The sequence below is a fragment of the Carassius carassius genome, chromosome 22, assembly GCF_963082965.1.
Source record: "Carassius carassius chromosome 22, fCarCar2.1, whole genome shotgun sequence".
Taxonomy (NCBI): Eukaryota; Metazoa; Chordata; class Actinopteri; order Cypriniformes; family Cyprinidae; genus Carassius; species Carassius carassius.
Window position 1 is genome coordinate 3,996,170 of NC_081776.1, and position 110,204 is coordinate 4,106,373.

The 110,204-nt window shown below is 37.4% G+C and overlaps 4 protein-coding genes and 1 long non-coding RNA gene across 15 annotated transcripts in view; 2 read left to right on the forward strand and 3 right to left on the reverse strand.

The window, feature by feature from the left end:
- Nucleotides 1-10,493: 10,493 nt before the first annotated feature.
- Nucleotides 10,494-18,160, reverse strand: LOC132098734 (transmembrane protein 168-A-like). 3 transcript variants are annotated; one of them, XM_059504881.1, is made up of 5 exons: nucleotides 17,835-18,160; nucleotides 16,110-17,242; nucleotides 14,954-15,096; nucleotides 12,523-12,788; nucleotides 10,494-11,731 (listed from the first exon to the last, which is right to left on the reverse strand). In XM_059504881.1, exons 2-5 carry the CDS (start codon nucleotides 17,196-17,198, stop codon nucleotides 11,184-11,186), a joined length of 2,046 nt encoding a protein of 681 aa, XP_059360864.1. In that variant the 5' UTR covers nucleotides 17,199-17,242; nucleotides 17,835-18,160; the 3' UTR covers nucleotides 10,494-11,183. The 3 variants fall into 3 exon arrangements, with proteins under 3 accessions (XP_059360864.1, XP_059360863.1, XP_059360865.1); XM_059504880.1 differs by having other exon boundaries at nucleotides 16,110-17,270; nucleotides 17,835-18,157; XM_059504882.1 differs by lacking the exon at nucleotides 17,835-18,160 and having other exon boundaries at nucleotides 16,110-16,937; nucleotides 17,036-17,170.
- Nucleotides 18,161-18,487: 327 nt separating this feature from the next.
- LOC132098735 (probable G protein-coupled receptor 85) lies at nucleotides 18,488-64,113 on the reverse strand. Of its 2 annotated transcripts, XR_009422965.1 has the most exons (3): nucleotides 63,960-64,113; nucleotides 60,945-62,834; nucleotides 18,488-18,691 (listed from the first exon to the last, which is right to left on the reverse strand). XR_009422965.1 is itself a non-coding variant. In XM_059504883.1 (2 exons), exon 2 carries the CDS (start codon nucleotides 62,674-62,676, stop codon nucleotides 61,543-61,545), a length of 1,134 nt encoding a protein of 377 aa, XP_059360866.1. In that variant the 5' UTR covers nucleotides 62,677-62,834; nucleotides 63,960-64,113; the 3' UTR covers nucleotides 60,355-61,542. The 2 variants fall into 2 exon arrangements, 1 of the variants encoding a protein (XP_059360866.1); XM_059504883.1 differs by lacking the exon at nucleotides 18,488-18,691 and having other exon boundaries at nucleotides 60,355-62,834.
- Nucleotides 64,114-65,916: 1,803 nt separating this feature from the next.
- On the forward strand, nucleotides 65,917-69,746 carry LOC132098333 (uncharacterized). 2 transcript variants are annotated; one of them, XR_009422876.1, is made up of 3 exons: nucleotides 65,917-66,119; nucleotides 69,084-69,172; nucleotides 69,385-69,746. It is a non-coding gene; the product is annotated as an uncharacterized LOC132098333 (long non-coding RNA). The 2 variants fall into 2 exon arrangements; XR_009422875.1 differs by having other exon boundaries at nucleotides 69,526-69,746.
- Nucleotides 69,747-92,040: 22,294 nt separating this feature from the next.
- On the reverse strand, nucleotides 92,041-94,720 carry LOC132098736 (protein phosphatase 1 regulatory subunit 3A-like). 4 transcript variants are annotated; one of them, XM_059504886.1, is made up of 5 exons: nucleotides 93,795-94,718; nucleotides 93,202-93,253; nucleotides 93,013-93,113; nucleotides 92,444-92,496; nucleotides 92,171-92,315 (listed from the first exon to the last, which is right to left on the reverse strand). In XM_059504886.1, coding segments are annotated over exons 1-5 (924 nt in total). In that variant the 5' UTR covers nucleotides 94,512-94,718; the 3' UTR covers nucleotides 92,171-92,314. The 4 variants fall into 4 exon arrangements, with proteins under 4 accessions (XP_059360867.1, XP_059360870.1, XP_059360869.1 ...); XM_059504884.1 differs by lacking the exon at nucleotides 92,444-92,496 and having other exon boundaries at nucleotides 92,041-92,315; nucleotides 93,795-94,711; XM_059504887.1 differs by lacking the exon at nucleotides 92,444-92,496 and having other exon boundaries at nucleotides 92,153-92,315; nucleotides 92,973-93,113; nucleotides 93,795-94,719.
- Nucleotides 94,721-97,147: 2,427 nt separating this feature from the next.
- Nucleotides 97,148-110,204, forward strand: part of LOC132098737 (forkhead box protein P2-like) — a 107,008-nt gene continuing 93,951 nt past the window's right edge. The window contains exons 1-4 of one of the 4 annotated variants that reach the window (XM_059504889.1): nucleotides 97,149-97,404; nucleotides 103,584-103,838; nucleotides 104,938-105,002; nucleotides 105,420-105,484. The gene's annotated coding sequence lies outside the window, so the exon portion shown is untranslated. Of the gene's footprint in view, nucleotides 97,405-103,583; nucleotides 103,839-104,937; nucleotides 105,003-105,419; nucleotides 105,485-110,204 lie in introns of all 4 variants that reach the window. The other 3 variants (XM_059504890.1, XM_059504888.1, XM_059504891.1) reach the window with 3 other exon arrangements.

Genomic DNA, 110,204 nt, shown 5'->3' on the forward strand with positions numbered 1-110,204 from the left:
GACTCGGGAGGATCAGCGGTGACCAGCCCTGACTCGGGAGGATCCGCGGTGACCAGCCCTGACTCGGGAGGATCCGCGGTGACCAGCCCTGACTCGGGAGGATCCGCGGTGACCAGCCCTGACTCGGGAGGATCCGCGGTGACCAGCCCTGACTCGGGAGGATCCGCGGTGACCAGCCCTGACTCGGGAGGATCCGCGGTGACCAGCCCTGACTCGGGAGGATCCGCGGTGACCAGCCCTGACTCGGGAGGATCCGCGGTGACCAGCCCTGACTCGGGAGGATCCGCGGTGACCAGCCCTGACTCGGGAGGATCCGCGGTGACTAGCCCTGACTCGGGAGGATCCGCGGTGACTAGCCCTGACTCGGGAGGATCCGCGGTGACTAGTCCTGACTCGGGAGAGTTCACTGGCACCTGACTCGACTCGGGAGAGTTCACTGGCACCTGACTCGACTCGGGAGAGTTCACTGGCACCTGACTCGACTCGGGAGAGTTCACTGGCAGCCGACTCGACTCGGGAGAGTTCACTGGCACCTGACTAGACTCCGGAGGTTCAACTGGAACCTGACTAGACTCCGGAGGGTAAACTGAGACTCTCATCCTGTGCAGCGGCGCTGGGCAAGCAGCCATCTTGGGCCATGACTCTGGACAGGCGGCCCTCTTGTACTGTGGTGCTGGGCTGGCGGCCATCTTGTACTGTGGCGCTGGACCGGTGGCCAATTTGGGCATTGGCGCCGGGCTAGCGGCCATCTTGTGCTGTGGCGCTGGACTGACGGCCATCTTGTGCTGTGGCGCTGGACTGACGGCCATCTTGTGCTGTGGCGCTGGACTGACGGCCATCTTGTGCTGTGGCGCTGGACTGACGGCCATCTTGTGCTGTGGCGCTGGACTGACGGCCATCTTGTGCTGTGGCGCTGAACCGGTGGCCAATTTGGGCATTGGCGCTGGGCTGGCAGCCATCTTGTACTGTGGCGCTGGACCGGTTGCCAATCTGGGCATTGGCGCTGGGTTAGCGGCAATCTTGTGCTGTGGCGCTGGACTGACGGCCATCTTGTGCTGTGGCGCTAGGCTGACGGCCATCTTGGGCTGTGGCGCTGAACCGGTGGCCAATTTGGGCATTGGTGCTGGGCTGGCGGCCATCTTGGGCTGTGGCGCTGGAACGGTGGTCAATTTGGGCATTGGCGCTGGGTTAGCGGCCATCTTGTGCTGTGGCGCTTGGCTGGTAGCCATCCTGGGCAGTGGTGCTGGACTGGCGGCCATCTTGGGTTGTGGCGCTTGGCTGGAAGCCATCCTGGGCAGTGGTGCTGGACTGGCGGCCATCTTAAGTTGTGGCGCTTGGCTGGTTGCCATCCTGGGCAGTGGTGCTGGGCTGACGACCACCCCGCCGGAAGAGACAGAAGTGGCTGGGGCATCCCACCGAAGCCGATGCTGCAGGTAGCGCACGAATTCCCAGAATTCCAGTGTCTCTAACTGCGCCATCTTCTCCTGAGACACTGGATCATCCAGCCCGCCATTGAAATAGTCCTTGAGGGCCGCATCGTTGTAGCCCATGCCCTCGGCCAGGGACCAGAACACCTGAGCCAAGGCACCCACTTCATTGCCCTCTTGGCGGAGGCCGATCAACCGAAGGTACTTGGTTCGCCGCTCCGCCATCTTGGCTGGGGAACGGAAAAATGACATACCGCTGGTTCCTACTTTGACGGAGTCCTTCTGTCACGATCGGTGTTACAGAAAACACAGGAGAAGGAACCAATCGCAGGTAAGTCATTTATTAAAGGGTAATCCAAAAGGGGTAAACAGTCCAGGCAGGGTCAAAACCAGAATATCCAAATCCAAACATAAACAAGACACAAAGACAAGGCAAGGCAAGATGACGGACATGAATAAACTTTCAACATTAAACAAGGACTCCGTCACACAGACTCAGACAGACCGGGTATAAATACACAGAAGGATAATGAGGGAACAGGAGACAGGTGGGGAACAATCAATTACTAACAAGGAGGAAGGTGACCAAATAAGGGAACAGGAAGTGATAAGGTGACAGACACCATGAGAAAGGGGGACATCTAGTGGAAACCCAGGGACACAACCCAGACACTGTGACAAAAATAGAACAATAAAAGTAGAATAAACATTTCAAAACTTTCTTGTTGTCATGCAATTAGTTAAAAGTAATTGTTTCAACATTAAAAGTTAATTTTAGGTATGTTCGAATATGCTTCGGGGCAAGTAAAACCTCAGATGTATCCTGCAAATCTGACATTCATAATCAATGTCAACGGTGTGTTCTTGTGTAGCGTATCTTAGTTTTTTAAAGCTAACGACAAAACATATATTTTATGCACCCATTGAGGGCTCAGCATTATTGATTAGATGGAATTAAGCAGGATAACAGTAGATTAATATCTAAACACCAGCATTCATAAGGGTAATGGTAATTTTAGTAAACTGCAAATTGAAATGACAGGATTGTTTATTCAAAGGCGTCTGGGAAACGTTAATGCAGAAAACTGCTTGTCCAGAAATCAGTGAGCAGTCACTCTAAATCTAATTACAGCATTTGCTGCTTTCTCATCCAAGAAGAGCTCTTATTACAGCACTGTACTTAAGTTATTCAGCCGTCGAATCATCTGTAATGCTTTGAAAACCATGCTCTGATGCCAATGATATAGGGATACAAGCAAATATAACACCTGTCGGGACTAGTCTACATACATGTTTACTAAATGTGGGGGTTATTTTTACAAAATTTGGGGTTATTTTTCAGCACTTTTTGTCTCCAAAGTAATAAACACACAATCTGTATTCTTTGAACAACCAGTCATTTTGTTGTTAAAGAAAGTCAGGATTGATTATCTGCTTCTGTTACAGTTGCACAAACATCTTGAAGGGGCATTTGATGAGTATTTTGCATAGTGCACTTAATATATTAAATCATGTCCATAGCTTGAGGCTGTCCTGGACTAGACCCAATATTAATTAATGTGAAAGAAAATAGCTGATATTTTTGCATCGGATCCTGTTCTGAACTGTTTTCAACTTTAGCACACAACTCATTTTGAACCGTTTATATGTTATGGAGCCCTGTACAGGACATGAGGGAAACAATTATATAATGTGGCCACAAATTAAGTGCTTGTTCCTACGACTTGTTAATTTGTGCATTTCATGATTTACCAATTTGTTTAGTCAATTTAGTACATTGTGACTATGCTGAACTAATTTGTTCCCTCATGTTCATTTAACACGAGAACGGTTTAAATAAACTTAAAACTGGACGATTTAGTAAATCAGGACCACAATTTAACGTAACAAATTAATGAATTAGTAAACTGTGGCCATGTTGTACTAATTTGTTCACTCATTTTGATTTAATTAAAACAAGAGAGCAAATTAATAAATTGTGGCCATGATTTAAATAAAATTAGGAACAAATTCGTGATTTACGGCCAAAATTGAATAAATTGGTAAATCGTGGCCTCGAATTAAAACTAGGGAACGGATTAGTTAATCTTGGCCATGATTTACAACAAGAAGTGAATAAATTAGTAAATCATGGTTTTACAGCTAAAATCGAACAAATTAGAAAACTGTGGCCACAATTTAAAACTAGGCAATGTGTTAAATCATGGCCATGTACAGCTCAAATTTAATGAATTTGTAAATCATGGGCAAAAAAAAAAAAAAAAAAAAAAGAATGAATAAGTAAATCATGGCCACTCTTTACAACTAAAATTTAATTAACCATATATAAATCATGGCCATAATATATATATATATATATATATACAGTATATATATATATATAATTTATAATAGGCTAAGGCTATATGCTAAGCAGCTACCTGACAACCACACACAGCACCTTGGCATCATGATGTTGAGTTTTTAACAGACAAGCACCGCTTACATTTTTTTCTTCTTCATTCTACTATTCAATCTGTAAATATCTGTGAAAAAGAGAGGAGAAAATGTTGAAAAATTACAAAATGCGATATCCAATACTCAATTTAACTGAATGAATAGGCATGCACAAAACCTGCAAAACAACTTCAATGAAATTACTGATTCGTGACTGTTCTATGCAGGCTACTCACCTACCCATGAAAACGCTTGAGCAAACTTGAATTGTATTTCACAGCTCTACAGAGATGTAACTGATCATCACTAGTCTTACAAACATGAAAAGGGTATTTTTTCACCTCAATTGTGGGCTGAGAAGTTATTTTCTACTCATTTTATGATATAAAATAAGACTGGTCTTTTAAATTCATTTCTGTTTAATCTAAAGAGTTTTTAAAATGGGCTATTTAACTAAAAGCATATCAAAAATTAGCTCTGCTGATATCTTTAACACTGTCAAAGAGATTTTTAAAGCACCAAGCCTTTTATGTTCCTTCTTATGACCACATGAGACTCACGGAGCATGTGAAATTCATCTCAATCGATTCCGCTTATAAAACTGAGACAAGGGTGGGATCTCACCATCTGTCTTGTGAGGACAATTTAGATACCTGGAGACATGAAGTTCATATGCATGTTTAAAAATGGACTGTGTTTGCAATCATTTTTATTCGTTATGGCATAAATAACGAATTCGTTTATGGCAATAAATCATTTATACACTCTTAAAAATAAAGGTGCTTTGCGATGCCACAGAAAAAAACATTTTGTCTAAATGGTTCCATAAAGAACCTTTAACATCTGAAGAACCTTTCTGTTTCACAAAAGGTTCTTTGTGGCAAAAGAAGGTTTTTCAGATTATAAAAAGGTAAGAAAGAGATGGTTTAAAGAACCTTTGACTGAATGGTTCTCTGTGGAACCAAAAAAGGTTCTTCTATGGCATTGCTTGAAGAACCTTTTGAAGCGTCTTTATCTTTAAGCGTGTACAGCCTTGTTTAAATTCATTCTGCTTGTGATTCATGAATGAGTCCCAGTATATGATTTGAACTAAATCATATTTATAATTCAGTGTTTCAAGGTTAAAATATTTGCTAAGTATCTGAGAGGAGGCTACAGATAAACCTTTGCATTTAAATGCAGTGGGTGTCCATGTAATTATTTCTGGTGTGCGTATATCAGGGGATCTACATTTGACGCACTTTTTTTATTCTAAAGCAACAGTACATTCAGAGTATAAATGCTAGCATGGCCACAAGAAAGATTTCATTTTTGTAAAGACAATATGTTAGAATAATAATAAGCTAGAACTAGGTAAAATATGCTATATAGTAATGATCTGTAGAATTGTAAGGAAATATGTTAGCTAATTAGTCCATATAAACTAATAGTATACATCATAGCATAGTACAGTTACTTAACTCTTTATTTAATCTATATTATAATCTATATTTAATTGATTAATTTAATCTCAAAAGGTCGATTGATTTACGAATCATTTAATAACTGGAATAACATATCATTAATATTAAAGCATCTAATGTAATATAATAATATTTGTGATTGTTATTATTTAAAGTTATTTTTAAATTAAAAAAGCCAACTGCAGTATGTTTTTTACTTTTTCCTCTAAATAGAAACAAAACGTCTGTCATTATTTTTTTATAATAGACCTTAATCTGGTTAGACGTCATACTGAATTTAACGCAGATGAAAACTGAAGCTGTGTGAAATAGACTTAAAGTGTTTACAGTGGCACACACTGTAAATATCTTATTGTGTAATTTTCACAACTTTCAAACAGTTAAAAAAATTGTCTACTGAAAGTTTCTTAAGGAAGATGTTTTTTCAGCTTGTTAAACAACAGTAAAATCCGTTGAACACACAGTACTTCTATCCCTATAACAGCCTTGTTTTCCTGTTAAAAATTAAAGGTGCATTATGTAAGATTTTGACTCTAACTAAGCATAAAAATATCACAATATGTTTGCAGATATTTAAGATACATGCTAAGTTAACATATTTGTTTTTTGAAAAACAATGCTATAGTCAGCTATTCTTCTTTTAAAATGTGCATTTGTTTTGGTTTGAGAAACCCGCCCACTGCCAGTTTACCCAATTGTATTTAATCATCCCGTGTTGGCGGAAAACACAGCGTATTTCATTTCACTCATCGTCAAGTGCACTTGTTCCTGTTTGTGTCGTCAATCTGACAACCTGCGAGTACATCATGTCTGAGGAGGAGGGGCCGGGTGAAAAAAACCCTCTCCAATATTTTGAATTTGGACTGCAATACCTAGTTCAACTATCCGGTGTCAATGCTACATACAGCACCTTTAAGTATGGTGTTAGCCTAATTAAGATCCATACTGACATCAACCATCTGGGGTGTCTTATCCTGCTATCCTGCTCCTGGAGGACCACGTTCCAGCAAAATTTAGCTGAAACACAATTAAACACACCTGAACCAGCTAATCAAGATCTTACTAGGCATACTAAAAACTTCCAGGCAGGTGTGTTTAATTCAGGTTGGAGCTAAACTCTACAGGATTGTGGCCCTTTAGGACCGAGAGCTAACATTTTATGGGCTACCATTTTATGGTAGTTAATAACCCTTCCTAAAAGGGGAACACTTCTGCTTTGCTCTGATTGTATACCCTGCTAATAATGTCATGTTTTGTGGGACAGCTTTCACCTCCAGTGCCCAGGTCATCATTAAGCTCACTAGCATCAGATTCAGGACTGGCACCTACTGCATCACATCGAAATCACACACTCAATTCGGGCACAGTCACAGTCTAAATTAGGCTATTTCGTTCCACTGCTTAATTGCCCAGCAGCTAAGAAAAACATAGAAAAGAGAAAGAAGAGTTTCTAGGTTAAAAAAGGGCACATGCCAACAGTCCTCAAAGTCTTTCTTAGTAGGGATGATAGTTTTGAATATTTGCAATATGTCTGTTCCACTTCATGACTTATTTTGATCAAGAATTGTTAGCCTATAGCCTGGAAGAAATCCAGTTTAATAGCCTGATCATCCGTACAGCAACCAACCTTAGCTCATTTTCTCTCTTCATTACAGTTTAGTTGTATGTAAATCTGAAACAAATAATACCACAGTACTGCACAATTACAAAGCAGCAAGAAATGGACAAGCAGAAAAGTTTTTTTGGATACAAGGTGAACAATGTAAAAATAATTGACTAATATGTACTGACTGCATCACAGATATTACTAAGAACCAGTATATGCTTTAAACATTAAAACATTTTAAATGACACAAATCTTGTATACTTTGGCAAAGCAAGCAACTTCCTGAATCAAACATTGATTTTCACAGTCTATCTTGAAAACACAGATGTATCCTTGTCTAAACACCACAAATAGATTACAAGATGCACATTATTGCCATTTATATATGCCTCTTTATATTCAATAAAGAATCTCTCTCATTTATACTCTCAAACTCCTGTTGGCATTGAATTAAATGACTATATTCAATCCAAAGCATCTGTGGGGAGAGTCTATTTTAGATACAGTCCACTGGGTGAGTTTTTATCTGCCATCGCTCTGTCTCTGCCTGGCTTTGCTCATGACAGGTGAGCTTATTACCCTTCCAAGGTTATTTGGCTACATCAACACTTTTAATTCAAGCTATTCAGCTCCAGCTGTTCAGATAAATAAATAGAAATCACAACTGAAATCAGTCCACATCTATGAGCTTTGATACAATATATGCTAGTGGTGATCATGGCTGCTGGTAAAATGACAGCTGATGAGAAACAACCAAACTCAAGCATTTTATAATAATAACACTTAATAAACAATGTTATTGCATGATAATATAGTTAACGTTATTGTTATTTTCTTGGTGTCAGTGTAACCCCTTTGATTCTGCTCCACGAGTGGGATTTGAATCACGTTTCCACCATGGGAAGCAGGCATGCTTACAAGGACACTAAACACTGCAGCCCCTAGCATCAGGAGCTAGTGCACTTCTATTAGGCTGCCAAAAAGTAATCTCACATAGCTGGACCCCATAGCTGCTTCTTCGGCTAAGGATCATCCATGAAGCCATCTGACTGACATGCAAAGCAACCAACCAATTAATTTTTTGTTTTTGTTTTAGTGTACCGTTTAAGGGAGTTAAAATGTAAAGTCGATGTCCCTATAATAACAGACCGGTATGCATCTAATAAATTATTCATTAAAGAACACCGTGCAAGTGAAGTACAACAAGGGTGCTGTGAACTTCTAATACTTAAGAAAACCCAGCATTTAGTTGATACTGATGTGCTCATTCTCACTGTTGTCAACAAGATGGTTTTCTTCTTCCATTAGGGGTTTGCCATCACAACGATTTTGTTTCCAGATGGACTGTTAAAGAACGTTACAAACACATCTCAAGCAAATCCTGTAGAATTCAACCAATCATTGCTTACTGTAATGGGAGTGCCCTTTCCCAGGGTCCTCCATGTAATTTACTTTATGTTCCCATTAATTTTAGTTGTAAACCACCCAGGTTTGGGACCTGAGTTAATGCAAATTCCAATTCCTGTCTTCATCTCGGGGATGTTTGTCTTGGTCTGAGATACTTAAGGAAATGTTGCAAGAGGATTAGGGAGATTCTGTAGCCAGAAAGCTCGTACTGTGGTGTGTGTCTCTTCACTTCATACTATGTACTTTCTGAGGTCAGGTATGCATATTTAACTTTTCGATTCATCTTTGAGAGTTTGACGTTTTATATTAATATGAGCTGATATGTTTCAATTGGATATGTAATTGGCAGAATGCATATCTACCTGACTGATAATAAATTGTTACATTTCATTTTATTGTTTACTCTGTAATTATTGACTCTAGTAGTATGTTATATCCTTGTTAGCGACATGAGCACCCGAATGAATGAGTAAATTTAAAATAAAGAGTTTAACTAGAATAATCAAATGTCAGAATACTAATTAGAAACAGACATATGACCAATTTGCATTCCAACCTAAATTCAAGGTCATAATAAAATGTCAGATTTGAGTTTAACCTAAACTGAATAACCCTACTCGCTGAAAAGACCGAACATGCAGGAAACCTTCAGCCAGCACCAGATACCTTCCTTGGACCGAGTGAATGTACCTTACGGTGTCCCATTTTATGTGCATCATGCATCAGACATTCAGCCAATGGTCTGTGGGTGTGAATGTCCATTGACAGCTTTTCAAAAGTTGCCAAAAAGAGTTGAATTGTGATTAAAATACAAATTTTCACAAGCAACATATAAATAATTTTTTTTTTTACATTTCATTATATTATAGTATGTTTTACCACTGACTTGTCTCCGGTAAAGGCAATGAAATTCTGCACTCTCTCATGGACAGCTTTCTCTAAGTATTATAGACCTGTTTGTTCAAGAGGAATCAAGTCTTAAAACATGCATTGAATAACTTCAAATGAATAGTTTGTTGAAAGCAAATCACCTTGTGCATTTCCGTTTTATGATTCTGACCCAATTGTGCAGTTTCATAATATGACTCTGACATCTGCTTACTCACAGCTGATGTATCTGAATTTGACAAAGTCCAGATGAGTGTGTGTTTTTGTTCATCATGATCTGACTCAGCAATCCTCTATAGGTAAAGCATAGCACTGCTAATTCATCTTAAAGGATGAAGCTAGCTTTAATCTAATCACTGCATAAAACCTTTCTGCCGCAAATACATGTATCACTGACCTTAGCAAAGATGCTACACTCTGCCTCTGCTAACAGAGAAGTGTCAACAAGTAGTAGGAACTGGGTTCTGGAGGGTAGGTAATAAAACTGACATAAATGTTCTCCATACCTTTAAGAGACAAGCAAGGAAAGGTTTTCTTCCTCACTTTGAAAGAACAGCCTCAAGGTAGCCGTAGTTCACCCATCTGCTGTGCTGAACTAATAAAATGCATGAAAGTGACTCTAAAATGTTGCCTGGGAGATGTGTTCAGCTGCAGTGAAACGCAGGTCATGCTCTCTAAAGGACAAGAATGAACAAACTGACAGAATCAATGTTTCCATGACATCACATGCCATGTTTTCACATAACTGAAATGTTATATTTATATATATATATATATATGTGTGTGTGTGTGTGTGTGTGTATATGTATATATATATATATATATATGTGTGTGTGTGTGTGTGTCTGTATACATATATGTACATAGTTATATATAAAACCGTTAGGTAAGGTGTTGCATCTCGTTACTCTCTCTTGTTCCCTATGTCCATGAATTTGCATAGGAAAGGGGCTACTGATGGTATACATTGGTGCTTCAACAACTGTAACTTAGAACTAAAATAATCCTTTTTATTTACTGTCAAAAAGTGTAGTGCTATATGCAGTCATCCTTCATTTTTTGGCTTGAAATAGAAAAAGAGTACAAAGAAGTGTTTTACTGTGCACTGTGCGAGTTTTTTGGAAGTGAACGTTCCATAGCACTGTAATGATTTTGACAATGGTACAGTCAGTAGTACCATAACAAGCTATCCTAACTAATCATCCATCACTAAACAGAGGTATATATGCACATGCTAGAACACCTTCTTACCAAACTGTTTATTTTAAACAGTCTTTATTAAAGGACGCTGGTCTGTTGAGAAAATAATTAGTAAAGGTCAACTCTTTAACACAAAACCCCCACAGAGAATACAAAATAAAATATAGCATGATATGGTTTAAACATTGGCATTTGTAGAGGTCTTGAAGAAACAACTAAACCAGACCAGCTCTACAGCTTGGCTAAAAAAAGTAACATCATTTTAAAGGTATAATTAGATTTCTTGCTTGACTTTGCCTGAGACTTTACATCGCAATACATGTATTTCACCCAAATCCTTAGAAAACCCAATTAAAACGTTATAAATTAAAACAAGGCACTTGGTACTGACAGTCTCAATACTGTATATGAGATAAGACAGTGGCTATATCGTGTATACAGGGCACATAGATAAACAGAAGAAACTTTTATATGACAATGGGTCTCAATTCTGTTCCTAAAGATCAACGTACCTGCAAGGTTAATAAGTTCAAAATATTCAAATATTCCTAAATTTTGGTTTGATTTGAAAATTATGTGCTAGACTAAACTATAGAGGAAAGTAGATCTTTAGAAGCAGGATTGAACGAAAAGTAAAGTAAAAGTAATTTGTAAAAGGCAACTGAACAGTTAACTCAATAAAGGATATCCCAAAATTGCATAGAAAAGATAAATGGTGAAGTATATACATTGTGTAAAAGCAATCCAATTGGTCACCTATGATCGGACTAGTTTAATCCCCTGCCCCGTGTCTAGTATGCTGGGAGGGAACCAAGAAAGTTTCAATCTCCTGACACAGCGCAAACACACACTACACAGCCACAAGAGGTTGAGTCCACAGCACCAGTTCGCCACAGCCACCAATGGGTAAGTGGCCTTGGGGAAGTGCGTTTTCCAGTGTTTGGCCACATCGCTTCCAGTGGGCAGGTGGAGAGCGTAGTCACTCCAGGGTTTGGACACGCCGTATATTGCAGAGATTACCCGACCCCTTTCTGACCACTGCACGCTACTGTCAGGATCACAGTTGTATTTCACCCACTCAGCAGTGAAGTCTCCCAAACGAGGGGCTTCCTGGGCTTCTGCATCCTGGACAGGGCTCATCTTGGCTCCTTGTACTGCCACATACATCTTTTCCACCTTTCGCACTGCCTTCACCCACGGTGCAGAATTCTCAGTGTCCAGGACCAGGATGAGGCGGGAGGAGAAGCCAGCATTCCGTTCCTTCCACATATCAAGGATCTGTTGTAAACGCAAGCAGTCACCACCTGTGGACAAAAAAACTTGTCAATCAATGGAAAAGGTGGGTGCTTCTTTTCTTGACCAAGTGACCAGAATAACAGTACTTGACATTTGGTAATTTACTACCATGGCTTTGTCCACTCTAGACTATTTAATCAGCATTTGCACCTGCTTGAATTCAGTAAAGAAATTCCCATTCACAGATACAGAATGTGCTGACAAGATGTGATGGACTGTTGCTGCAGGGAAAATGGAGAGAGTTGTGCGAGCAACACGGAAAAGGTGTAAAAAAATCTGAGTTTGCCATGCTGCGGGTAAGACATTCGGCAAATATCTCGTTTAAAAACTGAATGAGGATTCCTGGCTGCTTCTCACCCACCCTGGTCTGATCAAACAATATGACAGAGGCTGTGGCATCCCATATCGCTCATAAGGATTAATACCTCAATGAGTTACAGGATGCACACACAGGCAGGAAGATTTGGTGAAGCAAGGGAACCAAGATATATATCGCTACAGTTTGGAGAGCTATCAGAACGATAAATTGCTAAAGCCCAGTCAAAATAAAAGCATTCATGCCTTGATAATTTTTACAAAGTCCAGGAAAAGCAATATTGATTTTGCCATTTAAGGACCAATGATATAAATAACTACCAATTGGTGTATGATATACAGAAATAAAATGAGTTTAGGTCTTCATCCATATGTTTCAATAAAAATAAAAAACACCAATTCATTCCTCCAATTCATAACCTTAACTTTCAGTTAATTTAGATAATTCCTGCCCTACCAATTGCACCTGCTATCCAGCTCTTACCTGCCAGAATCCAGTCTCCACTGGGAAGTGTGTGGCCACTGTAGTAGAGGATGTAGGTGTCATGCCGTGGGCCTTCTGTAGTGCAGAGCTCCAGAAAAGAGCGCAGTTTGGCCTGCAGGGTGTCCAGGCTTAGACTGGTGGAGTAGTCACATCCGAAGGTCTGGATGAGGTGGTGGGAGAAGAGTCGCTGCACAGCGTTTAAAGTAGCTGTGGAGTGTAATTCCTGGGCTTGCCCCGGATGCAAAAGCAATGGCTGTCCATCCGCACTGCATCACATTGAGAAAAAGAGGATAAAATGATGGGTGAAATGTGCAAGAGAGGCTGATGTTTTTGAATTGCCACCTGGGTCACCTTGACCATCAGAGTGTGCACAAACCCATGCACAAAAAAGAAGAGGGGGAATCACAATGAAGAGTGAGTTCAAAAAGGTCTTGAAAATGTAAGATGCAGGAAAAGGTACAAAGAAAAGGAGAAAGGCCATAGTAAGGATGACGCTAATCCTTTTGAAAAATCCAAGCAGTTCTGCAGCTCCTCGCAGGGTCAACCTAACCCGTTCTGCCTTTCTAAAAGAGCAAGGCAAAGCTTCCGCTGTAAATATCACCCAGAACAGTATTTGCTAATAACAAATGGACAATTAACAACCAAGACCATTATGACCCCCCCACCCCCCGCTGCTTCCCAAAGATTGTGATTATAAAACCAAGACCAACTCTTTGTGGTGCCAGTGTTAAAAGATTATTTCCTGTGCTTGCTGACAACTGAAATGGCAAGTCTAAGGCACACTGACCCATGACAATTACCCAGGCAGGTGCTGAGCTATTCAAGCAGAAATGACTGCTTCTCTGAGCTCGTTTGTCAGGACTCTTTCTTTCTCTCTCAATCTCGGAGCTTTCCTGTTTGCTTTAGATCCTTTTTTCTGCTCAACACATCCCTGGTTCAATGCCTCTAGTTCCCAAACACAATTTTTTTTTAAATAACATCATGACCAAAGGCAAGATTTTAGCTGAAATTACATTTTACAAGAAGTTTACTAACAACTAGGCATCTATCAGAACATATAAACAAGATTTTTAATTAAAAACTAATAAATTGTTAACAGTTTACATAAAGTATTAAAATGCTTTCTAGGTGAAGGAAAGGAAATGGTACCACAGCATCTGCTAAGAATGAAAACTTGCTCTTGCTGCTGAAGGGGAGCCTGTCGACCTGCGTATTTCTCTCTCCTCCATCCCTCCCCTCCTTCATCTTCCCAAGAAGCCCTCGTCATGGTAAAAACATGATCTGTACCCATCAGATGGAAGATTGCACCTTGCTACATTCCCCTCATGCACCCGCTTCACGCAGAGCCTTTTCACCAAGAGTGCTGGAATATTGACAGAAGAGGCTGTGGCGCTGCATCCTAATCGACATCATGATCAGAGACCTGACTGAAGACCTGCCCTCTACCCCACCCTCGAGCTCTCTCAGTATGCATGGCACATGCTTCTCCCAGCAGGAACAACAATAGACCAAGTTTATAAAAGGCTATGAGTTTATTTAATGCTAACATGTGTTCATAAGATCCAATCCATGGTGGTTTTCCACCCTTCTTTTTCTGGACACTTAGCAAATGACTGATCATGATGCACATTCAAAATGAGCAAGAGTGGGGCAGCAGATCCCTTGATAGTGCAATCATGATTATTAATCATCTTCCCGATTTAGCTACACGTACATAACAAGCTGTTTTAAATTAATTCATCATCATAGTGAAATCACAACCATGACCAGATTCAAAAATCAAAAACTATTCATTATTCAGCAACATGACCTGATGTGCTGAACATCAGTGTGAACTATGCTGTTAAATAAAGGCCAATTAACATAGAAGTCATTTGTATATACTGTCAAAGTCTTAAAACTAGCGTAGGAAAAACTGTTTAATTATAAGGGTCAGGGAAAGGATGGAAATAAGTCATGTAAAACTGTTTTTACCGCAACAAAATATTATAATCATTATAAGTGGACATTAGGAAAAATGCTATGCAAAGTGTAGACCTTAACACCAAATATTTAATATATAAATATGTTTTTGCCGTGGGTACAGATATTTAGCTTTTATGGATTTTCTCTGAAACTGAATTGGGCTTGGAGTTCAGTCTTGCATTGCTGCTAATATTATTCCTGTTTGATAAATTGCAAATGTTTTTCTCAGTTGTAAGCCACTTTTAGCTTCTTCTAGATGAATGCATGTAAATGCATGTGAACTGATTCTAAGAAATATGATTAATAATAAAACTAGTTTCTTAGGTATTAATGTTTGTTATATAAAACAGAAATGAGAAGCTTTCTGCAAGGTTATTGATTTCTATCAATGTACTTATCAACATGCAAGTCAGAAAATGTCTTTGAATGCCATATCACTGTTGTGTTTATGTATAAGTGCAGTTACCTGCTGTAGCAAGTGGGAATTACCACCGCATACCCAACGCAGGTGCCTCCCAAGCAGTTGCCCAGTTCATGGAAGAGTCCATGAGCCAGAGATTCCAGTGGCAGTACCACTAAAAACACACTCATGAAGAGTCCATTAGTGACCTGTAGAGAGGAACCCTCAGTGATCAACAAATCTGAAGTACATCCAAACACACTAACTTCAGGGCAGAGTTAAAAAAAAATACTGAAATTATACACATCTTGATGTATGCAAGTGAAAAAAAAAATCACAATAAAAGAGGCTATGCTGGCAATAGCATACTTGCATACTACTTTACTTGCAATTTAGATCAATTTCTACATTGATATTTGCTTAATTTCATCTTCATTTGTTAGTGTTCTAGATCCTGTAGCTCATGTTGCATGGCATTAGCAAAACTATGGTCAAAGTTTCAACTCTCAGGATGCTCACAAACAGATCAAATACATAACTTGAATGCAAAGTCATTTTGGATAAAAGACATCAGAATAAAGACCAGAATAAAAACCAGCATACTGTTTTCACTGGTGAAAACAGTTTTTTAAACATGTTTTACACACTGAATAACATTAACAAAGTTGGAAGTGCTTCTAATGACTCATTGCAGCATTCATATCTTAACATTAAATCTCAAGTGAATTACTAGAAAGGTTAGATTAGATACATCTGTCCAAGGCCTGATGGCTGGTTTATTGAGTTGTCCCCATTTAACATTATGCATATTTGGTGTAGATAAGTTATTATGGCATATGGTGTTTTTAATATGTTAAAAGAATTCTTCATCAAAAATATTACGTAATTTTTGTTTTCATTTACTCGTCATTCTAAACTTGCATGACTTGACTTTTTTCTGAAGAATGCAAAAGAAGGCATTTTGAAGAATGTTGGTAATCAAACCATTTTGATTACATTGACTTTTATTGTATGGTTAACACCAGCTGACACATTATTCAAAGTATCTTAATTTGTGTTCCATAATAGAAAGAATGCCATACAGGTTTGGAACGACATGAGAGGGAGTAAATGATGACGGAATTGTAATTTTTATGTGGTTAATGTCAAGTATTGTCAAATAGGATTCATGATATCTAGATAGATCAGAATGATTCTGAAAGCATTAATCAACATGCATTACCTGCCATGAGACGGCAACAAGTATGATGGTGGACATCAGGCAGAAGAGCACCAGCCGTTCAGAGATGAGGCAGAAATGACGAATTCCCCTTGAGGCCATGATCCTGTCCAAACTGAGCGTTTGCGAGCGCTGGGCCACCCACGTCTTCTGACACTCGCTTAGTTTGGTGTGAAAGCACCATAGCGTGACAAGGAACACCATGTGGCACAGGATCCACAAGAGGCCAAAGACGCAAAAGCCAGGGATGACCAGGTACCAAACATCCAAGTTACCCAGCTTAAAGGCACAGAGCACAAAGAATGCCAACTCAACGAACGCCAATGGGAACAGAGAAAATCTCCTCCACAGACGACCAGATGAGAGAAACTGCTTACAGCGTTCAGTTGCCGACAAGCTGCTGAAGTACACATCCAGAAGAGGCTCGCAGATAAGCCGGCCCAGGTAGCAGCTGAGCGCGAAGGGGTTTGCTTGGATCTCCAAGGACTTGAAGAAGGTAACTGCGGTGATCACAACAAAACAGGCTAGATTAGGGAGAGCCAAGGGCGACTTCATGCGAAGGTCCACAATGAGGGCCGTTAACGCGAACGTCAGAGCAATCATTGCCATAGACTTGTAGAAAACCAAGCTGATGCTTGCAACACCAAATCCCAGGAGCTCTAAAAGCTCGAAAGAGGTGAGAACGACTGGTTTATTCATAGTGCTACTGCACAAGCGTTCTGTTAGGGCCCAGAGCATCCGAACAGCCACGCTAGCGAGCAACAGGTAGTTTGTGACCTGCTCCTTTATGTCTTTCTCCAAAGACGGGCTGTTCAGGAAGCACAGGAGTCCCTGCAGGAAGCCGAACCACAGGTGGAAGAGACTTAAACTGGCTGACTCCATTGAAAAGTAGTAGTAGAGGATACAGGCTATGGCCGAAACGAACAAACCCAAGATGAAGATGACCAGAATCATGGACTCTGCAGTCTGTTCCCATCGTACGTACATTCCCAAGCACACGGCTACCAGCAGGTTGAAGCTGGAGAGATACCCCAGACAGCGGAGGGAGGACCACATGTCCACACCCCTGGCCGACTCCTCTTGGCCGGACATTTTGTGAGTATAATCACAGAGGATTAGACCCCACTCCTCCAAGACTAGGAAAGATAATGTTGATGCATTCCACTAAAATCAATAATAGGACAAAGAGTTGTTAGTCAGTGATGCAATTACAAAAACACATCATATAACTGATATCATAGTCATTCAATCATATAATTGATATATTAATCATGCCTGTGAGCTCAGAAAACCGAATTATCATCTCGTCTTGACAAATGATGATACAAAGAAAAAGGATTATAGTCATTTGGGCTCTGTAAACAAGCAATGGCATAGTAGCATATTATAGCTTTCTGATATTGTAAACACACTCGTGTGTGAGTGTGTATGTATGTGTGTGTGTCTATATATATATATATATATGACAACGATGTATACATAACAGATATATGTTTACCGATCCTGTTCAATACAATACGAATGTCAAAGTTCAGGATTAGTAGATATCTAATGTGAAACTGCCACATAAACAACATGACCAGACACTCTAAACTTTATCACTGTAAACACTCTGAAGACAATAAAATATCGCGATAACGATAACAGAAGGAGTATTAACAACTGACTATTGAAATTCTATTAGTCTTCGTTAAAAAAAATAGCATATGCAAACTGAAATATTCTTACATTTCTTTATGACAACGAGTTTTTGGTTTGCCGAAGTCCATGACGCTTCCGCACTCCAAACTACGGCAGCACAGAGGGTTCAAACGCGAAGTGAAAAATCTGAGATTCTCCCCCTCATTGACGTATTGTGTTGGATGCATTTTTAGGTATTGGCATATATATAATTAATTAGTCGGTTTAGGCTATATATAGGTTTTGAGTCCGATGCTGAACTGTGATGTCAAAAAGGCTTTCTGTTTGTAACAAAGAAAATGTATTGCTTACTGTATTGCTCTATTGTTTACCTTTTCCATGTACCAAAAATAAACTCATATATAGGCTTATAGCTTATCTTATACAAATAAAAAATTGCAACCTGCACAAAATAAAATGGTTCTTCTGACCCTAGGATGTGAGTGTTTTGTGGGTTATTAAGTGTTTCTGTCAGTGGGCTGAGAGTTCCAGTGAAGAAAAACATAAAGGCATGCATTATTATTTATATATATTTTGCAGTTGGCATAAGAAAACACATAATTCCATACATTCATGATGGCCAAGCTATAAGTTGTTCTAGTGCTGTGAATAAGATGCTTCAGTTCAAATCTTTTCTCCTTTTTATGCCTAAACTATAATACTTAAAATCAAGTATTATAAAATAAAACCTCCATAGTAGAAAGCATAAATCTCTCAGTATGCTATAAAAACACGGTGGCATACAGTAATCAGGGAAGTCAAAGTAGGTGAAGTGGCTCACTCCTGCTCCCTTTTTAATCAGAAAATGGAACCTTAGCAAAGTGTGGCATTTTCTCTCCAATGTTCCCGCGTAGGTAGGAGCTCCCTGACTGGGTAAATACAAGGCAGGCTGCCTCCCACACAAACTTCAGCAAGCATGAAAAGAGAAAGAGAGAGAGAGAAGTTATGAGCTCCCATAGCTGTCTGCTACCTACATCAAGGAGGTCTTTAATACCTGGAGAAAGCTATACTCATTCATCTCAATGACAGTTGCTCGGCTGGCGCATGAGCCCGTTGAAAATTAAGGAATTGTAAATCAAGAATCTGCCATTTTTTTTTATAATTATTCTCTTTTTATAATTATGTATTATATATACAATTTTTATTATTGATCCTCCTGCATGTTTATTGTAAGAAGTGTAGGCTAACTTTTAAAAATGTATATTTATTGAAGATTTTATGTCGATTTACCAAGCAAAACTGGTCATGCAAAACCTTAATCTGGTCTTAATCTGGAGTAGGGGATTCCCATAATGCTGGCAATATTTTATCATATCATGTTTTGAACATTTGTTCTTATTTTAAAATCAGAATGAACAATTTCCGATTCGCGAATGAACAAACTCTTTTGAATCGTTTCTTTGAAATGGATTAGCAATGATTCAGTCCAAAGTTAATTCACTCACTGAATCGTTTGGAGTTGTTTGTCACTGCGTCAGAAAATGTACTGTGAAACAGGATGCTTTACACAAACAGCGCTGGATTCAATTAATACTTACCAACTTTCCATCAAAATCAAACCTGTAAATGCATCATATCTTTTACTGCATCAATGGTGAAGGACTTTCTGAAGATGAACACCTGCAGCTCGTGAACGACTCTATTTTAGGTAAACAAACATGTAGACTTTTTTTTTTTTTAAATAGTCTGAAAGCATCATCACCATCTTATTTTGAAACGTGAAAACATGTCTTTCTGTAGAGTTGTCGTATGAAGAATGAATGAATTAAAGAGAATTGTGCATGGTCTCACCCATTAGTCCACAATTCACCTTTTTGAATGAAATATGGAGGTCATTCTTCACAAAATAGGCTATAATTCTGAAGGAACAAGATAAGTGCAACAAAGGGAACGAGCGCTTTTTTTCACTAGCACTGACGGTTGAACGTATTATTGAGAGGTCTTCCTTTCAGTGTGTTTGAATGCTTCATGAGTCACTCGAACACAAATAAGCATGCACATGTTAATCTGCTTTTTTTTGTTTCTTTTTTTTTAAAGATGTTGGACTATTGCAGGAGTCATGCTTCCTGGATTTCTGTGGGCTACACAACTCCATCCACCACTTCCATCTCCACAGAGAAAAATAAGAGAGAGAAAAAACGATGAATTACGCACACCTGTACACCTCCACACCACCTGGCAACCTGCATGTGGCATCACATTAAAAAGGGCCATAAAAAATACCGCTCTTCCGTTCAACACCATGATGTGGAAAAAAGAGCAGCAAGCATCTTCAGTCAGGATGATTGAATTTGATTTAAATGTTGACTAAACTTTTCCAGAGAGGATAATTGCTCTAATTAATTTTGTGTCCTGCTCGAGCATGTACACAATGTATAAGCCAAATACTGCCATGCTGAAGGGGGAAAAAAGTGTAGAAAAGTGTTTGTTTACCTAGGCTTGTGTTTGGTTTAACATCTGGGATGGCCTGCTTTTGGATGCTGGTGTCAGAAAGAGTGTTCTTTACCAGTTTAACCAGCAAGATCATGTTGTTTAACCATTTTCACCAACTAATGTTGCTAGTGTATGGTCAGAAAATTGATTAAGTAATGCATAAGGACAGGTTTATCTGGAAAATAGTATTGATCAATTTTCAGTTAATTCAGTTCAATAATTATTTGTAGTTCACAAAGGTTTACTATATATATATCCATTGCTACTATATATATATCCATATTCCATTGCTGCACAATATTTGACCGAGATACAACTATTTGAATATCTGGAATCTGAGGGTTCAAAAAAATCTAAATACTGAGTGTAATGATAATAAACCTTCCTAATCGTCGGGAAGAAGGAGGCGGGAACCGGCGGACAATCAAAATGAAACTTTAATTACAAAACAAACACAAAACAGCGCACCAGCCCCTCACGGACGACTGGTGCGCGCAAATAAAAATAAAAACAAAAACACAACTAAAAGCCCAGGCCTGGTCCTCTCTCGTCCTTCACTGTCGTCGCTCCAGTTTTATATCCTTCCATCTCCTCCATGGGCCTCGAGACCGGCGGGTCGAACAGGTGTAGTTCATCTCCAATCACTCCCCCGGCCTCGCTCCCATGTCCCTCGGCCCCGCCCCACTCGTCACATACCCCCATCGCCCCTCGCAGGCCGGGGGGTACTCCCGAGACTGCGCTCTATTAATGCCTGTTGAACCCTAAAGCTACACCTCACAATACCCCCAAACTTATCCATCTCAATAGGACAAAGAGAATCTTTCATCTGAACAACGTCTGGTCAGTCTCTGTGGATGAATGTTGCAGGTTTTGTCAATGCGTCTTTCCATAAATGATTCAAACACTTCAGTTAGCACGTTATGCCATGCCACTTGAGACATTGTGTCTCATTCTGGTGTATTACATTTAAGCATTTCATTTAGCAGGAATTAATCATGTCGCCCGGCAAATGTTCCCTGACAGAACCAAAAAGGAAAATCGACTTAAAGTAAAAAAAAAATGCAATTTCTGTTCCAGCCTACATGAGCTAAATATACACTTGGCTTGTCTTTAGCTCCTGTAACATTTAGGCACAGTGTGTTTTCTGAATAAAAGAGAGAAAGACAACAGTATCACAGTTGATCTTAAACATTAAGACGTTTCCTTTCATGCCAGTGACCTCATGCATCAATTTCATGTATAGCCAAAATGGCTTTTTAATAATCTGACCTGTTCAATACCTCTGAGCTCCAGAAATGATGCCGGGATCCATTAATCGAGGTGACTGCTAGGAAATTGCAATTCAACATTAATCTGTTTGTTGAAGCTAAAGCTACATGACGGGACTGCGGGCTGTTGTACGACCGTAATACGGCCAAAAGAGAGAATTATTAACACACTAACAAAAGGAGGCATTAGTCATCATATCCATGATCAAATAAATGAAATACTGATGATATCTTCTGGTGAGAATGTATTATGGTCATGATTAAGTCTCAGAATGGGATGAAATGTCCCATACGGTGATTTTTATTCGAACTGATCGGTGATCTTCCACTTGATTAAGATTCAGAGGTTACACGCATGCATCTCTCTGTCTGAGCCATTACGTTCATTGATCAAAGATGGGATGTAAATGAAACTGATCCCTTAGGATGAATCCCAGGCAAAGATGCCGTTGTTCCTCTTGCCTCTAAAAGCGAATCGTCAGATCAGTTAAGCTGAGTGAAGAGTTTGGCATGTGATATTCCAGCCCGGGCGCTCGAGTGCACATCGGACAGATGAAGTGTAAAAGGGTGGCTGAATCACAGATGCCCCATGATGCCCTGTCAATAACAGCAACTATGTAGGATTCAGGGTCAACTGATCCTTTCAGTCAGATTATTGAATCTTCTACTGTTCTACATTTTCAGACAAAAGGTACAAAAATTGTGACTGGGGTTGTACACTTTTCTAAAGATAGTAATATGTATATTTTAGGGACTTATATGGACAATTTAGTGGTAAATAAGATACAAAAGTGTACCTTTTGGAAAAGGACTGCCCCAGTGACAGCTTTTGTACCTTTTGGGGGGGGGGGGTTCTAAGAGCGTGCATATTGGAGATACAGTAAGGATGACACCTTGTTAGTTGTAAGTTTCATTTACATAGTCTTCTTGAGTTAAACTTGCTGCCTATTTTTAACAAGCTTTTTATTAGTTGCCTGCACCGAGATGTTCACGTTTCTTTGTCACCAAAAGTAAATCGGATGACATAAACCGCTCCTGGATCAAACCCAGTCCTTTATAAACTTTAAACATGAGGGTGGGGGTTTGCACGACACCACTTTCAACTAAAAACTGATTGTTTACATGCATTTTGAAAACGTAAAAAAAAAACATGGGTTCCAGAGTGCAAGTTTTTGAAAATGATACATTGTATCTGTATGAACTACAAAATGCAAGTTTGTATAAAAGATGACATCATGCATATTACGTGTTCAGTCTCTAGGTACATGCACAGTGCTTCTTTACAAAGTGGCATCGCCCACTATAGCCTGTTATGCATAATACAGCATTTTTAGTAGTTTCCGCACATCTGTGTGAACTGGGATTGTTTTGACAATGTTAATGCACAAAACTTTCAAAAGCACGAAGGAAAAACTTTTCTGTTTTATAGCTCTGCCAACCCTTCTGATGCAGTCCAACATGATGTTATGAGCTTCTTCTCACACTAAATAACTGGCAAGCCAATGTCCAGCTCAGATCCAGAATTAACCAGGTAAAATCAGTTTCACAAAGTAAAATTTCTCCATCATTTGCATCCTAATTCAATCTATGACAATTGCTTTGAAGGTACCTCTGGTATTATTTCGACATCCATGGTGGGAATTATCAGCAAGTTTGTCACCTGTCTTCTAGTCTTAATCGGTGAGTGGTCATCCTGCTGAAAAGGTTTTTTGGAGGGTTTTGTTTAGTCTCGGTGGTCTGGTTTGATTGTTTTAGAGACATTTTCACCATTTTTGATCAACTAAACCAGCAAAACAACAGCTTGGCCAGGAAAAGACCTGCAAACCAGCTTAGACTGATTTAAACCTTTTTCTTTTCATAAAATCTGCAAGTTATTTTGATTCTGCTATAGTAGGACATTGCCTTAGGCTGGGTCAGCAGTTTTCTGCTTGATCACACACTGGACAGATGGAGCGTGAGAAGGTGGTCGTATTCCTCATGCTTCTCAATGCCATATAAATGACAGTGACTATGAGGGATTCAAGGCCAAAAAACGGTTTCTTTCAACCAGATATTAAGCTATATCAAAGGTTAATGTAAAGTTGGGTGACAAGATGTTGACACGCTGATTCCGCCTTAAGCCTTAATTTTAAATTAATGAGCATGTCACATATGTATGCACAATTCATAACATGACATTACCTTAGAAACAGTTATGGTCAATGTCGATTCTATACTGAAGATATATGTAAAAAAAGAAAAAAAAGAAGCATGATTAATCTGTGTCAGTGGCCTTTTACTGAATTATATAAAATGTGTTTGTAAGAGTCTTTTGATGCCATACACAAATCAATAATACTACCCCTTGACTGACATATTTGACCTTACATAAACATTCAGCATTAAACATTTAATTAAGTGAAATGTAATAGATAAAAGCAGTGCAATTAAAAATTAATAATATGATACAGTTAGGCTGTTCGTTTTGTTATTTTTGTTGCATTTAGCATGCAAATTAGCATAAATTGCATATACTTCCTTGTTCATCCTGGAACGTTTTTATCCTCCAATTAGATTTAAGGGATTAAGAAAGAAATGTTACACACTGTTGAGCAAATAAATAAAAACTATTTTTTTTAGCAACCTGCTATTTCTGTTTGGTTTTAGAAGTGGTTCAGGTTTGTTTGACAGGACACCAACAAAGGATTGAACACAGTAAAGATAAATGCAGAGGCTTTCGATTTATTGAATTTGTACTCAATACTGGTTCAGACTTTGCCCTCTGGTTTGGATTGATCCTTTGCTTATATGTAGAGTGAAGTTTTTACATTGAATTGAGCAGAAATACAAAGGCTCATGGGAGGAGAAATGTATCTCAACCACCGAGTCTTGTTTTTTGTCACACTCTATTATCCATTGTGTTGAGCAGTCTGCCAAAAAACTGGCAGAAAATCACCAGCCAGCAGCACCTGGGATAACGCTTTGCTGGCCAGCCAGCCATGAGTGATGACATGTCTGGCTGAAAGGTTTCTGGAGGGAACGCCGCTCCTCCCAAAACACAAACACTTCCATTCATCAACCTTCACATCTCCCAGAGCCGCGGCCAGAGGGAGTCAGGGAACACGAGAGACAAAAATCAAAGCAGCACCATGAGCCAAGCGACACTTACCCTCCTCCTGTGTCGTACCCAGCCTAGTCAGAGAGTTTCCTCTCAGACAACGCTGTGCCCTCTGGGAGCGCTCTTTTAGCAAAGCAAGAGACCAGGAGTTTAGATAGATAGAGACAGGGAGAATGTGTGTTGGGGAGGCTTGACTCACAGCCAAAACTCTTGGAGAGAGAGAACAGCCATATGATTATTCCTCTCTGTCCTTATTTCTTGCTTATATTTGCAAAGGCTCCATGGGAGCTGATGAGAAAAGAGCAATACAGCGATAAGTTATTGGACAGTTAAGATATATTTAAAAATCACTGCATTAGATAATAAAATATCAACCGATGTGGCATTGAATGCTAACAAATGGCACTAGAACTTTTCTCAGAACTAATTTCACTTTTCTGAGCTGTTTTAAACCCACAAGGTGATTTTTTTAAAATTTTTAAATAGATTTATGAAACAAAACTACATGGCACATTACCCAGATGTATTTTTTGACACAATGCACTGGTACTTTAGCCAAACTGTAATATGTACTGTATGTATTCATGCATGCATGTGTGTGTGTGTGTATATATATATATATATATATATATATATATATATATATATATATATATATATATATATATATATATATATATATATATATATATATATATATTTTTTTTTTTTTTTTTTTTTTTTTTTTTTACCGTTTTATATTTATGTTATACATATAGTTTAACAAACTATCTATTACTTTCAGGGAAAAATAAAGGACTTTATAAAAATACCAACATGTATTTACCAACATGTATTTATGAGCTCACTTTGGATTTTTTATTTTATTTTGATTTGAATTAAACATTATATATGTATATGTGTATAATTTTTCAATATTTAAATAACTTCAAAAAGCCAGCCCATGGTTGTGATTTTCATTCAGTCCTTCTGACCATTCAAAAATCAAGACCATTATGCACCATGTTTGCTTGTGAGTAACGTAGTAACCTGGACCATACTTTCTTCAGTTGAAATGCAGGCCAAATCTGAGAGACGTGATTTTGGTAAAATACCTCTGTTAAAAATAAATCCCACTTGTTTTGATATCTAGTTTTCGAATGCAATGGCATTCATACATTTTTAAGAGTGACTTGTATACTTTTTAGGCCATTGTATAAGGACCCATTGAAGAGTTTCACACACGCTCAGAGAAAAAGAGATGATGTGACTGCATGAGGAGCTCTGATAGTCCGCCCATTGCTACAGCAATGAATTAATCCACCTCCTCTCCTGATTGGTGAGTCAGTCTGACACACAACAGCGGACACTTGACACACTCTTCATCCTCTCATACACACACGCACGCGTGCTTGCACACTCAAGGTGACCGAGCGAGTCACCTTCATGCTTTATTAAAGCATTAAAGACAGAATAGACACAGTGGTTGAGATGCCTGATTGCACCAGTAATGAATCGTAAAAAAGACACCCGTGGCCTCACATGCATGCACAGTTGTATTGCTGCACGTACATCACGATTGTCATGGCAAAACGGGTGGGAGTTTTTGAGCTGCACTCTCTCGGGGTCACCACACACTCAGAATATTAACCAGAGGTGGTTAATGCATCCAAACTGTTTTTGAAGTGCATTAATGCTAGAAAGTGGGCGTCCAATCCTCTCCTGCATCTAAGACTGCATGTTTTTCTCTCCAGAGAGACTATTCTTCAGCTTTTAAAACTGGAGCACGGCACAGCTGGCAGTCCTGTAACAGGCACAACAAAATAAGGATTTGCAAATAAACAAACACGCCATCTTCCACACGGTTCTTGTGTTACAATGCAGTCATGTTTCCATCAATCATCCGTTGGATCAGTCTCATCTTCAGCAAATGCATATAATTCATTCCCACCGAAAGAATTGTAATTTTCCAAGGTTGCACTTTGAAGAACTCCATTAAGTCTCTGGAGCAACATTTATGTTTCATTTAAGCATTTGCTTGATATTTCTTCTACAATCCTTAGAAACTTAAATATAGACGCAAATGAGAATATTTTTGATGTGCAATTAATATAACAGTTGATTATCTTGATAAATTGGAGCACACTTTGAAATGTTGAGATATTTTCTTTTCGTTTTTTTAAGTCTTATTGGTTAATATTATTTCAGAGTTTAAGCTGACTGGATATGTATAGAGGGGACTCTTGGCCCCTTGTCGCCATCCACTTGCCCATGCATTGCTGACAGCATGTGACCGCACTAATGGCAAGCCGGTAGCTTTTTTTTTTTTTTTTGCAGGGTGGGATGAGGGAGAGTTAAAAATAAAAGGGTTGCCGGAGGGGCTGGTTTCAGCGGTCCCTCTTTGAGATGCTGTCAGAGAGTGTCGGCCACCTCACATCTCGCCTCACAGGAAGCTGGATTTTGTTTATGGACCTCATGCTTGTGTGTTCAATGATGAATGAAATGTACTGCCGAATCACACAAAGCTTCATCTAGCATGATATATGTATGACATTTCAAGGTGAGTTACTGTGATAATATTTCTGGCAGGTATAATAATGAAATAGGAATAAATTGGACTGTTTACTAGGTCAAGTTATTGTGGCCAGTTCCCATAGTAAAATAATACTTCTTCTACCCTCTATAAAATGATTTTTGAAGTTGTAAATAAAATAGTTGGAGTGCTTTTTACAAAAAATAAAAATAATAATAAAAACAAAATTTAATTTGGTACCAAAATGTCATGTTTAATACATTTTTTACTTGCTGTTTCTTTGTAATTAATTGTGAAATCTACTAGCAATTTCTACGTGAAAATTATTTCGACACCATTTTTTTTTTCCAGTGTGAAAGTGAACAAAATTCTTTGCAAAGCAACAAAATCACATGCAACATATGATTAATGTTATATATTGATGCTAAATTATGAAATTAACATTGAATCTATTTACTTTTCTAATACACAGTATGGTCTTGTGCTTGGTGCATTGATGCATGCAAATTTTATACTGTATATTATACAGTTTTGATGTTGTGATGCCTAAAAATGTAAATGATTTTTGATATCAATAATTATAATATTTAACCATTTAAATTTTAACATCAACTTTTTAATAATTGCAGGTCAGTATTAAAATACTGCTATTTATAATAATTATCAACTTGAATCGAGCGTGACAGAATTTTTTTCAAATACTTTTTATTTATTTATAAAAAAAATAATAATGTTAGAAAAATAGTATGTGTACTCATAATAGTTTCTGGATAGGCTTGTTTCATAAAATGGCTTGGATGATGGTAAAATATAATTAACAAAATTAACCAAACATGTAGTCATACACATACGGTATAACATTACTACAGATTTAGGAAATGCTCTATATCAGAATCAAAGACAGAACAGCTGTAGAGATGTGCTATGATTAACAGTGTTGGGAAGGTTACTTTGGAAATGTAATAGGTTACAGATTACAAGTTACCCTGTTTAAAATGTAATAGTAGTGTAACTTTTTCAATTACTTTATTAAAGTAATGTAACTAATTACTTTTGAGTACTTTTTGATTACTTTCTAAATTTGTGAAAATTAAAGAATAATAAATAAAAGCATATACATCAACTTAAATACAGTTATCTAATAAGCATGTGACGTATTCTGTGTAATAAACTCCTGAAATATTGATGTTTTTTTGAAACTGCTGTCTCTGTATATGATGATAGTTTTCTCAAAATAAGTAAAATGCTCATTAAGTGACACAAAGCAGTTCTAGAAATTATGTTTATGTACTCGTGTAATCCTATATTGTGGCAGCAGAGGTTGAAAACACTGCGAGCTTCAGTAGGCCTATGTGTAGTAAATGAAACCATGTCTTTGCCATTAATTTACAGGAGGGGCAGACTGGGAAAAAAATTCAGACTGGAAAATCCAAACTCACACAAACAAATTCATGGACAAAACTATTTTTTGTATGGACCTGACATAAAAAAGGTTTAAATCTTTAATTTGGGGACATGCAAAATAATTAAAAGTTCTCTCCTGAACCGCACCTTCACTTCCATTTTTCTCTTCAGTCTCTTTATTTTGCCCTGTTATCCATCTCTCTCATGACTTTAATACTCAAGATTGAACAAAACTATACTTTACAATACAATACTCTACAATACTACAATATCTTTATAGAAAAATCCTAATACTGTACACGAGTCATGTTTTTCCTTACAAAAAATTACCATGCTTTTATTAGCCTATATAAAAATACAATAACCTTGTTTTTTTGCAAATGGATTTGTATTTATTTTTAAATAAATACATTTGTAAAATAATTTTACATTTTTGGTTATCACAGTTAAACAATAGTAGGCTAACCATTTTCTCTGGATTTATAGTTAAATATTAAAATGTTAATTTTCGTAAGGGTTGTGTTGTTGTCTGTCGTAGCTCCCCCTAAACCTATTAAAAAAATCTGAATTTTTTTCAGCTAAATTAGACTACTGTAACATTACAACTGATAATAATGATGTCCTTTATATAGTATTTTGAGTGATGACTGATAAGAAACGTGCTGCTGCTTGATTAAATAAATAAAAAAACAAAGACAAAAAAGCATCTTTACAGATGAAACTGACCTGAAACCCTGAACAGTAGTTCTGCTTCTCTGCTCCAGCAGTCCACTCTCTCTCTCTCTCTCTCTCTCTCTCTCTCTCTCTCTCTCTCACTCTCTCTCTCTCTGTCGCTCTCTCTCTCTGTCGCTCTCTCTCTCTCTCGCTCTCTCTCTGTCTCTCTCTCTCTCTGTCTCTCTCTCTCTCTCTCTCTCTCTCTCTCTCTCGCATTGATTACTCTGAGTCTGATCCAAACCGTTTGGCGGAGGCGCGGAGAGCGCGCGAGTCATGACTAACACTTCATGATTTATTAGAGATTTAATTATCAAATGGCGGATTCGCAAATGATCGCTTTAGTACATTCGGCAGGCAATTATACAATAATGATATTAAATAGTGGGGCAAAATCGTCTGCCAGGCCATCGGGAATTGTCCCGGTTCTCCCGGTGTCCAGTCCGCGCCTGATTTCCACAGACACGCAGAATGTGCAAGTCATATATTGCATTTTTGGGGCTTTATATTCACAGACACTAGTCGATGTCATGTTTTGATTCAAGTGTACTGACCTACTTTTGATTTAGTCATCCAAAATGTGGCATATTCCGTCCGCGTTAGGCATTTCGTTTTTATGACTGGATTCTACGAACCAGACTGTGTTTGCGCATCCCGGAAATTATTAGGGCGGTATGTCTCAGAATAGTCAGTGCAATTTGGGAAATAAATCAGTTAAATCTGTATGTGGATGTGTGTAAATATTCAAATGTAATCCCCTTTGTAATCGTAAAAAATTTCATAAGTAACTGTAATTTAATTACTCATTTTTTCTTAGTAACTGTAACTAATTACAGTTACAATAATTTTGTAATTAAATTACGTAACGCCATTACATGTAACTAGTTACTCCCCAACACTGATGATTAAGCATGTGTTTTGGCCATGTTCTTTCTCAGGCTAAGAGAACAGGTCATCGGCGAGATGCACGGGGACGATTGTCGTAATGTAAAGGGAAGATGTAATCCCTACGTGTGAGCTGGACGAGGGCTTGGATTAGCAGGATGTCCCCTCCTCCCTCCGGCCATTGAGACTGACCTTACAATGTCGAGCAAAGTGAACTAGGGTTGATTCAGGCCACATGCACTCCCGGATATTTATTCCGGCACAATCACGGCCTCTCCATCTCCACTAGAGCAAAAGAGAGCTAAAAATGGACAGGCCCCATCAAGCCAAGTACTGAGGCTACCTGTACCACTGAGGCCTGCTCGCGAAAAAATAAAAGAAAACCACTTTTATCACTCTAGGCATGAAGCCATCAATATGCCTCATTTAATTCAGCTGCAAAGTCAGAAAACTGCTGCTTCCATCGCAGGCTTTTCTGCTTAACCATTTCTATGTAGATTGCAGCAAACATTCCGGGAAAATACTTTTAAGGAACACCAAACTTTTCTGATTTATGAGGCTGTTCGATGAGGTCATACAGGCAACCCTAACGGCGAGCTCCCGGCTAGTCGGGCCAAAATTCGGTAAGACCGCATTTCTCGTTCATGAGTCAGCGCTGCACAAGGCCCGACAGATTTCGCCCTCCTTTTGTCCTCATTACCATGGGTCCAACTGGCAAAGCAGGCCAAAGTTTTTCTAAGATGTGACCCACTTAACGGTACGCTTTTGAGTCAGTGCAAATATAGACGCGGGCAGCTTGCTTGAGGGCTGAGTCATGGTATGGATTTGGAACCGATGCAAAAACAGGGAACAAATAAGACAACATGCAAATCAAAGTCAACAGATCCAACAGCACAAAACACATCCAGGACCGCATTCCTAATCACGCTGATGCATGCATAGCGAAAAAACAATGCTGTACTGTAATAGCTGCATTGAAGCAGACAAATGAGTTTAAGAAATTAATATGATTAAAGAAATAGTTTATTCTATTATAGTTTAGTCATTTTATTTATTCACCCTCATGGCATTATAATAATTAAACGGCCCGTCGTCAATTATTCCTTATATATATATATATATATATATATATATGGTTGAGACTTTCAACCAAGAGCCGATCATTCTGGGATGGCAGAAACAGTGGCAATGACTGATAACAGATGAAGTGATTACAGAGCCTCTCTGACAGACTGAGATAAAGAATATAGAGAGGGAGGGCGAGAGACTGAGAGAGACAAGGAAAGAGTGTAAAAAATGGTCCTCTCCAGGTGAGCTCCTATTCTAGGGCATCTTCCCAATTAAATCTGCTCACTTGTTCCACAACCTGAGGGAATCGATGTCCAAATTTGTTTTGAAAAATCATTTGCGGCACTTCTTTGGCTTGCCCATTTGTCTCTCCTCTGTTACATCCTACTTTCCATCTTGGTAAACAGAGCAGAATATATAATAGAAAGAGTTAACAAGCTGGGTCAAAAAATTACTTTCTGGCTCACCTGCCAAAAGCAGGTGAATTGAGAAAATTTACAGGCCATACATTTTTCTTACAGGCCATGAAACTGTATGCTGCAGTATATCATTATGAAGCAGTCATGTCCCCATGACAAATAAATATTTCTCTTTTATATTTGTGGCAAACAGAGCCAGTTATTGTTTCTAAGTTCTAACATTATATATTAACCATTTTCTCTGTGACTTCACTTGTGTATTAGTGTAATACGGCAGTTCAATAAACAAAAAACTAATATAAAGCAACTGACTTTTTAGATAAAATATTGCCAGTTACTTTGTCTGTTTTTGTTCCACTTATACACAATTATTACCAAATTAACCAAAGCATATTTAACCACTGTTTGGAAAAAGAAACAAAAATAAAAAAATGAAATAATCTTTGTTTTCTTTACAACTTAATTTATTTTTATCTTTTTTAACAGTGCACTGGACTAGATTTTAAGAAAAAAATAATAATATTCCAGTTTTTTTACTACAAAATTGTAACTAAATAGCAATTAAAATTTTTACACCATTTATTTTTCTCAGTGAAGAAGTTTTGTTACTAAATGAACTGGTGTTATGAACAAATCAGTAAAATCAAATAAATCAATAACTGACATTGAATCAGTGATTTTGGAATGTTCGCTTTCGGGAATAATTAAATTCTGCCATCTTCTAATCTAGTGTAACCTGTTGAAACCTGTAGAAAGACACGCAACTCAATCGATTCAAATTGAGGAACTCAACTATTGAATTAAATTAGAATTTCTCAAGTTGTTTATCTCTGTTAAAAAATAAAACACACAAAGAAAAAAACAGTAGTATTTTTATGATATTTTAAATGAATTTAAACTATGTATTATGCACTCTTAAATTATAAAGGTTCCAACGATTGGCTGGCTATTTATTTATTTATTTGGAACCATTTTTGGTTCCACAAAGAACCTTGAATGGAAAAGTTCTTAAAAGAACCACTTAACAGAACTTTTTAATAATCTGAAGAACCTTTATCCACTATAAATAACCTTTTGTGCAATGGAAGGTTTCCATGAATATTAAAAGTTCTTAATCGAACCATACATGCTGGTAAATAACTTTTATTTACTAGCAAAACTTTTGCATCTGGCGAGTGTCAGTTTTGGATTCTGCAATCAAATTGAAAAGAGACTCATCTTATCCAGTATCTCAGAGAAACTCTTACAGTCAGGGATCACAAAGCTAGTAATGCAAAATCCATTTTATAGCTAATTCTGAGACAGTTTATGCAAATAATCTCCTCATTTGTCCACCAATGACAAGCCCTTCACCTTATGCAGATGTATTCCCTTTTTCGGACACTTAAATGAATACAGAATGAAGCTGGGGCATCTGTCCACAATGCTTCTTGAACTGCGAGAAACGTGGTGTCATGCATCTTCATTTGCAGGTGACAGAAAGCCGTTGGCCGCTTAGTGCCTGCTAATAACAATGACACCAGCCGTTGAACAAAACATTGAGCGCACTATGGAAATGTCCCTTGCTTGTTGCTAATTTTGCTAATAGCAGTCGTCAAGTTTAATTTTTGTTTTATTTGCACCAAATCACTTACACCTATATTAAGCCTATTAGAGTAAATGAACACAATAAAAAAATGTGCTGAACAAAGCAATGGCATGCTTAATGAATTTGCCCTAAGGGCTCCAATTCGCAGATTACCATTGCAGAATGATCTACATAAGATAGTTTCTGTGTTGTAGTGTGAGTCGAGGTGTATGTTGGCCTACTAAGACATCCAGAAAGTCTCCAGACAAACACAGGGGTATCACCACAGCTACAACACTTGTACTGTCAAAGCTCAACTCTCAGGCGTATGGATTATGGAGGCCGAGTAACCGAGTGTCGTTCTGTTGCAGGCTGACAGACCATTGTTTTGATTGGGATTTCAACATGCTAATTGGCTGCGCAAAGTTGGCGTAAGTGGGTGATGAAGAGGCTGACGGGTGCTTGGGTTTGGACAGCTGTTGAGGAAGAAGAGGAGGGTGAAGGAAAGAAAGACTGAGATAAAGGAGTGCACGTGGGCTGAGACAAAAGTGCTTGTCAGACTCGCCGCAGCCTGTCGACTGAGATAAGCGCAGCTGCAACTTGAGGAGGCGGCGATTCTCCGCCTACAGAACCTCAGCAACACCACCATTTGCAGCGGCTTTCCTGCAGATGTATGATGCACATAAATGTGTGTTTGTTCAATTATGGACATTTTTGGAATTTCAGGGGTTGATTTTTATTAAAACCAACAGATTTTGTTATATGAAGGATGCATTAAACGTAATTATTTTTGCTATTTTACAGTTTTCCCTTTTATTTAAAGTCCCTTTCCAAGACCTTCAATCTTAAAATATGAAAATAAATTTGTATAAAAATATGAATTATTATATTTTTAAAACTGATTGCAAAGATCGAAATAAACCATTTTGTTATTTATTGTGGGAAAATGATTGTAATTTTTACACACATTACAAATTGCCATTCAGTTATAAACATGTTTACACAATAACCAATAATTAAGCAACTAATATCTTTTTTTTTTTTTTTTTGATTCTTTGCTTGGTTATGAAGAGACACCACAGAGACAGCCAACCAAGATGAAACATGATGTGAAAAATCAAGGTAAAAATCCCTTTTGAACAGAATAATTGTATTTTTTATAATTGCAAGCAACCTGTAATTTGGTCAAATTGAGCAAAAAATACATAAATAAAATGAAAATATTCTTGTTATAATATTAAAATATTATCATTGTAAACATTTGTATTATTTTTACATATCAAGCCATAATTTGGTCAAAATATGCTAAAATGTTAAATTATTATTAGTTATTATTATTATTAAATATTATTTTGTGTATTTCATATTCATTAATTGCCAGGCACAATTATATCCCAAAACTGTTTAAAATGTAATTTCAACTACATAATATTCTTTAACACTGTACATATAGAGATGTGGTGGAAATATATATATATATATATTTTAAATCAGAATAAAATGACTTGCTGTTAAATACAATGAAATACTATGCTGCTTGTCCTTTATATCCACTGTAGGACAAGTGTTAGTTGACAAATTAAAACTTGTGAGAAGATTGTCTAAAGGTCAGTGTGGAAGAAGCTCTCTTGCCATTTAATCGTTGTGACACCAGCAAAGCAGGTTTTCAGAGGAAAGCAAAAATACAAATCTAATTACAGTGTAGTGCAGGAAACTTCACTGTAAGCTCCTTTATGCTAGCAGCAGCTACTGGTGCTTTTAGGGTCATTTAAGTCTAGCAATTGTAGACACAAGTGAAAATTCTTGAATAAAAACACTTTGTTTTTCAACAAAACGTTTCTCAATCTGGGGCTTTCACACTCACTCTCAGAGTACGATAACATTGTAGCAGAGGTTGAGTAACTCTCTATGAATACATAAATGATTTTACAGCTCCTCCTCATTGCACTTTCCATTTGTTGATGTACGATAAGACTCATTGCACTCGGAAAATGGCAAAGCTCTATTCCCTCTGTTTGTTTAGGAAATGTGAGCTGCATTCCATACATCCAATTAAAATGAACAAATTCAATCTGAGTGCTTCCTTGGAAATCATCTTCGTGATGATTAACGGTCAGATGTTTGTATTTGAGGCTTTCTGTCACTGAGGTTTTGTATTCAAGTGGCGGCGACATTGTTTTTACGAGTGCTGCAGTTGAGGTCCCGACCACAAACCAGTGAACCTCGGTTGGTTTGGACAGCTTTTCCTCAATTGGAGGCCAGGTGCTTTCTCATCACGAGGGACACAGGAGCAGATTGTGCTGATAAAAGCCAACGCGGTCCAGTGACCAGACGAGGCCAAAGCAGAGGTGGCCACCCCGCTGCTGTGTGATGCAGTCTTTGAAAATGTGATTCAGCTGTTTGCTCCTGTCCGCTAACATTAATCTCTCACATAAAGAGAAGTGGTTCTGTGAAAGACATGTGAATATATGGAAAACTAATTTTGAATGTACAAAAGCTTTCTGGGAAGAGTAATCTCATTCACGGAGAATTTGAGTGGGAAACCAACAGGGCAGCAGGTTGACTGCACTTTACGTTGTAATCAAGACAACTATCATACACAGACTGACTTATATTCTTTTGAGTATGTCCACGTTTAGAAGTAGGTCAGGGTTTTTTTTTAAGCCTGAATGACTGCTCAGGATATTTGTCTTCAAAAACAAATGCCGTTTAAGACCCTTTAAGCACATTTACACGGTGAAACCTTCCAGGATCACGGCACCCACACATGCAGATGCTTTGCCAAGGTAATGTTTCCGATTAGCCCCGAATCTGATGTGAGTTGAGCTCATTACTATCTAAATGTGTCAGATAAAACAACATGGCAAATATTGATTTCATAAATTCTCATTTTGAGATAATCCTCGGGACAGATGCAGGTAAATTGGTTTGCTGAGGTGTTAGAATGATGAATTGTCAAAGAAGTGAGGTCAGTGCCATTTTATATACTACAGTGTACAAAACTACATTGTAAATTTCAGACGAAACAATTTGACATTTCAGGCACGACATACTCAATTATTATGTTTTGTTTGCTCTGGCGATGGAAAATTAACCAAAAGAAGCTAAAGGAGCATCAACTATTACTCTTTCTATACAATGAAAGTGAATGGAGATCAAAAAATGTCAAGGCAAGATATTCAGTGAATAACAGCTTTTTGGTATGTTTTGATATAACTTTTGTAAACAAAACTTCTGAAGACTTGGAATATAATACCAATTTCATGTTGCTTTTTATGGTGCGTTTTGTCCTTTTAGGAGCTTGAAAGCATTTGGTCCCCATCCACTTCTTTTATATGGAAAAGAGCAGTGTGATCATTCTTCAAAACGTCTCCTTTTGTGTTCCACATATGAAAAAAAAAAGTTGTATGGTTTTTGTTTGGCGAACTGTCCTTTTAATAAAATGGTAATAAAGTACAGTATTAATACACCCAAGGTGTTTCATGAGAGACAAAAAGAGAAAAAAGAAAAAGAGAGAGATTGGTCTGAGCAGCAGTCTGGCAGTCTTCCAAGGGCACCGTTACATCCATTGAACAAACAAAATACTGGTCAGCTAAATATAACATTTCCCTTCATATGAAGGCCTGCGGAAAGAGAGAGAGAGAGAGAGAGGGGGGGGGGAGACAGATGCATTTGCACTGGCAACATGACAACGTGAGACGCATGCTGCAGAAACTCACCTGAGGTGAAGCTCAACCATGCTAGTACAGCTCTGGCAGTTTGTCTCTGAAGACTTTGTGCACCCTCGGATGCTTCTTTCTTAGTGTTTGATTAAATTTCCACCCTCCCTCTCTGGAAATACAAAGCTTTGAAATAAGACTTCGCAAGCTGTGGAAGATTAATAAATCACGTTGTAGCCAAAGCTACAGGGACTTGTAAAATTAAGCATTGTTTTTCAAGATTGGGTTGGTTCGTCGTGCATAGACGGTGAATTTGTTGTAGAAATATCAACTTGGGAGGAACGGTGGAATAGAAACTGCTGCATTGTTCATCTCAAATCAAATCAAATCATTTTTCAGAAAGAACCCTTAACTCACTTGCTGAGGATTTGAAGCAACTTTACTTAATCCATCTTTTGTCTCGGTGAGAAATTTTAAATAAGTGCCAAAGCATGGAGAGACTTTGGAGAGAGAAGCAGCGTCTCGCTGAGGGCTATGTTCTTGCTCTGTGAAAAATATGGCTGCAGAGAAGGTCATAAGTAGACAGGGAGCCTGCCTGACTGGAGTGTGTGTTAGGCGGTGTCTAGAAAAAAAATAAAAAATAACCTCACACCTAAATCATCAACATGAAATTCTAATTCATTGTGACTGGGTTGGAGGATCTCTAGGGCTTTAGATCACAAGCTAATGGCAGTTCTCTGATTTTCAAAGGACTCATGGAGTCATCCAAGGCTACCAATGCAGACACTGTCATCTTTAGTCTGGTTATGAAATTTGATGTGTATTTTGTTGGAGTAAATGGCTTTTGTCCACTGAAAATATCTTTTTTCAGAGAGTTTACCATTCTTGAACATCTCCAATGTCCACTACAGTAATTGGACACTTAAACTGCACCTAAAGTATATCAAGCAATGTCCCTGCATTTTTATGAATACTATTTATAAACATACAAAAACATAATTTATCAGAATGACAACATCTCACATAAGGGTATGGGTTTGATTCCCAGGGAATGCATGAACTGATAAAGTGCATACTTTGAATGCATTGTAAGTTGCTTTGGATTAAAGTGTCTGCCAAATGCATAAATGTAATGCAAATGTATTCACATATGTAACGAAATTTCTCCTCAGGACAAAAAATGAATCATGAAAAAGGTTTCACGCGACCTTCTGCATGTAAAACAGGCATTGGTTGCACTGTTTATATATTTCCTTTGTACCTATACTAGTTAGTTTATTCCTATACCAGCTAGTTTTAAATATTGGATATAAAGTAACAGGACAGTGCATTTCCTCTTTTGAGCCAGTTTCTTGTAGTGAATCAGTGTAATTCGATTCCTGAACATGAATCATTCTTGTTAGCGAATAAATCAGTTTACAACTTACTGTGATTTAAATCAGTGTATTTACTGACTGATCATTCATGTAACAATATGTATTTAAAGATTACATTATGCATTTGCTAACAGTACTAATTATATAAAAAAGGGAATGAAATATATGACCATATATTTATAACAGCTAACAATCAATTATCAGTAATATATGTTGTGGCATACATAAAGAAACAGAGCACACAGTGAGAAGGAAGTGACAGCAGAGCTGTGAACGATGTACAATAGTTCATTCTGGGCATGGCCGTCCACTCGCCTCATAAAAACCCAATGTCACATTGCCTTTTGACCCTTCAGTGTTAGTACTCTATCCATGCAGGCAGAGAACTGAAATGTCTCATGCATTGCGATCATCCAGAAAGAGAAGGAACTAGCAAGTACAGATACTGAGCTAGAGGTAGCAAGTGACATAACCATGTGATCAGGGTCTGCGCACCCCTTTGGCTGCTACCTGGCCCACTACAGGCAGTGCTAACGGGGGCAAACACAGACGCTCCAGGGGAAGCAGCTGTCATATGGCAGGGAGTGGCTTTCCAACAGCTTTTGGAGTTAATATGAGAGTGTGTGCTGACAAGCACTACTGTGATTGTAGTACAACAAATAGACACATGAGCTCCCACAGAGACACGTCAAGTGTGTGTCAGTGAGATGTCTGTAAAATGTAAAAAAGAATGTGCATAATAAGGATTCTCTTTAATCAGATCGCATTACAAATCGCATTTTAGCTGTGCAATCCTATGAAAGACCCTGGGCAACAGAAGCTGCTTTAGAATATCAAGTATAATTACGAGTAGCGCAGAACCTCATCAGTTTGAAATATTAGTACCTCGGCAGGGCTGGGCTCCAGTCTTCTCGTCATGGGGGAATCGCGCTGGCTTTGGCAGCCAGTCATTTGTTGATTTTGAAGCAGATCAGTGAAACAGGTGTGCCATGCTGTGACAACCTCTCTCGCCGTCGTCGCTGCCTGCGGGGTGGATCAGCAACGCTCTTGAACTCCGCTCAGAACGATGCATCTTACGATGCGCTGTGGCTGGCTGGCAACAGTCCACTCCAGCTGATAAACACCTTTAATCACCCGGCCTCCTGTGGTGGAGCGTGCAGGGGTTGGCAAACATATCAACAAGAAAATGGATAAAACATTACAAATATGTATGTGAAATACAGCTCAACTTGTCCTCATATATCCTACTGCTGTAAATGTTTAGGAATGACTGATTTAATAGATCAGACTAAGCACCCTGTAAATTAGATGATGCCTGTGAAGATTTGAAGACTTTTTTTGCATGTTTGCAAATGTTGGGTGTCCGTTAGGCCTCCAAAGAAGCTTGTTTTATTTCATAAGCACTCGAACTAACCTTTTACTGTGCACTATTACAAAGTTATTTTTGTTATTAAGTTATAAATAAATTTATATATATATATATATATATATAATTTTTTTCTTTCTTAACAATTAGTTAAGCAAATTTAGTTAGCAAATTCTGAGTAAAAAAAAGTTTCTACACCAATTGTATTCTCCAGGGGGGGAATTTTTATTTTATTTTATACTGAACAAATGTATATTTTATAGATTTTTGCCACCTCTAAAAAGTTATTAAACATAGTGTAATTACACCTTTTGCCAGATATGTTTTAAAATTATTTTATTTCGATAGTCAACTTCCTACTAACTGTTAGTAACTTTGTAATTAACTCTCAGAAATGTCAAAATAAAGTGTTAACAGATTTTAAGCAGATGGTGTACTAATAATCAAAGGTTGCCAGGTCTGTGAGCAAAACCACCCAAATTGCAAATAAAAAACCATCCCAATTATGTTTTTCCCATGGTTTTCCTCTTCATCTAAAACACATTCCATAGAGATGACTTCAACTCACAGGTTAAAAAACAACCCACAGCAACAGTGTAAAAGTAGTCCAATTCCAAGGTAAAATTACTTTTTAAAATTAGACTTGGCAACACTGCGGGTAGCTGAAATGTACAATAGTTGCAAAGTCGAGGCAAATGTCTAAAGTTGACTATCAAAGTGTTGCCGTGATTTGGTAATAAAAAAATTTTTTTTTTTTTTTGGAACCGTTAAAGAAACCTGAATTGAAATTTTACAATACTTTACAATCCCATCCCTATTGGCTAGTCACCACGGTATATTTAGCCACTCTTAATATGTCATTGAATATCATGTTTCATTTTGAAATATGCCACATTACAGAAGTGAAACAGGATGTGCATGCTGATTCATGATTTTAACGGCACCTTCTCAGATTATAGACCAGTTTCACACCATATGGAGGATGTGAGTGGAAAATGATCACATTGCAAGGGCGCTAATTATTGAGATGAATAAGATCTTCAAAGGTATTTGTGGATACAGTGATGGTGTAACGCAGTGTGTTATTTCAGCTGCCCTGCGTGATGCATCTGCTCACACACTTCACGCCTACTGCCTCTCATTCATACACCATCAGCTTTCGTTCCATTACCTGCTTTCCACGACAGATGGATGCAGATCAACATAAACATCTCCAGTTGTCAGGTGCAATCTAGGTGTAACAATCACCTTCAGGATGCCATTTATCCAAACCTGACTTCCTTTGGCTCGGACATCACATCTTTGCAAATCAAACAAACTGACACTAAAAGACATTCACATGCTCAGATATGGCAAATGTGATAAATTATGTATGACCGTTTTGACAGGTATTCTGTCTTGAAAAATGTACATGTCTTTTCTAAATAGGAGATGACACCTGATGTGCACTTCTGAGGTGCAAAATGGACATTCTGACATATACAACAGCTAAAATCATTTAAAGGAAAGGTTCACCCAAAAATTGTAGTCACCCTCAGGCCATCCAAGATGTGCAAAATTTTGCATTCCATCACTTGCTCACCAATGGACCCTCTGCAGTGAATGGGTGCCGTCAGAATGAGAGTCCAAACAGCTGATAAAAACATCACAAACCACATGACACCAGTCCATTAATTAACATCTTGTGATGCAAAAAGCTTTATAAGCTTGTTTGTAAGTAAGTACATGCCATAACTTTTGACCAAAATACGAGCCCATAATCCATGATAATGCTCCCTCTGGTCCATGCCCTGCTGTCCTCTCTCACATTAAATCCAACCAACATATTTGTTTAGGAACTGTTTTTGACTGTCTTTGCTTCTAAATGGAGCTTGATCTTCATATTTCTCTCCTTATTTAGAAGAGATGACTTTTACACTGGATAAAATAATACTATGGACAGAGGACTCACATTTTAGCCGAAAGTATATAAAATATGCATCCTTTATCCATAATATTGCTTTCTCCAGTGAAAAAGTTATCTCATCTGAATCAGGAGATAAATATGCACAGATAAAGCACCGTTTACATGCAAAAACAGTTCTAAGCAAGCATGTCAGTGGGATTTGATAGGACAGGACATAAGGGGATGGACTTGTATTTTGGCCAGAAGTGATGGTTAAAAAGTTAAAATGTCTTAATGATGGATTTGTTTCTTACAAACGCAGCAATTCTTTTCACAGGACATTAATTGATGGACTGAGGTTGCATTGTGGATTCTTGTGATGTTTTTATCAGCTGTTTGGACATTCTGACGGTACCCATTCACTGCAGAGGATCCATTGGTGAGCAAGTGATGTAATGCTGAATTTCTCCAAATCTGTTCCGGTTAAGCAACAACAACTCACCTACATCTTGAATGGCCTGAGAATGAGTTAATTTCTCAGCATATTTTCATATTTGGTTTAACTTTTCCTTAAATGACTTTTTTAGTTTTTTTGTTTGAAGAACTATAATACTAGTTAGCTTTCAGACAAACAAGAAAATATTACAAATAAATTAAATAAAAAGAAATACAATTCAAATTATGATTTTCCTTTGTTACTCATCAAATGAACAGTGGTGGGAGTTAAAAGTAAAGAAAAACTGTTTAAAAACTGTATATATATATATTCTCTCTATAGTAGTAGCTAGACATGTTAAAAGGCCTTTTGATGCTTTGAAAGATATGAAGAGCTTTTGTCTCATGCCTTCAAACACTCCAAAACAAATAACTTGGAAAATGTTTCAAGAAATAGAAAAAAAAGGGTATTTTCTTCAAAATGCCAGTTGGCTTTGTTTCTCAGACTTTTTGCAACAATAATATCAAGCCAAAAAAAAAATTGGTTGGTCAGGAATTAAACAACATCCAAGTATGTAACACATCCAATTTTCCTTGTTTTAGCTTGTGCACCAATCGCAAACCACCAACAGTGACTATAATTATACTCTTATGTAAGAAGCTGCAATGTTGTTCTCCGTTGCCGGCAAAAAAAGTAGGCCATTATAGCAGAGATGATGCTTTGGGATTGTATATGTGTGGTGGTCTTTGGATATGTTGGCTTTTTGACTGTTATGTTGTGTAGAAGGTGCTCCTACTATATGTGCCCATCCTCTTTTTTGGAAAGCAGTATGGTGTTCATAAAGATTCATGTCATGTGTGCTTATAAATCGACAAAGACTCGTCAACAAAGCTTCCTCTGATCAGTGCTGAGAGACTATCTTTATCAAAACCCTGGCAAAACAAAGCGGCTGGCTTACACCGCACAAGCTCCCAGTGCTACAGTGTGTGCGCTGAGCCAAAAACAGAACAGCGTTCAGCATGTACAATTACATGAAACACAAAGCAGTGAGGCTTTAAACTGTGCATGCAGACTTTTGTTTTTAAGGAACACATGAAAGTGCAACCGCCGCATCCTAATATCAATTTAAAGCACCTTAAATGACACTATGTCCTTTACTTTAGGAAATAAAGTTCCTTGTGGGTAAATTGTGCTTTCTTTTACACCAGCCTGGTTGTGAGTATGTCATACATCACACAAATGGAAAACAAAACAATGTCCTAAGTGGTAGGCAGATAATTACTTTAATGTAAAGGCTGATTAAATTATTACATAAAATTAGATAAAATAAAATAAAAAAACTTAAAACTAAATTCAGTTATTTGTGAATTTAGGCAATGCAGCATTATACTGTGTACAGTATGGTCATTCATTTTTAATTTTGCTAAATATTGCATATAACAGTGTTATTAAATTGTTAGTCTAAAAATTTACTTTAAGTAAGATTTGCATGATGACAAAGGCAATCTAAATGTAAATACGGCAGAAAAAAACATGCAAAAGTAAATATCCAATATCGACTGTATTCATTACAGGGTTATTATTGTTAATAAGCTAAGCTAAAACTAAAACCATAAAAAAAACTGTTATTTGATATAAAATAAGTGTTAACTGAAGTAAAATAAAACAGAAATAAACTTATTATATGTCAGCTAGATGACAAATTATATAAAAACTTTAACTAAAATGACATTGAAATGTAAAATAAAATATTAATTTCACAATATAAAAAAAAATAAAAAATAAATAGTGCATACTTAAATAGCCCCGAATAAATAAAAATCCTGAATATGGATGATAGCCATATTGTGCAAAACCTTGACTGTCTAGGTCAAAGGATAATGCCAAGATGGCATTTTCCCGGAAGAGTCTCACAAAACTGGGTTTAATGGGGTCTGAAATTAGCTTCAGTTTCTCACAGCACATCTTTAAAATTTAAATTTCAGAGCATAATTACTTTTTGTGCAATCGTTTCTTTATATTGAGCAAGGTTTAAACATATGTGCTTACCAGAAGGAGTCTTTCATCTTAGCTATCAGACTGCAGAGCATTAGCTAACACTCACAAAAAAACAATATTCTAAATTTGCATGTTTCTGTAGACCAACTTGGATTTCAGAGAAGATGATTAATGCCTGTTTTTCTTCTTTCTTATGTTTATTTCTCTTTTTTTCGCCCTCCAGCTTTTGCTGCACAAGTGATAATGTATTAAGAGACAAAGGGAAAGGCGGGTGCTAATGGTGCTCTAATTAGTTCATATGCCAAATGCTTAATATCAGTGTGCAGTGATTTGAGTCGGACGGCCCAGAATCCTTCATCAGCGGAGTCATCTTGTAAAAACAACTGCGTGTGCATTTTTAAGCAGAAGGGACTGCAGCTCCTCATGCACTGTCAGTTTTAGTCAGCGTGCAGCATGTTGCTACAAATGCGTGCGGTGTAACAAATGTGTTAGTATTTCAAATTAAGGCAGACCTTCAAAATTATTAAAGAAATCATTTGCAATGTTATAAATGTCTTTACTGTCACATTTGATCAATTCAGTACATCCTTGCTGAATAAAAGTATATAAAAAGGAAAATGATGCTTTCTGTTCATAATCGCACACCTGGAAAACATGCTAGCATTGCATGTTAGATTTTACATTTGAGCTGCTACATTTTTTAATATAAAGGTCCCAAAAGTGGGGTTTCACAGTAAGGCAATAGAAGAACTGAGCAAGAACCAACTATCCAAACATTACCTACTTTTCATTATCCAAATCAAATCCAGCCCACTGAATATCCAGCTTTATTTAATAATATACCACATTAAAGGAGTTAAAAGTGTTGCAGAATGACATTTTATGTCCATTAAGGGATTTCAGCTGAAAAAATGAAGAAAAAGGGTCATGCACCCACACCACCAGACTCACATCTCCAATACGACACACATGTGTAATAGAGTGTTTCTCTGTTGTGATATAATAGCATGTAGTACAACACTGAGTGAATGTTAGGGATGAACCTGAAGAGGATTAGTTTCGGCTCAGCCAGCAAACTGTACATTAACCGATAGACCAGAGATCCCAGAGGCTCAGAAAGCTGCTGTGATGACCCTGTCTTCATGGCCTAATTCACTAAAAAACGCTTTGATTAAGTGTGCCGTGGAAACACTCCTTCTTCTGAAGCGAACCTTCACATCCGGCTGAGCTTATGTTTGTGTTTTTTAAATAAATAACGTTTCTCTTGAGAATTTGAAGAAGAAAGCAGTGACCTATCATTTTAAGCATCTATTCATCAGCTAGAGGTTTTGGGGTTAGTAGACGGCAAAAAAAAAAAATGGTGCAACCATTTTGTCTCCATTAATTCTCATTGTTCTTTTTTCCAGCAAACACCCTGCAGGACCTGTGGACATGGGATGCTTAACTGAGATCGAGAAGTTGTCAGCAGCAGGATTTTGCTTTCAGCTTTATCATGAGTAAAGGTCCTGGCACAAACACGCTGCTGGAGCTTCGGTCCCAATAGATAAGGGAGACAGAGATGCATGTTGGGACAGGGCGGCACTGAAAGCTGTTTGGACCAAACACAGGTTTTTGACTTGAGAGTCACCCCTTGAACTTGCTGTGCAATAATATATTTAGTTAAAATCAATATATATTTAATATATTATATTAATATAAATAATATATTTAGCTAAAATCACACACACACACACACATATATATACATATATATATAGATATAGATATATACATATACATATAAACAAATGTACAGTACAGTACAGCATCTGTGTTTACAGCTTTTAAACTCCCTTAGGAATAATAAATGTTAAAAGCACAGAAGCACTTACAGCTGTTAATGCTGTTCATGTCAGATAAGGCTGTTTCACCTGAGACGGCCCTTCAGCATCTCATGAACACTCATATTATTTTTATTGTGTTACTGCGTCGGAGATGTATGTGTGCAATCCATAACACAATGCATGTTGCATTTTCAGTCTTGCCACAACATGCACTGGGCATTATTATAAAATGGCTGCTTCTACAGTCAGTTTTTAAATCCATTTGCTAAGTATTTGCATCAGCAGAAGCATATTTACATGAATTTATTGTATGAGTTTTTTTGCGAGTATCCGATATATCGGCTGAGAAAGTAAACAGTATATGAAAAAGTATTATACCTTTTGCTTTTCTATTATTATTGATAGAACAGTAACCTCTATAATACTGTCAGCATTCAGCAAAAATGCATTTTCTAAGTCTTTGGACATCCAATAATCATTTCATTTCACAAACCTTGCAGTCAAATCCAGATGTGAGATTCTCTGAAGTGTGCATTTGTGTTATTATTCATGAAATCTAAAACTAATCAAATTAGTATTGTTAATTGAAATAAATAAAACAAAAAATATAAATGTTGCTTTGGCAACTTACTGAAATAAAGTAAGTACTAAGCAGTAGCAAATTAACTCATTTGCTATGGAAAACTTTTTTTAGTTATCAAAGGAATTTAAACAGCAGCAATGCCAGCAGAGCTGGGAAAAGTGGAGAAAAAGAAAAATGCAAACAATGAAATAAAACCAACAACAAAAGCACAAATCCTTTCTTTCAAGAGAAAGCATGTTTTCACGTTCCTTTCCATCTTCTGTTCCCATTTTCTAATGCGTTCAAAATAAGTTGCTGCTTTTCATCCTCTCAGCTCTCTCATTCTCTCCCTGACAGCTGAATATGATGTAGCGGAGGCATAACCTAACCTGACATTTCTCTCTACCTATCCCATAAACACGCCATCCAAGCTAATGATCAAGAGGCTCTTTCAGCAAGACATCTCACTTAAAGAAAATCATCATCTGCCTTTTTAGGCTGACTTTCTAAAATGTCAGTGAGGCTTTTGATTGCTGGAGAAATATCAAGATTGGATGACTAGACAAGTATTTACTCATAACTTGTAACTTTTTACCTTCTGTTTCATTGCACCAGTGTTGAGGAAGCTATTTTGAAACATATGTATATGTCGATTGAAAGCCTAGTGGTCATTTTTTAAGTTGTTCTCTCATGTTTCCTTTTCTTGCGTCGTTTTCTTGCATTTTGGCTCCTGCCTCTTAATTTGGAATGGATGCGAGAAACTCAGCGAGGTGTATTTGTAAAATTGAATATCCTGCTCACTCAAGTGTCTATGCACAGCTGTGTTACCTCACGGTTACGGGATCTACCGCTATGCTGTTGGAGCTTGATTAATCAAGACATTCTATATATGGAAAGTATTTTTTTTCAACCACAAAGGTACGACGTGACAAATCTATTGTGACAGATGTGAAGGTGGAGGAGAATTTATGCATGTTTTTGCGTTTTCCTGTTTTATTTAAAAGAACTGACATGTCCTTCACGACTTTGTTTGATTTCCGGGTCACTGGCCGGAGGACGGAGATGCGAGGAAACAAGGAAGCAGCAATTAGAGTATTGAGAAGCATTTACTGAGTGCTCATCTTTGCCCCATCATCTCCCTACTTTATAAAAAGGGACTTAAGGCCTTATTATTAAAGACTTGAGGACTTCTTATTTGTTTTGCAAACATTTTTAGTGAAATTAATATGCTAATATGCAAACTGCCTTTATTACATCACCGAATATATAAATGAATCATTCTCCTAACCAGCTAGTCACTGATTTTTGTTTCTGAATGTATCAGTGGTTATGAACAAATCGTTAAATGGATGATTCACTTGTAAAGACAATCAAATTTCGTTCTTGCTTTTGAATGAATAGTTTGAATTAACAATTCAGTGATTCATTCATAGAGGTAAAGCTACATGTTTAGTTGCTGAATGAATCACTGTTTCTGAGCATATCGTTTGAGTGAATGATTCAGTGACTTTCTCATAGAAACAGCGATTTGTTTCATTCCTGAATGAATCCGTGTTTATGAATGAGTCCATTGAGGGAATGATTCAGTAACTAATTCATAAAGACATGCGTATGTTTTTGGACAGATCAGTTGAGTGAATGATTTACTCAGTATAGATAATATTTGTTAGGTTCCTGGCTGAATTAATATTTTTGGGATTATGAATGATTAAATGGCTCTCCCATAAAGACTGTCACTTGTTTTGTTAGTAAATGTATCAGTCTTTTGAACAAATCATTAAATAAATTATTAAAGTCGCTCAATCATGAAGAGGGTCATATAATGAATCAGTGTTTTTGAATGAATCGATTAATGATTCAAATGATTCTCTCATGAAATCAGTAACTTGTTTGACAATGTAATTGTAGAAAGGGTCGCTGAAAAATCCTTACCATCTGAAATGCGAGAACACAAACAAGCAGAGACATAGAAACAGTGAAATTAATTTAAATATAGCTCAAATATATATATATATATATATATATATATATATATATATATCTCCATATATATAGATATATAGATACAGTGGCATGTAGAAGTTTAGAAATTGTGAATAATTTTCAAAAAATAAGAGAGATCATACTAAATGCATGTTATTTTTTTATTAAGTACTGTCCTGAGTAAGATATTTTACATAAAAGATGTTTGCATATAGTCAACAAGACAAAAAAATTGCTGAAATTATAAAAATAACCCCATTCAAAAGTTTGGGAACCCTTAGTTCTTAAAGGTCCCATTCTTCGTGATCCCAAGGTTTTATACTTTAGTTAGTGTGTAATGTTGTTGTTAGAGTATAAACAATATCTGTAAAATTCGAAAGGTCAAAGTTCAATGCCAAGCGAGATATTTTATTTAACAGAATTCGCCTACATCAAAAGACCAGTTTGGACTACATCCCTCTAGTTCCTGCAGTAATGACGTCACTAAAACAGTTTTTTGACTAACCTCTGCCCACATGAATACACAAAAAGGGGGCGTGGTCTTGTTGCGCTCCGACGGAGAAGAGGAAGAGCTGCGTTTGTGTTTGTTGCCATGTCGTCGAAACGCTGTTATTTTCATCTCGGAGTCCAATCTTTTTTGTTTGGCCTTCCCAGGGACGCTGTACTTATCTTAGATTAATAGTTACAATTTATGTTTAACTCGGTTCCCCCGAAAATTATAATCCACATGTAAAACTATGTGCAGCACATTTTGCTGAGGACAGCGAGCTTCCTCAATCTCATTCAAGATTATTCTTGAAAGATGGAGCAGTTCCCTCTTTGTCTGGAGAAGGCATTGTTTATGGACCACAACCGGTAAGTGTATTTTATTATTTAAGTTGGTGCGTTTAACAGTTTCTGTAACTTATTACACAAAGGGCAACGCTGTTTAGCTTTGTTAACTAGATGGGATTGCTAGGTTTTCAAAACAAATCCTGCCCACTTGCTTCTCAAAACTAGTCCAAAACTAGCCCAATCACATTTCCAGGAGGGCAGCCTGTGCTCAGCTGCTGTCGAATCACAACACAGGAACCAAGGGTTCCCAAACTTTTGAATGGGGCTATTTTAATATTTTCAGCTTTGTGTGTGTGTGTGTGTGTGTGTGTGTGTTGTGGACTAAATGTAAACATCTTTTATGTACAATATCTTACTCAGGACAGTACTAAATAAAAAATAACATTTAGTATGATCTCTTACTTTGTAAAAATTATTCACATTTTCACAGATTCTGCAAGGGTTTCCCAAACTTTCGCATGCCACTGTAGATAGATAGATAGATAGATAGATAGATAGATAGATAGATAGATAGATAGATAGATAGATAGATAGATAGATAGATAGATAGATAGATAGATAGATAGATTAATTTACACTAACAACACCTAATAAAATGAGCAAACACCATAATAAACTGTCATAGAATATTTATGCATTACAGAAATAAATTAAAATTGCTTAAATTGTTGAATCGTTCTGAACGAACCCAATAGCCTGAATTTAAAAATAAACTTGTAAAATTAATAAAATTAATAAAGACTATAATACATTTAATAATAAATGGTGATAAGGCAGAATTTACCTAATATATATATATATATATATATAAGTAGAATAGCCTCAATGAAATCAATGAATCAGTCTGAACGAACCCAATCCCCCCAAAATGAATGAAACTTCTGTTTGGGAGATATTCTAGGGAACTGTGTTTGGTTATGTCATCAGCTCAATCAGATGTTAGGCTGCAAGGCAAATTTGCACTGAAAAAAACAGTGATACACTGCTATGTGTTGTCAAAAATAGCTTGATAGCTTGCTACACTATTTAAAACAGCTAAGATTATGCAATTGGAAATGTAGTTAAGTAAGCAATATTGCTTCTTTCACTCCCCGCGCTACAAAAAACAAAAAAACAAAAAAAACCTTAGTAAACTGCTTATCAATCAATGTCTTGCTTTTAAAAACAGTACATTTTCGCTAGCATTGATTTCTCAGTGTCCACACACTATGGCAGACGGTCGTTTCAGGTGAATGGAAACATACCTCCACATCTGTCAACAAACAGATCACACCTGATTCTTCTCCAACTGTTTTATTTCATTGAATCAAACTGAATAGCGCTGTCCTTGCTACAGTGCTTCATGGACGTAATTACACAAAGTCCCATTTGTGATCTAATTGGAGCACAAAGTGCACTTGACCCCCGTGATCCGATGGGGCTCGTTTGGTTTAAGTGATATCTCTGTTAGAACGAGGTGGAATCAGTGGCCAAGTCTCACAGCAGAATCTCGCGGAGCTGTTATTTCCAGGCCCTTCGGTCCAACAGGCCTTTCTGACAAGCCATGAAGGGGTGACAACACTAAAGGCCATGCGTATGTCCAGTAAACCTACTTGCTTTTTTATTTGCACACTGTGCAAGATTTTCTCCTGGAAGATGTGTTAAAGGGAGAGAGGAAGAGATATTTTTCTTTGCATTGTGTCGACTCTAATTATGCAAACTGCTCCCGCTGCACGAGACACTGGTTACTTAAGTACAGAACCTTGGTGAACTATCCTAATCTTTTCAGGTTTATCTGATGCTAATGGTGTCTGCAGTCAGGAAATATATAAGCAGGTGTGTGTAGCGCTGCATGCAGATACAATCCCTGCAAGATTCCTCTTGCGCTTGTGTAAATTACACAGATGTAAATGCATGAATAAAATGGCAGCAGTGGCTCTTAAATCCTCAATGATGGGTCTGACCCACTTTAACCCTCAAGGTTTTCAAGGGCTATGCTTGTAAAACAAGTCAGAGTCGTTCTGAAGCTTTTGACACATTAATAAATCGTAATTTGTGTGACCTCAAAAAGGGTAAAATCACAGCAGCAAGGTTTCAAGCAGTGGATATATTTTTGAGTTTTAAAGCTGCATTTGCAATCCATTTTACTTCCATAATGTGAAAGAAAAAGAAATATACATCAGAAATTAAATGGTTTTTAAAAAGATGCAGGGTTTAAAAAAATAGAGTTGACGTCAACCAAAATGGAAAATAGTTTCGGAGCTGGAATAAGATAAAAAATAAAAAAAAAGTTATAAACTAATATTATGAAGATGAAAATAAAGCTAAAAAGATTTTTAATTTAATGTAGAAATATTTATGAATAAAAGATGATTCTAAATAGTAATAAGTACTATAATAGTATATAAATGATAAAATAAAGACTGATTCAAAGTAAATTTTGGGATATTCCTACTTGATTCACAGACTTTCAAAAAAAGTCATTTTTCATCAGGGGATTGTTAGCATTGCGTATATCACTGCACATTTGAAAATGTTTTTGTTTATTCTTCAGAGACTAGTTTCACTGAATGGATAGTACATAATAAATCGGTTTTAATATATTGTAGTAAACCGATTAATGGAAAATGTTTGCTTGTTATTTACAGGTAAGTGTAACTGTTGTATTAAGCTAAATGAAACTTAAGGCTATGCTCTATTGAGAAGGGAACACAGTCCAAAATAGGTTTGCTTAATGTATCTATGCTACAAATTCTGATGCACATGGCTATCTCTGCATGTTGCAATGTTGGCTAAGCAAATCTGAAATTTTCTCATTTGTGCATTTGATTTGAGTGTAGTTGTTTTTTTGTTTTCCTGAAAATCTGTTATTAACTGTGTACATGCATGTGGAAAGTTGCAATTCCAGCAGTCAGAGCTGGTAATTGTAAGGTTGTAAGTTCAAACCTTGCATTGAACCATTGTGCTCTTGAGCAGTACATCCTTACCACATCAGGGACAGTAGATGTTTTCCTCTATTAAACAAAGAGGGGGTAATGATACGTTTATTTAATCCCTGATGCTGTCAGCTTATAGTAACAAGAGAGTCTCTTATACACTCTATAACACTGCATTATTCACAGAGAGGAGTTAGTTACCTTGGAAACTATCGACACACATAAAATACGACTAATGCATCATCAGCGTGGCTGACAAACACGATCAGACCAGCACGAGCTCCAAAACACAATCATTTGGGATGACAAAAAGGTAGCACTCTAATTATGCTGAGGTTTATGAGGTGAAGCGGTGATAATTGGTTAATCTGTGTCATCTGACGAATGCCATCATCGTTGATCTAGATTCTCAAGCTGCCAGAGCGACTCCTCTTGAGATTCTTCACGAGTATAAATAAATATGGAGTTTTTTCAAGAAACGGCCATTTACATAATTAATATTTAAGATGAAGTGTGTAATTATGGGTTTTGAACACATGATGATATCATAAGCGGATATAATTCATCAAAATATCAATAAATAAATACTTACATATAAAATGGAAACACTAAAAGAGTATAAAATTAATTAGTGCACTTTTTTTGACTCCAGTCCAGTGGCTTTTTCAAATGTCCATTTAAACTCCGCCCCCAATCAACCATTGGACACTCAAACAAGAAGTCACACCCCAAACTCACTCCATTGGCTGAGCCATAAATTGATATGTTGGACCACATGTAGTTTGTGTACTACATGAATCCTATTGTTTTTAGTGTCACTATTTATAAAGTGAGTTGCATTCAAGAAAGTATTACTCTTTTTAAAATGTTTTGATCAAGGCAGATTAATTAAATAGTGGATGATCAATGAGATATATAATGCACACTTTATAATTTGAGTATCCAATGCATACAGAAAAATTGCAAACTGTGCAGACAATAATGTGCTGTATGTGCACAAAATAATTTTGCTTTGTTACAACACATTTTAGAAACAAATGATAATTAAATTGTAAGTAATACCTTATAAAGCATTATAAATACAGACAGACAGACAGACAGACAAAGATAGATAGATAGATAGATAGATAGATAGATAGATAGATAGATAGATAGATAGATAGATAGATAGATACATAGATAGATAGATAGATAGATAGATAGATATCAATGAATATGTAAGTACAGTATTGCATGGTACATTAAAATCATATTGGAGAGCATATTGATTAAATTAATCACATCACACACTCTAAAGATAAAACATTATGTCTCATTATTGAATTTTCCCAGTCATTTTTTTACAGTAGGGTGAATATACACCAGAAAATGCAATAAAATCTTGCCTAGTGCATTAAGGAAGAGAAATAAAGTTACACAAAATATATGCATCATACTGTTGGCTATGCAGTACAAACAAATGTGATATAAAGAGCTTGAAAAATCTGCCATTTTTAAAGCTAGAATTCATTCCTGGAAAAAACAGCATCTGAATATATCCTCCACTGAGTGGCTTCTAAATATTTCATCAAGCGAAGGGAAAATGTTTGTGGTGGTCTGTTTTATCCTTCTGGTATTTAAACACATTGCCAGCAAAACCAAGCAGGGCCAGCATGTGGTAGTTAGAGAGGAGCTGCTGGTTTGACCACAATCAAAGCTTATTTTTTTCAGCTTTCCACTTCATTCCCATCTTCCAGGCACAGATCCATGAGTTTCTCAGATTTGTATCTGTTTGGTAAGAGTGACGGAGCAAACCCCTTATTTTCCAGCTGGGTCCAAAGATATGAGGATACCCTCACTTTCAGTACCGCTTCAGGAATGATTTGATGTACCGAGAAAGACAGAACTCTTTCATTGAGATTCAACTTTTGTTTTTCAATAATTGTGAGACGTAACATCAGAATTGCAAGATGTAAACCCGTAATTCTGAGAAAAAAAGCAGCTATTGATAGATATAATCTCAGAATTCTGACTCTTTCATACAAATCCAAGATTCTTCTTGTGCAAATCTTGCAATTTAGTTTTTTTCCCCCTGACCACAGAATAAAAAGTAAAAAAAAAAGGTAGTTGTGACATTTTATCTCACAATTCTGAATTTTTTCTTATATTTGCGAGTTTATATCTTACAATTTAGGCTTCTCTTCTCAGAATTGCGAGTTTGTCTCACACTTGCGAGTTATAACATAGAAACTGTGAGGGAACATTTTGCAATTCTGAGAAGTCAGGATTGTAAGATTTAAACTCGCAATTTTGAATTTTATATGTCGCAGTTCTATTTGTGAAGATAATATATATATATATATATATATTATCATTTAAATTCTGTGTCGGAAATGGGTTTCCATATTTTTTGACCAAGTGCACACTACAAGACAAAGTCGTCATGTTATGCGTTTTAATTCACATAAACCATAATTTTAGCGTACAATATTTCATTGCAATAATCTGAGTCAATTAAAATGCTAATTAATTAATTAAATTATAAAACAGAAGCGTTTCCACTGGTGGTCTGTACTGCATGCCCCATTTATGCTGACACTTCCTGTAGTCTCATCATTTGACTCTGTGTCAATCATCCTGTCATCCTGTCCTTGTATATCAAACACAGCTTGTTGTACGACTACATGAGGCTGGAAATGAGATGACAAAGATTTCTGACCATTGAACCCATTCGCTGCAGGAACCATCACAATGCTCTTAAAGCATTGGTGCTCGACTGGGCTGTTGCAACCCCAAAATGGGTCTATTCTGATTGTGGAAAGTATAGAAAAAACATGACATATGGATATATTTTAGACTTAATACTTATAAAACTCTTCTCATATTTTCTTGTTAATGTTACGTTTTTTGACACAGATTCAACTAATTCGGCACACGGTGACATCGCCACGTTGTGTGATATAACTTCATCTTCAAAAACCCTCAATAAAACCACATTAGGTTAAAGAAAATACAACCCAAACTACATTAAATATAGGTGCGCTTATAAAAAGGATAACTATGGATGTGTGTGTCAAGCACAGTGTGTTTTGTGAGGTGAATTATTGACTGCCAAGAGCATGAAACCATTGACATTCAATTTTGCACAATTTTTGTACTCCCCAATTGATGTGCAATGTCAAATCTGGGCCCCGAAGCAAAACCAGTTGTGAAACATTGATCTAGCATTAGTAAACTGCTATAATGCACATACAATATAGAATCATTTGCACACTGAAAAACAACGTCACATTTATCATAACAATTTGTCTGTCTTTGAAGTTAACTGACTCATTTTTTATTAAATAACATGTAGTTCCATTAGCTCTCTCAGAAACCTGAGCGAAGCATCTACAGCAGTGTGTTGATTCAGTAGTCACCCTAAAGGGGTTTCAAGGGGACATGTCAGTAGTTAGAATACAAAAGCAAACATTTAGACGCAGCTATAGGAAAGATATTTGATCTCCAGCAGAAAATCGCTGTTTATGCAGCACTGACGTGTAGGAAATGATTGAGAATGAATGAATAATGTCCTATGTCAACATGATGTCAGAAAAATAAGCAGCCGGTGTGCACGTCATCCATTGCTGATTGTGGCACTGGTGATCTGATGTATGGATTCCTCTGTGATGGTGTAATTTAACTCAGGCAAGAGGGATGAATATGGAGTATCTTTAAACTACATTTCAATCCTTCATTCCGACAAGATATGACAAACAAAAAAAAACTACAAGTGAAAGTGAAAATGTCATTATTTATTGTCATGTCATTACAAACTCATACAGAGTTATTTTAATTTTTTTTTATGAACTGTATTTTTTTTTTTACCTGTACGCAGCCATCTGTCTGTGTTGTTATTGTTAACTACAAGTAAAAGTAATATAAAGTCATTCATTAAAATAAAACTAAAATAAAGTTAGAAATGAATAGTAGTTGAAAAACTAAAATGAAAAATGCCTTGGCAACTTACTTTTAATAAAATAAATTTAAGTGCTAAAATGACTAAAACTGAGATATAAATTAAAGATAAATAAAAATAGTAAAAGAAATATATATATATTTATACAATTTAATAATGGACAAAACACTACAAATGTTAGTAATTTATGTTACATTGCAAATGTAATATTGCTTCTATACAACAGTTTAGTAAACGAGATAAAATGGGGTAGCTTACATTTTAGACATGATATTGCAAGATATTTGGTTTATTTTTGTCAAAGTCAAAGCAAATTTAAATGCAAAATATGAATCTTCGAACAAGCACAATGGTGTTTATTTTCATGAATAAATAAGTGCTTTTGAATGAATTGTGCATATAAAAAGTCCCTTGTTTCGTTCATGAATGAATCAGTGATTTTAAACAAATCAGTTGAATGATTGATTCAATTACTCACTTAAGTGTGACTTGTTTCTTTCATGAGCGAATCAGTGTTTTTGAACAAACTGTTAAATGATTAAAATAAATTCAATAAAAAAATCAAAAATTCAGATTCAATAAATCACTCAAAAAGAAGCCACTTACCGCCACTTACTGGTGTAACATTTCTACTTTTCACCTGATTTGTTCCACAGAAGACATAATGATCTGAAGATTGTAAATAATGACCACTTATAATAAGTTCTATGAACTATCTATTTAAATAAGCTGAAGAAACCCTTTGAAGCTTCTTCTATTCATATCCCGCAATTGAATCAGTTATTATTAAAAGCAGGGAGATACTTTTCAAAGCCAGCAGTGTGACAAGCGGCTAAAACTAAGTTTGCAGACTTTTTGAGACAAGGATCTAGTCATGCACACATACTTATGGTCCGGTCTGCCTGATCATTTGTATTCAAAGGCCCCGGTGGGCTGCTACAGGAATGTGAATGACGATAAATATAGCAATACAGTGCATCCCAAGGGAACAGCCATCATCATCTTGATTTTTATTAGCCTTTCATTCAAGCACCTCCATCTTGCACTCCGCATGCATTTTTTCTTCCAGATAAAGGGCATTCGAAACCCATCCAGACGTCTTCTGGACAGCTTGTCAACAAATGTGTAGAAGCTCTGCTTAACGTTATAAATCTCTGTTAAAAGTGAAGCGTGTCACGCAAACAGAGTATCATATCAGAAAAGTGACACCGTTCAGCTTTAACAACATTAACGCTAATATTTGTGTTTTAATACAGCAGAATGTGGATTGATTGAAACCACACTGCCGAACCCCTCTGCTGTAGTTAGCATCGAGTCAATTTGTTTGTAGGGCACAAATTTAACAATGAACACAATGACTTCTCCATTATTGTTCACTTTAGGTATCGATCTGCAAGCGTTACATTCGAGGAGTTCTTTGACCCCTCGAAAGCTACAATAAACTCCTGCTGTTCCAGCTCTGCCTCGACAGCACTAGGCATCTCCTGAAACACTGATAACTTTTAGCCGGCTCTGTGAAATTTCACCAGGGATGCTGAGAGAAACGAGGACCTTGTGGCTCCAATCGTGCTTTACAGCTCGAGCTAACAGTGCTGTAATGAACCTCCCCCTATCGCCCCTTCACCAATCTACTATGCTCCACCTGCCTTGCACACGTCAGGTAATGAACTGATGGAGCAGTTGTGCATAAAGCAGTACATCAGCATGCAACAGGAGGGGCCTCTGCCTGACTGGTCAGTCATGTTATGGACTGCGGGACTCTCACAAGTCTAGATGAAGAATACATCATGTTCTATGCAGAGAAGAAAGTTAGTTGAACATAAAAACATTTGCAACCCATTTTACTAATATAATGTTATGTATTTATGAGCGAAATTGAATATTCAGTGAGAAAAATATGGGTAATTTGCAATTGATTGGATTGTAAACAGTGGGCATCACAGTTAAGCTAGAATGAAATTTATCATACTATAAGATTTATAAGAGATTTATAAGAGAGGTTGCCATGTTTTTTCACCTATAAATTAAGAAAGTAAATGTGATTCAAATAAAAGTAATCATATTTCATATGGATGGTTAATAAATTTCAATACACAAAATAAAGGTTCTTTATTGGCATAAATGGTTCCATGAACCTTTAAAGGGTTACTCCTCCAGAAAAGTATGAAAGACATCTTCAGAAAAGTCCATCTGCCATCAGTGGTTCAACCGTAAATTTCTGAAGCGATGAGAATACTTTTTGTACTGTATGTGAAGAAAACAAAAATAACTACTTTATTTAACAATTCATCTCCTCTGTGTCTCTTTGCATCACTTGGTGCCATTTTGGAGAATATCCGCTGAAAGCCAGCAGCGTACACTCTGATGCGCTGTTTTCTTTCAAATCAAAGCTTTTACGAGTTTGTAACAACATGGGGGTAAGTGATTAATGCCAAAATTTTCATTTTAGGGTGGAGTAACCCTTTAACATCCCTGGAACGAATCCATTGCACAAAAGGTTCTTTAAAATGAAAAAAGATCCTTCAGATTATTAAAATATTCTCCACACTATGAAAATGGTTCATCTATTGAATTGGTAGGAAAATCTCATTTTGGAACCTTGATTTTTAAAAGTGTAACAGGTAAGGGTTAGGGTTAACATTCAATGTGCACTAAATATTTTTTTCTAATTGAAAGAGGTTTGACATTTGTCAGTGCCATTAGCCTCGTGGGCAGTACGCCAACATACTTTAACCATACATTTGGTTGCAGAATTAATAAATCAAATATGCCTATGGGTAAAGTATTTCTACAATGGCATTGGTAAATGAATCTTGGTGGTCTTTTGCATAGAATAGTATTTCAAAAATCATGTTTTAGACAAGACATAAACAAAAAATTACTTTGTGCACCTCTAAGAAAAAAACTACAAATTAATCAATTTAAAGAAAGTCAGTTGAAAGAATTCATATTTCTTGAGCTTAATAGTGAGCGAGGGGTTAGCATAAAACCCATAGGAAATTGTATAATTTAACTGGCACAATTAAAATACATTAAGTAGAGATATTACTTTAATCTCAAAGACATGAATCATAGAGACAGGAAAGTGTCTTACTTGACACTTTTGAATATATAATTTCAACATGAGGTCATAAGGCAATGTTGACCTTTACACAGGAAACTACAGCTAAAATCACAAAATAAATGCACCAGGCCTTGCTCAAGAACCCCCATTTCTAATTAAGATGTACAGCATCCCACATATGTCAACATTTCTATGGGTGTTTACATAAAACCCAAGGCTTTAAATTGAGGCTGTTAAAATATTTGGCAGGATCTGTTCTAACCAGTGTCCTATTACTTAAGGGCTAGTGGACTCAAATGAAAACAACCCTGGTTGCCTACAAAATCAAAATGGATCTGATGAAGGCTGCAGTTAAAGAACTTCCCGGTCATATTAATGACACTCCTCACATAATAACAGTGGGTTATTTTGTAGCAAATGCATGCCCACTAGAAATAATTTTTCAGGTCAGCTCGAAATATGCATCAAAAACGTAACATTTAACAGAGAAAAACTCTGTTGTTGTATTGAATTGCAGAATGCAGAGTTAATTCATCACTTTCAACAGCGCTCACAAGGGAAAAAAAAAGAGGCATACAAACAAACTCCACACAGTCTGAAATTAGCCAGAAATGAAAGAGAGAAGATGAAGAGGTAAAGTGACAAAGCACATAATGGCAAAAGCACATAGAGCAAGCCTCATTTCATGGAGTAATATCAGAAAGGAGACAAGAGAACGTTTTTACAGTAATTAAACAGGAACACAAACAGGCCACAGAAACATATTAGCGAGAGACTAATCATGACGGTTCAATGCAAAGCGATCATTAATAGCAAAGATGTGCTTGTTAGCCTGCCTCGGTTAATATTTATACATGTTTTCCTCTCTAATTGAGCTTTCATTTCGATTTGGGGCTGCTAAACCAACCATGGGACCAGGCCGGTGCTTTTAAGAGTAAATAGCAAGAACAGACTTTGCAAAATGTAAAATTTTATTTTCAAAAATGTAAGCAACAGATTACACAGTTAACTTTCAGCAATTGCAGTCCTAACTTAAACAGTACTCACACTTGGGACTTCAAAATGAAAGACTCACAAACTTACACACTATCTACCTATAATATACAAAAAGAATACAGAATAGATAATAAAATGGCCACAAGAGAAAAAAGTAAGTTAATCAAAACAATTAGTAGAGAGCAAATGTTGGGAAAGTAGAAACAAGACTCTGTGCCTTAAATACAGTGTTTTTTTGTTTTTCCTATTACATTTTTTACAAATTGTGCAAGATTTCAGACTAAGGCTCTGGTCTTGACATGACAGCTGTTTGCCAAGCACGCACGCACACGCACACGCACACACACACACACACTCACGCACAGACGTCCGCGCACACATGCTCCCTGTGCTCTGCGCACTTGGTGTGGTGTAGCAAACATTACAGGGTAAGAAATGGGCTGCCGGTGCACGATCTGTGCCTGTGATAGTGGTGGTGGATACTGTTTTTCAAATGAGCATGCACTTCGCCCTGATGTGGAAAGCCTCCCGAAATGCTTCAAGGAGACATTTTAGAGGAGTGGATTTAGAAAACAACCCTCACCTTGCGAATGAAAACATGAAGAATACACCAGAACCATTAAGGCAAGAACAGCTGGAGTGGTATCTGTAACAAAATTTGCGTATTCGGGTACATGGATATGCCACACTGAACTTAGCTTAACTGGTTCTCCACTGTCAGTTTAAGTACAAGGTTCTCAAGAGCAACATTTTAAAATTCAAACATTAGTTTTTAGACTTAGAAAAATGAGATAAGAAAATAACATTGCCAGACAACAGAGACATACCATATGGATCATAAAACTACAGAAAATAATTTAAGTTGCAATTCCGGAAACCACACGACAATACCCGCCCTCTTAAGGCCCGCCCACCAGCCCGCCCCATCCCCACCCTAAAAGGAAAAAAGATATCACTTACATTTAAACCAATTTATCCTCTCGTGAAGGTGTATTCCAACAGTTAGTCACCCCACATGTTTTGTTTACTTACAGTGAAAGAGAAGTCTGTTTCAGATTAAAGCATTCGTATTTCAGTTTGGGAAAAACAAGACATCCTTGCAATGCAACGGAGAGAATAAAAGCATCTTCGGGGCTTCTCATTAGTGCAACTTTTTAGACACAAATTCCAATGATTCCTTAAGGTAACAGTTTGATTTCTTTACACCCTTTCCAGAGTCTCCCAGATATCCAAAGCAAAGATCAGTCCCTTCTTGATGTATCCATTTTTTTTATTTTCTTTCCATTTTGTTTTATATTTTTTTAGATATTTTTTCTTCTTCTTTTTTTTGCGTATTGGGTTTTAAATGGCCTTTCGCATTGGTTGTTTACTAGAACATAAACGCGGGACTTGTCCTCCTCTGTCCATTCCATTCCATTCAGATGGTTCAACTACAGGCCTCAAAAAGGGAGTGAGAGGAACAGGAGGAGGAGAGAGCTGTACAACTGAACACATCCCTGATCAACCAGGGCATCCAAACAAAAACCACATCGGATAAACAAGAAATGACATCAAACCTTCATATAACACAGTAGGGTTCCCTCGGTAACCTGGATTTTCTGCAGTACAGGAGTGTAGTGCTGAAGCATCGCCGAAGCTCCCGGTTGGAGAAGATGCAGATGAAGGGGTTGACTCCTGCTTGGGCAAAGCTCATCCACACGGCCGCTGTCAGGTAGCCTCCCGGGACCACTGGGCCTCGGGCGAACACCCTCCAATAGCAGGCTACCAGGTAGGGTCCCCACAGGCTCAGGAAGAAGAAGGTAATGATGTAGAACATCCTGCTTATCCTCTTTTCAGTCTTAAACTCGTCCAGCACCAGCAGACGCCTGCGGCCCGCCGCATTACTGTTCTGCCGGATACCCAGCAGGGTCGGAGGCGTGGGGCCCCGGCCGAAGCCGGCCAGCCAGTTTGCTGCGGCCTGGCCACTCGCCCCCGGGCCGTGGAAGGTCCAGTTCTGGCTGACGGCAGGAACAAACTGCACCGGCTTCATCTTTCGGCGGTCGTGGACAAAAAATATGAGCTTGAGGTAGACAAGCTGGGTGGCCAGGAGGATGAGTGCAAGGAGCAGCATGAAGCCCAATGAGTCATTGGCGCGGAAGGAGCGGTGCTGGAAGGTGCACTGGTCCTCCTCGCGGATGAAGGAGTATGTGCCCACGTCCAGCACTGGAGGGAACGCCATGGCTACCGACAGAGTCCACACCATGCATATGACGGCCAGGCATGTCCAGAAGGTCAGCCGCTTGGTGTAAAAGCGGTGGTGGGCGATGGCCAGGTACCGCGTCACGCTAACGCAGAACAGCATGAAGGCAGTGTGGAAACAGGAGAGCACGCCCAAGAAGGCGATCACTTTGCAGGTCAGTGTGCCATAAGTCCAGGCTGAGCCATTCTTGACGGAGGTGAACACAAAGGGGAAGCAGATGGCCGAGCGGAGGATGTCCGAAGCGCAGAGGTCCAGAAGGAAGTAGTAGGGCGCTCGATGAAGGCTCTTGTCTTTGACCAGCAGGATGGAGATCAGGAGGTTTCCGACCACACCAACGCCGATGATGAAACCCAGGGAGGTCAGTTTAAGGAAAGTGGCAAGCGGAGAGACATTCTGCAAGATGTTGTGGTCCCCTGCATGGCTGTAGTTCGCCATAGATGGAGAAGGGATCATAGAGAATGCTTAAAGCTTTAGCCAAGTATCATGATCTGGATGGAGAGGAAGCAATAGATCCATCTGGTGTGCTTTGAAGCAGGTTCCAGCCTTGTTCATCGCTGCCTCTCTTCTAAGACATCCTTTGTTCCTTTGTCTCATCACACCTAAAAGGATTCCTGAAAAACATGATCCACCCATTAGGATTCACTCACACAAAACAAACTGGGGGGCTTTGCATTGCATTGCTCATTTCTTTTGTCATTGAGATTGCTTTTCTAATTGCATAAGAAATTGCGGCTGCAACGGTATGCCATCTAAGCCAAGCTCATACAGTTGCTTAATTCAACACAAAGACTCAGCGTTGGACACCAACAAAAATCCTGGTTAAAATAACAGACCCCCACCCCCAACATCCCCCCTTATCCACAGCAAATTAAATAAATAATGGCAAAGAACAGAGTGGAGTCGACAAGATGCTCATCACCACGACTAGACATCTGTCTAGAAGCGTATTCATCCGTGGTATGATGGAAAAAGACTTGAAATATAATGATATCCGCTTATCCGAAAGTAACATTTGTCAAAATGCAGCAAGAAAAGCTGTTGATCACACCCAAAGATCCTGCAGAATCTGATCATGTTTATTCCCTCTATTTATCATGATACTGTGTAAAATCAGTCATGAATCAAATCAGTCATGAACAGTATAAAGGAATATGAAGAAATGCATCATGTTATATCTTAAATACATATAGGTTATTTTTGTCTTTCTCTTTCATAGAGACGTTCAGTGCAACAACAATTTAATGCAAGTCATTTGGGTGAAATAAGCACAAGCTTTAGAATTGCATTTCAATTTTTTCCTCTAACCCACATTTATTGTTTATTAGTATTGGTATGTCGACGAATTCGAGTAAAAAACAAAAAACAAACAATGGATGGCATCTATAAATCGACTCTGTTAAATAGCTTCCCTTTTCTTTCATATTAAATGCAGGAAAGAGCCTTTCTCTATAATAAAATAATAAGCCTTTGTGTATCCAGTTGCATTTTTCCAAAAACATCCACCATTGAACACGTTTCAGAGCATCGCATCAAAATAAGCAACAGATAGAGAATCTTTAGGGTGTTTGCGTGCGATTTTAGTACACAAACGATCTATTTTCCCCTTTGCTTTTTAAATCGGAATGATTTCTGGATGGCTGAGCGTCCATTATAGGCACAGCAATTCCTTCAAATACATGCATGCAAATATCGAGTGCAACAGAGACAGCGCTGTAAAATATCAATTAAAAACATACCTGTTGATATTCCCCCTTTGTTTCCCTGGCGGTTATTTACATGGCAGCATTAACTTTGCCGTAAAAAAAAAGGTTTAGTTTTGTTGCCTTCTCTTTTCCCCCACTGTGATTATACAGTAAACGGTGCGGATGGCGCATGCGCACTGGTGCTATTTGTGATCCCAGCAGCAGCAGCATCTGCACTGATGGGTGCAGCAGCATCACGGATCCCTTTTACCCTTTATCAGAGTGTACTAGTGTCATATGTGCCGTCGCATGTGTTTTAATAAATGTTACTGTGTATACTGTATCTGTATTATGTCAGTAGTGTCACTGTATTTATCTTATGCACTGCAATATCTATCTATCTATCTATCTATCTATCTATCTATCTATCTATCTATCTATTTATCTCACATACATAAATAGAAGAGTGAAAATAATAGTGGCCTTTATGTATTTATTGTGAAGCAATATTCTGCATTTGACAAACAAGACTTTGAACTTGGACTCATCTAATCAGGTTATCCTTACTTTCATTGCATATTTTAATGTGCTCAGAGAAAGCCAGTAGCCTATACTACATGTATGGTTCAGCACAGAATACACTTACACATCATAAATAATTGGCACGGCCTATTGTGTGTGATGCACATCATTGCCCTGAATAAGAAACAAGACGGTTGTCTCATTCTGATGCATATTTCACGCTGGACATACAGCAAAAACAAAAGTATTTTTTGAACACTTTAGCATTTATAATAAAAAAATATGTATTTTAAAGCATTAGATATAATGTAAAATGGTTGCAAAAACCTTTTACCAGTTAGTCCCGAGTTAGAGTAGAATGTAGTAACAAAACCAAAGTCCTGGGTTCAGTTACCAATGATTGCATGAACTGTTTATGAACTGAATAAAAAAAGCATCCTTTTTGCAGTGTAAGTTGCTTCAGATAAATGTATGTGTAAAGTGCATACAGGTGTCCTAGCAAAATACATCAGCTATGGGTATGATTCACAAATCTCTGACAACCATGTGTTTAGACCCCTTTTTTTGTCTTAATTTTTATGCTTTCGAATTAAAACAACTTTGTGATATATTTTGCCTGAAAAGTGACTGTGCTCATCATTCTGAAAATAAATGTCACATATATTGATAATTATCTAATGAAATTACACAAAAGGAATGACTTGCATGTCTAAATACTTTAAAATTTTGTATATCCTGATCATTTTAAAGCACATTTTGCCAAGAAAAAAAAAAACAAAAAACACTTGTTTCCACAACTAAAATGAAAAATTAGTTTTTCATATTTGTTTTAGTAAAGAGAATATGATTTTAATGCATGCAACTTCAAACTTGTTCTATTCAGTTTGCAAAAGATGTACAGTCTCATACGTGAACATGATAGGCACATAGTTTACACAATTTGTTAACAAAAACACAGAAAGCAGACAGCATCACCCTCCTTCTGTAAAGCACATTGACACTGAATGCTTTACTGTATAGACAGAGAAAGCATTAGCCATTTAACAATTCATAACAGTGCTTTTATAACGCAGTTGAAACTGAAAGCAGATTGTCTTGCAGTGACTGTAACATGGCAGAAGACCAACATCATGTCCACCGGTATGTTCAAGTCACATAGAAATGTGTCAGAGAATGTGATCTTGTTGTCATGCAGTGATAATCTAATGGTCGTTTTAACGCTGATGCAGTTGTAGAAGTGTCCCACATGGTCCAAAGAGACAGGAAGTATCCAGTGTCCAATATAAGTGTCTTAATGAGGATAATTCGTCAAGGAATACAATCAATAGCTCATATTATCCATATAGGTCCTTCCTCTGCGCGCATTACCAATTATTTGCAGCATAAATGCGTGACAGTCTTTATGCACTCAGTCACATTTTCGGATGAGGCCTTGATGAGCAGGTAGTCATCAAAACTGGCCGTTTCGTGTGCGCGCGTACCAGCCCATGCATGCGCAGATTCCCACGAGCGTCACTGTTGCGCCCAGCAATAAAGCCGCCGCGTCTCCTCCGTCAAACGCCTCGGCGGTGCGGACGAGCGTCAGGAGAAAAAGGCAGAGCATCATGCGTAGATTTTGGTCTTTGGGAGCCATGTTGTTGGTCAATTGCGACTTGCGAGGAGAGAAGCGCAACAGCAATGACGACACGTCAGGTGATCTCGCTGCATTTCCTGATTTTACGAAAACTACTATGGGAAAGGTTTAGTGACTAATATTCAAAAGCTAGGACGGACGAGCCATTGGAAAGTAAAGACGCAACGTCAGCATCACAATAATAATATTTTTCACCATTGGATGGTATCGTCTCCATGGCGTAGGCTATTTAATATTCATGAGCTAAGACGTTGCCATAATAGGATTCGTAATTTCTTCCCTAACTTAGGAATTTCACATGAAAAAAGCGCACAAATGTGCTTTTTTTGTAGCAAAATATTTAAAATGTTTATTTGGTGATTTTAAGCTGATTGGAACATAATGTTACTAGCTGTGAGCAGCTAACTAGCTACCTGCTTATAATACAAGTTTATGTTGGTTAAAAGAGTTTCTGGAACATGGTTGCTGGATCACCAGCAAAACCAGCTCCAAATAATAACTACCGTGGCACTGTATTATTTTAAGCATTGGTTTAATGAGAAACACGTTTCAAATATTCAAATAAGTTAATTAAATAAGTAGGCCTATGATACACTGAGTTTATGTTTCACATAACATGGTTTAAGATTTATGAGAAGAAATGATGTCTGTGGTTAACATTGAAGAGACTTTAATTCCATAACATGGATTACCCAGATAGCACACAGAAATCTGCAAGATGTTAAAGATCGCTTCATCTGGAAAGCATCTGCTGTGTACAAACATCTGACATCAGTTTTACATACATTCGAAATCATAAACAATAATAAAATGAAAACCATCATTTCAAAAATCGGTAAGAAATTCTCAAGGGAATCGATCGCAAATTATTCCTCTGAGTTTGCCTATCGATCGGCTTCATGACTGAAAAGCTCTATAGGTTTAACAAAAAGAAAAGGCATTAGTCTACTTACTAACTTAATTAGCTAACACAAGCCAAGAAAAAAAAATCATTGCAGTCTTGGTTATGTAATAGCTAAGGTCATTTGCTTTTGACTGTAGTATGAATTGAATACTGAGCTATCTTGGAAATGGACACTGGATGTGAATGGCTCCTTTGAGGAGGGCCTTATAAAATAATTGGCATATGAAATCCAAATAAAAGTATCACATATTATCCACAAATGCTTAATGGGACACCATTAATGCAGGCCTAGAATTAAAGATAAATCGTCAGTGGGTGCATTTTAAACTACCCATTAAACTTTTTGGTAGTTAATACAAAATGTGTGATGCAACCCAAATATACCCAACAACTCACTTATATGTGCATATTTGTGTTCAGAAAAACATATAATATTATTTTCCTTAAAGACAAAGGGGCCTGACATGAACTTTTCCATCAATAAACTAATAGTGGCCTAACAAAAGTAAATTAAGAAGTCGTATTTCTCAGCTTTGTGAAACTAACCAAAAGAAGTCAGATCCAAATAAGATATTGCTTCGTAACAGTGGAGCTAGAAATGATTACAATTTCCTAGTAGAGACTGAAAACATTTCCATCAAAGATTTCACACTGTGCTGATTAAATTAAACGAAACGACCTTTTAGTTTGAGGGATTGGCTTGACAAGTTGTTTTTGGCTAAATTCGAGGTCCCCTGCTATTAAGGATTTCATAATTGTCTGTATAGAGGTAAAGTAACAATAATCTCTTATTACAGCAAGTCTTAAGTTTTAGCATTGAATTAAGTTGTTGTTTTGTTGTTGTTTCTTGATGATTGTGTGTGTGTGTGTGTGTGTGTGTGTGTGTGTGTGTGTGGTTGTTGTTGATTTTTAGAAACCTCTTAAAAACATTATTCTTTACAGCAGGTGAGACACTGAAGAGTGGCTAAGATAAAAATTAAGATAAATGATCAAGCCATCAAATGTCCTCAGTAATAATTCATTTTGTTTGGTAGGTCTCTCTTGACAATTTATAGTCGTATATAAAGAGCGTCACCTCATGTCAACTCTGTGTACTTAGTTCCATGAATGATCGCTCATGTTTGTTTATTTCACTAGTACTCACTCACTATATGTTGCTTTTTAGGGATTTTTTCCAGCTCTGACTCCAGCTCTGTCCTGTTGTATTTAAAGAAACAAATCTGCTCCAATGTTTCCACTACTGATGTTTTTTTACCCCATGCCACAGATTAATTGGCGTATATCATGGAGGGGGCTTAGCACTTTTGCATCTCACTGTCTGCATGCCACACAGATCTGTGTAATTTAATTAGAGCACACCTGCCAAACTAAAAAGTATTGACCTTGTAAGCCTGCCATGGCGCTTGTACGACCTTGTTTTTCATCCTGCCGACCCGTTTCCCTTCCCTCACCCATGCTGGCTCAGAGATTATCACCTGGTTTGAAATGCGAGCTTTCTGCTAAAGCATTCATTTGGATGCAGGGCACATATGGCAGGAGATGAATGGCACTGTCCTGACCTGCTAGAGAAACACTTTAATATTTTCGATATTTGGCGATTTAAACGCTGATCGATGACCATGGCTCCTACGGACTGCTAAAACCCGGGTGTGATGGTAGGTTTATGGTGAACTTGATGATGTAGACAGGTGGGTGGTATATAAGAAGCTGGAGACCAGCACACCAAAATCCAAAACACAACTTGTATATGCTGGAGACTAGCAATACTGTACTTTTTTTAGCTGACTTAGTAGGAGTTGGCAATATGATCTTATATCACCACATGAGATCATTTTTTTTTGCCATTGTATATTACAGCATATATATGAAACTAAGAAAACTATGAAATGTATGTGTGTGTGTGCGTGTGTATATATGAGAACAAAACACATGTGATTAATTGTGCCCTGAAACAGGCTTCTTAGTAGAGATGAGAAAAAGACTTTCAAAGACTTGAAAACGATGGGAGTCTTTGTACAGAACCTTTGGTACATCCATAATGAATTCCTTTGAGGAGACATGACGAATGGATTGTCCTGTGGCTTTTGTGCTAATGGTCTGGATGTTAAATACTTAACAGAGCTCAGATGCTGGCCGAGACGATGGGCGACGGGTCTCATGACTCATGGCTGGACAACTGAAAGAGGGGCACCGTGAAATGACTTCAAGGTAAGTTTCTTCATCAAAGCATCTCAATGTGTTCTTCATAATTATCTGCTCCATTTTATGGTAGATATGCAAAACTGATATTGTTTCTACTCAAAATCTGAGAGTTGTGGGCTAATTATTAAGACATCAATTAATCTTAGAGTAGCTTGATTGCATTTTAATCCAATTATACCTCCAGTTGTCTTTATTCCCCCATATTGCTCCAAATGTAGGCGAAGAAAGCTCAATTCCCTAGTTCCAATTTAGTTCACTGTCAAATCTTAATCGATTTTATGATCAATGGTTTTAAGACCAAACCACTTTGTTTTCTTGTTTTGTTTGTTTTTTGTCCTTTTCTTCTTTCTTTTACAAAGATAAATTACACAGAAGTGATGTGCTCCTTTTTCTTCCACCGCTTCTGAATTCACCCCTTGAGTGCAGGCCTCCATCCGAGGAACTGAAATCCAAAAACATTTCATGGGCCAGTGCCTGGGTTATTACATCGGGAGCTTTTTTTTGTCTCTCAAAGACTAACGTGTGGCCTTTCAAGCAAAACATCTTACATCTTAATTTTCTTTGTATATATATATATATATATATACACAGTACAGACCAAAAGTTTGGAAACATTACTATTTTTAATGTTTTTGAAAGAATTTCTTCTGCTCATCAAGCCTGCATTTATTTGATCAAAAATACAGAAAAAAACAGTAATATTGTGAAATATTATTACAACTTAAAATAATAGTTTTCTATTTGAATATACGTTTAAAAAAAATGTATTCCTGTGATGCAAAGCTGAATTTTCAGCATCATTACTCCAGCCTTCAGTGTCACATGTAACATCCAGTCTATCACATGATCATTTAGAAATCATTCTAATATTCTGATTTATTATGAGTGTTGGAAACAGTTCTGCTGTCTAATATATTTGATGAATAAAAGGTTAAAAAGAACTGCATTTATTCAAAATAAAATAAAAAATTCTAATAATATATATTCTAATAATATATTTTCTTTACTATCACTTTTTATCAATTTAACACATCCTTGCTGAATAAAAGTATTGATTTTATTTAAAAAAAGAAAGAAAAAAATTTACTGACCCCAAATTACTGACCAGTAGTGTATATTGTTATTACAAAATATGTATATTTTAAAAACATAAAAAACACAATTTTTTTTTACTTTTTATTCATTAAAGTATCCTAAAAAAGTATCTCATGTTCTGAAAAAATATTAAGCAGCAGAACTGTTTCCAACTTTGATAATGAATCATCATATTAGAATGATTTCTAAAGGATCATGTGATAATGATCCTAAACATTCAGCTTTGCATCACAGAAATAGATGATCATTTAAAATATAATAAATTTAAAAACAATTATTTTAAATTGTAATAATATATCACAATATTACATTTTTTTCTGTATTTTTGATCAAATAAATGCAGGCTTGATGAGCAGAAGAAACTTCTTTCAAAAACATTAAAAATAGTAATTTTTCCAAAATTTTGGTCTGTACTGTATATGCATTGTATTGTACTGTTCTGTATGTCTATTCAAATATAACAACATTTGTATGTTGCATAAGTTTAAGTATACCAGCCAAATTTATGCATCATGGTACTTTAATTGCATTGATTTTGGTCAGAATTTTTTTTTTCTTATTTGGAACACTAGTCTATCTGTCAGAATGGCTTTATATGCAGATTATCCAGATTATGTCTGAATACCATATTTCTAGCAGTGCAAACAGTTTGTTTTCTTCTTGATGAGCATTTTTTGTTGGCTGCCGGGTCTGATTTTTTTGTCAAGAAATTTCAGTAACATTTCTTCTCCTATATATATATATATATATATATATATATATATATATATATATATATATATATATATATATATATATATATATTAGTACAGACTTACAGTACAGACTTTTGGTCTGTACTGTATGTATGTATGTATGTGTATATATATATATATAGGAGAAGAACAGACCAAAGGTTGGACACACCTTCTCATTCAAAGAGTTTTCTTTATTTTCATGACTATGAAAATTGTAGAGTCACACTGAAGGCATCAAGGGCTATTTGACCAAGAAGGAGAGTGATGGGGTGCTGCGCCAGATGACCTGGCCTCCACAGTCACCGGACCTGAACCCAATCCAGATAGTTTGGGGTGAGCTGGACCGCAGACAGAAGGCAAAAGGGCCAACAAGCGCTAAGCATCTCTCGGGGAACTCCTTCAAGACTGTTGGAAGACCATTTCAGGTGACTACCTCTTGAAGCTCATCAAGAGAATGATAAGAGTGTGCAAAGCAGTCATCAAAGCAAAAGGTGGCTACTTTGAAGAACCTACAATATGACATATTTTCAGTTGTTTCACACTTTTTTGTTATGTATATAATTCCATATATATTTCCACATGTTTTAATTCATAGTTTTGATGCCTTCAGTGTGAATATATATATACACACACACACCTATTTATAGTGTGGAATAAGTTTGTTTTGACCACTTTGTATTGATAATGTATTAAATAAATGTGAACATATATGTTCACATTTATTTAATTATACATATTTTTTTGGTTAGATTTGTACATTATTTTTGTACTTTTTCACAGAGAACCTAGTAGCCTAACCCCCCCCCCTTTGGAGGTTCCAGGCCCCAGTTTGCAAACCCCTGCAGTAGGATATTGGGTTACAGAGCCAGCCTACCACCCCAAAACAAATGCTAAATTTAGATACACTCATGTATATGATGCAACTGGAGGTCATGGTTATCTTTTCTGGGCTGTACTCACTGTCTTTCTTCAATGCTTTTTGTGTTTGTCCTCAGTTTGGTCATTAGAATAATTATTAGAAATAATCAATGCGATTTAAAATCTGAAACCAGTGGTGACTTAAATTGCATTTTTCTAATTTATTAGTTTTCCCCATTACAAATTATATTATCAGCATGACAATTTAAACAAAAATTTGAATTGAAAAAAACTTTAATTTCAGAATTGAAAGAATTTTATTTTTCGAAATTGTAAACCTTTCTAGTTATTCCCAGGTTTAAATGCAAATCAGTTTTCAATGCTGACACTTTTGAACCCCAATGAAAACACCCCAATAAAAGCAGCTTTTTGGCTCTTTAACTAACGCCCAAGCAAAATATAGTGCCATGTACAAATTACTTGATAAAAAGAGGAAGTAAAAACAGTCATCAAATTGTTAGCATAAATGCTTTCCTCATTGAGTGATTGCATGGAGTGCAAATTTCTGCTAAGAGGACTGTTTTCAGGGTAGAGAGACAGCAACATTTCAATGGTTTCACTGTTTCCATGGCGATGCAGACTTCTGCCTCGCTTTCGCTGTTGTCATGAAGCTCTCTGCCCTCGCTTGGGGTTCACAGTCCACATGAAAGCATCAGGAGAGGATTCTTGGCTGTTTCAGAGAGGGATGTCAACAGACTAATAATTGGGCCATCACGCCCTCAGAGAACGCACGCTGACTGTTTCCTCAACAACATTTTTTGTTAGATGTCAATGCTTCATGCTGCCCTATCTGAAAGGAGCAGCTGATGATAATAGTGATGATTGCTGGTGTTCATTTGGTCAATCTTTTTAATATTTTTATCGTTATTAAGCCTTTTCTGTGCACTGTTGAAATGGTTTTAATTATTCTTTCTGGATTTCTGGCATGTAGAAGGTGTGAACACCGAGCTACGGCGGCTCTGTCATGCTAATCAGCATGCTTTCTGTCTGCTGTGCATGTGAATCAACAATCAATGTTCAACGTGTGATATTGTTTCCAGTGATCTCCTGTTTATGCTGCCTGTTCGTGCGCGGCCAGGTGCTTAGATGTGTTCCTGTAGCTTAAATAGTACAGTAAAGTGTTCTCAACACCAAGTTATGGGTTTGATTGCCAGGGAATACTTGAATTGATGAAATGGGTGCCTTGAATGCAATGTTACCTATATTATTTTCTGGTTTTTCTAGGCTGGTCTGTTGAATTTTGAGTTTTAGAGAGATTTTTGGCTTTATAGCTAACTAAAACAACCGAAAACCAGCTTGACCAAGATAGGAGACTGTTAACCCTTGAGCTGTCTTGAAAACCCTATACCTAATTTCGATTTCTCAATCAAAAATTGCTTGTAAATCTCTCATCATACTACATATCACAAAATCTTTGATTCAGTCTTTCTCACTCATTTTAACTCATTTAATTTCAATCAGCACAGGTTTTGTATGTATTTTTGGAACTAATTTGTCATAGGTTTCATTGATGGGCTCATGAACCTCATGAAAAAAAAGCATTATTTATAGATAATTTTGGCAATATTGACTCAAAAACTGCATAAGCTCAGATCAACAAGGCCTACGACCAATCAGCTCTATAAAGAAATACAGAACCTGTGCATAACTAGCGTTTTCAGGAACACATAATGAGGGTTGAACCAGCTGAGCTCATCTTAGGCTTGTTTAAGCAGTTTTTTTTCCCATACAGTAGAAACCAACCCAGATATGCATATTTAACCATTATGCCCATCACTGTACCTTAACCAGCATGCATTTTTTTTAAATGCTGTTATAGTATTGCAATGCTAGTTAGATCAGTCTTTTCCCAGTTGGTAAAGTTGATTTGACCAGTGCTGCTCGGGTTGGAACAAGATATTCTTTTAGGTTAAGCCAGTTAAGAAACCCAGCAGGAAGTAAAGCATGCTGGGGACGCAACATATGCTGGTGATTTTTCACTAGTCTTTTCTGTAGGTGCTGTGCTGGTTCTGTCGAAAGTGGCAGCAAGCCCAAAGTTACAAATGCATTGTCCATCATAATCGCAGCACCATCCCAGAATTCTCTCCAGGGCCCGGTCCACAGGACCTCTGCTGCTTCCCTTACATGAATCATGTCCAACTGCGTGGTAAACAACCTATTAAGTGACCTATTTGTCCGTGGCCGGTTCTGCTAGCTCACTCACTGCAATTACTTTGGCTGAATGTCTGCGGTGGAGCACTTCAGAATGCTTCGCTTTCAAATCGATGACTGCACCCCTCCCTCTTCGACAGAAGGCACTCTACTGTAATATTAAGATTGCATGAAGTGGTCCAAGACTGTGCTGTGAATGTACAGGAGATTCGTTGGCTTTGGTTCAAAAGCATTAGATCTTTTAACTTGGCAACATGGTTTTGACAGTCGAGATTTGACGTCTACGTTCCCACTTTGTGGAGTTAGCAGCAAGCGATGTTTTAGTTGACGTTTGATGGATACTGATGCAGAGCGGTCAGGTGTCACGCGGTGGAAGGATCTTATGGTTGCATCGAGAGTCACGCAACCACACGCATGTCAGTTCCATTTAGTTCTGAAGTTCGTAGTTGTACATTTCCTGCAATTGAGCCGTCAGCGTCTGTCAATCAGGGGAAATGAACGACACTGCTGATTGCACTGCTGGTAATTACAGAGTGCAGCGAAAGCTCTACCGTGTCAGAGAAGTGGGTTATTTTAAGCATGCATTTCCTCTGTTTTCCAGGAAAGACTTACAGGTAAGGATGTCTAAGTGTTCTGAGGCAGTCATCCTTTACAAAAGCAAAAACCTTCACTGGGGGAACTTGAAATTGTATAAATATGGTCAAAATGTTCTGTTTTTGTTTGTCAGCTTGAATAGTCCATCTCTGTCTGTTTGCAGTGCCTTTAGAAACCTTGTGAAATCACAATTACATTGTGTTTAGTGGGTTTGGAGAGTTTTTCAAAATATAAGATGAGGAGGTAATGGAATTGAGAAATGACACATCAGAGAGACTCATTTTGAATTACCAGGTTAACGTCTTTGGATGATTGTTTGGATTCTGTTAGTGAGTTGTCTACAGTACTTTAACAATCACGTTTTGCTGGTGGGAGGGTGAGAGGTGAAAAAGAAAGTGAAAAATCAATTTGATAAAAACGAGATTTCGAGGTTTGAAAGAGCAGAGAACACATTTGAAAGTAGAGACTTTTTCAAGTTGAATTTCTGTGTAGCCATCACCAGAGAGAACAGCAAAAAATTATGTTTTTAAACAGGTTTCCTTCCTGTGTAAGAGAAAATGTTTTAATAATGAAGAAATTGCACATTTCTTGGGTCTGAATGTACCCACTGGGCCCTTTTTGAACACTCAAACATGTTTACGACTCAGTCACTGTTGATTAGATTTTTGATTCTTTTTGGCAGAGATGTATAAAATGGTGAGTCAACTATAGCACCACATGCGCCGCTGATTAATTGATGACTCAGGCTGTTCTCCACACATCTCAGTCCAAGGAGATTTGGTCCATTGTGGCCACTTCATTTAAATGACAGCACAAGATTCTTATCAATTAGTCTCTTTTAATATTTCTTTGTATTTATCAGAACATGTGAATAGACTGATGTTTTAGTCAACGGTTAAACAATTGCCTCATGTATTACAACTTAAATGTCAACATTAAATCAAAATTGTGTTAAATTTCTTAACTGTGCCTGATTTGTATGGAATGCCCACTTTTAAAAATCCAATCAGCTTCCGATGGATTTTGAATAATCTGTATGACTCAGAAGTGAAATTGCGTTGTGAATGCCATTTCATGGACTTTAATAAAAGTAAAAGATGGCACCCACACGCACACACTATCAGAAATGCTGCCAGCCATTGTTTTCCCTCCTGAGAGACGTTCAGTTTTATTAGAGTGAGCATTTTAGATGATAATTAATCTCTTTTCTTTTCATACCCTAACACCTTACAGCGTGTTGTAACTTTTGGTGTCATTCGCACAGCAAGAAATTGCAGCTACAAGTTATCCTAATGTAATTAGCACATCTTTTTTAGCTGTAATTTAATGTTTGGGTGCCCTATGAAAGCAAAATTCCTTGACTTGGCTTAAGTGAATGTTGAAAGGAAGCTGTTTCCATGACCACACATTATATATATATATATATATATATATATATATATATATATATATATATATATATATATATATATATATACTATTTAAAATTGACATTTACTATATATATATATATATACACATATATATATATATATATATATATATATATATATATATGTATGTATATATATATGTATGTATATATATATGTATATATATATATGTATATATATATATATGTATATATATATATGTATATATATATATAGATATAGATAGATATAGATGGATAGATATAGTAATAAAGATAATAAATAATTTATAGTAGATTTTATATATAGATATATATATATATATATATATATATATATATATATATATATAGAGAGAGAGAGAGAGAGAGAGAGAGAGAGAGAGAGAGAGAGATGTGTGTGTATGTATATATATTTGTGTAGGTTTTTAGATTTAGATATTTATTGCCATTTGCATTGCAGTACAACTACAGTCTTGTATGTTTCTTAGAGTCAGCTTTTGTAGAAAAGTAAAGAACATATATATATATATATATATATATAGAGAGAGAGAGAGAGAGAGAGAGAGATCTGATGGTTGACTAATCACTTAATGAATTTCCTAAAATTGTTGACACAGATTTGTAAATATACACATGTGTACACATATATATATATATATATATATATATATATATATATATATATATATATATATATATATACACAGTACAGATCAAAAGTTTGGACACACCCTCTCATTCAAAGAGTTTTCTTTATTTTCATGACTATGAAGATTGTAGAGTCACACTGAAGGCATCAAGGGCTATTTGACCAAGAAGGAGAGTGATGGGGTGCTGTGCCAGATGACCTGGCCTCCACAGTCACCGGACCTGAACCCAATCCAGATGGTTTAGGGGTGAGCTGGACCGCAGACAGAAGGCAAAAGGGCCAACAAGTGCTAAGCATCTCTCGGGGAACTCCTTTAAGACTGTTGGAAGACCATTTCAGGTGACTACCTCATCAAGCTCATCAAGAGAATGCCAAGAGAATGCTATATATATATATATTTTTTTTTTTTTTTGCCCTTTGATAGCATAAAGGCCTCTGTGTTTGTATGGACACTGGTTGTCTTTGATTTTGCTGTGTCACATGAGGACATGAAAGGAGTAATCCCTTCGGATTTAATAATTTAATCCCAGCCACCTCATGAGGAGATGTCTTCAGTGTCTAATTTAGCAGAGCAAAGAAGAAAAATCAAATTTTTCCTCCTCCTCTAATAGATTTTTATGACGTGCCCCGATTTGTTCATCTACAGAGCCAGTACCCAGCAGATATAGTTGCCATGCAGAGAATTATCAGACTGGTGTGGGGGAATTACAGCTGGCAGTCCCTAGCTTAATCTATAAAAACATAATTATGTACACAAGGCTTACCCAAATGTCACTGATTAGAATTCAACTCAAGCTTTCTCCTGTAGGTCATTTCGCATAGCTGTCCAATGGCCAAACACACACACACACACACACACACACACACATAAAATGAAAACTTTAATTGTGAATGTGAAGCTAGCATTTAAGATCTTTGTAAGTTTGATTCAGTTGACACTTTGTAAAGAGTAGGTGGAAGCACAAGTTGTGAGCTTTTAAATGGAAGTCGTCAGAGAGACAAAGACCAGATGCACTGCAGCTGCGGTAAGCGCTAAGATGACACCACCTTGTGCCATGTGTCCATGTGCTCTCTCTCTTTGTCTCAGTGAAAGGAGAGGACTAAATAACAGCAAAGTACTGTACAGAGAAAGAACATGCAATGTTTTAAGCGGAAGGAAGCAATTTCAGGATTACATAAGGTGTTGGGGTACTAAGAACAATATTCCATTGTCCTCTTTTGCCAAGGACGTGAAATGACACATTCATTCACAATCAATAGAGGCCGAAAATGATTCTGGAAAAATGTTCCTGAGGACAAATGTTGCACCGGTTCCTAAGATAGACTATTGATGGTCGCATAATAACCAGCATCATCCAAAGTATTGTTTGCAGAGTTCAGTGTCAGTTATGTTTCATGTACTGTATATCTCAACCTTGTGTCTTAAAATCCAAAAAAGGTTTGAGCATTTGTTGAGAACTTTTGAAGGAGAGGAATATGAGCAAATTGTTGAAATATATCCCTGCTGAAATACCTAATTAAACCAATCAAACGTAGTTTGCTGGTCTTGGATGTCCAGGTTTATGCTTAAATGAACAGCTAAAAATTTCCCAAAACCCTTATAAAACCAGCCAAAAGACTAGCCTGACCAGGCTGGGAGACCACCAAATCAGCTTAGGCTGGTTTAAGATTTTTCAGCTATACAATGAATGTTGATGGCTCATCTCAGATAACTTTGCGTTGGAGGAATTTGATGAGAAATCTACCTTTACATTGGGATCTGGAGACTAACGATTGTAAACCTGAGCACAGTTTGAGGGCTCTATACGAGATACAGTACATATGAGACATCTGGATTACATTTATTCTACGTACATGCATACTATACAGAGCATACATTTTTAATGCTAAGTACTTGTTCACAAGACGTATACTTAGAGAGCATGCATTTCCAGATGCAGCCTAAGTACCAAAGTTTGGTGTGCAACCTAAATATGATGGGGAAAAAATTATATGGCTTGCCGTTACATTTTATTTCCACCTGTCACTGGCAAAAAAAAATAATAAATTCTGGCAAAAAGTTTCAATTTGAAGTAGCACCTGAGCTGTTTCTATTGACCATCATTTCACAGAGGCTTAGGAATGGACTCTTTCGACTACCCAGAATACCCTAGCAATGAGGAAAGCACCTTTCACATTTTCTTTAGAGGACATGAAACTGTAGTTACGGTCGGATCTGAACACATTTTAAACTTCATATGCTGTGGATCTTAGATGAAGGCACACAGAGGGTTATGAGCTGATGGAGCTGTTCCAGTCACCTTTATTAGCTGTTTGACATTCAGGCAGAGATGACTGAGACGAGGGGGGTGGGGTAGCCTTGGAAACCCTCTGCATCACCACATGTGTGAGCTGCCATTGGAGTGTGTCCTGATGTGTTCGGGTGTCTCTGAGCAGCTGATAAGTGTTCCTTGTGTCTGTGCATGAAGGAGGAGATCCCTCCTCTCTCTCTCTCTCTTCCTCTTTCTCTCGCTTCCCAAAGACACTTTGTGCCTGTTTAAGCAGGAATCCTTTTCCGCTAGCTGTGAAACGAGGCCAGGTCCATTCCTGACGTCTGAAACGAATGTGGAGCGAATTAAATTTCACTCACTTTAAAGACAAACTGCCTTTCTGGCGAATTGGTCCATGCGTTTATTTCAGTCATTTTAGTAATAACTGATAACCCGATTGACTCAAGAACATTAACACCGGCAAGGTAGATCAGACCTGTTTACTAAAATCATTTGGACAGGCATTAGCAAAATACGTACAACATCTCGATGTAAAATACCATAATGCTCGATAATGTTTCAGAGAGCTGAAGACTTAATTGATTTTGTCTACAAGAGGCACCCTTGCCAAAAATGCCCGTTTTTTCCTCACAAACACGAGCAAACCCAACCAAATGGGAATTATTCAAATGCAAACTATCTTTGTATTTACAAATCAAGCTGAATCTGTCTTGGGCAGCCTGGTATGTTTCATTAGATTTTCTGGGCTACAGATGAATTGCATGGCTTTTTTTAGATGGCTATATCGATTCAATGCAAAGACAGTCGCTATGGCAACCTATCAGGTCTGGAAGGGAGCTTTTCTGCCCCCTCATACACTTATGCCAGGCATTGGCCACAGAGACGTTATATGTGATGGCTCCTATAGCTCTATGACAGAGCTAATGGCCTGCAGTGCTCTTGTGTTGGCCTGTGTAAGTAAGTGTTTCTATGCAGAAAGGGACAGGTCCAGTCACACACTGTACTGAAGCTCAGCTCTGAAGCTTGCTGTTATGTCATAGGCATGGTCCTGATGGAAATGCATTTCAGAATAATTGACAGTCAATAAAATGCAATTGAAATTACTTCATTTAGACAGTGAAAATTTGTCATCGTGGAATTTTGTGGTTAAATATATTGCATTTTTTTTGTACTGGAAAATGTATAAATGACTGTTTTGGGTATTTTATGCATTGCTTTTTTTGACTTATCAACCTTTTTTTCTCACCATATATCCTTTTCAGATAATCCCAGAATCCATCAGGGTTATTATAGTTAACTAAAATTAAAACCATAAAGAAATGTTTTGTTACTTGAAATAAAATTAAATAAACAGAAAAAAAACTTACAATTATTTAATTTCAGCCAGCTGCCAAGGCACCATTTCTCATTTTTATGTAGTTCACCTTTAAAACATGTTAAAAGTATACAAAAAAAAGAGACAAAACACACACTGTACAAAATAAAAGCCTCTCCAACTCAAAAATTTCTAGTTGCTGGTTACGTCTTAATTTTTCAATTGGCCTAATTGAATTTGAATTGAAAAAGTTTAGTTGGAGAGGTCTGAATTTTTTTTTTGTTTTGTTTTTACAGTGCACCAAAATTACAAAAAAATTATCTAAAATGAATTCAGAAAATAAAAACGAAATCTAAATATTAATAGGAACTCAATGATACTAAAATAACATGAAATGCATTGCTGTAAACAATGGTGGATGGAATTGATCTGATTGTAAATACATTATTATACAATATTATTAATTAATTATTATTTTTTTAAAGGTAGAAATTGGGAAAAAAAAATTAATTTTCCACCAAATATTTGTGTGTCATGTTTAGGCATTGGATTAAGTTGCTGTAAATTAAGAAAATCTCAAATCAGTCATTTATGAGGTTACATTTTGGTTAGCTTGCTATGTAGCAGTCTATGTATATCCTGCTAAAAAACAATTAAAATCAGCCTAAGCTGGTTTGATAGTTTCCAAACCTGACGAGGCTGGTCTGTTGTTTGGGTGTAAAGTAGTTTTGGACACTTATACCACTTTTTTGCAGATATATACACACATACATAAGCCAGTACACCACGTCCACATGAGCTGTTGGCAGTAAATCTCATGAGCTGACAGCTGCAGGCCGAGCTGCTGTTTGTCTAGCAAGCCACTCAAGGTAAAATCAATCCCTGTGAAAAGCTGTGCAAGGAAATGTACGTTTTCCCCCTCATGCATATCAAGCATAAAACCTCCACCAGAGCAATAAAAACAAGCCCACTGGTTTTAGTAATCAAGGCCAGGTTTTTCCTTTTTTTTAGGTGTGAGTCAGGTGTAATTTGTGACTACTGTGGAAGCCGTGTGTGAGTGAAGGTGGAGTTTTAGCTGCCAGCGTTTGCAAAGGTGAAAGTCAGAGCTGTCGACATTGTTTCACATCCTGTGGAAACTGTGTGCCTTGTTTCCTCACCTCTCTGCTACCATTAAATGAGTTGCTGAGGTGAAAAGAGTGTTTTTTTTCTTCTTCTGTTTTTTGTTAAACATGAGATCACACATTTTATTTGAGCTTCTGCTCTCTGAGGTTTGAAATGTGTCATCCCCCTCAAAAGAATTGAGGTGGAACCATGATATCAGATGGCAATACACAATTACAGAATGCTTACAACATTCAGATATGTAATTTTATATATATGTGTGTATGTGCCTGCATAAATAAATAATATATATATATATATATAATATACAGAAATGTATATGTGTATATATAATATATATATATATATATATATATACAAACGTATACACCCACATTTTATACTTAATTATCATATCATATATTAACGACTGCAATCAAACATGAAAAAAAAAACTTTACTGAACAAGAGGAAATATTTTAAAGCAAGCAAAATAAACTGCACACATCAGGTGTGGAATATATGAAAAGGAATGCCTGGAAAACTGATTTATGATGAATTCTTCCATAAATTCTTGGAATCAGGTGTTGTCAGTTTTGTGATTATTTGTATTATTATTGTTTATTATGTTATACATAAAGCAGCTGGTATTTATGGAGCGAGAGAAAGACGAGAGAGTGTGTCAAGGTCAGAATTATTGGCACCCTAAGTACATATTACAAGTACGCCATTGGCTAGCGCACCCCCACCTGCTGTTAGCATTCCATTGACTCCCATTCATTTTGGCATCACTTTGACAGCGAATAACTTTACATCTGAGACGTTTAAAGACTCCATTTGTCCATTAATTATTTCTAAAGAAACATGAAAATGTATAAAAGGCTCCATTACCTTGTATCTTACGTTATGGTCCCGTAGAAGCAGTTTTTGTAAAAAATAGGCTAACGATTGCGTCATAACCAGCGACTCTCTGTCGCACAGTAGAGAAATTACCGTATGGACAGGTGGAGAAGCTTGCAGGCAATCTTTTACTGTCTATGAGGCTATCGGGGGGACGTGGAGGCATAAAGTCAAGGGAGATCATTAATCAGAATACTTGCCAAAATTTGCTCCTGTTCACGCTCGCCTTCTCTGGAAGATTCGGTGGGTGATTCAGATTTCTCTTGGCACAGCGATTAGAAGACTTACAGGTTGCTCACGTGACATCTACGTCATCAAGCTCAGTTTGAGTCTGCGCAATACGCCCGACTCCCAGGAAGTGAGTGCTTCTAATTGACTTCAACGTCTCCGTTGAATCCAATCTGGTCGCTGTGTCCATTTCTTTTACTGTCTATGATTTAAACCAACACGTTTTGGCAGCCTAGTCAGAATTCCAACGAGGAGGAATATAAATGTTGTTATTGACGTTAATTACCATTGCTGATGTAATCCTCAGCAACATCAGCTTGTTTACAAGACAGCAAGAAGCAGAAAAAAAAGCCTCAGTGTTAAACACTGGTCACCAGTGGAACATGTTCAGAAATACTGTCCTGAAGTTTTTCGCAATCCACCGTTAGATGTTGCACTGAAATACCCTTACGGTCTGATCTCTCAGAACCCTGCGATATGACCCCATGTGAATCACTGGCGACGTTCTCAACGCTGCATGGATGGAACGGATGATGTTAGTGAAAGTGTGTGTGCAATAAAAAAGAGGAAGCCAGACTTTTCAAGATCACCCCCAAGCCATATTTTCTGATGTTGTGCAAACAGACAGTCGTTGACGGCTGTGGGGACAAAATGCACAAGAATAATATCTCACACATAGCGTCTCTGCACTTCATCATTACCGCATGTGTGGCCTCTGCTGTCAACATATGCTGAAAGTTTTTATTTTTAGCCTGAATAAACACAGTGACTTTTCCCAGCTCTCATTCCGAATGCGTCGCTACCTATTTATTCCTATAGGTATTAGAATAAAGCCTGCTTTAATCGATTCCCAGATGTCTTTTCAAAATATTCCACAGTTTACTTGCACCTACTTGTATTTCCACCTACACTCCACACCAAATATACCCATCACGAACTAGCCATCATTATCCAACACACCTCCTCTTCATCTCCACAAACAAGCGTCTCGCTGGTTCCTTCCTTTCAGACTGGACTTGGAGCCAAGCATCGGTGACGTCGTTTTAGCCTTCAGGTCTGAGCACTTGTCAGGTGGTGAACGCTGCAGTGGAGGAGATGGATGTCATGTTGAGGCCCATGTGTTGGACAGGGAGCGATAATAAAGCGTAATTCGATGGTGGTGGAGCACTGCGTTGGGCCTGGAGCGGGTGATGGAAAGCTCTGAGGCTGCTGCACGCAATCCAGTTGATGGAGGAGACACTTCCTCAATCCTTCTTTAGCTTCTTCGGATGTGTGTAAGTGTGTGCAGAGAGCTGTGATCCTAATGAAACTGTATATCACTGCATTACACTTCTGCTTTCACTAACAATAAAAATGTTGGTTTATTTTGGTGTCACTATGATTACTATGGTATTTAAGAAATGTGTTTTTGGATATGGTGCCTTGGTAATATTCTTGAAAGTACTGTGGAGTACCATATTAACAATGTTATCATGCCTTTTGTCCTACCAACGAAAATGTTATTATTATTATTCATTTGTACTAATAACCATCAATAACAATAATTTGTATACAAGGAAACGTTGTGTTTTAGGGTATATACCTAATACCCTACTATTACTATTACTAACTATTACCCTACTAACACCATGGTATATGAATGTGGTAATCATTTGATACTTGTTTAATAACTTCAACTACTGTACAATGTACTGGCATTTAAATTAATCGTTTGATACAATGCACTTAATGTGTATATAGAACTTTTTACAATAAATGTATATTTAAAAATACCTACCTCTAAGTATACTGTAAATATACTGTATATAATTTGTGTAGTTACATCTAGTTACACTGTTGACCCTTCCCTTAAACCAAAGACAACCTGCCTCTAACATTGAACATATCCCACCTCAATAGCAGCAAACGTCATTTGCTATACAACATTTTTACAAAAGTTTAAATTATTTTTGAACAAGCACATAGTTGTTAAAGAAACCTATTATAAAGTGAGAGCTGTGTGACTGTATATAGAATAAAACATATCATTATTGAGGTACAGGAAGAAAGCGAGTGTGTAACAGAAAGAGCACAGGAATAAAAGAGCATGACACACTGAGACATACTCATCTGACATTCACAATCTCACAGTGTACGTGTGTGAAAGAGAGAGAGAGAGAATGAGCGGGGGAGTGAAACTCTCTGGGAACAGTTGGGATGAATCATCCAGTTTTCACCTCTCTCCGAGTCTTGCAGTAAACTGTTCTTATGGTAAAAAATTAAATAAAATAAATAAATACAAACACAGTACACAGTAATGTTATCATGCTTTCTGATCAGGCATTATGAATCTAGCTCCAAGAAATTTGTCTGTTTACAATGAGAACATATCTGACCTGATGTTAAATAAATAAATAAAATGACAGTAAGAATTATCATACAGTCAATTAGTTATACAATTAATAATAATAATAATTATTATTATTTTTAATTCTTAAAAATGATGTTAAATTAAAAAAAAGACTTATGAGGTCAATTAGTTATACAGTTAATAATAATTTTAATCATAATAATTATTATTATTATGATCAGCAGTAATAAAACATTTTATTAGTAGTAGTAAGTAGAAGTATTAGAAACCACAACAATAAAATGTTGTATTATTTATTATTATTATTATTATTATTAAAAAACAACAGGACTAATAAAAATATACTTTTTATTAATAGTAGTAGTCATAGTGACAACAACATTGTTTATTACAGTAACAATCATTTTTTATTATAATAATTATTATTATTTATTATTATTATTAGCATTGTCCTACCAATGCATAATAATAATTATTATTATTATTAACTGATATTAGTCATTATGATTAGGAAAGAATCTTTCGGTTAAAATAAAGTGCATGAAATGATGGGGACAGGGGTTTGGAAAACGTTGCGAGTTGGATTCGAAATAACATTTCCATTATAAGCACCCAATTCAACTCAAGTACTTTAGCAAACACTAATGTCCAAAACATTATGTTTAATGTTATTGCTATTGCCCAATGTCCAAAAAGAAAAACCTTAGGTAATGCATCAACCACTAGCCAACAGCTCTAACATGATGCTAACATTTCATACGTCTTGACAATTCACTAACTGGTATAGACTGCTGCCGAAGTATCTGGGGCCGCGGTACACACGCACTGCTGATTGCAGTCTGTTGTGAACTCACAGATGACTAATTACCATAAAAACAAACTGAAGTGATTGGCTCAGGATGAGTGGCTGTCCGGACTGGCCCTGTGACAACCCACAGAAGGAAAAAGAACGAGTGAGTGAGAGAGAGAGAGAACAACGCAGGTCAAGCGCTATTTCCCGCGAGATGTTGTCTCAGGAGCGACTTGTCTGCTCTCATTGAGGGCCCGCGCCGTAGCACAAGACGACACCTCATCGTGATTCATTCACTGCCACCAGGGCATCACACAGGCCCCTAGGGATCCATGGGCACACTTCCAATACTTGTCCTCCTTCACTAACTCTCTTTCTCATCTTCTATTCATTCTCAGCTCTGACCTCGAAGAGTTCAGAGGGTTTTGGATCCATGTTGCAGACAACCTTCAGATGACTGACCGAAAAGCACAGAGTGAATAGTGGCTTAAGATGAAGCGTCATGAGAGGATTTATATGTGTCTATTTTCATCAACCTAAAGTCTGAATGCGGATTCAGAGTCTATTATTTATGAAAAATGTACAATAAAATGAAAATGTAACAGAGGCCAGAAAGAGCTGTGTGGAAGTGAGGGGAGAACCAGAAGGGTTACGTCAGGTCATTTCTATTGGGAACAAAATGTATGTGCATGCAAAGATCATTAACAGTAGCAACTTTATCACTGATTTTAAGGATTACCTTGCTGAAAATGACATCTTAAACCATAGTCTGCTGGTCTTTGCTGTTTTTTGATGGTCTTAGGTGGCAGTCCATCTGTTCTGCCTGTCTGATTAATATGAACCTCTCTAAAAACCTGCAAAAAAGATCAGGTTTGAGCAGGCTAGGAGAGCAGCTAATAGTTTAAGATGCTGTTTTTCTATTCTATGTTAAAGTCTGCAACACCTCTGTGAGTTTAATCCAACTGTAGTTCTGAATCTAGACATTTTAAGATATATTTTAAGTTTTATCCCACTGAAAAGGTAAGCCTAAACCAACCAAAGGTTGGTCTTAGCTGGTTTATGATGGTCTTAAATAGTCATTAAACTGGTCTCCAAGTCTGACCAGCAGAAAACGGCACCAAATTTCTCTGAAACTAGGGGACCGACTAAAGACCAACAAACCAGTTTAGGCTAGTTTATAATTTTTTTGTTTTCAGGCTATGTTCGGATCTGCAGTAATTTAATTCAACTGCAATTCCAAATCTAGAGATTTACCCTTCCAAAAAGGTCCTAAAATGGTAAGGTGGTCTTATCTGGTTTATAATGGTTCTACCTGGCTGTCCATCTGTTCTCCAAGTCTGATTAGCTGAAAAGAAATCGTAACTTCTCTAAAACCTTTCAACAACTCATTCTGAACAGAATTGGAGACCAGATAAAACCAGCAGTCCAGTTTTAAACTGGTTTAAGATGTTTTCTTTCCAGGTTGATTTAACTCAACTGAATCAATTTAGCTGGACCCATAACTTTCTTAAACTAGACTAAGATGTTTTGCTGGTCTTATCTGGTCTGGTTGAGTGGGTTTAGAGAATTATTATATTTATTATAATTTTTTAAGTTATGACCTACCTTCTCAAGCCACAAGAAGGCTTTTCATTCTGATTGCACTATTAGTCAAATCATTAATGAATCATTAGGCTGCATGTAAAGTAAAATTAGCAAAGGTGGTTATTTATCAAAAGTAGCATTATTGTGAATAGCATGAAAGGACAGCAGTTTAACTTGATAGCTTCTGCAGTTTCCACAATTTCTGCAGAGTCTGCATAACGTTGCTCTGATGCATCCTGATGGAAACATACACAACACTATATAAATGTGGAGGGATGAGGTAACTTGGCAAGCCCACACCTGACCCAGAGAGGGGGAGAGAAAGATTAGAGAGCGTTAGGAGCTATGTGTGATCCGTCCTCAGGAGCTTGGGATGTTTCAATAATGATGTATGAGCACTTGGCCTCCTGTGATACCCAGGATGTAACCCAGATTCTGTGCTCGGACGTGCGAGAAGACGGATGACTGTGTCTGTGTGTGGTTTAAGTGTTTTTATGTGTGTGTGTGTGTGTGTGTGCGTGTATGAGAAAACAAGGCAGATCTCAGCGGTACGTGCTGCCACCGTGTGTCATGTAGCCTATTCTGTTTTACAAGTGAGCTAATTCTAGCCTTTCAGTCCCCAAAACAAACATATTCAATCAATATTTGTGTGTATTACAATTTTCTACTTTGCAGCTACACATCTCGTTGGCATACACTGGTGCCTGAGTGTTTGACCCATAGACCATAGACACAGTATGTCACGGCGAATTTCCTCCAGACTGTTTTATTTGTCCCAGGCTGAGGTGTCATGAGTAAAAGTGCTGTTGTTGCTCCATTTAGTGACTGCAACCCTACTTTGTCAATAAAATTGAAAAAGGTAAAAAAAAAAAAAAAGGTAAAAATTAAATAAAATACAAAATAGGTATACATGACATAAATAGATAAAAATAAATACAGATGAAAATAGGGCACAGTTACAGTACAAATAATATACAAAAAAATTAAAGTACAAATAAAGTAAAAATTGAGAGTGCACATAAAAAAATAGAATACAAGTAAAAATACAGCAAACTACAAATGAAATGAAACGTTTTTATAGAGTATAAATAAGAAGAAATAAAAAATGAAAATATTAATTATACAATAATTTTCAATTATTTAGATTACAATAACTTTGATTATGATGAGGGCATGTTTGTTATGAAGTTGGTTTATACTGCAAAATGCAAGATGTGACATTATATGCAGATTGGTGAAGCTCAGCAACTTTTAGACTCCGCTTTAAGATGTCTGTACCTTCATAAAAAAAATAAAATAAAAAAAAAAACAACAGAGAGGGTGCCAACATGTAACACATAATTAACCGCAAAACAAGCATGCATGAAACATCTGAAGTATTCACGCCTCAGAAAAAATCCCTCATGTGATCGAAGCAACATTTTATACCGTGGCCTACGTGTCTTTCATCTGTGAACAGGGTTTAGGAATATCATGTTCCTCCTGAGTCACTTTAATCACATACCATGCTGAGCTCAATGGAAATGCACAGGAAAGACTCAGTGAACCTACGTCTGTCTATCATGACGCTGCTCAGCACAAACTGCATAATACAGCCAAAAATGGAGCAAATTCTTTTATTATGAATAACTGTAAATGCTCTGGGATATTTGTTTTGGGTGACTATTAATTATTAACTTGAGTTGTTTTTATGCCAGACAGTGTTTAGTGATCAGTTTATTTGGAGCATTTTTCATTTGCTTTCTTTTTTTTTCCTACTGCAGACTGACATTAAATATCATGTGTGAATGCCTGGATCATCTGCAAACACTTAAACACTGTATGCAATGTAAATAAATGAAATTGCATAGAAGGACAGTACACAAATGTATATTTTATGACATTATTTGCTACAGACAAATTAAAAAACACATCTGAGAAATTGTCCTAAGATGGTACAGTATAATTTTTTTAGCAGTATAAACCTAAACTTATTCAGTCTTATGCCTTATGTTTGAATAAATTAAAATATAATTCTTAGCTTCCTCCTTTTGGGGATTTTAGTGCTCTTAATGTTAGTAAATGTTGCTGTCAAAAGAGGTATTAATAACAGTGAAACTATGAATGTGTGCTCTTTCTGTACAAATGAACAGCTTGAGTTGGACATGAGGTCAGCAGCCAGACACCGAAAGGTCATAGTCATAGTAGACTAGATCATATGACTACAGCAACACACAAACACACACACACAGAACATATCTATTACACACTCACATATTAACAGCGATCTGCATTTGTCCGAAATTAAAAACAAGCACATACTGTACAAAGACCAACACACTGGCAAATTCAGTAAACAGTGTTGTATTTCTTTTTTTTGGGACAGAAACATGGTGTGATTTGCAGGAAATGTCACGTCCATCACACACATTCCCAAAGAGACGTGAAATGCAGCTGTGTCCTCACAGGCTACATAATGCATTCAATATGCATTTGTATGAATCCAGCGAAACATTACATAAAGGTACAGTACCAGTCAAAAGTTTGGGAAAATCTAACTTACCTGCCTAAAAGAAACAAATGAAAAGGCAACTTCCCCCTCTCCCTTACTAAACCAAAAACAGGAGAAAACTATATGATACATATGTTAAGTTTCTTACAGTTTGACATTGGGCAACACATAGCACAACAATCACAGTAAAAAAAATCTGAATAAGTCTTCATATCTTATGCACTGTTGCTCATATAGTAATTTTATCGTACTTTTCAATATTTTTACTGGAAAACAAGGCAAAAAAAAAGATAAAAAAACTTGTAAAAAGGTAGAAGTAAATGCTTAAAAATGAAAAAAAATTATATCTGTACTTTTGACTGGCACTGTATTTCATTGAGATATATCTGTGTAGTAAGAGTGTTTCTGTCATTTCATTATATCACAAAACTAGATTAGCACATTTCCACTATTCTAGCAGTTTGAATTTAGGATTAGATTAAAAGTCTCCTGTTTCAAATGGGACTTTTAATGGGAACACAAGTGAGGAGAAAGAAAAAAAACTAAAATGCCACCTGAATCTCATATTGTCAAGTGATTTTGGGCCCGTAGAATCACTTTGTGTCACTTTTCATTTCAGAGTCATACATTTGATAAGAGCTTTCTGTCTGGTCTCAGTCCACATTGACAGCTATGTCCAGATGCCGCTTCATTTATTTATTTATTTGTTTGTTTATTTATTTATTTATTTATTTATGCATTTAGCAGACGCTTTTATTCAAAGCGACTTACAGTGCATTCCGGCTAAATATTTTTCCTAACATGTGTTCCCTGGGATGGCTTCATGCCATGGCTGCACCACCAGCACAGAGAAAACAGATAGAGGGCCATGCAGGTTGGCAGGTCATATAGATACGCCATTATAAAGATCACAAACAGAGTAGCATACACAAGAGCCTTGGCCATGTGACCCAGCAAGCAGAACTCCCTCCACCATGATAACAGCCTACTGCTGTTGCCATCCACCCAGGACAGGTGAATGCTGGGTAACGGCGGGGAGAATTCATCCTCTCCATCCAGTCGCTGGGGTTCTTGAACGTTTCTGAGGGTCTTTCCAAGCTCAAAGTCCTCCTCTGCGAAAGTGACCTCTCTTTCCCTTGCAGATGTTGTTTGAAGGAGGTGCCTGGATGGGTGAATGCTAACTGTTGGATAGGTAGGTAAGTGGTTGGGTACAAATTTGGTAGCATGACTCTCAAACTCTTCCTCTTCTCCATCTGTGCAATTGTCATGCACTGCTTGGGAGTCCTCTACAAGCTCTTCAGCACCAGCAGGTCCTACAGCCGTCTCATTCAGTTGCTCCTTCATTTGAAGTCCTTTGTTTGCCTCAAAACGCCTCTCTTCGTTTTTCAGTAGCTCTGAACCGTCTTTGTTAAAAATCTTGTTCGACATGCATAATTTGTTCTCATTAAATGCTTCCCTCTCGCAAGATGAAACGATCTGTATTTCTGCGCTGTGATCCGTAGTTGTCTCATCTTGTCCTTTTCTACTGCTTTCCGTGTTCTCTTAATGTAGTTCTCTACAAAACGCCCTCATTTCCACCTGCTCCTCGCTGGCATCTTTATTTATATCCATCCTTTCTGAAGAAGATCCCTCGGCCTGTCTATTTGTGAGCGGCATGTCCCTGATCGCCGTAAATGTCAGGGTGTCTCTGACCACTCTGTGTGTGTTTTCTTTAACCTTTGAGGTGTCAGAGCTGCCCATGCATTCTTCAGGTGAGATTCCATCTCCGGCTTCTGAATTCTGAGTCTCAGTGTCATGTGTGGTTAGAGTTTCGTCCCCAGGGCTTGCTTTGGTCGTGTCTTGTCTCAAAGATCCGCTTGTGTGCTCATGATGTGGGGATTGGCGGTCACAAGATGTTTCTAACTCACTTACCTCCCTCTTTGGCTCAGATCCCTGCGCATAACATGGTAGGGTGGTGACCCTTGGCTCTTTCACTAGTTGGTAATCCAAAACCTGATCTCTAGAAGGACTCATGCTCAGATCCCTTGATTGCTGTACTACAGGATCAGATTTTATGGTTTCCATTGCTTTCCTGTCAGCAGACTCTTGACTGTGGTCTTTCTCGGCTCCCTTTTCCTCCGTCGGTACTACGACTTTGTCCCTTAAAGCTACAACTTCTGATTCTTGACGGACACATACTTGGTCCTGTGTATCAGTGCCATTAAAAAAAGCTTCACAGGCCTTAGAAGCCAACATGGCTAAGTGATCTTCTTCCTGATGACTTGTTTCACTGTAGGTATCTGGAGGGTTTGCTTAGGGAGGTGTTGTTGTGGTACTGCCCCAATCCAGGGAAAGCAGAGGGATCTGGTGGTACATTAGTATTGGTGGCGTGTCATTACCGTATCCTTGTTGGCCGTGGACAACAGGCAAGTGGGTTCTACTTGGTATACTCAGCCTTGGTATGGATGTGGTACTTGTATTTGTGTTGGAATTATAACCCATCTGGATTTCCATTGCTTTCTGAATGAAGTAGTCCTGCACGTGAGCCAAACGAGCAGCTTGACGTTTCCTACGACAATCCACCTGTCAAAAAAAAGAGACAACATGGAGAGAAAAGGTGGTTTTCAACAGACTTTATTATGTCATGTTTGTAATGAGAGGCACTTACTGAGTGGAATATAATGTTGCAAAATGCATGAATTTATCCTTACTAATAACTTCCTGCTTTGCATTCAAAGAGATTGTTCACCCAGTTGTTCAAAACCTGTATATTTATGTCATGTTCATATTAAGGACAGGAAGCAGTTGCAAGTAAATGATGTTTATTTAGAGAAGTATCGCCAGGCTGGTTTGATGGTGGGTGACGCAGGGACCTCGATGGCAGCACAGACTGGTGAGGAGGTGATTGAGTGCGCAGGTGGGTGATGGATCTGTATGATGACTGGTAATTCCAATAGCGACCGAACAGGAACAAGACACAAACGTAGCTGAGCAGATGGAACACAGACAAGAATCACAGAAGACGTCAAACAACGATCTGACAAACAAGAGACGAAAGACAGGGCATTAAGTAGGCTGGTGGAATGAGCTGCAGTAACACCCACATGAAACAATCAACATGACGTAACATGAGACGAGCAGGAAACGGTGCATTCATGAACCCTGACAATTTATTCATAAAAAAAAAAAACAGCTGGTTTTATTCTGGCAAATTGGTGAACTACCTCTCTAAATGCCCACCTTTATCTCTGGACCTTGACAGAGCACTCATTGACCCTACCAGAGTTTTGCAGCAGTCCTTAAGGGATTTGCAGGAATTTATTCCTACTTCTTTTTCTGTTATGTTCTCCTCAGTATGCCTGGCCTTGGGTGTGACTTGTTCTGGAAAAAAAACAAACAAACTCAAATTCTGTCTCTTATCCTCAGAATCAAAGCTCCTTATTCCCAGATCTCCACATATGAAACCCACCTGAGACCTCACCGCTCGCCTCTGCAGGTGTCGCCTCCCAGTAGGTCTTTTTACTGTAAATAGGCAGCACGTTTTCAATCACACTCACCAGCCATGTGTTCAAACATATCATCTCCCGTCAAAACAAAAAGTACTTGATTGGACAACTAGACAAATACGTCTGGTTTTACTGAGTTACACAAAAAACAAGTTTACCTATTTAACAAAGTTTAACCATGAAGCGTAAAAGGCTGTTTTTGAGCTCTGCTACTGTAAGGTTTTCTGAATATTTTTTAGTGCTGCTATGCAATTGGTGGGATGTTTTGGGTGGGTACTAAAGGTTTTGCTATGCGATTACCATCCTGCATACAATAGCAACACAATCCTATAAAATAAAAATTTTTCTAAATTCTTCCAGTGTACAATTTTTTGGACAGTTTTTTCATCTACATGGCTAAAATTGTAAGTCTGATTACTAACTGACAGCTCTTCAACAGTCCGATTTACTGTATCATTCACATCCGGGATGAGTTACACACCAAAATTCAAACCCTTAACATAAGCATGAGTAAAAGTGATGATTCAAATGTATGTTTTTTTTTTTGTGTTCCCAAACTGATTGTTTTAAGGCAGCTCCTGATACCTTTTTGGTTGCTCTCCTCTACAGACTTCTCCTTTTCACTCTCTTTCTCTTTCAGATCGCTCCTTCGTCTTTGGTGGCAGAAGACAATGTAGTTTGTCCCTCCATTGTTGGCCCAGAAGATTCCAACAGCACTTTCATACCGCAGACAGAACTCCACCCGCAACCCTTCGACCTGGAACAGAGGCATCAACACGAGTTGAAAAGAGAAACAGTCCGTCTCGCCATCGCTGGACCCAGGCATGTACTCAGCCAGCAGGTCGAAGTGGCTCTGCCAGCCGTCCAGAGTGACACGGACGTAGACGGCCTTGTGGAAGCAGAGGTTAAGAACGCGGATGATGCCGCGGATTGTGGTGGATCCAGGGAGCAGCTCAATGCGCTCCAGCTCCAACTTCTGCTGCTGAAGTCTCACCTCCATGTCCTGGTGCAATGCTAGGATATTAAAGAGGCAAGAGATGTAAAATTCCTCAGCTTCTCTACTATTTGCCTCCAGCACTGATGAATCCTGGTTGTCATGGTTGTCATACTCCTTCACAGAAACCAGGTCCAGACCAAAGGCGTCCGCAAATGACACCTTTCTTCGTACAGCTACCTGTGGAGATTCATCTCCAGAGCTTCCCTCTAATATTTGGTTCACTGTTTTCTCCAATTTGACATTTTCTTCTTTGTTTTCATTATCCAGTTCATACATTTGGGAAGCTCCAGGTTGCAGGAGACCACGGAGGGTACAAGCTCTTCTGCAGACATGCCTGGGTAATGCTGGATGGAAATCCTGAGAGAACAACGCTAACCGCCTTAAACCCTTACTCGCAATGTTACCTGCCACAGCATCAGGTTGCAGCTGAACATTGTGTGTTTGCCAGGCTTAAAAATAGCTGCGAGTGCTGCTGAACTATACTTCCTGGTGACTAGTATCTGGTAGACGTGGGACACTTTGATGTGTGTTAATGTCGTCTGCTGAACTCTGCGGAAACTTGACAGTTTTGATAAATGCTTTTGAATTATATATGTGTATCTGTACTGAAACAACACAATGCTTCTGTTTGGAAATGTAGAAGAGACTGGGGCTAGTTGTCACATGAGCAATTGGTTCAAGGGTTATATAAAACAGTAACTATGAGTTTAAAATGCTTGTGGCCTTGTATTTTAACGTCAAACACCTAGATAATAAAGACCAATTTTTGTGAAAAACTTCTTGAGACGAAGTTTTACTATGGTCATATATTGTTATATATCTGTAGGATAAGCAAATAAACATAATAATTACCACACTGTCATTACATTCAGATAATATAATGAAAACATGTCAGGTTTTGGCACGTTGTCATATTTTTTATATATTTTATACAATTTATGCAATTCATTAATGATTATTTCTCATGTTTTATTTTATCGTTTTGCCGTTTGTGTCTTGAATTGTTTTCTATTAGTTTTACTGTTTATATTTAATTGAAATGCCTTTTAGCCAGTTGTGCATTTTAAATTCAAATTGTTTAACATGGCTTTTATTACATTTAGATATTTCATATTTCAAACTAATAGTCAGTGAACAGTAGGTTCCTATTGTGACAGCTTGCTTTAATATTGGGCATGTTGTCACACAAGACCAGTTTGTGATATATACGGTTTCAATATACGTTTTTTTTTTTTTTTTTTAAGTAGCCAAGATGTGGAGGACTAAAACTGACTAGTAAATATTTTTTACTTCATTAATTTATATAAAAAAGGACACTTTTTGTTTATTTATTATGTTTTTGTTCATTTTTTGTTTTATTGTATAGTCATTTAATCAATGGTAGATTCTTATGACGTGTGAATTCCAGAAAACTTTTGCGCAGTATTACAATTAGCCACTAGGCGGCAGTGTCTAATCAAAGATGTGTGCACACTGTTTCTTTGAGAAGCAAAAGTGGATTCCAAAACATTCCTGTAGGTGGCAGCAAACCCTTACGTTTCATGCCAGTTTTCCCAAAATGATTTTTCTCCTCTAAAATCCATGTAGAAAATGCATGCGTTTTAATTTCTTCTGTGATAAAACCCATGAAATTATGTATTTTCTTAATTAAACATTTTATTTAAATGCATGCATGTGGTGCATAGAAGGAAATAAATATTATATTTCCGATCAATTAACAAAAAATTCACAACACCTCTGCAGACATCTGACAGATATTTATTATCACATATTGGAAGTGTTAAAATGTTCTAATAAAACCAAGTAAAAATCTGCTGTGCGGCCTATTTATTTAAATATGCATGAACAATATTTTGATTAATGTAAATATACAACTTTTTTTTTTAACATGACCATCCCCCATTTATAACATTATCATGTTTAATAAAGGAAGTGTTAGCTACCACAACATGTAATGAAGATAGTTAATTCAGACAGAGACAGGGATAATTCATCCACAAAGGGAGACTTATGATATTATCAATCTATGATCTGAAAATCATTTTCCCCGTTTTATTTATATGTAAATTTCAAGGCAGTGCCACACAGTTACAGTACAAATATGATGCATAACTCACCATTACAGTATGTGTTTCAAATAAAGAGCTATATTAATTCAAACACATAAATGGTCAAAAGCAAACATTTTTTTTCACAACATCAATTGATCACTCAAATAAACAATATTTCATGACAGTAATAATAATAAAAACAAATAGCTAAATTATCTAGTGTTGTTCAGCTCGAGGTGTATTTAAATAAACCTGTGTTTAACAAGTGTTGATACATTTCATGCTCAAAGAAATAAAAATGCTGTGTTTAAAGAATTTATTTTAAACAATTAAGGAAATAAAAAAGAAAGCACACAGACCATTTTTCAACAAAGCACAATAATTCTCAGTTGTTCCTTTGTTTTCAACACTCTTCCACATTGCTCATCTTTATTTATTTGTTTGTTTCATTTTATTTATTCATAATAAATAATATATAAATATGTATTATTGAATTATAAACAGATAAATAGGAATTACAATTCAATAAAAATAGTGATCGTTATGATAAAACTGGTAAATAAAATAAAGGATAGCACTTCGCATTGCTGTTCTTCATCTCTACTCGTCTCTTTAACAAATGAAGCAGTTGAACAATATTGTTTCTTCGTATTAGTGTATTTAAGAGACCCGATTAACAAAAGCGTCGTTAACTTATAATGACTGTATTGTTTACACAGCAGGTGGACACCACGTCACGTGGGGTCGCAGTACGCCAAAAAATAACAACATGCACGTCCGCGTAAGTGCCTCCTAGCATTTTAATAAGCTAGTCCCCCCCAAAACTCGGCCGATACGTAGCGATGTATTGAATCGAGATACAAAAAAACAAGCCGCGCTTCGCGTTGCGCGTCATGCGAGCGCATTCAAACAGGAGTCTGTGTAACTCGGGCGTTTTTTTACAGTTGCATCGGTAATAACAGCAGCACACTGACTGAAGACAGCAGCGTCTCACTACTCCGAGCGGAGGAATATCAACAGCGCGTGCTGTGCGTTTGTTTTTAGCGCTTTTTTAAACCACAGAGTCGTAAACACGCCAAACTTCAGCCACCGCGAATGAGATACATTCACTTCTTTTGGTGAGTTTTTCACGTTTTTGCCTTTCATACGAGTTTGACTTCACTGAGAAGTTGCAGACGGGTTGTTTAGTGTTTGTCGGATGGTTTATTTGTTGTTTTGACAGTGTTTGTGTTGTTAGAGAGTTTGGGAGAAGTCAGTACTGTGATTCTGTCTTTATAAACAATAAACATCCAGTGACAGTTTTGGCAAATTAGATTATTGTACGTCTTTTTATGCTCAGCAACTTTCGCTGTGTTTATAGCAGTGTTTATTTGCGCATTTTAGTTCTAAAATGACGTGTGAAACGTTAAACATGCATTGCATTAGTATAACACCACCATTTCTATCAGTTTAACAGTACACAATTTTAATAAATTCATTACGGCATAAAATGTAAACGTGTATATGATCTATAATTGATTTCACTACATTTACTTTTTGTACAGTTATTCTCAAATAATTATTAGTGTTTCATAGGTTTACAGTTTTTCATTGTTAGAAATAAATAATAGGTCATTTAATTTCAATACAGTGGTGGAGTTCGTTTTTGAGAATTGTGGTTTTGCATTAAATTTAGTATTGTCAAATTGTCATGAAGTCTGAAAATTTTAATAAAAAATTATACTTATAGCAAGTGATATTCAACATATATATATATATATATATATATATATATATATATATATATATACACTATTTAAAATTGACATTTACTATATATATATATATATATATATATATATAGATATATAGATAGATAGATATAGATGTATATACTAATAAAGATAATAAATGATGTATAGTAGATTTTATTATTTTTATCATCATCATCAAGGTTAACATTAATCTTACCGTGGTTGCTTGCTCCATTTCCATAATCCAGAGTGAAATCTTCATAGCTTTAGAGCTGCTCACAGCAGCAGTGAGTGTCGGGACAGTATTGGAGTCCTGACACTGTATTGGAGTGTTAATGGACAGCACTCCTCTTAAGACTCAACCACATCTACTGCCAGAGCACTTTCAGTGGTTCAGGGGATCTGGGACTAAATCAATAGGGTATGTGACTTCTTTTTTATTTATTTTTTTAAACAAGGTGTATAGTATTACAGCTCCTTTCATGGCTGTGAGAGTTTTGGTTGTAGATGCATCTTAGTTTCACTCTGGCAGGTGAAGTGCAGGTGTGCATCACAGCGTTTCGTCACTCAACGCCGTGTCGCTTCAAAGAGGCCGTAATAGCAGTAGTAAAATTTCAAACACACACACACACATCGGCAGCCCCAGACATGCTCTGTAACGTGAAGCTCGGCTTTTTGTTAACCCAACACAGTTCTTCGCAGGTGATTTTAATTAGCAGTGTTTCAATGAGCGTGATGTTTCACGTATGACACGTGGAGGGAGGCAGGCACTGCTGACCCGCACGACAGGAAAGAGGGGCCTAAATTCGAGTTATCCTGATGTTTTTGTAGTTGCAGCCTGATTATGGCATTCATCATCGGCTAGGGGTGTGTGCAGTGCACTGTAGTGATGTTAATAATGTGTGTGCACTGTTAGTAATGTGTGTGTGCACAGAGTAAAATAAAATCATTTGTCTGACTCTGAGTTAAGATGTCACGGCGAGCTGAATGCTTCTAGGTTATTCCTTTATTCCTATCGAGAGTATTGTGGGTGGGACTGTTTCATTGTTTGAAATCATGAGTTTATTTCATAGTTTTGCTTTCAAATGGCATCTAACAAAAAAAATGCACACTTGAACTTTGTGTTTTTTTTTTTTTTTTGTTAGTTCTCATTCATGTTATCACAATAACTTTCTTAGTGTGTGTGTGTGTTTTAATATACATGTCTAAATGGTCATTAAACTCTAATGGCAACTAAGCCGGAAAGCCTTCTGTTTGTATCCATGTTAACTTCACAGAAATGTTTCCATGACAACCTTCATGCACGTTAAGGCAACCAGAGGTGATCAAGTCCCCCCCCCCCACCCAACCCTTCCTTTCCTCTCGCAAGAGTGGAATTTGTGTTGACAGTTCTGGCCTTTAATGGCACTTTGGTGCTCCGTGAAAGTATTTGTTTACCGGGATCATATGCTGCTAGCTGTCAGCCTCGCAGAGATTGACTTCTCCAGATAAAAGACTGTATTACATGCTTAAGAGGTCTTATGTGTTGTAATTATCCACATCATCCTAACGACGTTTGGTGTGCTTCAGTAACTAAGATACTGAGTGCTTCCTCTGAGGCCACCTATTAGAAATAAACAACGCTTTTTTTGTTGTATTAAAGCTATTTCTTTTCTACTGGGTGTGAGTGGATGTGAATTTAATGCTTATTTTATGGATTTAAATGTTCAGTGCATTGACTAATGGAATGTTACTTCTCAATCTGAGGTTGCAATGCTCTAGAGTCTAGACCTTTTGTTTGATTTATTATTATTATTATTATTATTCTTAAACATGGCATGTAATCCCCAACTCTAGTCTTTTGATTGTGACAGTGCTCTTTCGCACGAACGATATCACATGACCTTTATGGAGAGGTATTAAAATCACCCAAAAGCATCTTATCGTAGTACATATGCCCTTGAAGTTATTAATTGTATGCTTAGCTGATATTATCAGTGCTGATATGTGTTGTCATACCTTTTTTTTTTGTTTTTTTTTTTTGAGGGCATGACAGGGTATTTTGGGCTGAAGGCTCTGATTTATTGAGAGTTTTAGTCTCTGGTTGACTTAAAACCCCAGTCGTTGTAGATGAATGGTGGCGTCATTTGTAGTAAACGGCAAGGTCAGCCCAGCTGGACCAAACTTGCCCGTGGCCTGTGACGAGAGAAAATGTGGAAGTAGACTCACTACTAGTATGTATGATGCTTTTTACACCAGGCTTAGTTTCTTTCTTTATTTTTTTTATTTATTCATTTTTTTGCACAAATAATTTGGTTTAAAAACAAAATATTTTAAAAAATGAAACATTTAATTAATAAAAAAAGAATATAGATATAGTTTCTTGATTCTATAAATATATAAATAATGACCATGCTTGTAGATAATAATAAAAAAAACTTGTCAGTTGTCAGTACAGTAGAACCAAATACTGACCTTCTAACTGAATCTCTGAGGACAATTCTGTTAACAAGAGAAAAAAAAACCTGTTTATTTGAAACCAGTTGTGGAAAAACAGAGGATTTGTGACAGTAACGTCTCCTGACAGGCGTATTAGGCTGCAGAAAGAGCATCGGGCCCGAGGCTGTGGGCATACGGTGCTGCCTTCTGCTGGCATCGCTCTAGAACAAGTTGCAACACTGTGGCAGGGTCACGATGGGCTAAGGTTTGTTCGCCCTGCCCTCTCTAAATAATAACATGGCAAATTAATGCTCCTTTTGTCTTTGACAAGGGCAAAGTGAATATTTTTAGTTTGACTCTTTGGCCCGAATTGTTGTTTTCTTGGTTTTGTGCCAAATGTTGTTATTGTTGAGTTACTGAGCTGATGATATGAGTTAATGTGTTTGGCCTTCATGTTTCTCTATTGTTTTAAAGGAATGTCTGATTGCTGTGCTTGACATTTAATTTGTGTAGCAAAATATCTTTTATTCTTACAAAAGTTCTCTGGTATTGCCATATTTTTTGGGATGTGATAACACATGTTGTTTTTTAGCACCAGTAATATTGTTGTTGTTCAGAATTACTGAGTGGCTTGTAAAACCATGGCTTTTGGAAGGTTTAGTGCAGAAAATTCACGTTAGATCATTTGTAGTGATCTTACCAATTTAGACTGAATATGGATCATGATTGTGTTAATTATTCAATGCCATGGTATATGTGACCCTGGACCACAAAAGCAGGGGTCTGGGATATAATGCTGGGATATATAATTTTAGCAATAGCCAAAAAAAAAAATTGTATGGGTCAAAATTAATATGCCAAAAATCATTAGGATATTAAGTAAAGATCATGTTCCATGAAGATATTTTGTACATTTCCTACTGTAAATATATCAAAACTTAATTTTTGATTAGTAATATGCATTGCTAAGAACTTCATTTGGACAGTTTTAAATTTTTTTGCACCCTTAGATTCCAGATTTTCAAATAGTTGTATATTAGCCAAATATTGACCTATACAAGCCATACATCAAATGAAAGCTTATCTATTCAGCTTTCAGATGATGTATAAATCTCAATTTCGAGAATACAGTCTTAGATTCATAATGTACGATAGTAAATATCAAAATATAATACCATCATTGTACCATGGTGCCACTAGAGTAGCTGTTTGTAAGGGTTAATGTAGAATAATCCGATTTTATCATTCATATTGATATTATTTTCTTATTTATTTTACATAGGGCATGCTTAGCCTAAATCATGAATATGTTAATCATTCAGTATGTATCAAAATATCACCATATTTCCTTCTGGTTCCATCACTATATCACGTTATTGCCACAGTATTTGTGTGTGTGTGTGTGTGTTTTGGTGTTTGTGTTGAATAAACAGATTTTAGATTTATATTCTAGCCTCTAAATTTATTAAACACTTATATGTAGCACAATTTAGTAAAGTCTGCCAATATGAATCAGTAGCACAATCATATTTAGAATTTCGAAACACAAGCATCGTTTCTCAAGTGCAGGGGCCTGTGGGAATGTGTGTGTGCCATTGCTGTGCTTGGTGTCTTTTAGACTGTGGAGGGTTAACTATATTCTCTCTTTGTCTTTGATAGGGTCACTTACAGTATATGGCCACAGCAATACAATAGTTTATTTTTATGATATTTGATGAGTGGTTTTTAATTTAGTCAGATTGTCACTTCTGGCAACCAGCAGGGCAGATGGTGTAGATTTGAATGCCCATCAGAGCCTAAACACCCTCTAGGCAACTGTTGTTAACTTTTTTCCCCCTTGTTTTTTCCCCCCTGTTTTCCCCCACGCAACACGTTTTAGGTCAAGTCAAACCTGTTACAACACCTGTTTCTGCATATGTAAATCTGTTGTTTTGTCATTTCATTAAACAAGAAAAAAACAGCAGCAGTCCATTGTGGTTGCAAATGTGACTGGCATTGAGCCCACTTGGCAGGGTGAAGACAGTGAGGGGAGGAGGGAAAAGACAACCGCGGTTTGTTTCACACGACTGCAGGGCCGTTAGATGCCGCTTTTGTGTGAAGATGTTTTCCGAAAGGGCCTCAGATACAGTCCCCCCACCTTGCTTTTTTCTTCCTCTTTTCTCCAGAAGTTGGAACCTGGCACATGCGTGGATGGTTGATGCGCTTGTTCAACCCTCTCATCATGCCGTGATGTCAGAGCTCTACTCAGAGCCACATGTGCCGGTCTCGTGTGTGTGCTGCCTCTGGGGCTAATTGCCCCAACAGCTGGTGCATGACGATTTAAACCCAAAATGCATCTTCTTACCCTTATATACATTCCCTCTCTCTATCACCCACCACACTTTTCCACCCATTTCTGGGGTAAGTTGTGGGATTTGTGTTGTAATCCCATCTGTGTACGCAGGATACAACAAATATGGCGTGAAATTAGAGGTTATTCCTCGGCTTTGAAGATTACTGTCATCGTTGTGGCAAACACAGCTTTGTATGGTGTGCCGTTTGTTGTATTAGTTAAAAGCGTCCATATTACCTTGAGGTACACGCTGCTATTCCCTTACCTGCGTTTTTTAATTTGGCCGTTGATCCGCAAGCTACCCCGGGTTTGGCTCGGACGGCCTCCTGTTTGAGTGTCCCTGATGTGTGTTAATCTCCATGGGCCGCTGAGGTATCCTTCCTGTGATTTAGCGCCTCTCTGCGAGGCTCTCCGGAGCACCACGCCATCCCTCTGTGATTGGGAAGTTCATTAGGGATGTGCCTTTGATGGGGCAGCTTTTCATGTGACTGCGTTTTCAAATACCTTGATGTAGAAGCTTAAGAAGCCATTGTGCCGCAAGCGCGCCGTCTTATTTAGATCTGCATAGTAAATCGACCCGAGTAAATACGTGAAGAAGCAGATGGAAGCAAGGAGATAAGGCCCAGATGAACAATCGCATTTGTATTTTGTTATGATGTTGACAGCAGCTAAAATTCACTAATCTAGCGCCACTGATCTGCATTTCAAAGAAATCTCATTTAGCAGCAGGGAGGATAAAGTTCTTTTCATTGTGGTCGCGCTTCTTTTTTTAAATTTTTTTTACTTGCAATCTTTGTTAATTTATCTGCCGCAGATTTAACGTTGGGTCGGGCGCGAGCATGCCGCATGTTGCAAAGAGGATCTTAAATACCCTGAAAGCGGTAACGTCTAGACTGTGAACTGGGGGTAATTACATGTCCACTGATGAATGGAGGGAGTTTGAAGACTCATCTTTGTTCGGGGGGCCTGAATTGCTTGACTAGTGCTGATAAGGACCATTCGGCCCTCAGTCAAAATGTGTTACTGTGGCTTCCACCTCCTAACACTGGAATGGTATTTACTTGAATAGGTAAAAAAATTATTGTGTACTGTAATCTAACTTATTCGCATAATGTCTTCTTTCATCCACACACCCAGCAGAGGGGCCGGAGAGGTATTTCTGCCCTTGATATGAAATAGTTTATCGCAACTTTTATAGCAGGGGTTCATGTAAATATCAGAAATATTAGGACAGCCTCTGCTTAATGCAGTATGTGTGCATATAATTTGATAGTATTTAGAGATCTCAAATTGAAACAGGTCTGGTATTTTGTAAACCCGTTTCCACGAGGTCATGCAAACTAAACACTGGAAAAGTCGATTTAAAAGGTGAATTTTCACAGTCCAAAGACATTATGGCATTAACACAAACTCTGAGGAAGTTAGAATTGAATGGGACATTAACGCTTTTCCAGAATTATTATTCTGAGCTTTTTATATCATGTTTCATTTCCAGAGTTTTTGTACATGTGTGTGTGCAAAAAGCAGAGACAGAACAGTCTTAATTTTGATAATAAATCTCTCATTCAATTGATGGCTGAGCCAGTGATCTTAAATATACATTATTTGTGCTCCTAAAATGAGTACACTTCCAGAATTACAAACACCATATATGTGAAATTGAGCACGGAAGATGTGTATATTAATACTCGGGCTAGACCGTTTGTGGTATTTGCTATTGTCTCGGTTTACAACACCTCTTCAAACACAGGCGGTTAATGTAGTGTTGGGTTACAATTGTACAGTTAAGGGAGCACATTCCAGGGGATCCTGAAGTTGTTAGTATGTCACAACTTGCAGTTTTTATTATTATTATTTTTTTATGAGGTGAACTGAGCTGTACATGCTAATTTAGTCTAATATCTGTGAGTGTCAGCAAAAAAAAACAACAAAAAAAAAAACAGTAGAAGCCTCGATGGAAAGTTTGATTCATGTTTTATCGGCCAGGCATGGCAAGCTGTTTTGAGGGCAAAATATTTTCTCTCAGTTCTGATGCATATTATTATTCTGGGTGTGATTATATGTCAATTTTTTTAAATGCAGACATATCGAAGTGTTAAAAAATTTACAGTTTAAAATTTTGATTTCTGAATAAGGTTTAATATCTTTTTTTGTTTGTTTTTTGACAGATTCTCTCATACTTGGACTCAGTTCTCCCAAACAAACGGACATCAACTGAAAGTTTCCCCTCAGGGTAAGATCGAAAAACACAGCTTCTCTTGTACTTCTGTCAACACTTTCATCTTTTTGGCAGATGCACTCTTTGAAAAGTAGATAAAAAACTAGAGTGTGATCGTACGCAACTGCAGCACATTGACGTGAAACGAGCCCACATCCAGTTTTTTGATTGACCTGTTGTATTGATGGAGTGTGACAGACTTTGTTGTAATTATTTTGCCATGGAGATGAAAAACACTTGTGACACAAACAGTGAACCTTGTTTGTCATTATAGTCTCCCTAAATATCACTGGCAACATGCTCACACTGTCATTTTTTGTTGTTGTTTTGCCACCTTTATAGCATTCAAAAAAGGTAAAATGCAAAAAAAAATGCATGCTTCAAAGAAAAAATTGGTATGTTTACACATGTTTCCCATTCTGTATCGATCAGGATGAGAACTGGTATGGCCGTTGCTCGTAGCGCAGCAGGAGTACTTTGAAACCAAGGCAAAAGCGGTGAGTAAAAGCAATCTTTAAAGTGCTAATTTGCATGTTCAGTCTATCTGTCTTGGCCATAATTGATATGTCCTCTCAAAAATCACTTCCATTATATATTCCATCAACCACATCCTGTGAGTAGCGTTAATAACGAGGAGTCCGGGGACCTCTTAAAGATTCTTGATGCATTATGACAGTCGAGAGTCCACTTAGTTTCTGACGGCATTGACAGTTGTGGGGTTTCACGTTAAAGGCAGTTGAAGTGAAGATAAATGTATTGTGGTGCATAACCCAGCAGGTAAAGGTTTGAAGCATGTTATCCAGCTTCATCGGGCCCTTCATTGAAGCCCTGATGATGGTTTTGTCACCCAAGTAAGTGAAAAATACACATAAGGAATCCCACCATCTGTAAGAATGTGACCGCTGATTATGTGGAGTTTGTGGTTACCATCATTAGCAAAGTAGAAATTGCCAGACGGGTGGCTACAGTTGCAAAGGGTAAATGAGAGAAACCTGCACCTATTCAAGGCAGTTCATGCGGAGGGCAAGTTTAGGTCATGTTTGATCATTTGAGTAAGAGATTTGTTGACTGTTTAAGGGTCCTGATATTACTGGATACTGTAGGTATTTGGTTGTTATTAGAATTTCTGTTCTGATGGGATAAAAAAAAATGGAATAAAAAAAAAACTGTGGAACATAATAGGAGAAATATTAAAGAATGTACTGGCCAATCTTCAACATATAATGAATTTGGGGGTAAGCACTATAAAAAAATATTAAACATAGTGCCATGAAAATTACTTTTTGCAACAAACAGATCAACAGTTAAGTCATTATTTATTAAAATATGGTGCATTTAGATGCAACATGTAATGTTTGATCACAAAAAAGTTTGTTTAAATATGTAGAAGTGCGAATGAAATGCATTTCTTGAATGGTCCCCTGAAACTTTATTGGTGCAAACTGTATCCTCATTCGTTTATGTGGAAAACAGTCTAAAGTACATTTAGGAACTTGTCTCCCTTTGAGTTCCAAGGAAAAAGTAAGTAATATGGGTTTGGAATGACTTAAGAGTGAGTAAATGATGACTGAATATTTTGGCCACTTTTTGGGTAAAATTTCCTTTTAATAATTAGTGTACAAATAATGATTAAGAAAAAAGGTTATGTTATATTATTTAGAGAAAAAAGCTTTAGAAGTTGGTTAAGCACCTAATCTACGGGTGATTTGGTATGATTTAGTCAATACACTTGCATAAAATGTATATATATAAAGCTGAGCTAAGAAAGTTTCAGTTTGCGCTAGCAGTAACAGCCCTCGCTTTGCTAAAGTCAGCAGAGTCCAGTACTCAACTCGGCTCAGTAGAGAAGCGTCCATCATTGAGGCTATTCCAAGCCATTACTCTGCCTTTTAAGGTGCAGGACTGATTTAAGTTTGCATTTGCTGAAGAGTTTGTGTGGCTTGGCTTCAGGCAGGGGCTGAATCCCCAGAAGTCACTGCCTCAAGGCTAAGCAAAACCTAGCTTCCCTCTCCCCACCTTAAAGAGATTTGAATATTAGTTTTTAATTTGACAAGTATCCACTTTAATCTTCAAAGATGAACTCATATCTGTTCTGGAACAGAAGCCCTCTGATCAGAAAAAAAAAGTATAATTGCTGCCCAACTTCACACTGCCAATGCACAACCATTATAAAATCTACAGCAATTAAGCATATCTCACCCAAGTTTAAAGACGAGGAATGGCATTTCTCACTCTTCGATTTGACTGACTTAATGGTTCTTCACTTTAAAAATGTATTTCTTGTTCTAGTAGAACGCCTGCCATTTCCATCTAAAATGGCTCAGAGCGAGCTCTTTCACTCCCTGTAGTCGAGAGTAACCTCCATGGGGCTTTGCTCTGGACACACAGAGCCGAGAGCTCGGAAGGATATCAAAGGAAACCGGGCTCAGTCTCCATTGGAAGTTCTCATTGTGTGGCTGATTTGGGATTGTAAAGAGAAGGTGGTTGGGGACAGAGATGAAGCGAAGCCCAGTTCTTCCTAATCTTTATCCCCCATTAACCACCAGAACCCTAGCAGCTCCTGGGATCAGGTCACTGGTCAATCCCCCCATTTCGATTGAATATTTTAAACTTAAGACTTTATGATGGATGGAAAAAAGTTCAGGCTATCAGAGGTTCACTTGATGGTTCTGGTCTTTCTCTTCTTCTTAAACTCTGTTCACTTCATTGTTTTGTCTCCGTATTAGAAAGAAGGATTTTTTCCATATTCTTTCCATATTCTTGTTAAGCTTGGTTTGGGAAAGGGCTCATGAAGCCATGCTGTGAGCAAATTGGAGCTTGAGTAGCTCCTTGTCTTGCCCATTCACACATCTTTTTCTTAAACGTGATAATAAGAGGTTTGCAAAGTAAACTCTGGCAATAACGGTGGCGCTTTTGTTCCCCCACTTCCAGGCATTCAGATCCAGATAAAGCGAAAAGCTACAAGCTAATCTTTCTCAGTGGCATCTAGACAGCTTTTTTTACTTGCATCCTAAAAGACAGCGAGACAGAAGGAAACAAATTGAGGCCAGTTTGAAAAATAGAGCAGGAGTTTGTGGAGAAAGGACAGTTGCCCCTAGAATAGAGTTACAAAAGAGAGTCTGCCATCATTCCTGATAGAGGAGACAGGCCGAGTCAATGAGGTTATTGATCCGGCTGGAGTGCTATGCTAATCAGCTGTTTGAATGGGCCAAGAGTCAGTGTCCTTCACTGCGACTTCTACTTGGTTTACTGGTTTTTTCAGTCTGTTAATACATACCCAGTAAGTTTGATGTAAAAAAAAAAAACTCTGCGTGGATTACTGTGTAGAAGCTATAAGCACTGGAATGTTTTCAAGTGGTGGGATGATTGTGAAACAAGACCCTCTTTTTGACATCAGAACCATCTGACGCCAACTGTCCATGTAGCCGGAATTAGTCAGACACTTTGCTTGCAGGTGATTATGTCAAATGCATTGGTCTCACGTCGTCTTGTCCCCTGAAGCATATTTTAAACTCTCCATGCAGTCATGAAATGGATTGTGGTGTAGAATAGACATGGGTAGATTAGGAATGAATGGGCACAGATTGAATATTTGAGAATGAGTCCAAATACCAATTTCTGCCAGTTTCATTGTTAAGAATGTGTATTAATCAATCACGAGTCAGAATAGAAATTTATGTTTGGACAACTGTCACATCAACTCCAATTGAGTTGACTAAACTAGGATTATGACACGAAACATGCAATGGAAGCTGCCATTGGTTTCTTGCAGCCAATTTATTTAGAGACTTTGAACCAACTGAGTATGAAGGATTTCGGCCTCCTGTGGAGTTGTAAGACTCCTAGATTATGTGAATAATTGGCCACAAAAAGATTAATTTAAATGTAAATTAGATTAAATTATCTTGGTCTTATTTTTGTATGTGTGTTTTATAAAATGTGATTCTTCTCAGAAGAATTCCAGGATTTCAATGCATTTCTCGTATTTGATATTTTATATAAACAGCTAATGTTATTTTCATCTGAAGAAAGAATCTTATACGTTAACCGAGTTCTCCCCCACAACACTTTGATAGCACTGTTTTGAAATGCTTTCTCCATTTGAATGCTTTGTCTGGCTTCATTCACAGGAAAAGCATTACTACAAAAGATACAAGCCTACCACTTTGTTCTTCACAATAATTTGATCATGGCTTGAAAAGTGATCTTGAGGAAAGAGAGGTACTAGAGGCTGGAATTTGGCTTCCCTACCACAAACTGCAAGCCTGTACAATCAAACTGTGTCACGGTTACCTGCTTTGATAGGTGGTGAAACAGTTTGTTGTTGGGACGAGAGCAACCTGATTTGGTTCACATGTCTGTTTCAGGCTGGAATGTGTGTGTTGGCGCGACCGTGCTGCCAAATCCAAGAGTCTCTGATTTCTCTCCATGGCGCACGCTTCACTTTTGTAACCTTCGCTCATGAAAGCCATGCCTCTGGGCCAATTCTGCGGTCACACTACCTGATTCTGAGGCTCGTGGAGTGATGTTGAGTGCTGAAGCCAGAGGGAGTCATGTGAGAGAGATTCCGTCTGCATAAACATGCCCTTCTTCTACAAGAGAGACCAAACAGACAGGGCGTCCCTCAGCCCACCTCACATGTGAAGGCTTTTCAAATCTCTTTCGCTGTCCTTTTCTGTCGGTCTCCCTTTTTTTTTTTTTTTGGTGTACTTCTCCAGCTGTTTCCTTAAAGTGAAGTCCCGTTAAATGAAACTCTCAGAGAGCAGATTATTTTTCTATCATTCTGACTGGTAAAGAGGAATTAAGTTAAGCTCTAAAGACAGCATTTGTGGCCTTATGTTGATAACTACAGGAAGAAAAAAAAACGTTTTGACTAAGTTTTTTTTTTTTTTTTTTTCAAAGGTAGAATTCTTGAGTGTGGTGCCGTGCAATCAACATCAAAATGCACACTTTTCAAAAGTATAGCCACTAATTCATCTGCTGGATTTAATTTTTTGTTTGTTTTATGAGCTGGGGAACAATTTGAGTTGGATTTCTGTTTAAATCTAAATTAATTCCACAGATATTTTTGAGTATTTAAGTTTAATGTAAGTAAAATTAGTTTTGTTTAGACTTCATTTCTTTCTCATCCGATTCTGCTGCTTTTCCGTTTGTTTTCTCCTAATGTTTCTCTTATGCTTTCTCCAGACCTATTTCCATCACTTACTGTAATTCTCT

What these genes read in the sequence shown, in the direction of transcription:
- LOC132098734 (XM_059504881.1), bottom strand. Translation starts at nt 17,198, where the DNA reads ATGTCCGGCCAAGAGGAGTCGGCCAGGGGTGTGGACATGTGGTCCTCC. An exon ending in TTGTTGCCGTCTCATGGCAG is followed by an intron (nt 15,097 to 16,109) that starts GTAATGCATGTT and finishes TCCTCTCTACAG; the next exon opens with GTCACTAATGGACTCTTCAT. An exon ending in TGGAGACTGGATTCTGGCAG is followed by an intron (nt 11,732 to 12,522) that starts GTAAGAGCTGGA and finishes TTTTGTCCACAG; the next exon opens with GTGGTGACTGCTTGCGTTTA.
- LOC132098735 (XM_059504883.1), bottom strand. Translation starts at nt 62,676, where the DNA reads ATGATCCCTTCTCCATCTATGGCGAACTACAGCCATGCAGGGGACCAC.
- LOC132098736 (XM_059504884.1), bottom strand. Translation starts at nt 94,511, where the DNA reads ATGTATGAACTGGATAATGAAAACAAAGAAGAAAATGTCAAATTGGAG. An exon ending in GCTGCCTTAAAACAATCAGT is followed by an intron (nt 93,254 to 93,794) that starts TTGGGAACACAA and finishes CCTATTTACAGT; the next exon opens with AAAAAGACCTACTGGGAGGC. An exon ending in GGCGAGCGGTGAGGTCTCAG is followed by an intron (nt 93,114 to 93,201) that starts GTGGGTTTCATA and finishes TTTTTTTTCCAG; the next exon opens with AACAAGTCACACCCAAGGCC.